The 102276-nt window shown below is 49.9% G+C and overlaps 1 protein-coding gene across 13 annotated transcripts; it reads left to right on the forward strand.

Annotated features, from left to right (window-relative positions):
• Positions 1-8532: 8532 nt before the first annotated feature.
• On the forward strand, positions 8533-95252 carry NLRC5 (NLR family CARD domain containing 5). Of its 13 annotated transcripts, XM_047078452.1 has the most exons (50): positions 8533-8614; positions 33677-33793; positions 34621-35162; positions 36863-37169; positions 37984-38043; positions 42034-42102; positions 43186-44860; positions 45876-45959; positions 46106-46189; positions 47559-47642; positions 47763-47852; positions 48831-48890; positions 50612-50677; positions 51144-51227; positions 53259-53342; positions 54304-54393; positions 56459-56527; positions 57308-57376; positions 58777-58860; positions 59296-59379; positions 60901-60990; positions 61742-61786; positions 62747-62836; positions 63760-63843; positions 67853-67936; positions 70301-70390; positions 70578-70640; positions 73115-73198; positions 74842-74925; positions 75566-75655; positions 75978-76043; positions 77635-77718; positions 77799-77882; positions 81205-81291; positions 81787-81864; positions 82667-82750; positions 83077-83160; positions 84661-84744; positions 85364-85447; positions 87197-87280; positions 88728-88811; positions 89214-89297; positions 89598-89681; positions 89817-89894; positions 90616-90699; positions 90785-90856; positions 91131-91214; positions 92886-92969; positions 93275-93358; positions 94186-95252. In XM_047078452.1, the coding sequence occupies exons 4-50, from the start codon at positions 36875-36877 to the stop codon at positions 94295-94297; spliced, it is 5604 nt and encodes a 1867-aa protein (XP_046934408.1). In that variant the 5' UTR covers positions 8533-8614; positions 33677-33793; positions 34621-35162; positions 36863-36874; the 3' UTR covers positions 94298-95252. The 13 variants fall into 13 exon arrangements, with proteins under 13 accessions (XP_046934408.1, XP_046934395.1, XP_046934397.1 ...); XM_047078439.1 differs by lacking the exon at positions 88728-88811 and having other exon boundaries at positions 37984-38076; positions 42034-42114; positions 73112-73198; XM_047078441.1 differs by lacking the exon at positions 88728-88811 and having other exon boundaries at positions 37984-38076; positions 42034-42114.
• Positions 95253-102276: the final 7024 nt, after the last annotated feature.

Consider the following 102276-nt stretch of genomic DNA (forward strand, 5'->3'; position numbering starts at 1 on the left):
CATATATGGCCTTTATGATCTTGAGGTTTCCCTCCTTCTATCCCTACTTTCTTGAGGATTTTTATCAAGAAAGGATGCTGTATTTTGTCAAATGCTTTTTTCTGCATCTATTGAGAGGATCATGTGATTCTTATCCTTTCTTTTGTTAATGTGATATATCACACTGATTGATTTGCAGATATTGAAATATCCCTGCAGCCCAGGAATAAATCCCACTTGATCATGGTGAATAATTCTTTTAATGTATTGTTGGATGCGGCTGGCTAGTATCTTGTTGAGAATTTTTGCATCCATGTTCATTAGGGAGATTGGTCTCTAATTCTCCTTTTGAGTGGGGTCTTTGTCTGGTTTGGAGTCAAGGTCATGCTGGCCTTGTACAATGAGTTTGGGATCCTTCCTTCTGTTTCTATTTTTTGAACAGCTTCTAAAAGAATAGGTATTAACTCTTCTTTAAATGTTTGGTAGACTGCACTGCAAAGGAAACAATCAACAAAACTAAAAGGCTACCGACGGAATGGGAAAAGATATTTGCAAATGACATATCGGATAAAAGGCTAGTATCCAAAATCTATAAAGAACTCACCAAATTCCATACCCGAAAAACAAATAATCCAGTGAAGAAATGGGCAGAAGAAATTTTTCTAAAGACATTTTTCTAAATAGACACTTTTCTAAAGAAGACATCCAGATGGCCAACAGACACATGAAAAGATGCTCAACATCATTCCTCATCAGGGAAATACAAATCAAAACCACACTGAGATACCACCTCACACTGGTCAGAGTGGCTAAAATGAACAAATCAGGGGACTATAGATGCTGGTGAGGATGCGGAAAAACGGGAACCCTCTTGCACTGTTGGTGGGAATGCAAACTGGTGCAGCTGCTTGGAAAACAGTGTGGAGGTTCCTCCAAAAATTAAAAATAGAACTACCCTATGACCCAGCAATAGCACTACTGGGAATTTACCGAAGGGATACAGGAGTGCACATGTACCCCAATGTTTATAGCAGCACTTTCAACAATAGCCAAATTATGGAAAGAGCCAAATTTATGGAATAGATAAAGAAGATGTGGTTTAAATATACAATGGAATACTACTTGGCAATGAGAAAGAATGAAATCTGGCCATTTGTAGCAATGTGGATGGAACTGGAGGGTATTATGCTAAGTGAAATAAGTCAGACCTAGAAAGACAGATACCATGTTTTCACTCCTATGTGGATCTTGAGAAGCTTAACAGAAGACCATGGGGGAGGGGAACAGGGGGAAAAAAGTTACAGAGAGGGAGGCAAACCATAAGAGACTCTCAAATATAGGGAACAAACTGAGGGTTGATAGGGGGTGGGGGTGAGGGGAAGGTGGGTGATGGGTGATGGGCATTGAGGAGGGCACCTGTTGAGATGAGCACAGGTGTTGTATGGACACCAATTTGACAATAGATTATGTTTAATATAAACAAATAAATTAAATAAATAAATTAAAAAATAAAAGCATAAGTAAATAAATAAATAAATAAATAAATAAATAAATAAATAAATAAATTGGTAGGATTCCTCTGGGAAGCCATCTGGCCCTGGACTCCTATTTTTTGGGAGATTTTTGATTACTGATTCAATTTCCTTCCTGTTTATGGGTCTGTTTGAATTTTCTACTTTCTGTTTCAGTTTTGGTAGTTCATATGTTTCTGGGAATTCTTCCATTTCTTCTAGGTTGCCTGATTTGCTGGCATATAATTACTCATAATATTCTATTATTATTGTTTGTGTTTCTGCATGATCTCTTCTCTTTCATTTGTGACTTTATTAATTTGGGTCCTTTCCTTCTTCTTTTTGATAAATCTGGCTAGGGAGTTATCAATCCTGTTAATTCTTTCAAAGAACCAGCTCCTGGTTTCATTGATCTGTTCTACGGTTTGTTTTTTTATTTCGATATCATTGATTTCTGTTCTAATCTGTATTATTTCCCATCTTCTGCTGGTTTGAGGCTTTATTTGCTGTTCTTTTTCCAGCTCCTTAAGGTGTAAGGTTAGGTTGTATATCTGAGACCTTTCTTCCTTCTTTAGGAAGGCCTGGATTGCTATGTATTTTCCTGTTATGACCCCCTTCACTGTATCCCAGAGGTTTTGGACTGTCGTGTTAATCTTTTCATTGGCTTCCATGAATTTCTAATTTCCTGTTTAATTTCTTGGTTAACCCATTCATTCTTTAGTAGGATGTCCTTTAATCTCCAAGTGCTCATGGTCTTTCCAAATTTCTTCTTGTGGTTGATTTCAAGTTTCATAGTGTTGTGGTCTAAAAATATGCACGGTATGATCTCGATCTTTTTGTACTTGCTGAGGGTTGATTTGTGTCCCAGTATATGGTCTATTCTGGAGAAAATTCCATGTGCACTGGAGAAGAATGTGTATTCTGCGGCTTTAGGATGAAATGTTCTGAATGTATCTGTTAAGTCCATCCACTCCAATGTGTCATTTAAAGCCATCGTTTCTTTGTTGGTTTTCTGCTTAGATGATCTATCCGTTGCTCTAAGTGGGGTGTTAAAGTCCCCTACTATTATGATATTATTATCATTTATTTATTCTACCTCTTCATCTCACTTCTTTCCCTCTGAGGGTGTTAAACCCCAGGCCAGTGTGGTTTGAACCCACATCTTCAAATTTGTTTCTCTGGGCTACTTTACTTAGTGTTAGCTCTCAGTTCCTAGTTCATCTCTAGTGCCTGGGATTATCCCTTTCTTTCTTTTGAGCTGCGTATTAAATAAAACCTTTTGTTGTAATGTAGCCATGATTTCAATTGTTTGTTGAGGAGAGAAGTCTCCCAGAGCCTAGCCCAACAGTCTGTAAACTGGAGATCCTGCTGACCTTCCCAGGTCACTTGAGGCCACACTCCCCAACCCCATCCCCTGCATTAGCCATGCTTTATGCTCCCCCCACACAAAGGGCCTTTGCACATGCTATTACCTCTACCCTGAATGCTTTCTCTCTCTCTTCCCCCATCTGATTCCTCCTCATCCTCAGGAAAAGCCCCCCCACACACACACACTAGGTCAGATCTCTTCTTCAGGGTCCTCAAACCACAGCTTGGTGCATTTCTCCTTTAAAATACTGCTCAGGTGCAATTTTGCATTTGGTTCTGGGGCTAGCAGATGAATGTTGGGCTTCCTAAAGGTAGAGACCATGTCTTTTCACCTCTTTGCTGTACCCCACCTTCTCACCCAGGGCTGAAGTATAGTCATTATTCCAGGAATATTGTTGGAAAAAGCAACAGTATCTCTTGGAGGGTTCCCATGCAGCAGATCCTGTTCTAAGCTCTCTATGTGGATTATCTCATTTTATCCTTGCAACAACCCTATGAGGTAGCTACTATTACTATCCTCACTTTGCAGAAGAAGATGGGTCACAGAAGGCTAAGTAAAGGCATCCTTGCCAAGCCCTGACAGGTGGACAAGGCAAGGGATTGCTTCACTGTCATACAGATGAGGGCTCCAGGGGCCAGAGAGGGCAAAGGTCAGCAGTGGCAAATTAGTGATGGAGTGGGGCCTCTGACTCAAGCCACAGAGCCCAGCCTAGACCCCAGCCCCTGCCCCAGGCTGCTTCCTCTTTTCCCAGTCATGGGGACCCCATATCAACGCATTCTTCCCATCTCTGGGGGAAGTGACCACAGCTGTTCTGACAGGTCCCTGTCCTGGCCGTGGAACCCCTTATGTCTCCTACAGCTTTTCCCTGGTTTCCCCACCATCCATCCTCAAGTAACTGTCCACTGCTCTAGGATGCCCAAGATTGCTTGTCAGAACAAGGTCATGGGCAGTTCCTTTGTGATAGTATAACTCCTCCCATGCCCAAGCAGGTAACTCTTGGTGGCTTATGCTTTAGAAGAGGCGAGGAGGATATGGGGCGAGGTGGGGAAATAGGGGATCCAGCCCACAGAGGGGCCTCCAAAACCTCCAAATTCTTCTCACCACCCCTGTTGCAATTGACTGCTTTTAAAAACATGGACATCTTCCTGATAATCAAAACCATATGACACAAGTTATGGAGGGGTACACATGGGGTTTCAGCCATTTTAGTAACATTTCATTCTTAGGCGTGGAGGTAGGACATGGGGGGTTTGTCACACAGATCCACAACCCCCTGTTCGTGGCCATTAAGACCACATGAACTTCCACATTCAGGATCTTGCGGATTTCAGAAAGGTAGCACCTTGTGTGTGCCCTGGATACACGGCAGGACACCCCCTATGGGATGTGGGGTGGCACCCCACAGTCACACACACTGGTCTCTCTCCACATCACAAGAAGTGAGATAAATACTATAGATAGCCCCCTATCCAAATGGCCGGGTCTACTGACAGACTGAAGGAAAAAATGTGCAGTTTTCAGAGCTCACTTGCTTTTGTCATTGTAGATAAGGAATCAAGCCTAAGGACTATGTGTATCTTCAATATTTCTTAATGCACAAATGCTGAAGACGAAAGGAATGCAGATATATCATGGGAAATAGAGAAAAGCGTACTGCCCCCCACAGTCATTCCTAACCTTTGTATTTTTGTCATAACTTAGAGATTAATGTTGGTACATTGCTGTTAACCAAACTCCAGACTTTTTCCACTGATACCCCTTTCTGTCCTAGGATCCAATCCAGGATAGCACATTGCAGCTAGCCTTTTGAACACCTCTTAAGGTTTTGTATTATTTTATTTACTTTTTTGTTTGTTTGTTTGTTTGTTATTTAGGAATCTGAAAAGTTCAGTATACTCTGACAACACTTACCAACAACAACTTTCCAACAAGAAGCTCTTCCTAAGCCTCTGGGATTCCTGGGATGTGCTTTAGAGAGAGAGAGAGAGAGGAGGGGATGGTTGACTCCCCAGATCTCTCCCCAGCCCCCCCTGGGGACAGGCACAGATATCGGTGGGGAAATATGGTCCCTTCCCTCCAGGACTTATGACCTGACAAGATCCTACCTAGACTTTTTTGTTGTTGTTGTAAGTAAGCTCGGCCCCAACATGGGGCTTGAACTCACGAGTCAGGTCATACACTCTACCGTCTGAGTCAGCCAGGTGCCCCCTTCTACCTTGACTCCTAATTAGGAGGAAGAATCACCATGAAGACCAGAGGGAGGGCAGGGTGGGAGGAAAGGACCACCTGAGCAAAGGACTGCAGGCTGGAGGCAGATCTCAAGAGAGCGCTCAAAAGGGCTCTCTTAAGAAGGGCCTCAAATATTAGACAGAAGCACTTGGAATATTCCCAGAGTTTCTTTTCTGGGGCATGAGGGTCCAACGGAGGGCCAAATTCTCATCTCTTTTTGATTTCAGAGTTATATCGAAGACTGTTTCCAACTTGAGAGAGGGAAATGGTCTTGGGTAGACGGGGAGAGCTAAGCCCTATATTAGCTTACGTCTTTTGTTTTTTTTAATGTTTATTTATTTAGTTTGAGAAAGAGAGAGAGAGAGAGCACATGCACTTGGGGGAGGGGCAGAGAGAGGGAGGGAAAGAATCCCAAGCAGCCTCTGAGCTGTCAGCACCGAGCCCAATGCTGGGCTCGAACTCATGAACTGTGAGAGCCAAAATGAAGAGTCGGATGCTCAACTGACTGAGCCACCCAAGCGCCCCTCAAGTACCTCATGTCTTAAAGCAGACAGAAGACCCCAAAGAAAATCAGGCAACAGGACCAAAGGAAATAAGACCCCAGGATCCTTCCCTTGTCTCTTTCCGGGACCCGCCATTCTCCCTGAGTGTCTGTTGGGAAGGGGATCCTGGTGGTATGGCTTAAGGGGGCCGAAGGGGGCAGGAGAGCAATGGCCAGGAGGCTGTTCCCTGGGCCTTGGATTCCCCTCTGTGGACAGTCAGAGGCCACCCTGGGGCCTCTCTCAGGAGAGGTACCACACGAGGTGGGGAACAAGACGAGAGGTGTCTTGCATCACAGCCATACAGATGGATGCCTGCCCAGGCCGTAGGGTCCCCCACTGCATTGGTCACGTGAGTGCCCAGGGAGCACTCACAGTGGCTTTCTTGACGGGCACAGCAGCTTCAAGTCTGTCCAGAGCTGTTGGGGGATGCGAACCTCATGGGGAGGCACTCATTCACCTTTTAGGCTCTTCTCAGAGCTGCAAATGCCTCTGACCCCCTAGCCACTAGGAGCCCCAGGTTCCCTTCCTTCAAGGCACCTCTTCCTACTGGTGGCCTTGCACGCTGATGGCCCAGCCAAAGCATGGAGCCCTGTTTCTGGGTTGACCCGGAGAATATTACCTCTGCCATCACACAGGGTGGCTTGACCCACTTTAAGGGCACATGTCCCCTACTGGCAACCTGGTGTGACAGAAAGAGCTGTGGGCTGGAAGGCTGGGACCCAGTGCAAGCCCAGCCCTGAGCCTCAGTTTCCCTTCCTATAAAATGGGGGCGTTGGATTTGATGCTCTCCAAATTCTCCGACATTGTAGGATATTCATCCATATGAGGTGACGCTCATGGCGGAGTGTCAGACACCATTACTGGGGCGTGCCGAGGGGAAGGCCCCGAGAAGGCCCTGACAGCTTTCTGCTCCCTTCCCCACAGGATACGTGCGCTGGCTTTGCTTTTCTTGTGAATATCTGCTTGCCCATGTGGCTTTGGGAGAGAGGAAAGAGTGGAAGCTGGAATGGCCTTGGCTGGGTCTCCTAGCCTTCCCCTTGGTCAGCAGAGAGCATTTCTCAGACCCTCTCTCCCCTCCCCCACAGCGCTGGCTCCTTTCAGCCTCTTTGCCTACCCACCATCAAAGGTGCCGTTTCCTCTCCTGACCAGCTTCCCGCGTGAGTTGTCACTCCTCTGTTCCATGTGGTTCCAGTGCTGGACAGGACCTATGGGGGCACGAGGGGCTTCAGATCCTAAAGATGGCGGGGGGGGGGGGCAGTAAGCGACCCTCACAGAGGTCTGCTTTCCGGTAAAAGAGGGGGATGGAGCCCCTAAAAAGTAAATCAGATGTTAACGTGGAAGAGAAATCTCTCATAAGCATATTTTCAGCTGGACCACCTTATTATGATCAGAGGTCTTCTTCCCACCCTCAGGCTGTAGTACGAAAGGTTTCTATCATCCCGGTCGTGGGAGGCACTAAGGCTCCAGGAAAGATGCATGAAGAAAATCCCTCCTGCCACGTTGGCCGAATGGGATGGGGGAAAAAAAGCAAGACACTGGCATGTGCAAAGTCCCTGGGGAAGAAGGAATCATGACAGACTCAGGAAACTTCATGGAGGCCGACGTAGTACAGAGAACAAAGAGCAGAGGGAGAGAGATGAGGTCAGGGTCCACATCATGAGGGTGCCAAAGGGGGCTGGCCTGTATCTTGATGGCTAGGAGGCAAGGGCTGATATGGTGCTTGGCAGGGGGATGCCCCTTCCGGTTTGGGAAGATTTGTCAGTGAGTCAGGTTCCTTCTGACCCCTGCTCTGTCCCCTCCAATGCTCTCTTGGGCTGCTTTCTCTTTATCTTGGAGCCCAAATCAAGGGTCAGGCTCACTAAGTTGACCAGGAGCACTCCTCGGGACTGTCAGGCAGTGCTTCTCGCAGGGTCAAGGTGGTTTCACAGTCCTTGAGCCCTGAGTAAAGGTATTTGGCCAGTAGTTGGAGAGAAGGGCATAAATCCAGGGGTGCCTGGCACTGATGTGGCTGTGCTCATGACCACCACCTTGCCTACCTCCATGTTCACACCCTCACACACGTGGCCTGGGAGGCAGGGGGACAAAAGTGATGAGAGGAAAGCTGCTTCGCTGCAGGACTGTCACCCGGGCGTGGGTGGAACCCAGGGATGGATGTATTCCCTGCAGGAGAAAGGGAGCTCCCTGTCCCGGGAGGGGTGCCAAAAGCCAGGAGGTTGTTAGTGGAGCTTTGGAAGGGGAGTCGGACCACTCCCCCCACTGCCGTCGCCCCGTTCAGGACTGCTGCTGAGCCCCTCCTGGGGGAGCCAGCTCATCTTTCTGTCCGCCTGTGCTCCTGGTGCCTTTCTCTTCCTGTCTCTGCCTGTGCCACTGGGGGCAGAGTCCTTCACCTCTCTCCGCTCGACCTCAGTTTGCGCATCTGTAAAACGGGGTCACGCTCGCATCTGCGCTTTAGGGTTCTTTTGAGGATTAGCGAAATTCCTAGATGGTGTTTGGCACCGTGTCAGGAAGCCAAAGGCTCAGTTCATAAGACCAATTGTCGCCGTTATTCCCTTCTCCCTCCTTTCATGGAGGGACAGGAGCCAGGCCGGGTGGGCTCCATCTCCTCGCGCGCCGCCACCATCTCCTCTTTCCCACCCCGTCCCCGCCTCCTTAGCGTCCCAGGAGAGCGGACCGTTGAACTCATCCCGGGGTCCTCCTGCAGCGCTCTGACCCCTTCGCGCGCGCGCGCTCCTCTGCCTCAGTTTCGCCTCCGCGGAAGCGGCGAGCGCCCGCCGCGCCCCTCGGGGGTGTGCCCGGGTCCCGCCGCCCCGCCGGCGGCGCGCAGGAACGGCGGTGCGCCCCCGCCCAGCCGGCGCGCGCGTGGTCTCCGCACCTCGGGTCCACGTGATTTCCCGGCAGCGGCCTCCGGCTCCCGGCACTGCCCCGCAGCTCTCCGCGCTGGCTTTCAGTTTCGTGCGCAGCGCGCTGGGGAAGGAGCGCAGCCGGTGAGTAGCGAGCGCGCCGGGGGGCCGCGGCGCAGGCCGGGTGGGCGGCGCGGGGAGGTGGCGGTGCCCCGGGGCTCTGGGCGGGAGACCCCGAAGGTCGCCGGCTGGCCGGGTGGAAGGACTGACGGACGGGTGGACAGATGGGGCGCCCGGGGCCGGGCGGCGCTCCGCCTGCCGCCCGGAGAAGTTTGGGGCATTGGGTGCGAGCCGCAGAGGAAGGCAGGTCGGGGTCCCCCCCGCCCCACCGCCGGGCCAAGGGACGGGGGACGCGGCTGCGCTCGCCTTTCTCCGCACCCTCCCAACGCCCCTATCACCTCCTGGAACTTTAACTTTTAATTGCTTTTTAAAGAATTAAAAAAAAAAAAGAATTAAAGATGTGGGAGATGGGTGGGGGGTGGACGAAATACATAAAGGTAATTAAGAGGTACCAAAAGTTTGCTTTGGATACACAAGATAAGTAAGTCCTAGAGACCTTCTGTACAGCATACAGCCTATAGTCCACACACACACACACACACACACACACACACACACACACAGGGCGAGAGGAAACTTTTGGAGGTGATGGTGGGTTTATGGCATGGATTGTGGTGATGATCTCACAGGTGTATATTTTCTTGCAACCTCATCAGGTTGTATACATTAAATACACACAGCTTTTTCTGTGTCAGTCATACTTCACTGAAGTGCTTTACAGAAAAGCGGTACAAACTTTCAGTTACAAAATAACTCACGCAGATGAAAAGTAATGTGTATTGTAATGGTGACAAAGGGCAGCTACAGGTGTAGAGAATGGTGGAATATCCAGGTCGGACACCTGAAACTAATATGACATTGTATGCCGACTGTACTTCGATAATCATTTGTTTTAAAAAGAATTACAGAAGCCACGCTGCTCGTCACGCACAATTCAGTCTTTTTTGCCGAAAAATGCTTTTTTGTTACCATGCCACACTTACAGAATAGAGGGAACAGAGTTGGGTTGAGCCAGATGAGAAGCCTCATGTAACCACCACGCCAACCTTCTGCAGCCCATTTTCGTCTCTACCACACCTCATTATTTATCTTTTTAGTTTAGAGAGAAAGAGAGAGTGGGGGAGAAGGGAGGGGAGAGAGGGAGAGAGACTCAAGCAGGCTCCCCCCGCTGAGCGTGGGGCTCTGCCTGACACTCTGAGATCATTATGACCGAAGTGGAAACCGAGAGTGGCTTGCTCAACCCGCAGAGCCACTCAGGCGCCCCTACCACACCTCATTTTGAAACAAATTTCAAACAGACATCACAGCATTTCAACTGAAATATCTCAGAATGTGCTAAAAGATAAGGAATCTTAAAAAATATAATAATAACCACACCGTCTGAAGACTGTAAGCATTTTAACGGTAATTTCTTAATGTCAAATTTCCCGCCTATTTCTAATGAACATTTTAACCCCATAGTAAGTGAAGACATAGGAGCATTTTGTTATCTGCTTTTTTGCACTTTATGTGGTTTTTAGACATTTTTCTCACTCAGGAGGTCAGGACATGGACTTTGCTGAGGTGGCCGTTTGGGGAGGTATGGGAGGGATCCCTACTGAAGCATGCTTTGCATCTGTTTTATAAGTTGGGGATCCTTACATTTCCTTTTTAAAAGATTGGGGGTTTGGAGACTCAAAAAACAGTTTGAAGGGACACCTGGGTGGCTCAGTCGGCTCAGGCCCTGATCCCACGGTTTGTGAGTTCGAGCCCCATGTCAGGCTCTATGCTGACCACTCAGAACCTGGACCCTGCTTCGGATTCTGTGTCTCCCTCTCTGTCTGTCCCCTCCCCCGCTTGCATGCATGCTCTCTCTCTCTCTCTCTTTCTGTCTCAAAAATAAATAAATATTAAAAAAAACACAGTTTGAAAATCAGCACTTCCTAGTCTCCCAAACCTGGGGGTGGTGGGATGTGGGATGTACCCCAGGCCTGTACCGAGAGCCTCATCCCTCCAAATTGCTTTTCCTTCTAAGAAGCAATAAGCCCAGAAAGGCACTTGGCTGGGTCCCCCACTGGAGAACACAGCAGAAGGGAAGCTGATTATTGTAGGGTGCATCCAAGCTCCTCCCCAGTATGCCTTCCTCAAACATGGCTGAACTCTAGTGCCAACTGGCCATTGATCGTGGCCACCTGCCTTGTCTCCATAGCACGGCACGCAGCTGGGTACCTGGCGGGGGAGGCGGGCAGACCAGGGCTCTCAGCACCTTGTATCTGCGGGGTGACCATGAACTAACATTTCTCAGAAGCTCAGTTTCTTATCCGTGAAATGGGGATGATAATGTGTCCTGCAGAGGGTGCTTCATGGTTAGATGAGATGAGACCTGCCCCAGGGCGTGGTCAAACCTCAAAGCACCACACAAGCATGCGGAGAGCCATGGGTCCTTGATGAAGGTGGACGAGCAGAGGAGAAAGTCTCTGGAAGTGTTTCACAATTAAAAAAAAAAAAAAAAGTTGCAGAGGTGACTGGATGTTTGGCAGGCCAAGTAGTCTCTGCACATACAGCGCCCTGCTGAGGAAAATTCCACAGAACTCCTTAGTATGTTTATTCCTGTCTGTTATGGATTGAGTTGTGTCCTTGAAAAAGATATGTTGAAGTCCTAACCGCGCCCCCCCCCCCCAGTATTTCTGAATGTAACTTTAGAGATAAGGTCGTAGCAGATGCCATTGGTTAAGATGAGGTCATACCAGAGTAAGTGGGCCCTTAATTCGCTATGACTGGTGTCCCTATAAGAGAAGAGGTCAGCACACAGTGAGGTGACAGCCATGTGACAACAGACGCAGAAGTCAGAATGATGTATCTATGAGGCAAGGAGCCCCAAGGATTGCCAGCCACTTCCAGAAGCCAGAAAAGGCAAGGAAGGATCTTCCCCTGGAGGATACTTTGTTACAAGTCTAGCCAGCTAGGAAGCAAATTCACAATCCCCAAACCTCTCTTCTGCCTTCCACACAGAGTCCACTGAGGGTTAAGCAAATTGATACAAGTGCCAATACTTTGTAAAGACTTTTTTTTTTTAATGTTACTTATTTTTAAGAGAGAGGGTGCAGGTGGGGAAGAGGAGGGGGTGGAGGGGGAGACAGAGGATCTGAAGCGGGCTCTGCACTGACCGCAGAGAGCCCGATGTGGGGCTCAACTTGATGAACTGCGAGATCACCCCCTGAGCCAAGGTCAGACACTCAACCAACCGAGCCACCCAGGCGCCCCATAAAAACTTGTTGTAGGTGTTCTAAGGACACAAACTACTGGTGTCCTTTGCCACGTCTATTTTTGTGTTGCTGGTAGCCCACAGGTCTACCTTGGCTGAAATCTAGTCTGCAAGGAAAAGGCCCAGATGATTTGCGAAGAAACAAAGAATTGAAAAATTGATCACTTTGGCTGTGGGTGTAGGATTTCTAGAGAAGGGAAGAGTTTTGGTCCCTCCGGTCACCCTGGAGAACATGTCTCTCCCACACACTGTACTTAAAACCATTGCAAAAGCGGTGAGGCAGACAAGCGCTTGGTTACATGTGGGACTTGTTACCTGTAAATCAGGCATCCTTGTGTAACCTGCATGCTATCTGGGGTACTTGGGTCCTTCAGAGCTGGGTGAAGTTGGCACAGACCCCCCTTCTGTTCCTTTGGGAAGCCCTAAGTGGTCTTTAGCTCTCTGTGAATCTGGAGGGTGGAGGTAGGTATGATCTTAGTTCTGGCTATCTCTGACCCCAGACTCTTCTTCCGCTCTGTGGACATCCTTTCTCCCTAGTGGACCAAGGCATGAAACCAGTCATTTTCCTGGGATAGGGGGATGAGAGGCCTGGGGAAATGTGAGTTCACTCATTTGTGCTGCTTCCAGCCTGACTCTCTGTGATGGGACTCCTGCTCCATCCTTTGGGTCACTCCAGAGTCTTCTGGTAAATTCTCAGACTCAGGAGTCTTCCCCAGAAAGGTTTTGCACAGCCCTTCTCGCTGAGATGCTCTGATGTTTGGCAAAGGAGAACTTCAAAGAGCCTTGAGAGAACATTGGCTTGACCTCAGATCGTCTCTGTTTTCCCTTTGGTTACTTCCAGTCTTTTTTCTATGTGTGTATATTCATATTTTTAAATAGACTCATATGTAAAAATATACATATACTTTTTAAATGTTTTTATGAGAGAGATTGAGAAAAAGCATGAGTGGGGGAGAGGGACAGAGGAGAAGAGAGAAAGAGAGAGAGAGAGGGGAGAATCTTAACAGGTTCCATGCCCAGCACAGAGCCTGATGCAGGGCTCTATCTCATGACCCTGGGATCATGACCTGAGCTGAAATCAAGAGTCAAATGCTCAACCAAGTGAGCCATCCAAGTGCCCCTGGAATTATACCTTTTAAACTACAATGGAATTATATGTTACAGGAAAAGTACATCCTATCTCATTTTTTAAATTATTTCATTTTTTAGTAGCTAATACATTCATACAGTAAAATAATATAAAACCTACAAATAGGTATATAATGGAAAGTAACTCTCCCTCCCTCCTCTTTCTCCCAGCCACCTGGTTACTTTCCTGAAGGCAACCAATGTTATTAGGTTCTTATGTCTCCTTCCAAAGATACTTCAAGTGGGCCTTTACAAATATATATGTGTGTGTGTGTGTGTGTGTGTATGTATGTATGTATACACACATATACTGTATATATACAAATATATATATATTTTCCCCCCTTCTCACAAATAGTGGTATGCTCTAGAGAGTGTTTTTTATCTTTTTTGTTTTTTGGGGGGGTTTAAAAAATGTTTTATTTACTTTTGAGAGAGAGCACAAGCAGGGAAAGGGCAGAGAGAGAGGGGACAGAGGATCCAAAGCAAGTTCTGTGCTGACGGCAGTGACCCCAATGCAGGGCTCAAACTCAGACTGTGAGATCATGACCTGGGCCAAAGTCGGATGCTCAACCTACTGAACCCCCCAGGTGCCCCTTTATCTTTTTAAAAATGTGATGTAATTTGGAAATCTTCCCACATCACCACAAAACAAAAATATCTGCTTTTTTCTTTTTAGCCGCTAAATAGTATTTCTCTGTTATGGTTGTTCCACAATTAATTTAACCGTTATTGGGCATCTAGGGTGTTTCCTGTCTCTTGCTGTCCCTAACAGTGCTGTAGTGAATATCTCTGTTCAGTCATCATGTGTGCGTATTCTCACATATGCAACATTTGCAAGGCCAAAGGGAATATGCAGTTTGAGCTTTAATGAATATGGCAAATTACCCTCCTTACGTGTTGAACTAATGCTCACTCCCAGCAGCTATGTGTGAGGGGACCTGCTTCCCACACCCCGCCCCCCAAACACACGTGTTATCAAACTTTTCCATATTTGCAGACCTGCGAGATGAATAATGGTGTCTTTCCCCCCAGTTTCTCTTATCTTTTCAAATATTTAAGCGTCATTTGTAGTTCTTTTTCCATCATCTGCCTCTTTGTACCCTTTGTCCACTTTCCACTGGGTTGTTGGTCTTTTTCCTACTTAGCTGTAAATAAAACCACTGTACATATTAAGGAAATTGGCTCGTTGTCTGTAATATGAACATACTGGAACTTTAAGTGGCCACATAGTTGTCCATAGAATGGCGGAACCATATCCACTTTTTTAAGCATTGGTCTTGTTTTCTTCTACTACATGTGGACTGTTTCCTTTCTTTTATATGAAAAACAAAATGTGACATTTTAAATTTTTTTTAATGTTTTTTAATTTATTTTTGAAGGAGAGAGAGAGAGAGACAGAGCATGAGCGGGGGAGGAGCAGAGAGAGAGGGAGACACAGAATTCAAAGCAGGCTCGAGGCCCTGAGCTGTCAGCACAGAGCCTGACGCGGGGCTCGAACTCACGAACCGTGAGATCATGATCTGAGCCGAAGTCGGACGCTCAACCGACTGAGCCACCCAGGTGCCCCCAAAAATGTGACATTTTAATTCTTTCCCAGCCCTACCCCCACCCCCGCCCCAGATTCCTCTCAGGAAGGGAAGTATTTTGGGGAAAATACCTTGATAGGATTGGAGAGAGTGGGGCCTGGGTACAAAGTGGTCAGCAAGGACCAGGGTGTGGGGAATGGGACAGACTCTGCATGGAACATGTGAGTGGGGTGGGGGTACGAGGGGTGGGTACTGTATTTGCTCCTAAGAGAAGGGAGGAGAGGGAGAGAGGCTGGGCCACCCAGGGAGGAGACCCCCTGGAAACTTCTTGGGGGTAGGATGGCCAGAGGGCATTTTTTGGTGGGGTGATGCCCCCTTCTCCACGTAAGGGGGGTACTGCCAGCACAGATTCCCACCTGGCTCCGCCCAGCGATCAATTGCCCGTTCAGCACAAGTTTCTGTAACATGTCAGGTCCTGTGCTGGGCACTCGGTTATAGCCGACAACACGACAAAGTCTCACTGATGTGCCAACAGAAAAAAGGCAACGAACAATTGCATGGAGATGTGCGGTTGTGGAGAGGCGGTGACCGCGGTAAAGAAAGACTAGGTAGGCGAGGGGGTAGGCGGAGGGCGCAGGAAAGGTTGTGTGTGGAGATGCCAGGCGTGGCCTTCTCTTGAGGGGCACCTGGGACAATTGGGGGGAGTGAGGCAGGGAGCCATGAACCATTATGGTGTCTGGAGGAAGAGGGAACCAGGCAGAAGCTGTGGCAAAAAGCAAAAGGAGGAGGAGGAGGGGAGGGAGAAAGGGAGGGGAGGAGAAACAGGAGAAGTTTAAAGTCCTCTGTGCTCACAGTGCTTCTTGTGAGTGAATTTTTTGCGTGTAATTTAACAAAAGGCTGGACCTGCACTGGAGGCGACCTCATGACTACAGCCTCCCATCCCCTCCCCTGCGGGGAGACCTGGACAGACCCTAATCTTCCCGAGGCCACAGTATTCCAGGTGGCTTGGTGTCTGAGCCAGTGCATCTGTATCCGGAAAGGTGTCTGACATCCAGCGCTGTGATGACCATCCTGGCAGCTAGAGCTTTTCACGTTCTGGATTATTTCCTTAGGCTATGTTCTCAACGTGGACTTTTTTTTTTTTTAAGTTTACTTATTTATTTGGAGAGAGAGCAAGTGCTCTGGGGGGAGGGGCAGAGAGAGAGAGAGAGAGGAAGAGAGAAAATCAGAAGCAGGCTCTGAGCACTGTCAGCGTGGAGCCCGATGTGGGGTTCGACCCCATGAACTGCGAGATCATGACCTGAGCAGAAATCAAGAGTCTGCTGCTCAACTGACTGAGCCACCCAGATGCCCCTCAGGGTGGACTTCTAAAGGAATATATGGACTTTATGAAGTTAAAATACACATAACATAAAATTTGCCATCTTAACCATTTTAACCACTTGAAATATTCAGTGGTGTTATGTCCATTCACACTGTTGTGCAGCCATCACCCCCATCCACCCCCAGAACTCTTCATTTTGTAAAACCAAATCTCTATGCCCATTGCCCAGTAACTCTCCAGCAACCCCTCCCCGGTCCCCAGCATCACCGCTCTACCTTCTGTCTCTAAGGATTTGATACTCGATGTACCTCATATAAGTGCGGTCATACAGTATTTGTCTTTTTGTGACTGGCTTATTTCACCTAGCATAATATCCTCAAGGGTTAGCCATTTTGTATATTGCAGGATTTCCTTCGTTTTTAAAGCTGAATAGTATTCCTCTGTATGAATATGCCACATTTTGCTTGTCCGTTCCTCCATTGATGGACACTTGGGTTGCTTCCATGTTTTAGCTGTTGCAGATAATGCTGCTATGATCATGGGTGTACAAATATCTCTTTGAGACTCTTCATTCAGTTCTTTTGGGTGTATGCTCAGAAGCAGAATTGCTGGGTCATATGGTAATTCTGTTCTTAGTTTTTTGGGGGGAATCACCATCCTGTTTTCCACAGTGGCTGTACCATTTTAGAGGCCCACCAGCAGTGCTCAGGCATTCCAATTTCTCTACGTCTTAGCCAGCACCTGTTGTTTTCAGTTTTGTGTGTGTGTGTGTGTGTGTGTGTGTGTGTGTGTGTGTGTGTGTGTGTGTTTATAGTAGCCATCCTAATGGGTGTGAGGTGGGATCTGTGTCTATAGTTTTGATTTGCCTTTCCCTGATGGCACTTATTGGCCATTCATAGGCCTTTTTTGGAGAAACATCTCTTCAAGTCCTTTGCCCAATTTTGAATTGTCTTTTTGTTGTTCAATTCCAGGCATTTAGTTTTGTTATTGAATTTTAGGCATTCTGTATATATTCTGATGATAAATCCCTTATCAAATATATGTTTTTCAAATAGTTTCTCCCATTCTGTGGGTTGCCTTTTTACTCTGGGGCTAGTGTCTTTTGATGCATGGAAGTTTTAAAATTTTCATGAAGTCCAAAAGTACAATTTTGTAAAATCCAAGATATATATTTGGTTACCTGTGCCTTTGGGATCATATCCAAGAAATCATTGCCAAATCCATGGTGGTTCAGCTTTAGTCCTATGTTTTCTTCTAAGAGTCTTGCTGTTTTGAGTCTTGTAGTTAGGCCCTGGACCCATTTTGAGTTAATTTTGTATGTGGCATAAAGTAAGGGTCCAATTTCATCCTTGTGCGTGCAGATGTCCAGTTTCCCCAGCACCATTTATTGAAGACTGCCCTTTCCCCATTGAATGGACCTGACACCTTTGTAAAAACTCATTAGGCCATATATGCAAAGGTTTATTTCTGGGCCTTCTATTCTATTCCATTAGTCTATACAGTTAACCCTTGAACAATGTGGGGGTTAGGGGTGCTGACCTCTGGGCAGTCAAAAATCCGTGTATCACTTTTTGACTCCCCACCTACTGATGGCAAACTGTTGAGCAGAAGCTTTACCAGTAGCATAAGCAGTCGATTAACACATATTTTGTATGTTATACGTATTCAATACTGTATTTGTATGATAAAGTAAGCTAGAGAAAACAAATGTGAAGAAAATCACGAGGAAGAGAAAATATATTTACAGTACTGTACCGTACTGTAAATTGATAAATTTTGTATTTATCAAAAAAAATTCTTGTAGAAATGGACTCATGCAATTCAAACCCATCTTATTCAAGAGTCAATTATATGTCTATTTTTATGTCAATACCACATTGTTTTGATTTAGTTTGTAGTAAGTTTTGAAATCAGAAATTACGAGACCTTCTTTTTCAGGATTTTTTTTTTATTTTGGCTATTTGGGGTCCCTTGAGATTCCATATGAGATTACATTTTAAGATGGGTTTTTCTGTTTCTGCAAATCACATCATTGGGGTTCTGGTGGGAATTTTCTTGAATCTGTAGATTGCTTTGGATAATATTGACATTTTAACGTTATGAAGTCTTCCATTCCATGAACCTACAGTGTGTTTCCATTCATTTATGCTTCTAATTTCTTTTGGTAATGTTTTGTAGTTTTCATTGTACATGGTTTTCACTTCGTATGTTAATTTTTAAGTATTTTATTATTTTTGATGCAATTGTACATGGAATCATTTTTGTAATTTCCTTTTCAGATTCTACATCGTTTGTGACTAGAAATGCAACTGACTTTTGTGTGTTGACTTTATATCCTGCGACTTTGCCAAATCCATGCATTAGTTCTAATGGTTTATCTGTACAGTCTAGGATTTTCTACATGCAAGAATATTGTATATCATCTGCAAACAGATAATTTCACTTCTTCCTTTCTGATTTAGATGCATTTTGTTTCTTTTTCTTACTTAATTTCACTGGCTAAAAATTCCACTACTATATTGAATAGAAGTGGGGAAAACAGACACCCTTGTCTGTTCCTTATTTTAGAGGAAAAGCTTTTAATCTTCCACCACTGAATATAATGTTTCCTGTGAGTTTTTCATTCATGGCTTTTATTATGTGAATTTTTTCATTCATGACTTTTATTATTATTATTATTTTATTTGTATTATGGCTTTTATTATGGCTTTTATTATGCTTTTTATTATTTGTTGAGTTTTAAAATTTTTTAGTATTTATTTATTTTTGAGGCGGGGGAGGGGAGGAGAGGAGCAGAGAGAGAGGGAGACACAGAATCCGAAACAGGTTCCAGGCTCTGAGCTGTCAGCACAGAACCCAATGTGGGGCTTGAACCCACAGATTACGAGATCATGACCTGAGCCAAAGCTGGATGCTCAACCGACTGAGCCACCCAGGTACCCCCTTAGTTTGTTGAGTTTAAAAAAAAATAATGAAACCATGTTGAATTTTGTCAAATGGCGTTTTCTGCATCTCGATCGAGATGATTATGTGGGGTTTTTTTCTTCCTTTTGTTGATGTGGTGTATTCCATTGATCAATTTTCATGTGGTAAATCATCCTTGCATTCCAGGAATGAATCCCACTTGGTCATGGTGTATAATCCTTTTAATAGGCTTTGCATTTGTCTTGATATTATTTTGAGTATTTTCACATTAATGTTTATAAGGAATATTAGTCTGTAGATTTCTTATAGTGTCTGTATCCTGGCTTTGGTATCAGGGTTATGCTGACCTCATAAGTATGTTAGGAAGTGTATCCTCCTCTGCAATTTTTGGAAAAGTTTGAGAAGAATTGGTATTAGTTCTTTAAAGGTGTGATAGAATTCACCAGTGAAACCATCAGGTCCAGGGCTTTTCTTTGTTGGGAGACTTTGGATTTCTGATTTAATCTCCTTATTAGGAGATTACAGGTCTATTCAGATTTTCTATTATTCATGAGTTAGTCTTGGTAGGTTGTGTGTTCCTAGAAATTTCTCCATTTTATCTAGGTTTGCCAATTTGTTGAAATATAATTGTTCATAGTACTCTCTTATAATCCTTATTATTTCTGTAGAATTGGTAGTAATACTACCACTTTCAGTTATGACTTTAGTAAATTGAATCTTCTCTCTTTTTTTCTTTATCTTTCTAAAAGTGTGTCAGTGTTGTTGATCTTTTTTAAGAGCTGACTTTGGTTTCATTGATTTTTCTCTATTGTTTTTCTGTTCTCTATTTCCTATACTTCTGCTCTAATATTTATTATTTCCCCTTTTCTGCTGGTTTTGGTTTCAGTTTGTTCTTTTTCTAGTTCCTTAAATTATAAAGTTAATCTGTTGATATGAGACCTTTCTTGTATTTTAATGTAAGCATTCATTTAACACTGCCTTCACTGGATCCCACGCATTTTGGTATGTTATGTTTTTTATTTCATTTATTTCTAAGTATTTTCTAATCTCTTTTGTGATTTCCTATTTGCTCTATTGGTTAAGTGTGTGGTTTAGGGGAGTCTCAGTGGTTCAGTTGGTTGAGCATCCAAGTGTGGAGCCTGCTTGGGATTCTCTCTCTCCGTCTCTCTCAACCCCTCATCCCCTCCTCCCGCCTCCCGTTCTCTCTCTCTCTTATAGTAAATAAACTTTAAAGAAAAGTGTGTGGTTTAATTTTGACAATTTTGTGAATTTTCCAATTTTCTTTGTTATTGATTTCTCTTCATCTCATGGTCAGAGAAGATACTTTGTGTGATATCTATCTTTTAAAATCTATGAAGACTTGGGGCGCCTAGGTAGCTCAGTCTGTTTAAGTGTCTGGCCCGTGATTTCAGCTCAGGTCCTGATCTCATGATTCATGAGATCAAGCCCCATCTTGGGCTCCACTCTGACAGCTCGGAGCCTACTGGGATTCTCTCTCTCTCATACACACACACACACACACACACACACACACACACACACACACTCCCTCTACCCCTCTCCTGCTCACACACCCACACACTCTCTCTCGAAATAAATAAACTTTAAAAATAAAATCTACTGAGACTTAATGTGTGGCCTAAAATATGGTCTATCCTGGGAAATGTTGCTTGTGCACTTGAGAAGAATGTGTATGCTGTTGTTGGGTTGAGTGTCCTATATATGTCTGTCTAGTTGGTTGATTGTATGCTTAAGTCCTCTGTTTCCTTATGTCTCTTCTTCTGGTTGTTCTATCCATTATTGTGAGTTGGGCATTATCATCTCCAAATATTACCGTAAAACTGTCTATTTCTCCATTTTGGTGGTCTGTCGTTAGGCATGTAATGTTTACAATTGTTACATCTCCTTGCTGTGTTGAAGCTTTTATTATTATATAATGTCCTTCTTTGTCCCTTATAACCTTTTTTGTTTTAAAGTCTATTTTCTGTGATATTAATATCGCCATTCCTACTCTCTTTTGGTTATTCTTTGCAAAGAATATCTTTTTCCATTTTTTTACTTTCAATCTGTTTTTGTCTTTGTATCTCAAGTAAGTCTCTTGTAGACAGCATATAATTGAATCGTGTGTTTTTATCCATTCTGCCAATCTCTTTGTTTTGTTTAGAGAGTTAATCCATTTACATTTAACATGATTACTGACAAAGAGGGACTTATTTCTGTCATTGTACTATTTGTTCTTAATATGCTCTACAGCTTTTTTGTCCCTCACTTCTTGCATTGTCTTCTTTTGTGTTTAGTTAATATTTTGTAGTGAAATGTTTAAATTTTTTCTCAATTTCCTTTTGTCTATATTCTATAGCTTTATTCTTTGTGGTTGCCATGAGAATGACATTTAACATCCTGAAGTTACAACATTCTAATTTGATTTTATAGTAGCTTAACTTCAGTAGCATACAGAAACTCTACTTCTTTACAGCTCTGTCCCTACCCCTTTTGGTTGTTGATGTCACAAAATTACAACCTTATACATTGTGTACCCCAAAACATAAACTACTAACTCCTTCAAATATATTCATTTCCTAAATTATGTAGAAAACAAGATTTAGAGTTTCCAACCAAAGTTACAACGATACTAGCTTTTACACCAATAATTGTTTTCCTTTAAATATACTAGACTCTTAAATCCTGTAGAAAGCAAAAAGTACAATTACAAACCATCATTACAATACTAGATTTTATAATTGCCTATGTATTTACCTTTGTTTCTCCATACAGCTTCAGAATAATGTGTAGCATCTGCAGGACTTCCTTGAGCATTTCTCATAAGGCAGGTCTAGTGGTCATAAATGCCCTCAACTTTTGTTTATCTGGGAATGTCATGATTTCTCCCTCACTTCCAAAGGACAGTTTTGCCAGATGCAGGGTTTTTTGTTAATAGGGTTTTTTTTTTTTCTTGTATCACTTTGAATATATCTGCCCACTGTCTTCTAGCCTCCCAAGTTTCTGATGAGAAATCTACACATAATTTTATTGAGAATCCCTTGTATGTGATGGTTTGCTTCTTTCTTGCAGCTTTCAAGATTCACTTTTGGTTTTGGCTTTTGAAAATATGATTATCATGTGTCTTGGTTGGATTCCTTTGAGTTCACCTTACTTGGAGTTTGTTGCACTTCTTGAATGTTTATATTCATGCCTCTCATCCAATTAGGGAAGTGTTCCACCATTATTTCTTCAAATATTCTCTCTGACCTCTTTTCTTCCCCCTCTTCACCTCTGGGACTCCCGCAATGTGCATGCTGGTCCGCTTAATGATGTGCAGGTCCCTTAGGCTCTGTTTGCTTTTTTTCAATCTTTTTTTCTTTTTGTTCATCAGCTTCGATAATTTCCATTGCCCTGTCTTTAAGTTTACTGATTCTTCTGCCTGTTCAGATCTGCCTTTGAATCCCTCTAGTGAATTTTCCAATTCAGTAATTGTACTTGTCAGTTTCAGAATTTCTTTTTGGTTTCTTTTTATCTCTTTATTGATTTTTTTTTCATTTTGTTCACATATCACTTTCTTGAATTTCTGCACCTATTTCTTTAGTTCTCTGAGCATTTAAGACAGTTTTTTAAAGATTTTATTTTTAAGCAATCTCCACACCCAGTGTGAGGCTGGAACCAACAACCCAAGATCAAGAGTTGCATGTTCCACTGACTGAGCCAGCCAGGCTCCCTTTAAGACAGTTGTTTTAAAATCATTGTCTGAGATATCTGCCATGAAGTCTTTCTCAGGGAGAGTCTGTTGGTGTTTTTTTTCCCCCTTGAATGAGTCATACTTTCCCGTTTCTTCATATGGTTTGTGATTTTTTTGGTTGAACACTGGATATTTGAATATAATAATGTGGTATCTCTGGAAATCAGATTCTCTCCTTTCCCCAGAGTTTTCTGGGATTTTTGTTACTGTTTTTGGTTATCGTGTGTGTGTGTGTGTGTGTGTGTGTGTGTGTGTGCTGTCTTTGTGCTGACGAGCAGTCTGAGGTGTAAATCTAATGTCTTCTTGTGTTTTTGCTGAGGTTTCCTTGGGCATATGTGGTCACTTTCTAATTTTCTCCTTATGTACAGATTCTGTGTCCTAGTCTTTAATGTCTAGCTCCAGAAAGGGGAGAAGGGAAAAATAATGGTGGGATCAAAGGGGTCTAGCCCTTTAAATCTCCTGACAGTTTAACTGGAGGGAGAGGATTTTGCAACAATGAGGGGAGGTACAACAACAATGACTACCTGCCTTTTTTTTTTTTTTTCTGCACCTGTGATCAGAAGCAATAATCAGCAATCAGAGCACAAATCTCCAATATTTGGAAGACAAGGTCCTTTTTACTCACCCTGATTCTTCCAGGCTGTGTGCAGGCTGCTTCAGGAACATATGCACAGCTGTCTGCCATGTGACCAGGTTGGGGGTATGGAGAGCCGCTACTGTGCTTAGAGCTGGAATTGACCAAAATTAACCACAATTTACCACCGAGACCTTCCCATGGAAGTGGGAAGTCTTCTTCAAAGGCTTCAGAGCTCCCCAACAATTCCATCAGACAGATTGTGCTTGTGCAAGTGTTGTCTAGGTGGGGAGAGAGAGTCCTGGTGCTTCCTACTCTGCCATCTTCCAGAATTCTCTCCTTGACCTTTATTTTTAAACTGTTTGTTTCTAAATTTCTCCCCTGTGCAAATGTAGAGGCTGCAGGCAGCTGGGAAATTGCATGATGCCCCAACACCCATGTCCTTGGTGGAGGGATAGAGCCTGTACCGTCACCCAATCCCCATCAGTCCTTTGCCTTGGTGATTCTTTCTGCTCCTCATGGCAAAATGGAGGGAGCATTCAAACCCTGGGAAGCTGGTCCTCTGAGGCATTTGGATCTTGTTGTAAAGAGAAATAATTTGCTACTTATGTGTCTTCGTGGTAGTCTTTTCCCTGAGTTCTTAAGGGTGTCCTGCGTATTGCTGGGCCTCAGCATCCTCCTCTTGAAATGGACAGGTCAGTGTTGCCCCAAAGAGAGACATATCCAGTAGGAGTCAACACCATTATTTTAGGAGGTGTGCGGTCAGGGCTTTCATGCAAATTGAATCATAAAGTGAGAACATCTTTTCAGTTCTCATTAATCCTTCCTGATTAGTCAAGGAGAAAGTCTCCGTTGGTGCTGAATTAGTGCTTCTCACACTCCTGGTCTCCTTTTCAGCAACGGGAGTCCAGGCCCCAGGTCAGAGCCCTGGGCAGGTGGTAACTTCTTCTAGTTCAACAGCACCATTTTTTTTTTTTCCTTGAGGGTTATCTTCTGTTCATGGTGAGCCATAGTTTAGAAATAAAGTTAAATGGGAGATGATTTTTAGAAAAGTTTTAAAGAAGTGACATTCTTCTGATTCTCGGATCAGGCAAAAATGTCCTCCACTATGGGTAAAGAGTCATAGAAATTGTATGCCTCTCCCTAATGGGTGAAATCGTGAGATATAAACTTTAAGTTTTATTTTTGGAATGTTTAGGCTTCTTAAGTAACTGGTTATTTTTTGTAAGCAGAAAAATAATAAAGATCTATGGAAATGGGAATTTCCTTTGGAAAGAAGACCATTCGTTGAAGGTAGTATGGTGCTTCAGTTAGTAAAAAGTCTCTGGATAGGTTTTATTTCACCCATTTATTTAAAAATTGTCCGTTTTTCACTGAGGTATAATTAACATAGGACATTATATTAGTTTCAGGTGGACAACTTAATGATTCAATATTGATATATATTGCAAAATGATGTCCACAATAAGTGACATCCATCCCTCCCATAGTTACAGAAAATTTTTTTTCTTGTGTTGAGGACTTTGAAGATCGGTCTCTTAATGATTTTCAAATATGCAATAGAATATTATGAACTGTAGTCATCCTGCTGTGTATTATATCCTCGTGATGTGTTTATTTTATAACCAAAAGTCGGTACCTTTTGATTTCCTTCACCCATTTTGCCCACCCCCACCAGCACTCCTTGGCAACTAATCTGTTCTCTGGATCTTTTGTTTGGTTGGTTGGTTGGTTGGCTGGCTGGCTAGGTTTTTTTTTTTTTTTTTTTTTTTTTTTTTTTTTTTTTTAACTCCATGTGTGAGTGAGATCCTATGGTATTTCCCCTTCTCTGACTGACTTTGTCCCGCAGAAATCCCGAAACTAAATTCCTTTGGGATTCTCACCAAAGGATGGTTGGAGACAAAGAGGGGATTTCCAGACCTTGGCTTCCTTTCCAGTTTGGTGGAACTGTGCTGAGCCTGGGCCTGTGTGAGAGCAGCTGGGAGAGCCACAGAGCCTGCCAAGGAACAGGCTGGAGGCGGAAGTGTTAGTCATTGGGGGATACCCACAGGGTTTCGTCTAAATACGGCTGTCTTGGTGGCTTTCCTGTCCCCAACCTTTCAGAGGGCAAGAATCACTTGGGTCTGGTTTACTGGAGAAGCAGGGTGCCAAGTGCAAGGGAACACAGAACCAGTCTCCCCCAGCTGGGAGTGGAGAACTGGTGTCATCGTGCCTAGAATATTAGTTCCCAAGCTTGTCAGCACATGAGAATCACATGGGGAACTTCCAGAAGTACCGATGCTGATGTTCCACCCCTAGAGACGATGCTGTTATTGGCCCAGGGTGTGGCCCTTTGGAATTTTTGAAAGCACCCCCCCCCATTATTCTAACGTGCAAACAAATTGGTGGACTCCTGACGTGACCTGACAGATCCCAGGAGAGCCTTCTGGAGGCCCAGGAACATGTTGGGTAAAAGCCTCATGGAGGCGTCACCAGCCACTTCATGTGGGTGCTGGGCCCAAGCTGCCAGGGCTGAGTGGGAGAGGCAAGGTCCCCTGCTGGCTCTAGGGCACCCCGATCCCAGAGGAGAGCTCAAGCCTTTTGAGCAGGAAGGTGGTAGGGGTGAAGGAGGTGACTTAAAGCCTAGTGATACGGGCTGGGACCCAGATTCCCCAGTTTGCAGTGAGGAGAAGAGAGAGGCCTCATTGGATTTGGGACAGGTACCACCCAGGCCTGAGGCCCAGGGTGTAGGCTTGGGCTGCTCCACCCTCTCTGGATCCCTCCCCACCCCGCACCCGTGCACCCCACCCCCTAGAGGGGCTGCAAGGCCAGGAGACCTTTGTTCACCTGCCCGCTCTCTAGAAGTGGCCTGGGAAGATCCCCTCACTGCTGGGAGCCTCAGTTTCTGCATCAATAAAGGCCTGTAACTGAGTTTAAGTCCTGGAGGAGCCTGACATTGTGAGGATAATGAAGATGGTGGTTTTCAAAGGAACAGTCACCCCCACGTCCTCATCCCCCCCACAAGGGTCCTGTGTCAAGGACCCCTCTTGTCTGCTCCACTGGCTTTTGTGGTTGAGGGAGGAAATGGCTGCCAACATCTTTATTTATTTTAATGTTTATTTCTGAGAGGGAGAGAGCAAGTACGCGCACGCAAGTCGGGGAGGAGCAGAGAGAGAGGGAGACACAGAATCCGAAGCGGGCTCCAGGCTCTGAGCTGTCAGCACAGAGCCCGCTGCAGGGCTCAAACTCATGAACTTCAAGATCATGACCTGAGCCTAAGTCAGATGCCCAACTGACTGAGCCACCCGGCTGCCCCTTCTGCTAACATCTTTCTGAAGGTGTCCCCCCAGGGAACCCTCCAGTGAAAAGAGGGCCATTCCTAGGGTGGGGCTGCATCGGCCTTCTAGAAAGAGCCCACTGGGTCAGTCTGGGTCACTGGGTCATGCACCCACGCTCAGACATCCTCTGAAGCCTTAGACTGTAACCAGCCACCCTTCAGGGAAGGCAGAGGCCCAGATCTCGTTACTTCTTTCAGGGCTTGGCATTGGGCATTCTGAGAGTGCTTGAGGGCCTCTGTGGGTCGGGTCCATCCCAGGGTCCCCAGGCCTGACTGTCCACTCAGTCCTGAGAAGCCAACTTCAGCGGCATTTTTCTTTCTCACTTGCGGGATATTTCTGTTCAAGTGTCTAAGGTTTCTGTCCTGACAGAGGGTGCCTTTCATATGACCCCACCAACCATGGCCTTTTTGGGGCTGAGGTTAAACCCAAACCCTTTTTTACCTCTGTCCCTCTCTCCTCACTGGCCATCCTCAGCCTCCCCCTTCTGTCCTCTCTTCTCCCACCCGGGCCCAGGGGCAGAACCCAGGCCTGCCGGTGCTCTGTGGACGAGGCTTCTGGCCTCCCATGGGTCCTTCTCCTTGGCCTGACCCTTCCCACCAGCCCTGGGAACAGGGAAGGCAGGTGGGAGACCTTCTGGTAGAGACAAGGAGACGGGACCCAACAAGCCAGTGGACCCGTCAGCCCCCATTTCCCTTTTCTACCCAGCCTTCTGGGTGCTCCCCCGTAATCCATGCCTGGGGAGTCAGGAAGAGGGAAGAAGCCAAAGGAACATGGCTCAGAAGCTTCAGACTCAAGCTGTGTCCTCTTTGCTGTCCCTCCCTTCCTTCTTTGGACCCTTGCTACAGGCTGGGGCTATGGAGGAAACAACAACAACGCGGTTGTAATCATAGCTAACATGTCTCGAGCCTGTCTAGTGGGCCGGAAGCCATGTCAGGGAGTTTGCCTGCTTCGTCTCCCAACAACCTTGCCTGGTAGATATTAGGATGCCCATCACAGACACTGTTGGTGTTCCCTCTCACTCACCTGCTTTGCCCCTAGCCAGCCAGTGCACCCATCCCCCATCCACTGTGGTCCCAGGCCACCAACATCAGCACCCTTCTGGAAGGGTTGCCGTTGGCTAACAGGAATTACTTCATACAGAGATGCCTCCCTCCCCCACACCGTGGGTATGACCCATAGCCAATGACTGACTGATATGGGGGTGTAATGACCCAGCCTCCTTGCCTCTTAACAGGACAGACTCTGTGGCATCGTTCACATTCCAGAGCTCCCCCCACCCCGTCCCACCCCACGTGTTAGGCTGAAGCAAGACTTCCCTTACCCTCTCAATACATAACTTTTGCAGGAGCCCCTCTTGTCTTGAGCTCCGCTTCTAGAAGCCTGATCTACAACATCCCCATTTTACAGATGGAGAAACTGAGGCAGCAAGAGACTTAAGTAACCTTACCAAAGTCATATAACTGGCAACTAGTAGAGACTCAGATCCAGGGCCCTGGTGCAAGGTGTCTGCTCTTATCTGGAATCAGGCACTGCCCCTGCCCTCAAGGTATCACCAACACGCAGAGGGAAGCAGGTGGGCCAAGAGAAAATGACAGGGCACAAGATCTGCTGTGGAGGAGAAAGAAGAGAGCGCTAAGGGGTGAAGGCCAGTGGCAGGGGGCGGGGGCATGACAAGGTCTCGGAGGGCAGACGGGAAGACTTTCTGGAGAAGAGAACAGGAGGAGGAGTTGCACAGGTGAGAAGAGACAGGAAGGGGCACCGCAGGGAGAGGAAGTCATGTGATCCAAGCAGGAAGATGGGGAGGTGGGGCTGTGAGCGCTGCCCATGGGCAGGGTGGCAGGTGCGTGAGAGGGCCAGGAGGTGGCCAGCAACCAGGTGGGGAGGGACAATTTATTTATTCATACTTTGAACCTTTCCTGGTGGCCTGACGTGTACCTACTCTGGGGCAGGCATATTAACATGCTGTGACTTTATCTGAGAGGTGTTGGGAAGCTGATAGGAGGTTCAGACAGAAACGAGGCCAGACCAGAGCTGAGTGTTAGAGATAGCTCTGGCCACAGGAATGTGCACGCGTGATATGAATGCTGTTCCGTGTCATCCCACATCCCTCAGCCTCTTCCCTCTTAATGGCTGCATGGAACTGCATTGTTGTATGGATTAACCAGTTTCTTTTCAATGCACAGTTAGGGTTTTTTTTTTTTTTCTAAACTTTTACGGTTATAAACAAGGGCACATTAAGTATTCCCGAACATAAGTTATTTTGCACATTACGAATATATCTGCGAGCTAAGTGCCTGAGCATGGAATTGCTAGGTATGGTTATGTGACATTTGAAGTTTCCATAGATAAAGTTGTATTCGTACATGCTCCCACTAGCAGTGCATCAAAATGCCTGTTAATTCACAACCTTGCCAGCTCTATAGTTTGACCATCTCAGAGCTAGAAAATGGTATGTCTGTTGTAGTTTTAGCATGTATCTCTTTCATTTCCTGTGAAGTCAAACATCTTCTCATAAATGCTCAAGAACTCTTTGTATTTCCTTTACGGCAAACTGTTCGTGTTCTTTGCCCACTGTTCTGTCAGCTGCATTGGACTTTTTTCTTATTGATTTGCAGTAACTCTTGATATATTAAAAACATTCAATCTTTGATAACTTGCGGATATTTTTTCCAGGTTTTCATTTCTCTTATCACTTTATTTGCCATGTTCTTTGGCAATACAAAAATTCTAATTTGTATCTGATCAATTTCATTCCATTTTTCTTTTATGGTGTCAGACCCTAGACCCTCTCTACTCCGAAATTATGTCGATAGGCTTTTCCGCATGTGTTTCTCCAGCACTTAAAAAATTTTAAGTTCTTTGTTGTCAAATCTAGCACATAGGAAAAAATGCAGGAAATTCAACAAGAGCTTCATGAGTTGTTATAAATTGAATACTTGTAGTCTCCTAGTACCTTTATGGTTTAACTTCTTACATTTAAATTTTGGCCTCATTTAGACTTTATTTTGGCATAATTCGAGGGACAGAAATCCATATTTATTGAAAAAGAATAACTTTTTAAATGTCATGGAATATTTTAAAATTTGTCATATGCCAAGCAAAAAAGGAAAATTTCAACATATTTCCCTAAAGCAGAAATTGCATAGAACTTATTCTTTGCACGGTACAGTAAAAAAAAAAAATTAATGGCAAAGGTTTAAAAAATATCTCATCCCTCTATTAAAAGACTCAGTTTAAAATTATAATCTACTAGTAACGTGATATAAATTTGATATAAACTTGACATAAATTTATGGAAATTTGCCAAAAGTGTTCTCTCTTATTATTTTTTTTTAAATTAAAAGACTAGAACTGATTTAAACAATAAACTGACTCATAAGCTTAACAAGGAACACTCTCAGTAAATCAGGGAAGATAAGTCAGGAGATTAAAAAATTATAAAAGGAAAAAAGGAAAAATTCTACAGAATTAATAAATGAACATGAAAGTGTGTTTTCTCTTTTTAAACATAAGAGATAGCAGCTGCTGGCCCATCTAATAAGGAGAAAAAGACAAAGCAAAATAAACTAAATTAAATGTGAAAGATGCAAATTTCTAAGTATAGGAAGATATCATCTGCAACTGTGTGCTCTATTAAAGTTTGAACATTCTTGGCAAAATGCAGTTTTCTCACGAAAACATAAAGTTCCAAAAGTTAATAAAAAATAAGTGTCAAATGAAAATTTTAAGTTGTCAAGTTTGATTTTTTTTTTTAACCGTTCAAACAATTTGAACAGCATTGAAAAGGACTCTGGCTTTCACTTGGGGTCAGGGGGGCGGCTCTGTGTGCCGGAGGCACCTGCCTTGGGTCACAGTGTGACAGTGATACCCAGGCCCTCCGTGGAGGATGTCGGGGCAGGGAGGAGAGGCACCAGGTCTGCTGGTGCAGGAATCCAGGTGAGAAATGGTGGTGCCAGGTTCCCATCTTTGGCCTGAGCTCGAAGAAACAGGAGGCCGCCCTTCACTGACCTGGGGACAGTGGTGGTGCACGCAGGCAGTGTGGGAGGGGGACAGTGAGGCCAGGATTGCCATTGGGAGCGGGGGACATTTTAAAATGCATACAGGACATCCAAGAGGCGTAGTTGTGAGAATTGAAACCGCTGAGGCCGAAAGGCCCTTGCCTGGCACTGAGCCCATATTCTTTGCGCTGAATGTTCAGTTCTTTCCATCGAACGTGGCGTTTGGTCCCCATAACACACATGCAAACGTTCAACTAACATGTAGAAGAAAATATGTCCTCCATATGTATGAATTACTTTTTGATTTGAATGTTTAGCCTCTCTCTGTCATACTTAATGCACGTGTTTATCCTTTTTGCTTGCCTTCCTACCTCTATTTTAGTTTTATTATTTAACATAATGGAGGGAACTGCCATTTCTATGAGCCAACACTGATAATTTCTTGGCCCATTTATCACCATGTATTTATCTTCCTTACACATTGGGGAAATGTCTACTCTCATTTTTAATGTAAATGTCTTTACGGTTTTGTTTGTTTGTTTGTTTGTTTGTAAAAATGTGCCTATTAAAAAGTTTGAGGGGCACCTGGGTGGCTCAGTCAGTTAAGTGTCTGACTTCAGCTCAGGTTCATGAGTTTGAGCCCCACATCGGGCTCTGTGCTGACAGCTCAGACCCTAGAGCCTGCTTTGGATTCTGTGTCTCCTGCTCTCTCTCTCTCTGCCCCTCTCTCCCCTGCTCACGCTCTGTCTCTCTCTCTCAAACATAAACATTAAAAAAAATTGTTTTTAAAGTTTGAATGTCAAAGTGGTCCGAAAGAGTACAGCGTTAAGGGTTCTCCTCTGCCTGTGTTCTCCACGTCCCCTCCCCGGACATAGTCCTGTCACCAGTTTGTTGTATAGGCCTAGAGTGGGTCTCTGTGTATGCAGATACACACACATTTGAATTTACTTATAAGGATATACTTTGGAGCTTTTTTCCCTTGGCGTAACATTTTTATGGTTCCTCCTCGTAGCATGTGTCCGTACTTTGCTCCTTTTCGTTGCCGAATCACATTGCACTGTGTAGATGTACTATATTTTGCTTCTCCGTTTGTAAGCTTTTGGACATTTGCGTGGCTTTCGCTGTTGGGCTGTTACGGATAACAAACATTTGTTCACACGTTTTTGTGCAAACGTCTGTTTTCGTGTCTGCTGGAGGGAGATCTGGGAGTGGAATTGCTGGGTTATGTGGTAACTCTCGGGGGTAACATTTTAAGGACCTGCCACACTTTTCCAAAAAGTGGATGTGCTCCATTTCACGTCCCCGCCAGCAGCATATAAACTTCCCATGTCTCCTTATCTTCACAGACGCTTGTATGGTCCTTTCGTTCGTTATGGCCATTCGGGGGGAGGGGGTGTGAGAAATTGCAGCTGGTTTCCATACAGAGCACTTTAACTTAATTACTTAATTACAAAAATAATTCCTTAAATTTAAACCACTTGTATTACCGTGTGTGTTAATACTATGTGTTTTTCCATATGTCTTCTCTTCATACCATTGATTCGCTGGTGAGTTTTAAGTGAGTGTGAAGCTAATTTGATTCCATTCCTGTGGCCAGTTTTTTTCTATTTTTAATACCGTTCCATAAAGTGTTAATGATCGGTGCTTTATAAGATGTTTTACGATGGTTGGAAGCCTCCCCATTATTGCCTGCCTCTCCCAACAAATAGTCTTTGATATAATTGCCTTCATTTTTTTCTTGTTTTATCTAATATGTTTATTACGAAATACTTATTATGAAATATTTAAGGCATATGAACACTTGTCGTGTCTGCCCTTTTTTCTCTAAATGACTGTTATTGTAATTTTATCAAGCTATCCAAAGTATCCTGCTGTAATTTAAGTGGTTCTGCCTTAAATCTACATATTTACTTAGAGAGGTTTTTTTTTTTTTTTTTCTTTTACTTTCTCTGGTCACAGCCAGGTTTGTCTTAGTCATTTCAGGCTGCTATAACCGAACACCCCAGGCTGGGTGGCTTACACGACACACATTTATTTCTCATGGCTCTGGAGACTGGGAAGTCCCAAGATCAAGGTGCCAGCAGATCCAATATCTGGTGAAGCCACTCTTCCTTTGTAGATAGCCACCCTGTCCTTGTATCCTCGTGTGTCAGGGACCAGAGAGGAAGCAGGCTTTCCCCTGCCTCTTCTTGGAAGCTCTCTGAACCCATCATGAGGGCTCCGTCCTCATGACCCAAGAACCAAAGGCCCTGCCTCCAAATACAGTCACACTTGGAATTTGGGCTTTAACGTATAAATGGGGTGTGGGGGGAACACAAACCTGTCTAGTTACCTTTTTTTTTTTTCAAAGATTTTTTTAAGTTTATTTATTTTTGAGAGAGAGACAGAATGAGCAGAGGAGGGACAGAGGCGGGGGTGCGGGGATGGGGGACCCAGGCTCCAAAGCAGGCTCTGTCGACAGCAGGGAGCCCCATGCAGGGCTCAAACTCACGAACCCATGAGCTCATGACATGAGCTGAAGTCGGAAGCTCAACTGACTCAGCCACCCAGGCGCCCCTCTGTTACTTACCTTTGTTATGTGAGAGGGCGCCATATTTATGTGGGTTTACCTAAAGCCCTGGGGCTTGGTAAGTTACAGTCCTCACTTCATAGACACACGGTCAGGGCACACACTCATCTTCTGCCTTGCTTGCTTTCTTCCATGTACTTCTCAGCCACCTTTCTTCTTGCCCATCCTCTATTGTTAGACAGCGTCTCTTAGGCATGTGCGCCAGAGTGTCATTTCATTGTGTTCCTGCTGAGGCAGCGGGCCGTGCCTCTGGGTTTTCTCATGAAGAGGAAGGTGTACTCGCAACCGCCTAAAAAAATACATCAAATGTAATGAGAAAGAAAACCGCAAATCATACCCTTTTGGGAGTTTTACTGGGAAAGGAAATTGGCATCTGTCGTGAGGATTCTTCCTTTCTCGTCCAAATGAATTGGCTGTCATAAGTCTGCTGGATTTGAAGGGCACACTCTGATGCCACAAGTCACTGTGAGGTGAATGTCCAAGTTGGAGGAGGAAGAGGGGCAGCCTCTGGGCCACATGTGGTAGGAGGTGACGCCAGAGAGGGTCGGGCTATACACAATCCAGGGACAAGAGGCGCCGTGGTTGGGGAAGAACAAGATCGGTGCATGAGGGCAAGGGGACTCTTCTGGATCGAACACCTACCTCAGAGATGTCTCCAGAGGAGGGGTAAGGGCTGGTGCCTTCCAAACAGCATTCCTCTTGGGATCTGGAACATTGAGGAGAGCACCCTGTCTCCTCTCTTTAGCAGCCTGCCCTATGGAAACAATCTGAAAATCAGCTCATAGCACAAGACTTGGCCCAGGTACTCATGAGACCATCTCTGCGGACACCCTCGAGCGTCTAGGATGAACCAGGAAGCCAAGTAGGTGACCTCTACCCTTTGCCCCCTCTCTTACCCTCCCACCCACTCCCTCACTCCCCTACTACTCCCTACCAGCTGCTCCCTACCCAGATTACCCAGGTTTACCTCTCTGGGCTGCCCCTGATATAACAAGCCTACCCTTAGCCACCATTCAGCTTGAGAGTGAAAGTCATGAGACACAGAAAATCAGGAAGGGCCTTGAGACGGCATCTGATTTACCCACCTTATAGATGATGTGACTGAGGCCCAGATAGAGAATAGACTCGCTCAAGGCTATGCTATGAGTGTATCAGCTAGCATAGGCCAATAACAAACAACCACCAATGTCCTGGTGGCTTATGACAACAAAAGCTTACTTCCTGATCCTACTTCTTGTCTATCCTCAATCAACTGGGACCTCTGTTCCGCATAATCCTCTTGCTGGACCCAGGCTAAAGGAGCAGCCAAGATCTGGAATACTGCTGGTCCCTGTGGTAGAGGAAAAGAGAGAGCATGGTGAATCACGCCCTGGCTCTTAAAACTTCTGCACAGGCATGACATGTGTCATTCTTCAGCATATTTCATTGGCCAAAGCAAGTGTTGTGGCCATACCTGATGTCAAGAGAGCAGGGAAGTGCAATCCTTCCAAGGGCCTAGAAAGAGGAGAAAGAGAATATCTGTGAACGGCCCTAATGCTGACCACAGAGAATTAGGTACAGAGCCGGGTCAAGAATGCTTGTCTCCTAACTTTGGGGCTGAAGATCTTTCTACTATAATCCTCTGTCTCCAAGGCTATTTTCATAGAAATCTCAATGACCAACCATAATGTAATGTGCTCTTTCTCCCAGGGATGGTTACCCTTAAAGAGCTTGATGCTGTACCCCGAGGGGATCGAGCACGAATGCTAGAGATAAAGGCGTTGTGTCAGACCGGCAGGAGGACACATTTGAAGATGAAAGGACTTCCACAGAAATGATACCGTCCAGGCGCACCTCACTTCCGCCTGACGCCTCGTTGTCCTGGCTGATTTCTTTATGGACATCATGGACTTTGAACACTGTAGCCCGGAAAAGAAGCTGCGCCCTGGGCCATAACCACATCCTCTTACGAAGATCACACAAAGTCCGGGGACTTGTCTGGTGCCATCTAGGGCTCCAAGGCCTCAGAAATGTACTGATCTGACAGGCGATAAATCTCAATTCTGAGCCTGGCTCTGCCATGGACTTTCAGTATGACTTTGGGTACATCCTTTCCCCTCCTTGGCCTCAGTCTTCCCGTCTGTTCAGTGGGGATGGTGATCCCTGCCTGCCCCATGGATGTGAGCATGTTTCATGAATTCTGAAGCTCTGTGTCTGAGAGAGGATCTATTGCCATCAGTCCAGTTGCCAAGGTATGACCAGAGGAGACTGGGGACACGTGCCCAGAGGCCTCTGGTGGGTGGGACTCAAGGGAACAGCTGCCGTCTGAACCTCAGGACACATAGTCCTGTGCCCCAGCCTCTGGGAGTTGCTAAGGCTGCTCCTGGGTGAGCCTCCCACTCTTCTCAGAAGTGGGGTCTCCATAGATGTGGGGATTATATGAGACACATAAAGCACTTAGAACATAGTATGTGCTTTCTAAGTGTTTGCTACTGTTGTTAAGGAAATAATGCCAGAAAGTTCATCTGGAAATGTTACAGCATTTTCCACTGTATCATGGACCACCAATTAGTTAACTAATTAGTTAACAACTAATGTTGTTTCCAATTTTATGTATATAAAAAGTCTTGAGGCGAACAGCTTTGCAATTAAAAATTTTATGCACGCCTATAATGATATCCTAAGGTTAGAGTGCTAGGAACAGATTTGCCGAATCAAAGGGACTGCATATTTTTTAAGCTTTGCTATGTAAGTGCCCCTGACCTTATATTGGTATTCCTACCAGCAGGTTGAGAGTGCCAGTTTAGAAAAGGAGAAGTTGCTTAGAGAGAGAGCGATGGTTTGTGTTAGATTGGATTCAATTTCACTGAGCAGCAAAAAGCCCTAAAAAATAGTGCTTTAAATAGACGTGTATTTCCTTGTCATGTAAGAGACATTCAGGACAGGTGGAAAGGCTTACCTTACACCTTCTCTGCACTGGCTTCTACCTCATGATCCAATATGGCTGCCCAAAGTTCAGCCATCATGCTGACATTCCAAGCAATAGGAAGAAACAGAGAAAGATGTACAACACTTCCATCTATATCCCATTGGCCAAAACTTAGTAAGATGGCTAATTCTAAATGCAAGGGAGGCTGGGAAATAAGGTCTATTCCAGATGACCAGGAAATATTCAGGGGTTCTGGTCCTAAGGAAGAAGGGGAGAACAGATTTTGGAGGACAACTAGTTGTCTCTGCCGTGAGCTTAGCTCAGACAGAGAGCAGCACAAACAGGTCCATGGAAACAAGAAAAAAATAAAGCATCCTCGGGAACCATCTGCAGGAGATAAACTGGACCATTGCAGAGCCAGGACACAGGCACAGATAATTGGGGGATGAGGAAAAGAAGCAAACTGCTGTCTGGGACCAATCCCTGGGCGCAGGCATTGAGACTCCATGAAGAAGCCACTTGTCTGCCTATTTACTGCCCCCCAGATATGGGAGGTGGTTCTTGACTACCCTCTTTGGCTTCCTTCCGGCTGAATTGTCCTCCTATTCACCTGTCTCCCAGCTCACCTGTCCTCCAACTCACCTGTCCCCCCCACCCCCGCTCACCTGTCCTCCAACTCACCTGCCCCCCCACCCCCCTCTCACCTGTCCTCCAACTCACCTGCCTCCCCACTCACCTGTCCTCCAACTCACCTGCCTTCCCACCCCCCGCCCCCCCACCCCTGCTCACCTGTCCTCCAACTCACCTGTCCCCCCACCCCCGCTCACCTGTCCTCCAACTCACCTGCCCCCCACCCCCGCTCACCTGTCCTCCAACTCACCTGCCCCCCACCCCCACTCACCTGTCCTCCAACTCACCTGCCTCCCCACCCCCGCTCATCTGTCCTCCAACTCACCTGCCCCCAGCTCACCTCTCCCCCAACTTACCTGCTCCACAGTTCACCTGCCTATCCTATCCCTGCAGGGCCAGCTTCTCATGGACCCCGTTAGCCTCCAACTGGGCACCAAGAACCTGTGGAGCTTGCTCGTGAGGCTGCTCAGCAAAGACCCACAATGGCTAAATGCCAAGGTGAAGTTCTTCCTCCCCAAGATGGACCTGAGCTCCAGGAACAAGGCCGAGGATGCCACGCAGGGTGTCATGCTACAGCTCAACAGACTGCACACTCAGGGTCAGGCCACTTGGCAGGCGTTCATCCACTGTGTGTGCATGGAACTTGACGTGCCGCTGGACCTGGAGGTGCCGCTGCTGAGCACTTGGGGCCATGGAGACGGTAAGGGCAGACATAAGAGGCACAAAGCAGCCAGCCAGCCCCCTGCCATGAGAGCCAGGGAGGCCAGGGGAAGGCTGGGACCCACCCAAGTTACACAAAGACGACATGGTCAAGCCAGGAACAAAATTCTATGTTTCTGAGCACTTTCCAGAGTAAATTCCCTATTTTCACCATATCAGCTGGGGACCTGGAAGATCCCTTCTTCCACTCTGCTTCACCCCAGTTGCCTAGAAAGGCTGGATGCAAGGAGAGAAAGGACCAGTACCTCCTTCCAAGCAAGAAATTCCAAATAGCCCATAATGCTCAAGACGTTTCTTTCTTCAGCACAGTCAGGAGCAGTTGCGGGGAGAGCCCTTTGACCTCTATGGGTGGGCAGGTGCATTGAACGCTGTTCAGTTCTGTGGGTGTTTCTTAGCACCTTCTACTTACACAGCGTCGTGCGGAAACAAAACATTGAGGGCCAACAATGTTCCTGGGGAGGAAGTGAGAACTCATAGAAGAACTTAGCACACGGCAGAGCGTAGGATATGCAGGGGGGTTCACAGTGCGCATGCAGGTGTATGATCACACACACCTGTGCACAAACATGCATACACGCAAGCATAAGCACATACCTATCCGTGCACAGACCTGCATATACGTACACATTTCTGCCGGCAACTGCCTTCACCAGTTGTGTCCCCCACGGGTTGTGGAGCGTCCACTTTATTGCTCCCCTGCTGGGGACCTGCCCTGAGGGATGAGCCCTGAGAGCTGGTCCTAGGGCATCCCGCTGCATCCCTAGACCATGTGGCACTCTCCCCTTCTCTTTCAGCGTTCCCCAGCCAGCTGGAAACTGGTGAAGAAAGCCGACCTGAATCTCAGCTCCACCACGGTGAGAGCTGGAGTTGTGGAGCAGGAGGGGGTGGTAAGCATGCTAAGTCCCCACCTCAAACCCGGAGGAGGATGGTGGTGGCCAGCCAGCTGCTTCCCTTAAACCAGCCTCCTCCACCCTCTAACACATTTGCCTGTATCCCCGCCCCTCCCCGTGGCTCCTAGTCCCGCCTCCTCCCCCTCCGCACCTGTTAAGGCTTTGGCCTGTTCTGCTATAACCTGTTCCCAGGGGATCTAAGCTGGAGCCTCCCGAGAGAGTCTGAAGTTGACAGCTCCTGGGCACCTGCCAGAATCATGTCTCATTTCACTAGGGGAAGTGTGTTCTCACTTCCCTGTCCCTAAGCCTCAGGGCCTCATATTCCAAACCCACAGACTCAGGCCTCCTCCTCATTTAGATACCTTGGGCATGATGCTGACCCACGGACTACTGTCCACACCCTGGAACCTCTGACTGATTTTTTGATGGAGTGCGGCAGGGATGGGGGTGGGGGGTCAGCAGTTAAATGGTGACCACCTCAGGATTTATTCACTCTATTCTCCAAACCTTTCTTTATGTTCATTTTTTTTTTAACTGTGGTAAAATGCACGTAACATAAAACTTCTATCTTAACCATTTTTAAGCACACAGTTCAGTGGTATTAAGTACACTCTCATTACTGTGGGACCGTCTCCACCACCCATCTCCAGAACTCTTTCTGTCTTGGAAAACTGATACTCTATCCCCATTAAACACTAACTCCCCATTCCCCTCTTCTCCAGCCCCTGGGCCCTTTTACTCTCTGTCTTTATGATTTTCACTACTCTAAGTACCTCTTGTAAATGGAATCATTTTGTGACTGGCTCATTTCACTTAGCATAATGTTCTCAAGGTTCCTCCTACGTGTTGTGGCAGAATTTCCTTCCTTTGTAAGGCTGAATAACATTCCATTGTATGTGTGTACCACACTTGACTTACCCATCCAACCACTGATAAACACTAGGCTTGCTTCCACAGTTGGGCCATTGTGAATAATGCTGTTGTGAACATGGGTAAACAAATATTTCTTCAAAATCCTGCTTTCGGTTCTTTCTGAGTATATATTCAGAATCCAGGGTCATATGGTAACTCTATTTTGAATACTTTGAGGAACTTCCACACCGTTTCCACATTGGCAACACCATTTTGCATGCCCACCGACAGTACACAGGGGTTCCAATTTCTCCACATCCTTGCCGACCCTTGTGGTTTCCTGGTTTGTTTGTTTTTTATAGTAGCTGTTGTGATGGGTGTGAGGTGGTACCCATCTCACGGTAGTTTTGCTTTCCATTTCCCTAACGATTGGTGATGTCGGCCATTTGTGTGTCGTCTTTGTAGATCAGTCTCTTCAAGTTCTTTGTTCCGTGGTTTTAATGGCCTTGTTTGTTTTGTTGTTGTTGAGTTTAGGGGGTCTCTATGTATTCTGAATGTTAATCCCTTTTCAGATACAGGTTTCACAGATACCTTTCATTCTGTAGGTTCTCTTTTTACACTGTGGATAGTGTCTTTTGATGCACAAAATGTTTTTCACTTTCATGAAGCCTGGTTTGTCTGTTTTTTTCTTGTGTTACCTGTGCCTCGGTGCCATATCTGAGAAATCATTGCCAAATCCAATGTCGTGAAGCTTTTGTTTTATGTTTTCTTCTAAGACTTTTATTGCTTGAGATCTTATATCTCAGTCCTTGATCCGCTTTGAGTTAATTTTTGTATATGATGTTAGGTAAGGGTCCAACTTCATTGTTTTGCATGTGGATGTCAAGTTTCACCAGCACCGTTTGTTGGAAAGATTGTCCTTTCCCCATTAAATGGACGTGGCACCCTTGTCAAAAATTATGTGACCATATAAGTGAAGGTTTATTTCTGGACTGTCATGTCTGTTTTTATGCCAGTGCCACACTGTTTTGATTGCGTAGCTTGCTTGTAAGTTTTGAAATCAGGAAATGTGAGTCCTCCAACAAGGTTCTTTTTTCAGGAGTGTTTTGGCTACTTGGGGTCCCTTGAGATTCCATATGAATTTTAGGATAGGTTTTCCTATTTCTGCAGAAAAGGTTATTGGGATTTGATGGGAATTTCACTGAATCTATAGATCATTTGGGGTAAGATTGCCATCTTAATAATAGTCTTCCAATGAGCCTGGGATATATTTCCATTTATTTATGCCTTCTTTAATTTCTTTCAACAATGTTTTCTACTTTTCATCGTACAGGTTTTCCACCTGTTGGTGGTTAATTTTTAACCATTTTATTCTTTTGATGCTTTTGTAATTTCCTTTTTAGGTGGTTCATTATGTGTAGAAATGCAACTCATTTTTGTGTGATGACTTTGTATCCGGCTACTTTGCTGAATTCATTTATTCTAAAAAACTTTTTTGTGGAGTTTTTAAGGCTTTCTACATATAAGATCTTCTCATCTATAAACAGATTTTACTTCTTCCTTTCCAATTTAGATGCCTTTTATTTCTGTAGAAGTATGGGCTTTGTACTTATAGCTGTGCTTGGCATTAACATCAACAGGCTTTAACAGAACAGCCACTCCATAATCCCAGCTCCCCAGCAGATCAAAACTATTTGTCCTGGTCCCTGTCCCTTCTGGCTTAAATCATTGAACTGGCATAACTATCACATGGCTATGGCCAAGCCTGATTGATATTTAGCCAGTGAGTCCCTTATTAATAGAGAACTTGGGGAGCCTGGGTGCCTCAGTCGATTATGTGTCTGACTCTTGATTTCAGCTCAGGTCATGATCTCACAGTCATGGGATCAGGCCCCGCATCGGGCTCTGCATTGATGGCGTGGAACCTGCTTGGGATTCTGTCTTTCCATCTCTCTGCCCCTCCCCCACTTACAGGCACACGCTCTGTCTTTCTCAAAATAAATATATAAACATTTTTTTAAATAGAGGACTTATTGGAATATTGAAATACTCTCAAACAGGTTCCAGTTCGTCTTTGGGATCCCTGAGTCTCCTGTAAGCCAGCACCTATAAAAAGTCAACCAGGGAGTGCCTGGGTGGCTCAGTCATTGAGGGTCCAACTCTTCTCTTTTTTTTTTTTTTTTTTTTGAGTGTCCCACTCTTGATTTTGGCTCAGGTCATGATCTCACGGTCGTGGGATTCAGCACCTGCACACTGAGCATGGAGCCTGATTAAGATTTTTTTCCCTCTCTCTCTGTCCCTCTCCTGCACTCTTGTGCATGCATGAGCGCTCTCTCTCTCTCTCTCTCTCTCTCAAATATAAACAAACAAATAAATAAAATCTTTTGAAATAAATAAATAATAAAAAAATTTTAAGTTAACACCTGGCAACGCAAGGGACCTCTCAGGGCTGCTCTGATTGGTCACTAATGCCTGGCTGTAGGAGTATATCCCGCATTACTTCTTCAAATTCTTCCCTAAGTCCTCTTTCCCTTCTTCCTCCCCTCCGTTCTCGCTCCCTTTCCTTCTTGTTTTCCTTCTCCCTTTCTTCCTTTCCCAACCTCTTTAGAAAGGCATTAAAGTGACTGTTGACAATCCATAACCGACAAGAATTCGTGAAACCATTAAGGGAAGCATTAAACCAAATGTGGAAGATGTGAAATGAGGGCGATAAAACACACGGGCACAAGAGAGAGGGCACAGGCCTGGCCCATTGGAAACTCCACTTTTCTAACCAGCAGTGGCCTCGACAGACCTGGGTCTTTCCCAAGCCATGCAGTGCTTGGGGCCACGTGTTCCCAAGGCTGCTGGCTGTGGGCCCAGCTCCCTGTAGCCTGGGAGATCCCCAGCCCAGAGCCTCCAGGCCTCTAACACAGGCCTGAGACCCACTTCTGCAAACAGAAGCTTGTGTTGATGCAGCCTTTGCCCGTCGCTCAGTCCCTGGGTGTGGAGACACTTGTCTGCCTGCTACGTATTTGTGGACTGGAGCTCCCCAAAGGTGCTTGTGCCCCCTCAGCCCAGGCTCCCAAACGTCTTCCCTTACCCTTCTTTCATTCTTTCCAGGCCTCAAGCGGCCTCATCAGAGCTGTGGGTCCTCACCCCGCCCGAAGCAGTGTAGGAAGCAGCAGCTAGGTGGGTACGAAGGTGAGGAGAGACCCAGACGTAAGGATTGGATTACCTTGGGGCTAGGGCACAGATCCTGGACTCTGTGCCCTGTTGACAAGCCTCCAAGGGCCCGGTGACTCTTGTTTTCCAAGCTTCCGGTAGATATGGACTGGAGGTCTTGGGTGGGCAGAGGAGAGGCTGGGTCTGGCAAGGAGGACCTCCCCCACAGGAGGCCACAGGGCCTTCTCCAGAGATGGTGCAGCTGAAGGAGCTTGAAGCACTCCCAGTAGATTGCAGCTTCATCATCTGGGCTCTTACAGGGACGCCATTTCCTCAGGATTGAGGGAGCCTCAGGGAGGTGACCAGCATGACCTCAGACCTGGACCGTCAGTGGCCAGTTTAGAGATAGGCGGGATACCAGGGAGACCCCAGCACCACCACAAGGCCTGGGGACAGCCGAGGACCAGCTAGGCCAGAGGGAGTGGAAAAGACAGAACTGCTCTCTTTTCTCCACCAGTTGTCCAGAAGGGTCCTTATTCTCAACCAGTTGTCCCCAGTATCCCCTGACAGTGGCTCCAGTCCTTCCCCTGGGCCACCCAAGATCTCCCAGTGATCCAGCAATTAAAAAGTTAGTACCTCGCGCAGTAAGGGCCCAACTCCAATTCCGACTGGTCAGCGCTTGGGCCTACAGGTTATTAGCGCTCACCCCTGGGCATTGCAGCCCCGAAATATTAGGGAGAGGAACGGGCTACTGAGATACACAGTCTGTTCCAAGAAGATGCTGCAAAGGGAGTGCTCCACTTTTCCTCCCCATCTCATTGAAAGCTTTACATGTATACTGTTGCAGAACAAACAGAACCATGAACCATGCTTCCCCGGTCGGACTTCCCTATTTAAATGGCCCAAAGGCCATTCTACAGAACCTGTGCTTCTGTAGAACCAGTTCCTTCTAGGGATTTGGTTGGTACAACAGCCCCCGTGCGCTCTTGCCAGCCCTCCCACACCTATATATACACAGCTGAGGCCACAGGCTCCCAACTGCCGGTACTGGGGTGAGGGGATCTGGGGGTGGGGGGCTCCAGCCTTCATGCCTCTCCCTGCCCCTTGCAGAGCTGGCCAAGAGGTACCTGCAGCTGCTGAGGAGTTCTGCCCAGCAGCGCTATGGCAGCAGGACGCGCCGGCCAGGGCAACCCCTTGCCTTCCACCAGGCCTATATCCCGCCAGTCCTGCAGTGGAGCCGGGCCACAGCACCCTTCAACACTCAGGAGGGGGCCATCCTGGGGGACCCCAAGGCAGAAGATGGCACTGAGGCGAGCATCCTGGACCTCTTCAACACCAAGGCCGACAAGGGTCCGAGGGTGACGGTGCTCCTGGGGAAGGCGGGCATGGGCAAGACCACACTGGCCCACCGGCTCTGCCAGAAGTGGGCTGACGGCCAGCTGGACCGCTTCCAGGCCCTGTTCCTTTTTGAATTCCGCCAGCTCAACCTGATCACAGAGTTCCTGACGCTGCCCCAGCTTCTTTTTGATCTGTACCTGAGCCCCGAGGCAGGCCCCGACTTGGTCTTCCAGTACCTGGAGGAGAATGCTAAGGGAGTCCTGCTGATCTTTGACGGACTGGACCAGGCCCTCCACCCCCATTCCAGCAAGGACACTGCAGGTCCTGAGGCCCCAAGTCCAGCCCTTGCCCTCTTCTCCGGACTCTGCAAAGGGACCCTCCTGCCTGGCTGCTGGGTATTGGCCACCTCCCGTCCAGGGAAGCTGCCCAACTGTCTGCCCACAGAGGCGGCCATGGTCCACATGTGGGGCTTTGACAGGCCGCGGGTGGAGGAGTACGTGGGCCGCTTCTTCAGTAACCAGCCGTGGCAGGAGGCAGCCCTGGCAGAGCTGAGGGAAAACAGACATCTCCAGAGCATGTGCGCGGTGCCCGCAGTATGCCAAGTCACCTGCCTCTGCCTCTACAATCTGCTCCCAAGCAGCTCTCCAGGCCAGTCTGCGGCCCTTCTGCCCACCGTGACTCAGAACTATGTGCAGATGGTATCTACCCTCGGCCCCCGTGGGCACCTGCTTCCTGAGTCCCTGCTGGGCCTCAGCGAGGTGGCCCTGAGGGGTCTGGAGACCGGGAAGGTTATCTTCTCTGTAGGAGACATCCCTCCCCCCATGATGGCCTTTGGGGCTGCCCTCGGCTTGTTGACTTCCTTCTGCATCTGCACAGGCCCTGGGCACCAGGAGACAGGCTATGCCTTCACCCACCTCAGCCTGCAGGAGTTTTTTGCCGCCTTGCACCTGATGGCCAGCCCCGAGGTGGACAAAAATGCACTTGCCCACTATGTCACCCTCAGTTCTCGCTGGGTGCTGCGGACCAAAGCTAGACTGGGCCTCTTAGACCACCTCCCCACCTTCCTGGCTGGGCTGGCGTCCCGCGCCTGCTGTCCCTTCCTCAGCCACGTGGCACAGAGGGACGAGGTGTGGGTGGGTGCCAGGCAGGCTGAGGTGATGCAGGCCTTGAGGAAGTTGGCCACCCGCAGGCTCACGGGACCGAAGGTTGTGGCACTCTGTCACTGCGTGGGTGAGACCCAGGAGCCTGAGCTGGCCAGCCTCATGGCCCAAAGCCTCCCCTGTCACCTGTCCTTCCACAATTTCCCACTGACCTATGCTGACCTGGCTTCTCTGAACAACATCCTGGGGCACAGGAATGCCCCCATCCAGCTGGATTTTGAAGGCTGCCCCCTGGAGCCCCACTGCCCTGAGGCCCTGGCAGGCTGTAAGCAGGTAGAGAATCTCAGGTGAGCTGTTCTTGCTGAGGGAGGCTGGGTACGAATCTCAAACATCAGAACAGATAGTCTGAACTACCGCTTAGCCTGAGAGCCGGTGGGGAAGCTCCATGCCTCGCCAAGACCTTAGGGTCCAGTTGGCCCTCCTTTTGCTGCGGTTGCTAGGCTTTTAGTCTCCCCCTCCCTCTCAGCCGTGGGCTGGAGCCTCCGCGTCCAGAGGTGGTTTGACTTCTGGCAGGCTACTTAACCTCTCGGCCTGAGTTTCTTCCTCCCTAAAATGAATTCGTGGTAATACCAACTGCGTGGGGTGGTTGGGAGAGGGGGTAAGAGAATACGGGGAAGACCCTCCTTAGCCAGTGCCTGGCTCATGGTGGAGGCTCAGTATGTGTAGTAGTAGCTGGAGAAAAGGTGAGGCTCATAACAGAGAACCCTTCCCCCCCGAATACAGTGGGTTAAATAATGTTGAATTTTGTTTCTCTGTCACGGGAGACCCAGAGGTCAGTGGTCCAGGTCGGTGAGATGGCTCAGCTCTGTGTGGTCCCGCAGGGACCCAGATCCCTCCCACTGTCTCTCCATCATCTCCTTGGGCGTCTGAATCTGCATGGTCAAAGCTGGGTCATGGGCATATCCGTGTTCTGGCTTAGGGGAAGGGAAGGGGAGCATATACTCGATACACCCAGCGTATTAAAGTCCACACACGTGGACACAGAGCACATTCTTTCCACTCACATTCCAGTGGTGACAACATAGTCATATAGCCACCCTGAGCTGCAAGGGAGGCTGGAAATGCCATCTCTGACTGGGAAACCACGTTCCCAATTGGAGCTCTATCAGTGGAGAATGGGTTTCAATGGACAGTTAGCAGTGTCTGCCATAATATGTATTTGTTACTACTACGAACAGCAACTACTGCTACCACTATTAACATAACTGTATTCAGTTCCATCCGTCAGAGGAGGGGGTGGGTGATGGCCTCTAAGCCCTGTTCCGCGCTGATCCTCTGCCATCTTGCCTCTTCCTGTGGCAGCTTTAAGAGCAGGAAGTGTGGGGACGCCTTTGCAGAAGCCCTCTCCAGGAGCCTGCCGACAATGGGGAGCCTGAAGAAGCTGGGGTGAGCCAGGGCTTGGGTCCAAGAGGAATCCTCAGCCAGAGATGCCTGGAACTCTCCCCTCTCCCTTCAACCCTGCACAGGGCAGATTCCTGGCCTACCCCCTTTCCCATCTCTGTTCCCTCCCACCCTCTTTGCTTATCCTGTAGGTTAGCGGGAAGTAAGATCACTGCCCAAGGCATCGGCCGCCTGGTGCAGGCTTTGCCCCTCTGTCCACAGCTGGAAGAGGTCAGGTGAGTGATCTCCAGGAAGACCTGCTGGCTATGGGGACAAGTCACTTCCCAGGTCCCTGTGCACCCCCTGGAGCCTGTGATGAATCCTGCATATTCCATCAGGATCTGGCCAGTTGTTTTTCAATGGGACCCGGAAAGGGGAGGCATAGATCCAAGAACTGTGTGGGGCTGGATCCAAACACCAGGCTCCCAAAGACCCTAGAGCACTGCTTCCCTCATCTAATATTTTGCTCCATCTTTAAGGAGCTTGAATTTTGAGCCCTCTTTCCGTGACCCCGAGAGAAGGGATAGCAGCGTGTAGGCAGGTGTTGGGCACTGTGGATACAAGTAAGTGCATGAAACACACACATACCTTCGCACTCGTGCACCTATGTATTCACACTTGCACTCTCCTGCTCTCCTGACCTGCACATTCATAGGTGTGCACACATGCATGCACACTTAGATCCACATACACACTTAGATGCAGTTACACACTAACTAAGCACATGAGCACAAATATACTCCTGCCCTGTGTTTGTGATGAGTAGCCTGAGAGGGGTGGAGCCAGGGAACCTTCTCAGCAGTTCATTGGCAGAACCATCACTAGCTTATATGGCACCTTTATGAGACTTAGAAAAGGCATCCATTCATCCAGAGAGATGCAGCCTGGCACTAGGTTGTACTGGTTGTTGAGTGGAGTGTAGGACCTCAGCTCCTATTCCCCACAGCTGAGTGCCTTTATGTGGGATCACTAGGTGATAGGAGAAAAGATTAAGGTCACTCTCAATAATCAGGAAAAACAGCGTTAACAATTCACATTTCCAAACCTTTGCACTGACCAGAGCAATCATGCACAAAGGTACCCTCACACTTCTGTCCCTCCAGCTAGGAACTCAGGCAAGGCTGGGTTGTGGACTCCATTTGACAGATGGAGAATGTGAGCCTGGAAAGAATGTGCTCAGACTAGGGGTCAAGGCCAGAGCTGGGGATGGAGGCAGCATCTCCTTTATCCAGTCTAGCCTCTGCTCATCACCTAGGAGCCGAGAGGCCCTAATAAACTCCAGCCTCAGGCACATCCCAGACATAGCCCTGAGAGTAGGGTGCTGGGTGTCCTCATTCCGCTTCATGAGGCCTTCACAGCCCCGTTATCTGGATCTCTTGGGCCTAGGCAGGAGCTCCCCTTTGGGGCTGAATAGGGACAGAAGTGAGGCTGGCAGAGGGCCTTTCCACTTAGCTGGGCTTACTGGATACTGTGGAGCAGGCCACCAACACCTTGTGGGCCTATGACTTGTGTCTCCTGCACAAGGGCAGCCATATCACCTGTCAACTGGGGCTCCCAAATCCCCCAACTCCATGGCTGAGGGGCTGGGCCTTGGTCTCCCTGCAGTTTTCAGGACAACCAGCTCAAGGACGGGGTGTTGCTGAACATTGTGGAGGTGCTTCTTTGTTTGCCGCGGCTCCAGAAGCTTGAGTAAGCAGTCTTTCCACCCCTTTGCCTGAGTCACCCTCCTCCCTGGAGAGCAAAGAAAGTCTCTTCAGGAGCCCATGGGATATAGGGTTCACTCCTGACACCCTTGCCACAATCTTGCAGCCTGAGCCGCAACAGTGTCTCCATGTCAACCTTACTCTGCTTGACAAAGGTAGCAATCACAAGCCCTGCTGTCAGGATGCTGCAGGTCAGGTGAGCAGGAATGGAATCTGGGCCTCAGGGTCTTGAGAAAAGGGGAGGGGAAGGTAGTGGGTGGGAAAAGGAGCACCTAGTCTGCAAGACCTACATGTGTGGGCACCTGAATTTGTTTTATTCATATCGGTATCTACAGAGCCTAGTTCAGATATGGCACCTGGTACTCAGTATATAGTGGATGGATAGAAGGATGGATGGATGGATGGATGGATGGATGGATGGATGGACGGACGGACGGAAGGACGGATGGACGGATGGTTGAATGAGTAGAATAATGGACGGATAGATGAATGGATGGACAGATAGTTGAAGGAATGGATCAACAGATCTAGGAAGCATAGGCCTAGCCCAGGGGATAATTAGCCGCATGTTGCTCTCCATGGTGCTGAACTAGGGATACCTGTTTGGATTATGGAGTAGGTTAAGTGCCATGCAAACCTAAAATACTGTAACTCCCATAAAAACTCTTTGCATTCCTAATTTTTAAAAGTCTTCTCTGGGGGCGCCTGGGTGGCGCAGTCGGTTAAGCATCCGACTTCAGCCAGGTCACGATCTCGCGGTCCGTGGGTTCGAGCCCCGCGTCGGGCTCTGGGCTGATGGCTCAGAGCCTGGAGCCTGTTTCCGATTCTGTGTCTCCCTCTCTCTCTGCCCTTCCCCCGTTCATGCTCTGTCTCTCTCTGTCCCAAAAATAAATAAACGTTGAAAAAAAATTTTTAAAGTCTTCTCTGGAAAAAAAAAAGTCATCTCTGTAAAAATTGCTTTCCTGACTTTTAAAAACACTCTTTAAGTACTCATCAAGCAATAGCATAGTCACAATTTTAATTTCTGATTTGGGGCACTTTTGCCAGTTGTTTCTCTGTTGATTACAAAATCAACTTTTTCTAGATGTTTGGAACAGCAAGGGGTGTGCAGGCAGGGGGTATTGTGCTGGTTTCCAGTCCACTGGTCTCATGGCTCGGTGTCTGACTCTTGCAGGGAGGCGGACCTCATCTTCCTTCTTTCCCCGCCCACGGAGACAGCTGCAGAACTTCAAGGGTAAGAATGTAGAAAGGGGGTGAGTCTGGGCTCATTCTTAAGAGCAGTCTGGGCTCAAGCAGTTGCAGGGAAAGGTGGGCAAGAGAGCACATGCAGAGTTGGAATGTGGGGCTGCTTCTTGCTATGGCTGCCCTGAGAAATGACTTACTTCTCAGAGTTGGCAAAGAACTTTAACTTCCTCTAGCATATCTGGACCACATCTGGCCCCTGTGATGAGGGAGCATCCCCAGAAGTCTCAGAGCAAGGCAGGCCCTTGGGGAAGGCATGAATATACTGTTAGGTTGGCATTAGTATGTGGAGAACACTCTGGAAAACTCTTCCATCTAAAAAAAAGGGGCCTGGGTAGTTCAGTCACTTGAGTGTCTGCCTCTTGATTTCTGCTCAGGTCATGATCCCAGGGTCATGGGATCAAGCCTCATGTCGGGCTCCACACAGAGTGTGGAGCCTGCTTAAGATTCTCTCTCTCTCTCTCTCTCTCTCTCTCTCTCTCTCTCTGTCTCCCTCTGTCCCTCCCCCATGCTTTTGTGTGCTCTCTCTCTCTCAAAATAAATAAACAAGTAATAAATTAAAAAATTTTAAAAAGAGAAGACGATGATACCTACATCTCAGAGTTACTCTGAGGATTGAATGAATTAACGCATTTAATGTACTTAAAATACTACTGACATCCAGGTGACACTCAGGTGCTGGCTATTCCAGCTGTGCGTGGATTCCAGCTTGGCTAGTCCTGCATGGGTGAAGAAAGGGAAATTGCCTTTCCATGAAAGAACATTACAACTAGGCTTCCTCATACCCCTCCCTGGCTGAGACACACAGACAGATGATGTTTTATGTCCTTGGTCAAGTCTTTTCTCTGAGCTTCAGTTTCCTCGCCCATACAATGATCCGGTAGGACCAATGTCTTTTTCTCCTCCAACTGTATAGCTGTGATGCCCAATATGGTAGCCACTAGCCACATGTGGCGATTCAGATGTATATTAATTAAAATGAAGTAAAGTGAACCTTTAAATTTATCAGTCACATTAGCCACATTTCAGGTACTCAATGACCGTGGGAGGCTAGTATCTCCCGCAGCAGGTGGCACAGATGTAAAACATCCTCATCATCGTGTAAAGTTCTTTTGGACAATGCCAATCTAGAGGTCTGTGAAAATGTAGCTAATAATGTTTCAGCTTCTCGGCAGCCTCCAACCCTCCCCTGGCCCAGTGAGAGAGAGCCTGGGTGTGCCCTGGCCCCCACAACCTGGACCCACACACAGTCCATGCTCCCAACCTTCTGAACTACAGGTAGCACATATACAAATGGAAAGCTTCAACATTGAAATAGCAGCTTCTTTTTACTAAGCTTCAATTTTGTGCTTATGCGGGGCACTTGACCGTGCATCATCTCATTTAATCCTTCAATCACTCTGTGTTAGATATTGTCGTCCCATTTTGGAAAAGAACAGGGGAAGCTCAGATAGGTGAAGTGACTTTCCCAAGGCCACACTGCTATATATAAGGCAGAGCCAGAATTTGAATAAAGCCTATTTGACCTCCGACCTTTTGCTCTCCTTGCTCTGCTGAATAACACCTTCAGCACCTTCAAACAACTGTCTTTGTTACTCATTCACTTTGGGTCATGCTGCAGGGTCTTCTGCCCCTAGAACCTAAAACAAGAGGTTTGGCTCATCAGGTCTTAGACTCTTAAGCCAAAGCCACTGTTGGATTTGCTCTTTGCAGGGCATCAGACCTACAGGGAAATGCCAGCCAGAGGAAAGAGGCTCAGAGCAGAAGCCTGGCACTCAGGTACCTCTGTGGGCTCCATTGCCTTAAGGGGAGGGATATAATATGAAAGGAGGTGCCTTCCCAGGAGAGGTGTAGCAGGGGCAAGGAGGATAAAGGATAAAGGCATGGAGCAGAGAAAGCACATGAATAACCCATCCCGGCTTGAACAAGGAGCATCTGTTATAACAACAATAATTATTATAATTTAATGAGCCCTTGCTGGGCATTGTAGTATTTTATATCCATTACCTCATTGTAATTCATTTGAAAACCCTGCAAAGTATGCTTTATTCTTCCCATTTTATAGAGGAGGAGACTGAGGTTAAGTACCTTGTCCAAGGTTTCCCAGCTACCAAGAAGCAGGGCCAGGATGAGACCCCAGGTCTGTCTGCCTCCTGGCTCCCACACCTGGCAGTGGTCCTTGGAGCCGGAGGAGGCATGGTGTAGCTTCTTGCCCTGAGCCCCTCTGCCTCCACCCTGACCTCAGGCTTCAGCAGTGTCAGCTCAGGGTCCATGACGTGCAGGAACTCATAGCCCAGCTCCAGGAAGGCCCCCACCTGGACAAAGTGGAGTGAGTATCATGGGAAGTTCTGGGGCAGAGAAGGGTGGTGGGCAGGGCAGGGTCTGAAGGGCCTCTACTGTGTGTGTGAGCATGGTGTGAGGAAGGGCGTGTTGCCTCATTAAGAATTTGGGGGACGCATGGGGCGCCTGGGTGGCGCAGTCGGTTAAGCATCCGACTTCAGCCAGGTCACGATCTCGCGGTCCGGGAGTTCGAGCCCCGCGTCAGGCTCTGGGCTGATGGCTCAGAGCCTGGAGCCTGTTTCCGATTCTGTGTCTCCCTCTCTCTCTGCCCCTCCCCCGTTCATGCTCTGTCTCTCTCTGTCCCAAAAATAAATAAACGTTGAAAAAAAAAATTAAAAAAAAAAAAAAAAAAGAATTTGGGGGACGCAGATATCATAACAGCTACCACTATTTAGCATTTGCCCTCGGCCAGGCTTTTTTACAAACATCCTCGTATTTAATCTCCCCATCTCTTTGACGTAAGTGCTGTTTACTACACACATTTCATAGAAGAGAAAGTTAAGCCACACAGAGGTAAGTTCGCACAAGGTCACACAGCTAGGAAGAGTCCAGGCCAGGGTTCAAGCTCAGACAATGACTCCCACCGGCCTCGTCCCCATAACCAGTGTCATCAAGACCTGCAGAACAGAAGCCTCATCGCACCTGTCTTCTGGACCACAACTCTCAGGTGCCCTCACCCAGAGTAGAGTGAGACCACCTTCTCCTTTGGGGCTGGAGAAATTCCATTCATGTCCAGCTCCTTGAGAGTAGGGCTTGGGGATTGGTAGAGGTCCTGTCGTGTCATCCAGAGAGGACCCCTGCCAAGACCATTCCAGGAAATCAAACGGGCACGAGGGTGGAGTGATGGAATGCCATAATGTGTTTTGAGGTGAGTGGCCCCACCCCAGGGAAAGATGGACAGGTGAGGGCCTTGGTGACCAAAGCTTGAGCCTTGACTTGGTCCTACTGGGAGAACCAAGACAGGATTAGGTGTTTTTACCAAACTCGAATGCTTCCACCCACCTGGCCGTCACCAAGCTTGCCCCTCCCCCGGTGCTCTCACCTGCAGTATGACCCCATCACCCACCTGGCTACACAGACCAAACACCTCTCAGCTCCCTTCCCCTCCCCCCATAACCAGTCCATGCCAAGTCCACCTACCCCTCACGTAGCTCTCAAAACCACCCTCTTCTCATCCACCTCTCCAGTCTGAACCGCTCTCATTCCTCACCTGGATGACCCCATCAGCCTCCTCACTGGGTCCCCTGCTTCCACACTGGCCACCTCCACCGGGTAGAGAGTGAACTGCACTCCACTGCTGCTTGCCCCCTTCACTCCCTCCCACTGCTCAGGATAAAGCCCGGATGCTAAAATCCTGCGTGATCCGGAACGCTGCCTCCAACCCCCCAAGCCCCAGCTGACCCTGCCCTGCCACTGAAATCATCGATCCTGACACACTGTCCCCCTTTCAGGTCCTCCTGTGTGCTACGCCACAGGGCCTTTGAATGAGTTGTGCCCAGTACCGGGATCACCTTTCCCCCATCTCTCGCCCACCCCTTACCTACCGAGCTCCTGGTTTTTTCAAGCAAGTCGTTCAAACATCAGGGAAACTTCCCTGATCCCCAGAGTAGATCTGATGCCCGTATGACTAAGGAGTTTATCACAAGAAGCAGTTTTGCAGATTGAAGCGTAAAGAAAGAGCTGAGGGCAAGGCCTTGGAATCAGGCTGCCTGGGTTCAAATCCCAGGTCCCCCTTTCAGGAGGTGTTTTAACCACTCTGTACCTTGGTTTGCTGCTTAGTAAGGTGAGGATAATAATGGGGCCTGCTTCACAGGGTTGTTATGAGGATTAAATACCCAATAATCGTAGAAGCAGCTGGGGTGATGCTGCACATGTAGTGCACAGTCTTGCAGCACCCATTATTAATAAGGCTCACTTACCAGAGTGATGCTTTGGCTGAAGTCAAGGAGGGACGGCGTGCATGCAGAGGCTGGGGGGACCCCGCCTTAGCAGCACAGAGCATCAGGCCCCTCTGTCTCAGCCTCTCAGGGAACCAGCTGGACAATGAAGGCTGTCGGCTGATGGCAGAGGCTGCAGCCCAGCTGGACATCACCAGGAATCTGGAGTGAGTTGCCCGCCTCACCGTGGGGTAGCAGGGAGGGCCCCGGAGAGCCCCTGCTGGTCCCTCCCACCTGGGTCCGTGTGCCCACAGTCACCAGACGTAGGTCTGCCGCACTGGCCACGCCTACTCTCTCCCCAGTACCAGCAAAACTGGAGTGGTTTGGCCTCGACTTGCCTTTGTCTGGCATGAGCCACTGTCTTCGTTCCAGTTCTTAAAACTCCTTGCCTGTGTAGACCGTGTTCCTTGTATATCAGTGGCTTGCATTCACTTTGTCCTTACGACAGCCCTGGGGTGGGATGGGGTGGGGTGGTGTGGGGTGGGGTATTGCACCGGGTGGATGGGCGGTGGGGTACTGGAGTGGGGAGAGGTGTATTGGGTGGGGGTATGGTGCTGAGGGAAAGGGGTGGGTTGTTGGGGCGGTGGGGTGGACAGAACGAGTAGGAGGCTGTTGGTATGCTGTGGTATTATGCGGTATGGCATAGGGTGGTGTTTGGCTGGGGTGTGTTGGGGTCTTGGCCTCAAGTGTGGGTTAAAAGTGGGTGAAAGGTTGAGGTTGCGAAACAGTGGTTTGGGGCCTCGGCTTTGGATTTCATTCCTGGCTCTGTCGCTTAGTAGCTTTAACAGAATTTAACGTCTCTGGGCCTCCGTTTCTCCACTTGTAAAATGGGATTAAAATGGTGGTTATTTTACAGACCAGGAAACAGGCCCAGAGAAGTGAAAACAGTGAGTCAGTGCTTATCGCTCAAGCTGTAGAACCTTATTCTCTGAGTGGGGCAGGGGGCTCAGGCATCTCTTGGCTCATCCACATGGGCCAGAATCCTTTGAGACACCCTGGTTAAGGACCCGGGACATCCCGAGGGTGGCAGTCAGCAAGCCTACTGTGCCAGGAGGAGGGGACCAGAGCGGTCTAGGGCTGAGGACTTCGGCTGCCGGCTGATTGCCACCTTATCCCTCCTCTCCACAGCCTCAGCGACAACGGGCTGTCTGTGGATGGGGTGTATGGTGTCCTGAGCGCAGTGAGCATGTGCCAGACCCTCGCAGAGTTACACATCAGGTGGGAACTCCCAGTGGACCACTGTTACCCCGCTCCTACCTCCAGCCTAGAGCTCTGGGACTCTCCCATCATCCTCTCTCAGTCCTTAGAATTCTTTCTGGTCCCAGGCCTTTGGGACCTGTAGAATGTGCTGCCGCGCCTAAACGCTCTTTTCCCAGCGCCTCTGGGTGTTGGCTACTCACGGCTTATACCTTCTCTGGGAAACTGTCCTGGGCTGATAGGAGCCAGCGATGCCTGGGAGGTAACCCTCCCAATTCCCCCAACCAGGAGTGGCCAGTGACAGAGGCAGAGATATCACTCTCCAGCCCTCTGGCCTCAGGTGGGACAAACTTTTGGTGCCATTCGTGCTCCAGAGCTCCCTGTGGGATCAGGCTGAGGACTTGCTCTGTTCTGCTTCCCTTCCCTTCCCAGTTCCTCCTGAGAGCAGGCCCTTAGTACATCATGCACACAAGTGACCATCAGGTGACACTTGAGCCACTGCCCCATTCATAAGCTCAGGCTCTGCTTCTAGGGAATTTGACCCAAGACAGGGCCCAACCTTATTTCTGTAAGTCTCAGTATTCAGTCTTAGGAGCTGAGGACAGATGCTAACACAGTCAACACAGTCCCCACCCAGAAGGGCTCTTCACTGAGTAGGGTGGTCCCTCCTTTGAGGAGGAGAGAGACGCCAATTAACCCAAACGAGAGATTAAGAGACCTTGGTTCACTGTATATAATGGTCTGATAAGGGATCCTTAGCTCATTCTGAATGACGCTCTTTATTGCTAGAAATTTATAGTAAAGAAATCATGCTGCTGGTATAAACACATTTAGATGCAGGGATGTTCACCTCAGCATTGGTTATATAGGAAAAAATGAACGTACTTTAAATGTGTAACAGTTGAATATTAGGTAAGTAAACTAAGTTATCTTCAGAGAGAAAAACTCAATGAAAAATAGTGGTATAGGTACAATTATAGCATGGAGAGCTGACTATGGCATATTAAATAAACAAAAATTTTGATTCATTGCTTTTACAGTAAGGCTTTTCAAACATACTCAAAGGGTAGAAGGAATGGTGCCATGAACACCCCAGCTCCCACCAATAATTATCAATATTTTGTCACCTTGGCTTCACCTGTGCCTTTAAAAACTGAGCTTTCAAAAGAGAATCTGTAAGTTAATCTCATTTTTTAAAAAAAGGCAAAAAAGAAGGAACATTAATTGCATATAAAAAAGGGGGGGGCTCCTGGGTGGCTTAGTGGGTTAAGCGTCTGACTCTTGGTTTCAGCTCACGTCACGATCTCATGGTTTATGGGTTTGAGCCCCACGTCAGGCTCTGCGCTGACAATGTGGAGCCTGCTTGGGATTCTCTCTCTCTCTCTCTCTCTCTCTCTCTCTCTCTTTCTCTCTGTCCCTCCCCTGCTTGCGCTCTCAAAATAAATAAACTTAAAAAAAATAATCAAACAGACAAACAAAAAAACAAAAGACTTGGAGAACTCCCAGTATTATCAGTGGTCTCCCACTGATAATCCCAAGTATTATCAACAGTCATTGATAGGTAGAAAAGATGGTTGATGGTTTTCTTTATTTCTTTCCTACTTTACTAAAGTTTGTAAGTTCTCCACTCAGAAGAAGTATGACCTCTGCAATGAGAAATGTGTATTTAGCTTGTAGTTTATACAGCTGAGGTTAGGGATGCTCCTGCTGTAAGTTACAGCCTCGGGTGGACTGTCGGTGCCTGTCCCGGACCTGGCAGTGACCCCGCTGTGCTGGGGTGAGTGCCCTCGACCGAGCATGCTCTGAAAACATAGCAGAGGGAGGAGGGTTTCAACCTGAGGGCCACACCAGAGAGAAAGCAGAACTGAGGCTTTCTTTGAAGGACTTGTCAGGAAATGGGGCTTAATCAGTTTGCAAAATCTCTGTTGTAGAAAGACTTCAGGAGCCCAGAAACTCAGGAAGTGACAGCAAGTGGCTGCAGCTACAGGCGGGAGGTGACACCTTCTAGGTCCCTCCAGGCGAGGTTATAAAATGACACAAGGACCCCCTGTAAGTCTCTTGTCTCCTTCCTCTCTTCTCTCTGCAGCCTGCTGCACAAAACCGTGGTCCTCACGTTTGCCCCGGAGCAGGAGGAACAGGGAGGGATCCAGGAGAGGTAGGGCCCAGCATCACCCTGGCCACATCCTTAGCCAGGGCCGGATCCTCCCTGGCCTCCACAGCTGGACATCACTCAGCTGCCAGGGAACCTTGACAGATTCACAAAGGATTAAGAAGCCGACAGACTCAGCAAGGGAGGCAGCCCTGAGAGGGAGCGTCAAAGGACAGACTGCCTCCCCTTTGCCCCGTGACACAGAATGGTGTAATGGGGTGGGGATGGGATAGCCACACAGCAGAGCACCAGAGCCTGGGGTCCTTCAGCCTAAACCCAAGGACTGCGGATTGCTTGGTCTATAGCTCTGATTTTGGTCAGAACTTCTGGCTCCCTCTGGCATGAGGACCCCTTAGAGGAAGTTTACCGCCTACAAGGTGCCTGGATTATCCCAGCCCAACATATGGGCAGAGACTCAGCTCTTGGCCCCTCAGTGTCTCCTACAATGTCTTATGTAAGGTCTGAGCTCTAGGCTGACATCTCTGAAGGCACTAATGATGTTGTTGAGATTAATGATACTAACAGCCAAGGTTAGCTGAGCACTTACTATGATGTGCATGCGGCAAGCAGCACATTCAGGCAGTTCACGTGCGTTGTCCCAGCGAAAGGCTACGTGATTTGTCCCACGTCACACAGCCTGGAAGCCAAGAAGCCCAAGTGGAACCGAGGTCTGGCTGTCCCCGGGCCTCGTGTAGAGACTGAATGGCGGGAGGTGAGGCTGAGGGTGGGCTTGGAGATAGTGGCTGAGGAGTTTGCTCAGCCTGGCCTTGGTGTGTGTCCCTCCAGGGCTGCACTCCATGACGGCCTTATGCGGCAGATGCCCTGTGAGCTGCCCCCGCACTCCACAAGGATCAGGTACGGTGCTGGGCTGCAGGCCTGGCTGTGGCTCGAGGCTCATCCCTTCCTCCGCTCGAAGCCTGTCCCCAGGCCTCTGGCCTCAGGTGCTCCCTGGAAGACACGACCTGTTGTATCCAGGAGTTGTGGCCTGGCTTCCCTGCCTCCCACCTCCCCTGCCCAGTCCATCCCACCCAGGGCTCACGAGGCAGCCCCTCAGTTACCTTCCCTGCCTGGGAGCCCCCACTCCTCTTAGCTCCCCTGACCTCCAGCAGCTGATGAGTTGCGGGGACTCTGGAAGGAGAGAATGGGGACATATGGCCCCTTCCTTCCTCATCCTGGGACTTAGCTCAGCCCCTACAGGGCTCCTGTCAATATTCTTCTGGACTTCTCTCTTACTCTAGGTCCATCTGATTCTCCCTGTCTCTATTGCTTCTTGTTTCTCTTATATTTCCTGTTTCTCTGTCTTTGCTGCCTTTTCTTTCATTGTCTGTCTGTCCTCTCCTGGCACTGTGTATGTGTACCTGCATATGTGTGTGTGCATGCATATGCGTGTGTGTGCATGCATGTGCATGTGTGCATGTGTGCACGCACATGTGTGTATGTGCATGTTTGTGTGTGCATATGCATGTGTGTGCATATGTGTGTGCATGTGCATGTGTGTACGTGTGTGCGTGTGTGCGTGTACATGCATGTGTGCGTGCGTGTGCATGTGTATGCATGTGTGTGCACGTGCATGTTTGTACATGCATGTGCATGCGTGTGCATGTGTGTGCATGTGTGCATGCGTGTGCACGCGTGTGCATGTGTATGTATGTGTGTGCGTACATATACGTGTGTGCATGCATGTGTGCGTGCACATGCATGCGTGTGTAGTGTGTGTGCATGTGTGTGTGCATGCATGTGTGCGTGTGCATGTGTATGCATGTGTGTGCGAGTGCATGTGTGCACGCACATGTTTGTACGTGTATGCGCATACTTGTACGTGTGTGTGCGCGTGTGTGCATACATGTGCACATGTGCATACATGTGCGTGTGTGCGTGTACATGCATGTGTGTGAGTGCGTGTGCATGTGTATGCATGTGTATGTGCACATGCCTGCATGTGCATGGGTGTGTAGGTGCATGTGCACGTGTATCTCTGCATCTGTTTCCTCTGTCTCTCATCTTAATGTCTCTCCGTCTTAGTCTGCTTGCCTCCCTGTGTCTCTTACTGTCTCTGGCTTTCTACTGCCTTATGCGGCAGATGCCGCATGTGTGGCATGTCTGATGTGTGTGGTGTGCATTGGTCCCTCTGTCTGGATCCCAGATGCGTCCCCGTCCCTCTCCTGAAAGCCTCTCCTATGTGTGTGGGGGTGGTGGCCACTGTCACCTCTGTTCAAAGAGGCAGACACCACAGGGCTGTGCTTCCCCCTCTGCAGGCTGACACACTGTGGCTTGCAAGCCAAGCACCTAGCACAGCTCTGCAGGGCACTGGGAGGAAGCTGTCGCCTCAGTCACCTTGAGTGAGTGCTTGCTGTTGGAAGGTTGGTGGGGGGGGGGGGAGGGGCCCGAGGGGCCCATCAGGCAGTGGGTGTCAGCGTGCTGGGTTTTGTTTTGATTCTTTAAGATTCAGATCGGCAGTCTTTCCTTCCTGCAATCAGGAACCCCTTAGAGAATCTGGCGAGGGGTTACCCCTTCCCCCTAAAATACAGGTCCCCACATATGACCCCCTCTGAAGTCCATTCTTGACTCCCCAGCATCACAGACCTCAGGATAGGAGCCCTGGGGGAAACTGCGGCTGACCCACGTGGGACCTTCTGAGATCCGGCCTGGCAGCTCAGGGTGGTGTCCCAGTTTCAGGAGAAGCTAAGTGACTGAGTGACCGGAGTGGAGAGACAAAGCTCCTACCAGCCCCAATCCGATCCTGCATTAACCTCTTCTCCCCTCTGCCCTCCCAGCTTCTCAGGCAACGCTCTGGGGGACGAAGGCGCGGCCCAGCTGGCTCAGCTGCTCCCAGGGTTGGGCGCTCTACAGTCCTTGAAGTGAGTAGCTAACTAGGCAAAGCCTCTTGAGGCTTGTCCTCATCAGAAGGAGAGAGGGAGGGAGAGAGAGAGAAGGAGAGAGAGAGAGTGAGAGAGTGTGTGTAAGGGCGGTGTGTTCTGTGTCCCATCTCATTCCCTCCTGCGTTATTGTAAAGATTAAATCAGAAAATGCAAGTCAGTAACCTAGTCCAGTCCGTGGCACATGGTAAGTGCTCAAAAAGGGTACTTACGCTGTGATTCCCATTAACAGAGACTGGCCTCTGTGACTCAAGTGATCCAGCTGCTGACTTAAGGTTCTGTTTCTTGAACCTGTCTTTGTGTCTCTGCACAGCCTCTCTGGGAGGCCCAGGTCACCTGGTCAAGCATGGCTGAAGTGTCACCTAATGATTAGTTAGCCTAATGACTGGCGGCCATGCCGGCCCTGGGGTGTAGGGAGGGGCTGTTGATAGGGAACAAGCTGGTAGGCAGGGAGGATTTGTGGCAGACAGGATACCCAAGCAGGGTGCCCGGGGAAGCTGGAGAGCAGAAAGAGGGAAGATGTTCAGTATGGGAGGGATGCCCTAGAAAGAGGCCAGGAGCCCCAGGACTTTGCCTGCAACAGACTAGAGTTTCTGGATGCTAAAAGACCCCTGTGTTTTAGGCTCCCACATACCCATCTCCTCCTCCTGAGCTCTTCTGGGCTACGGTGAGAGGAGCCCCTGGGGAGAGCTCACAACTATTAGTTCTCTGTGTGACCTGAGGCAAGTTACCTCACCTCTCTGGGCCCCTGGCTCCCAGTTAACACCTAAACTATAAGAGGGGCTGGCTCTGGTTTTGTCTACAACTTTAGAATGAGTGCTGTGGCCTGAGGGCCCTCCCTGCTGTCTTGCTGTGGGATCTGGGAAGAAGGGGTGGCCTCTGTTCCTGTTCTGGGCCTGCATGTGGGTGGGGAGGTAGGCCTCACCACTGCAGGCAAATTATATGTAGATGGGCGCAAATTTCCATGTGACCTCCTCCATACTGTGAAATACTCTGACCCCAGACCCATGAGAGTCCGCACTCACCTACCAGTACCCGTGCCAGAGGAGTGCGACGTTAAACAGCAGATAGAAAAACACCGTGACAGATTGACAGACCCAAAAGAAAGGAAAAGCTTTGCTCCTGCCTTTTGAACAGGAACCCTTGCATTTTCATTTGGCACTGGGCACCGCCCTTCTTTTACCAGGTGGGGAAATTGAGGCACAACTCCGGCCTGAAAGCACTCCCCAGATTTATCACAGACCCAGGGAACCAGACTTGTATTCTCAGCTTTGTCACTGACATGTCTCATAACCTTGGGCAAGACCTTGCTGCTCTCTGGGCCTCAGTTTCCCCATCTGTACAATAGGGAGTTAGAAGAGGCACCCCCCGACCATTTGGGGTTCAGTGAGCTCTGTCGTCTGGACTCAGGGACAGCTCTCCCCTGCCCTGGGTTCTCACCACAAACAGGGAGGTTTTGAGTCTTGGGTGAGCTCTGTTAACGTCACCCCTATGATTCTCCAGCCTCAGTGAGAACGGCTTGTCCCTGGATTCGGTGTTCATTTTGACCCAGTGCTTCTCAACTCTGCAGTGGCTTTTCCACTTGGAAGTCAAGTGAGTGTGCCTCTGGGCCCCCCACTCTGCCCTCTGACGGCACAGGCCATCAGCTCCCACCGCACTTCCTTGTCTGTCACGATCACAGTACAGCTTCCTCGGGGCCCTGCATGGTCCCAGGTCCAGCGAGCATGTGCTAGATGTCTGCCGAATGAGTGAACGGCCGGATGAATGAATGTTGCCCTGGGACTCTCACATCTCTCCAAATTTGCCATGGGACACAATCCATCAGCTCTCCCTTGCTCACTCTCTGGATTATCCTGGGAGACTTTTACGGAAACTGGGAGCTCCCTGGTGGCCATTGAGCACTCACTCATGGGGTCTCTGGAGCTGATGAAAATATAGGAGGGAAGTCACCCAGCCAGGCCGTGCAGAGGAGCCGTGGTTTCAGTGAGGTCTGCCCAGTCCTCCCCTTTCCCCTTCCAAGAGCGGGAGGTGTGAGCACAGACAGATCAGGTGCAAATCCAGGCTCACCACTTACATGCTGTGCAGATTTGAGCACGTCGCTGAGCCTCTCCATACCTGTTCCCTCATCTGTCAAAGAGAGGTAAGAATCCCTCCTTACCTCACAGCGGCACTGTGAGAATAAAAGGGAGTCATGTCAGTGGTGCACCTTGGATGTGCCCTAATCAGTGTAGTTATGCTTAGTATACGTATCGTTGTATTTGCTGAGAAAGTGGACCGCTCTCCAGGCGCTCCTTGACCAGGCCACCTGGTCTCAGTCAGACTGATGCCTCCTCTCTCTCTGCAGCTCTGAGAGCCAGCACGTCGTCCTGAGAGGTGACAGAAGAGGCAGGTGAGGAGGGAGAGCTCCGGGGGTAGTGTGGGCTCCCCTCTCCCCCCGGTCCCCATTTCCTCCAGGTGCCCCCCACCCCAGCCCCATGCCTTTAGCCCTAGAGTAACCCGCACAGGTGTGGCACCACTTCTGCACATGTACCCTTCTGTCAGTAGGTTTGTGGTCATCGGCCGCTGAGGTCTCTCTTGGAAGGATGCAGTGCAGTTGGGGAGGGAGGCCACGGTGGTGGTGTTCCAGCCCAGAGCAGGCGTTGGCTCAGGGCTGCCGAGGGGGAGGGAGGGCAGCGAGGCTTCGTCCCTGGAGACATTTGGCAGATTTCTGCAGACTTCTGACCTTGTGTGAGTATGGCATTTGAGAAGCCAAGAACCGTTGGTGCTCGACAAAGTCTCCCCACCTTTGCAGTAGACAAGGAACGACAGTTGGTTCTGCGCAGATATTTCTGGCTGCCCCCTAGTGGGGCCGGGCACCCTGGGCTCTCGTGGGAGGTTGGCAAGCCCCGGGGCGGCCTGATGTGGGCCCAGCAGCTGGGCAGAAGGTGTTCCCAGCTAAGATGTCAGGGGAAAGCATTGCCACACCAGCTGGGCCATCTGAAGCTAGAGTGGCCCAAGGCCCGGGTGGTCGTACGTCCTGGGCCCAGGTCTCCGTTTCTGGGGACTCTGGGTTCTTGAAGCCTAAAGAATGGAGGCACAGGAAGGTGAAGTCCGTGAATGCCGCACTGGTGATCAGAGAGAGGAGGGGCTCCCTCCTGGCTCCCCCTGACCTAGTCAGGTGCTGCCACCTGGACCATGTGTAAGCTGCTGGCTTTTCTCAGTGTGGTCTCCCTTTCATGGGCCTCAGTTTCCCCATCTGTGCAGTGAGGGCCTTGGTTGTCCCTAGGCCCCCTGCAGCCCTGACTTCTGAGTCTTTCTTCCAATGTGCACGATTTGAACTTCCCTCTCAAAACGGTCTCCCCACCCCAAGGGATCAGTTGGCTGGTGGACCTTTGCCAGAGTTCCCAGCGGGAGCCCGGTTCTCCGCGTTTGATCAGCGCTGCATCCCCAGGAGCGTCTGGTACTGTCTTACCCACTTCTTATTTGGGGGTAACCATGATAGGGGTGAAGGGTTGGGGAGTGAGGAAAGGCTAAAGGGAGCTAGGGCTGGGGGAGAGGGAGTTTGAGGGAAGAGAAAGAGGGCCAGTATGAAGGCTGGTGAGGGGGGCTGCTGGGCCCAGACTTCTCCCTTGAGAAAAGACACCACGTTGTTTTCTCAGAAGACTTACCAGCTCTGCCTCAGGAGGCTGTGTGACCATGGCGGGGCCCCTCCTCTCTCTGGGCCTTGCTTTCCTCACCTAGGAAGAGAGCCACCTCAGCTGGGGCCCAAACAGGGTTATCCAGCGGGAGAGTGGGGAGGGGTGTCCCAGGCAGATGGGTCAACTTGGGCAAAAGCCCTGAGGAGAGAAAGCTTGGTTCTTGGGAAGCATGTCAGTGTGGCCGGGACATATACAGGGCAAGTGGAGGTGAGCGAAGGCAAGTGAGGCCATGGAAAAGGCCTTTTGCTTTTAGCATAAGAGTAATAGGGAGCCACAGGGGACTTAAGCTCCTGAGAGGCATGGTCAGATTTGCATTTAAGAGATAAGATACTGGCACTGGCAGGTGGAGAAGGATTACATGGAGGCCAGAGGGGAGTTCGAGGGTGTTAAAGTGGTCTAGGCAAGTGACAGTGGTGGCCTGGACTCAGGCAAGAGCAGTGGCAGTGGGGAGGCCTTGGAACTGGGCAAGGGCAGCTAGGCACTTGGGGTCCTTTGCTGTCACTGTCTGAGTGGTGGGGATCGGGCTATAGGGGACACTTGGAGTGCAGAGCATGCCCTGAAAGGGAAGGGTCCTGCAGCCTAGAGGTGGAGGAGGAGGGGCAGAGGGAGAAGGGGAGGGCCCTGGGGCTGCAGAAGGGCCCTGGGTCCTCTCTGACGCCCTGCCCCGCCCACTGCTCCCTTTCAGCCTCCGGCAGTGTCTGCTGGAGCCCCTGAGCCTAACCCACCTCTGTGAGACTCTGGAGAAGTGCCCGGGGCCTCTGGAAGTCAAGTAAGTAAGGAGGACGCAGCCCTAGAGGACACCATGTGGGCATCTGCCCCATGGGTGGGGGTGGGGGTATCCTGGCTAGAGGTGAGTCCTTGCTGGTCCCTTCCCACCAGACCCTGTAGTCCTGCCCGCCCCTGACCTATTGGTGGAAGGCTCCTTGTGTCCCACAGGGCACCTTGCCCCTCCTCCTGGGAGAGGCCGCTTCCCTTTCCCCATCTGCTCAACCCCGGGCTCCCGGGAGCCCCGATCTGCTCCCTCCATCCCTGGAGCCCTGACCACCCCCCGGGCTGCCTCCATGGCTAAAGCAGATCACCTCTGAAGGCCCCTCCTCCGGGCCTCCCTCTCCCGGTTAGCAGCTCACCCACCCCAGAACACTGGGGTCTGTGACCAGAGACTGGACCTTAGAATCAAAGGAGTCCCGGCCCAGCCACCTCCAGGCTGGGTGACTTTGGGCAAATGGCTCTAACTCCCTGTGCCTCAGCTTTGTCATCTGCAGAGATGCTCGGCCTTTCCTTTGGTCCTCATCATTGTCATCTTCTGACAGTAATTACCTTAAAGTAAATCCAAGACAAGCCTGCCTCACCTAAATATGCCCCTCTCCTCATCTAGTCAGTGCTGTCCTTTGTCCCCGGGACCCTCCACTCCTCATCCGTGTGCATGTTCCGTTTTTGCCTATCTGCGGTCACAGACCCACTGCATTCGACAGCTTCACTGACATGATTCTCCCACTCGCTATGGTCTCTGTTCCTACTTTCCCACCCCCATCTCTGACCCTCGCAGGAGGCTCATCCATGTTCATCACCTGGTATCCGTCTTTCCATGCCTTTCTCCGTGTGCAAATGCTTATGGACACAGAACAAGGGGGTTTTGACATTGTTAACCGACACAGGATCTTACCGTGTAACGTCTCTGCGACGAGCTTCTGTCTCGTGACAGTACATCGTGGCTTTCCTGGAATATGGAGCCAGTAAACTTTTTAAAAATATTTTTTTTAATGTTTATTTATTTCTGAGAGAGAGATAGAGCATGAGTGGGGGAAGGGCAGAGAGAGAGGGAGACACAGAATCTGAAGCAGGCTCCAGGCTCTGAGTGGTCAGTTTGACACGGGGCTCAAACTCACGAACCGTGAGAGTATGACCTGAACCGAAGTCGGTCACTCAACCGACTGAGCCGCCCAGGCGCCCCGCCAGTAAACATTTTAATAAACCATTTATTTTAGAATAGCTTAAGACTTGATTTCCAGAAGAGTTGCAAAGCTGGTCCAGAGAATTCCTCCACCCACTGCCCCTACTGTTTATATCACTTGTCATGGTACATTTGTCACAACTGAGAAATCAACTTTGCTACAGGACTATTAACTGCACCCCAGGCTTGATTGGGATGTCACCAGTTTTCTACGAAGGCCCTTTCTCTGATCCAGAATCCTGTCCAAGATCCCACAATGCAGTTAGTCAATGTCCTTAGTCTATCTGGTCTGTGACAGTTTCTTAGTCTTCATTTTTCATGACTTTGACAGCCTTGAGGAGTACTGGTGACATGGTTTGTGAAACGCCCCTCAATTTGCTTTTGTCTGATGTTTTTCTCACGGATGAACTGGGGTTATGGGTTTGGGGGGAAGAAGACCACAGAAGTGAAGCATCCTTCTCGTCGCGTCTCAGAGGTGCATGCTATGGACTTGACTTAGCACTGTTGATGTTGACCTTGACCGCCTGGCCGAGATACCATTTGTCTGATTTCCCTACTGTGAAGTTACTTTTTTATTAAACAAACACACACACACACACACACACACACACACACACACACACACTTCTGTAATGGGGACTTTCAAACATATATAAAAATAGAATGAATAAGGGACACCTGGGTGGCTCAGTTGTTAAGTATCTGACTTCGGCTCAGGTCATGATCTCACAGTTTGACAGTTTGAGCCCTGTATCGGGTAAGTTCCCTCCCTGCTTTTGGTGAGCCCTGCTTCTCTTTGTCTCTCCAGCCACCTCCTCTGCCCCTCATGGGATTCTCTCTCTCCCTCCCTCTCTCTCTCTCTCTCTCTCTCTCTCTCTCTCTCTCTCCCCACCCCCCCTCTGCCCCTCACTCACTAGCGCCCTCTCTCTCTCTCTCAAAAAAAAAGTAGAGCGAATATTGTAGTGGGCCCTCAGTCCCTTCCACCTGCCTCAATAATTATCACGTCACGGCCCCAACACACATGTGCACACAGACGTTATTTTGAAGCGATTCCCAGACACCTTACGACTGCATCTGTAGTTATTTCAGTATGCGAAACTGAAAAGTGAGTACTCTTTATTTTTTTGTATAACCACAAAACCATTATCAGACCTGAAATATTAACATTACTATATGACATATTAAAATCATGGAGTAGCCCATGAATTTTTAATCATCCTGATTGTTTCTAATGCGTTTTTATGTAACATTTGTATATCTGTACCTTTTATTTTTTACACTTACGCCTTTTAATATTAACCCTCCACAGTTTGGATATGCCACAGGTGATTCAACCACCCCTCTCTAGAGTCTAGACAGACATCCAGGCTGCTGCTGGTGGTGTTTTTTATAGCACTGCGGCCAGTACTGCAAAAAGCACCCTTCCGTCATTTCACTGTTAAGCACCTGCTGTATACCAGGCACCGGACCAGGCCCTGGAGGGAGCAAAGTGTGGCTGGACATCACTGCCTGCTGAGGCTCACCCGCCATAGTGGGAGACAATGTAAACTATCTCAGGCAGTGGTCTGAGCACAGATGAGGGTCTAAGCACCCCCCCCCGCCCCAAGCTGTGGCTGGAAAAATGAGATTATAGCATGAAAGCGCTTTGCCAGCTGTAGAGTGCTGGGACCACGTATGAGAATATTGTTATCAAGGTCCTTAATGCCGAACTCCAGCAATTTGGATGCCAGGGAAGGTGATGGGTTCCGGCCCCCTCCCCAGATTCTACCACCTTACGTCTACTTTGTGAACATTTCAGTATTCCACGTGAGGTGTTGCCATGGGTAACATTTCTATTGCCTAAAAAAAAAAGTGTGTAAAGTCCACATTGGCCCAACCAGAAGCCACAACACCATGTATTTGGGGCCTGGTGAGAAACCATGTGTGTGGGGGGGCAGGGGTTGCGGATGGACTGCCTTTTGTGAAGACCCCCTATTCTGCCAACGCTTGGAGCCCTTGGCCCCATCCTGGGACAGAGGGTGTAGAGGTGCCTGGACCCTGGCAGAGGTTCGGCCCTGAGGCTCCAGCTCCAGAATCAGAGGCTGCCTCTCCCACGGTAGCTCCCAACCAGCAAATAATGCAGCGGCTTGGGCCAGGCCCCTGGAGGGCCCAGTGAGAGGAAAAAGCGGTCTGCAGGGCACAAAGGAACAGGGACAGAGGAGAGAAGGGACAGACATAGACCTGGGGGGGCTATGTAAATCCCAGGGTGCTTAGACACCCTGCTTGCCCGAGTCCTGTAGCCAGAGCAGACCCCGAAGGGTGGGCATCTAGCATTTCCCCTAAGCGGACCTGGTGGCGACAAATTATCCTGACAATGATCAGCTGTTCGGTCCGGTTTTGACAGACAGAGACCCAGGCATCTCAGATCCTTTGCCGACGTGCTGCAGGCCTGACCTTCCACTATTACTTTACCACGGGTTAAGGGGGCATTCTCTTCTTAACACGTGTCTTCCGCCGAGCACCGATCTTCATGGCCCTCGAAATAATAATCCCGCTAGTCCACAACATGTGGGAGAAAGCGTTAGAGCTCCATGGAAATTCACGATGCACGGCAGCATATTCAAACTCTGAGACGTCCTGCAGCAAAGGAAACTATTGAATTTGGCTTAACCAGCATTTTCCAAAACTTCTGTGACTTTCCTTTTCCTCCCGCCTCAACGATACCTCAAGGGCCCAGCGTTTGGAGGGAGCGCGTTGGGGAACCCCTCTCCAGAAGGCTCTGGCTGTGAGGGAGTGCTCCTAGCTTTCCCCACAGCTCCCCACCTCATTCAGATGCTTTGTTTCACAGGTTGTCCTGTGAGGTCCTGAGTGACCAGAGCCTGGAGACCCTGCTGAACCACTTGCCCCGGCTCCCCCAGCTAAGCCTGCTGCAGTAAGACTGGTTTCCCCCGTTGCCCTGGCCTGGCCTGAGGCGCTTGGGTTTCAAAGCCATCCCCCTCCTTGCCTGCCGCTCCTTCTCTTGGGCTCTTTCATTTTATCTGCCACAACCGGGAGCTCGTCACTAATACCCTGCTAACCTTGGTGGGGCGGGGGAGTTATTTGACCACTCTGGGCCTGCCGTTCCTCATCTGGTAAATGGGACTAATATTCCCCGACCCCTCCTGCAGGGTCGGGACTCAAACAAGACGCCTTCTTCTATAGGCGCCTTGAAGAACGGAAAGTCTGTGACAAATGGGCTCTTGTATGTCTCGCCCACAAAAAGGTCACCAACTCCTAGGAAGGGACTTCACAGATGTGGGTTGTATATATGTCACCCACCCATGTTTAAAGGTCACCATCTAACTCCGTAAAAGGGTAACTTAAGCAGCATTCTCGAAAGTATTTAAAACTCCACTTTCTAATTTTGGCTCAGACTGGTTAGAATTTAAAAAGGATTTACTTTAAATACTCTTCTAGCAGGGGGGAAGGCAGCTGCAGCTGAGATGGAAAAATACAACAGGAAATTAAATCATACCATTAATAACAGCAACATAAGTACTAACGCCAAGGCTCTCTGGGATGCCTGAGAAGGCTCGCTTCACATCCAGGATCTTGCTTATCCCCGAGTCCTGTAGGGACGGGAAGGAGGAGACGTGTGACATTCCAGAGGCGGCTCAACCCACGGCACCCACAATGGGAAGGGCTCCTTTGGACACAAAAAGTGGCAGGCTGACATGAACAGGTGGGAGACTCCGGACCAGAGAGAGACCTCTCCATGCCCAAGTCACGCAGCATCGGCCCCAGCTCTCATCCGTCTTTGGAATGAGGTGGCCAGCCTGTCCCTCACCAGGGCTCACGCTTTGTATTACTCAATCCATAGTGGGCCAGGCACTGTTTGGAGGGCTGGAGACACAGCAAAGAGGGGGAAAGAAAGGCTAGGTGCTTGTCTTCTTGGAGCTTGCTTACCTTGTAGTAGAGGGAGCTGGACAATAAGCAAGTAAAAGCACTTAACACAAATTCAGACAATGATGAGCTATTTTTCTAGGTAACGTGGCCAAGAGTGTCTGCAACGGTGAGGGTGGTCAGGGAATACCTCTAAGAAGGGATGCTAAGGTTAGGCCTGAAGGACAAAAGGGACTGTTCGGGCTTGTGAAGAGAAGGGAACAGCATTCCAAGTAGAGGGAAGAGCACATGTGAGACCCTGAGGCAAGATTAAGCTTGGTGGGCTCAAGGATCAGCCAGGAGGGCAATGCGGCCAGCACCCTGGGGCAGGCAGGGAGAGTTGCCCGACGGGAGGTAGAGGGAGGGACCTGGACCGGTCAACACAGGGCCTGGGAACCACGGGGAGGAGCTTGGGGGTTTGTGTCCAAGGGGGCTCGAAAGGCAGAGGAATGATGTGTGTTTTCAAAAGTTCAGTCTGGCTGCTGGGTTGAGAAGGGGTTAGAGGACAAGAGTGGAAGTGAGAGCAGGGAAGAGGCTGCACAGGGTCGGAGATGGTGCGGGCTGGGGATTGGGGGCCAGGGCAGAAGTAGGCAGATCCAGGGTAGAACTTGAGAATGGAACAGACGCGACAAGCTGATAGAGAGTTTGTGGGGCAAGGGAAATGGAAGCACCAAGGATGCCTCTGAGGGCAAGATGGAGCCATCTCACTTTCTGGAAGGCAGGGGTTCACAGCCAGGGGTGATTTTGCCCATCAGGAATATATGGCAACGGAGATATTTCCGTTGGTCATGGCAGAGGGAGGCGGGCGGTGAGAGGGGGAGCTACGAATGGTGTTTAGCGAATAGAGGTCTGGGATGCTGCTAAACACCCCACGGGACAGCCCCCAACACGAACAAATTATCAAGCCCCAAATCACTGAGAAACGACTCGAAGGGCCTAGCGCCTCCCACTCCCTGTCAGCAGGACTGGCCTGTTTGGTCCATGCTTGAGGGAAGAAACAATATAATAAGAAAACAAGCCTGGGTGTCGTGCCAGGCAGTGCACAAGCTTGATAGGATGAGGCCCTCACGACACCCTAGAAGAAGGTCTATGATAGTCCTTTTTTCTCGGGAAGGAAGCTGATGCTTAGAGAGGTTAAGTGATGCGTCCAAGGACACACAGACGATAAGCAGAACTGGGGCTCAAACCCAAGTCTCCTTGACTCTAAGCTCCTATTTGTCCCTCTTGAGGCCCTGCCTTCTTCCTTATCGCCTTGCTGGCCCGCCAGCCCTCCCCATCCTTTTTCTCTCTTTCCCCTCCAGCCCATCCAGGTTCCTTGTCCGCTCTTGCTTGGCTCCTACTTGCTCACATATGGTCCCACTCCTTTCCTTCCCAGGCTGAGTGAGACAAGGCTGTCCCCAAGGAGCCCCCTCCTGCTGGCCGACCTCTTCAGCCTGTGCCCGCAGGTTCAGAAGGTGGATCTCAGGTGGGCATTGCCCTAGGACAACTGGGTCTCGTCTTGGAGGGTTGTGCCTAGGGTCTGGTAGGTGTGTGGGGGTTGGATGGAGACAGTAAAAGCCAAGTCAGAGGCTTGGCTTCTGAAGGAAGCCTGCCCCAGGAGGCCCCCTGAGGCTGTAGCCAAGGGTGGCTGACTCAGGTGCTGTCCGTTCCAGGTCCCTGTATCACACAACCCTGCACTTCAGGTCTAGCGAGGAGCAGAAAGGCGAATTCTGTGGGTAAGTCCCTGGAATTGTGCCCTGGCAGCCGGTAGGTATTGGGGACAAGAAGACCTGCCTCCTGGATGCCCAGAACTGGATACAGATTGCCAGCTGTAGAGCATCCCCTTGAAAGGCCCCTGCAAGGAGGCTTCTTTCCTCTGACATAGAGAGGCAGAGGGCCAGAGAGGACCAAGCTTTATCAAAGGCAAATAAGGAGTACCTGTCAGACTACACCAGAGCTCAGGGGCCTGGTCCAAGGAAAAGTACTTCCTAACCTGCCCACCAGGCTTTAAATCGCAGCTCCACAGGGCCTGGTGCCATGGGCAAGCTCCTTAACCTCTGTGATGCCCAGCTTCCGCAGCTGCAAAGGAACTGCCAGGATGTTTGCAAGGATTAACTGAGACAGTGTGTAAAGCGTGAAGCGCTTACAGATGCGAGTGTCCTTCCCCTGCTGACTCCTGGACCAGTGCTCTGTGGTTGCCTGGGTAAGAGGGAGGAGGTGCTGCACCGGAGGCAGGATGACGAGGCAAGAGGACAGCCTTCAAGTGCAGAAATCATGTTTCTGGTAGCTGATGCCACTGGCTCACCGAGAGATCTTGGACCGGACCCTTCTCCTGTGGGCCCCAGCCTCCCCACTCGTGAAGTGACAATAAATAGAAGAATCAAGATACGTTGAATATCTGCAGGGTGCCATTCTATAGCCTTTTGCACATTACTGCCCTGTAAGCCTCACAGCTGTGGTCAGTTGGCAGTAGGGGGCAGTCGGGATTCGAACCCGAGAAGGTCTGCAGTGCTCCTAGCCCAGCGATGGACAGATTTTTCCTGTAAAAAGTTAAGACTGTAAAGACTTTGGGTTTCTGCAGGCCACACAATCTCTGCGACAGCTACTTGACCCTGCCTTTGTAGCTTGAAAGCAGCGGAGACCATATGTAAACCAGGGCACATGCCTGCGTGCCAGAAAACTCCTCTATCGTTTACAGACCCTGAGACTTGCATCTCGTGTATTTTGTGTCAGGAAATATTCTTCTTTTGGTTTTTTTACTCAACGATTTGCAAACGGAAACATTATTCTTAGCTTGCAAGACGCAGGTGGCCTTGGGCCGTAGTTTTCCACGTCCTGATCTAGCCCAACACGACCCTGACTTCTAGAATGCCTTGATAGCTTCTAAGTCAGCGGTTTCCAAAATGTAGAACAGAGACAGGATGGGATGGTTTTCTAGGGGGCGGGGCAGCTAGCAGAGTAGTTCATCATCACTGAGCCCCTCAATGAGGTCACTATTCCCTTTTTGACTCTCGATGTGATTAAGGCCAAGAGGAAGTCGAGCTTGGGCAGTGGCCTGACTCTAATGCTTGCTGAGCCCCCTTTTTAATAAGAAGAGAGAGAGAGAGCCCTCGTCCAGGAAATTCTGGCTCAAATTTAATGATGCTATTTTGCTCTCATTTCATGCATTCTTGTGCTTATGGTCTGTTTGTGGCACCACGTGTAATGTTTCCATTTGAGTGAATGATAACAGGGTTTCCTTTTATAATAAATGCGTCTAGTCAAAAGAATGAGCTGATTTAAAAATCGGAAGTGAATAATACTATAATAAGGAATTTAGGAACAGGGAAAAGATCATGAAGGGCAGGACCAGTGATAAAAATTTGAGATATTGATTTTAGGTACTTTCTCGTTTTAAGATGCTTCCTCCTTTTCTTTTTTTTTTCTTTCTTTCTTTTTTTTTTTTTTTTTTTAAGTTGCTGGCTGGTTACAGAGCCTTCATTTACCTTTTTGTGTAGTCTCATTATTTATTTATTCATTTTTTAACTAAAGTATAGTTGACCTACAGTGTTGTATTAGTTTCAGGTGTACAACCTAGGGATTCAATGACTCTGTACATTAGGCAGTCCTCCCCGTGATAAGTACGGTCACCATCTGTCACCATACAACATTACTAACTATATTCCCTATGCCGTACTTTTCATCCTCTTGACTTATTTATTCTTATTTATTTCAATAACTGGGAGTTTGTACCTCTGAGTTCTCTTCACCTTAATTCCAATATCAAAGGCAAGAGCAGACGTCCCCCCCCCCCACACTTCTCCTCCGCCCCACCCTGCACATCTGGTCATTAACAGGACCCCAAGAGCTGTAGTTCTCCAACTTGAGGTTGAATCAGAGCCACCGGGAGATCCTTGCCTCTACGATTTCTGGTTCAGTGGGTCTGGGCTGGTTTCCTAGAATTTGCATCTGGACAAGTTCCCAAGTGTTGCGGGTGTGGTTGGTCAGGGACCAAGCTCCGACAGCCACCTCCCCGGAGGAAGCCTGTGGGCGCCAGGTGAGCTCTGCTGTGAGCTAGGCGGAAGTGGTGGATGATGGACAGTTCCAGAGAATCCAACCTTGGGTGAGGCCCCGTGGGAACTCAGAGGCCACACCCAGGATGAGTCAGGGCAGAGCAGATGTGAGCGGCTCAGTGCCCCCCTCCTCAGGCTTGCTCCCCCTCCTCCAGCAGGTTCATGGACTGTGCCCTCAGTCAGGAGCATGTGGAGCCGCTGTGTTGGTTGCTGAGCAAATGCGAGGACCTCAACCAGCTGGAGTAAGTGGGGGGTGGGGGAGGAGGGAGAGGAGCATGGGAGCACGTGCCTGGGTGGCAATAAAACTGTGTGTGGTGTGTGTGTGTGTGTGTGTGTGTTCATGCACTCAACACCTCTCAGGGCCAGCTATCAGGGATGCCTGGGACACATCCTGGGTCATGTTCATAAAATTTCCCTGTACCCATTTATCTCTTCCACCCCCTACTCTTGCCATGGTGGAGCTAGTTCAGCTTGCGCCCCTTGATCTAATTTGGGGAGCTCTTCAGAACAGGGCAGTAAGAGCCCCTTGGCCTCATGATGATAAGACATTGGAGTTCTGCTGGCAGATGGGAACCAAAACGAAGGATCCTTTGGTCTGCCTGGCAAGTGGTTAAAGGTACCAGATGGCTCAGCCTGAGGAGGGTCCGGGAGCCAGCTGGGGTGAGGCCTCATGGGCCCTTATATTGTTGAGAGGTGGCACCTGTATGACCTGTCTTGGGTGCCCAAGTAGCACAACCCCCAGATGGGTAGAAAAATTAAAATCGGTAACACCTCCTGAGCACTTTCTCCACTGTGCTAAGTGCTTTACATATTCCTTTTACCCTCCCCAAACCCTAGGTGCTATTGTCCCCTATTTTATAGATGAGAGAACTGAGGTTCAGGGAGGATTTAAGGACTTGCCAAGGTCACATAGCTAGGATGATGCAGTCTTTGCTCACAACTGCTAGGCGTCCAGCTTAGGACCAGTGGGACGTAAAGAGAGCTGTCTAAAAGCACGTGCGCGCACGCGCGCACATACACACACACACACACACACACACACACACACACACATACACACACACACACACACTTTAAATTCCTATTGTGATGTGGCCAAGAGAAATGGGGCTGGTGGAAATCACATCTTAGGTAAATCAGCAGTACAGCTTTGAGTTTTCCTGTTTTTCATTGTAGAGGGAAATTTTTCTAATTGTAAAGATTACTTTATCAAGTGGCTTTATGAGACACACCGAGTTTTAATTTTTAAAGTCTCTGAAAAAGACAAGCCTCAAAAGAGTCATCATCAGGGACAAAATGAGTTCAAAGATGCAAGACAAGAATCAGATATTCCAGGCCTGCTGATCATACTGTTCCTGCAACCGTAGCTAAAACCATAGGAGGCTTCAGTGAGGGCAAATAAAGTATTCAAGTGCAATTTCTGATATTACATTCCCGAATTAAAAGAAGAAATCTCCTGGGTAAACACGGCCTCCAAACATCTTTCTTTTTCCTGAATTTACTCTTGTGCAAAAGTTGTGTTTCTCAACTGATGTGGGCCAAGGGCACAGTAAAGGCAAGTTCGTTTTTCTCTAACTCCGGGGAGCCTGCTGGAGGCCCGGGGGCCCCAGTAGGTGAGGTGACCCCAGCCTGCGGTGCTGGTCAGGGGGCGGTAGTGGACAGTGCAGGAGCTGTTGTGTGCTGGGCGATTGTGCAGGGGGTGCCAGAGATGATGGTGCGATGGAGGTGGGCATGGTGCTGTCCCGCCACGGCGACAGCATGATGGTGACCTTGGCACGGAAGCAGTCCTGTGTGGGTTGGGTAGCAGTGATAGTAACCGTGAAGAGAAAGGCCCCGGCCGAGGGGGCGCATCTGACCACCACCAACTTCTTCCTGACTCCCGCAGCCTCTCTGCAAACCTGCTGGGTGATGACGGGCTCCAGTGCCTACTAGAATGTCTGCCTCAGTTGCCCATCTCCGCTTCTCTTGAGTAAGTGATGAGCAGCCAGCCCCATACCCGCCCCTCTCTCCCTCATTGCCCACCATAGGCAGAGCCCCCACCAGGCATCCAGGAGAAGCTGTAACTAAAGCGTGGTGACCCAAGCTGACTTTGGGACAGGGAAGTGACAGTTTGTCTCTAACCAGCTGATGCAGGACACCAGCTGTCCTGGCTCTGGTCCATCCTGTCCCTGCAGCTCCCCTTGACTAACTCTACGGGACACAGATTTGGAGATGTTCCCACAGCAGGGAGGGCCCCTAGGAAGTCACCCACACTCTCAGCCGATACCCCAGTGACTCACAGAGTGGTGGCCAGACACAGCAGGTCGCTAGGCAGCTGAGCTGGGCTCTGGGTTTCCCTGAGCCCCTGGGGCTGGAGCTGCCGGCCTGGCCTCATCAGTCCTGTCTCAGACCACAAGGACCCTGTGTCAGCCCCAACTCCTGAGGACTCGGGGCCCGGTGTCTGACCCGCCAGGGATAGTGCCCCTCTGGCCTCTCTCTGGACCTCAGAGTCTGCATCTGGACATTGAGGACTCTCCTCCCAGAGATGACAGCTGGAAGAGAGGAGACAGGGGGGCTGGGCAGGGATGCCCTGAGGTGCGCCCCCATCCTGAGCCTCATTCCTCTTCCAGTCTGAGTCACAACAGCATCTCCGTGGAAGGTGCTCTGTGCCTGGTGAAGACTCTCCCCTCCTGCCCACGTGTCCGGGAGGCCTCCGTGAAGTAAGAGATTGGTGCCACTTGCTGATGGGGGGAGAAGCAAAGGTCCCACGCTTAGCAGCCCTCTGTCTGACTTGGGGCAACTTGTGCCCCTTTCAGCGTTCACTGAATGGGGGATCATAGTTTCCATCCTCTGAGGCCTGCGTGACATAGGGACCAGGGAGGTCACAGGATGGAGAAGGCCGGGCTTCAGTGTCCCTCACAGAGTGGGTTGGGGGTCTCCTCTGGTCTGCCTTCCCCCTGCGGGCCCAGCCCCCTTCCCTGGTGTACCCCCTGGTGTCTGGGTCTCGGGATGCTGGGCCTCCCCACACCCTTCTCTCTGCAGCCTGGGCTCTGAGCAAAGCTTCTGGATCCACTTCTCCCGACAGGAGGAGGCTGGGAAGACATTACGGTAATTCCTGGTCTGGGGTGAGGATAAAGGGGAGGGAATGGGGAAGAAGAGGCTGACCCCGTGGCAGCCTCCGTGCCTCCTTCTCTGGGCCCTTTCCTCCATCAGACACCCAGCGTCATGCTCACGGCTTGGGTTTGCCTCCCCCAGATCTGCCCCCAGGCCCCCCACACCTCCAGTCCTTGCGGCCAGGCCTTCGCGTTGTATTTGCGCCTCTTAGCCACGTCTTAAGTCTGGAAGCTTCTGAGTATCGTGGTTAAGAGCTCAGACTCTGGAGCCACCTGAGGGTAAATCCCAGCCAGGTGACCTTGAACAAGTGACTTAACCTCTCTGTTTCAGTCCCTCATCTGTAAGATGGGAATAATAGTAAGACAGACCCTTGGGGTTATTATGAGGATTAAATGAGTTGATAAGCGTAAAGTGCTCGGGAAGGGCCTGGCTCGCGAGTGCCGTATCAGTTGTTATTACCCACCAGTAGCCTTGGGCTCACTCCCTCTCGGCCTCACCACCACTCTCTTGGGTCACTTCCCCTATGTCTTTCTTCAGCTGTGATCATGGCCTCTGAACCGGTCCACGGCCTCTGGCCAGGCCTCCCCCAATCCATTCACTTCCCAGCAGCCAGAGGGATCTCCCAGCACACGTCGGACTGTGCCCTTTCCATTCTGCCAAGCCCTTTGGTGGCTCCCAGTGTCCCCAGAATAGGTTTCAAGTTGTTCAGCTTGGCCTTTTCCTCACAGTCTGATCTAGCTGCCACTTCCTACTGTGTTCCTCCTCGCCCCCCAATATCACACACATATACACCACACACACACACACACACACACAGCACACACAGCACACATGCACCCACACATTCAGCCCACGGGACCTTCACTCCTTGTTCAGAGCACACATGGCCCGCTGAAGCTTCCTTCCCACAGGGCACTCAGCCTGACACTCTCTTCCCTGTGGTTTCTGAGATAAAGTTCCCCCTGTCCTTTAACGTGCAGCTGATGTCAGCCTCTCGTGGAAGCCTCATTGTTGTCCCTTGGGAGTGAACTGCCCTGGGCCACCCAGGGCCAGAGTGCCAGGAGGGTGGGGCCCCGACCAGAGTCCCAGGCCTCCTCCCTCCAAGGGAGCCCGGAGTAAAGCCATACTGGGGAGTAGGGCTGCGGCGGTAGGTAGGCTTGGGGTCCGGAGTCAGGCTGACCCGGACTGCAACCGATTCTGCCCTCATCGCTCACCAGCTGTGCGCCCCGGGTTAGTTGGTTTCTCTGCCTGTAAACGATGTGCTTGGAATTCCGCGAGATACTGCACGTAAGGCGAGCTCACCCGGTGTACCCAGAGGCGGGCACACGGCTTGGCATATAGTCAGGGCTCAATGAGTGACACTCCCGGCCCCTTCTTGGCGGGGTCGGGGTGGGGTGGTGATCTCTCCCAGGAGACGGGAAGCTCCCAGAGCAAGAACTGCCCCTTTGGCCCGTTCTGAGGCCTGGCTTCCAGGCCTTTGCGCTCACGGTGGGGTTCCCCATAGACCCTGGGGCAGACAGGAGGAAGCAGGACAACAGCTCCCACAGGCCTCACCTGGGCTCTGCCCCTTCCCCTCTGCCCTCAGGCTGAGCCAGTGCAGTTTCAGGCCAGAGCATGTGCCCAGACTGGCCACCGGCCTGAACCAGGCCCTGAAGCCTACAGCGCTCACGTGAGTGACCCGGCACAAGGGAGGTGAAGGGACAGGGACTCCCTATGAGAGCCACCCCAGTAATGGACCTCTGTCCCCAGGCTGACCCAGTGCTGCCTGGGCCTGAAGCAGCTGACTGTTCTCCTGAGTCTGGTGAGGTGGCCCGTGGGACTGTTCAATCTCAGGTATTGTCTTCCTCTGTGGCCCTGGGAGGGGGCTGTGGCGTGAATGGGGTCAGGGTGGCTACTGGAGGATGGGCCCCCCAGGATTGTGGCCCAGCCATTTCCTGCACCCAAACCCCACCACTTGGATCCTGACACTGGTCCCAGAAACCCCCTTAGCACACAGAGAAGCCGCTCTCCTTGAGGTGGGGCCTATGCTTCGAAACATAAGAAAAAAAGGAAACCCCCAAGGACACCCGGCTGAGGTCAAAAATAATATATAACAGGGTGCCGGCGTGGCTCAGTTGGTTAGGCATCCAATTTCGGCTCAGGTCACGATCTTGTGGTCGAGGCCCCACGTGGGGCTCTGTGCTGACAGCTCGGAGCCTGGAGCCTGCTTTGGATTCTGCGTCTCCCTCTCTCTCTGCCCCTCCCCTGCTCGCACTCGTTCTCTCTCTCCCAAAAATAAATAAACATTAAAAATTTTAAAAATAATAATATATAACAAATACCATGTGTGCATGTTTGCTATGATCATTTTAAAACTTTCAGAAAAGCATTGAAGATACTAAAAAGTAGACTAATTTTGAAGACCCATGTTCTTATCACCTGGGTTTGACAGATGTTCAGGGTTCTCTATATTTGTTTCATATCTTAATTTTGTTTTTCTGGCTACAGTGTTTCCAAATAAGCCATAGATCCCATAAAATATTACTCCTGGGGCGCCTGGGTGGCTCAGTCGGTTAAGCGTCCAACTTCAGCTCAGGTCACGATCTCGCGGTCCGTGAGTTCGAGCCCCGCGTCAGGCTCTGGGCTGATGGCTCAGAGCCTGGAGCCTGTTTCCGATTCTGTGTCTCCCTCTCTCTCTGCCCCTCCCCCGTTCATGCTCTGTCTCTCTCTGTCCCAAAAATAAATAAACGTTAAAAAAAAAATTAAAAAAAAATATTACTCCTAAATATTTCACCATGGATCTTTAAATATGAGGACGTTTTGTACATAATCACGGTTGAATTAGGACACCCAGGAAAGTCAGTGGCAGTTCCTAGTGTCGTGATTACCCAATCCGGTCTGAAAATTCCCATCGTCCCCAAATGGGGCAGCTGGCTCGTTGGACCCAGGATCCAGGCAAGGTCCGTGTTGGCATGGGGGGGGGCTCTTAGGACTCTTAATCTGTATCCCCTTCCCCACTTTCCTCTTTTATGCCGGTGACCTGTGGACAAAACCGGCCGTGTGCTATAGACTCCCTTGCCGGCTCTGTGACGTCACTGTGTTTGTTCCTCTAAATCCCTGACTTTCCTGGAATGGAAGTTACATCAGAAGAGGCTCCGTGAGATTCAGCTGCATTTTTGTGTCCAAAAAACTTCCTTCGTGGCCAGTGCTGTGCACCTCTCAGCACAGCCAGTGATGAGGCGTGTGAGTCTGGTTGTTCCCCGAAATAACATCCTTGTTTAATTACGGTACAATACGCGTAACGTGAAATTTACCATCTTAACCATTTTTAAGGGTACAGTTCAGGAGTGTTAAGTACGTTCACGTTGTTGTTCAACCCCACCTCTTTGGTTGAAAAACTGCAATTTCATGCCCCTTGAACAAATCCCCATTTCCCCCTTCCCCAGCCCCTGGCAACTACCATTCTACCTTCTGAATCTATGGATTTGACTGCTCTCTAGGTCCCTCCTATAAGTGGAATTGTACAGTATTTATCTTTTTTGTGACTGGCTGATTTCACTCAGCACAGGATCCTCAGGGTTCATCCATGTTGTAGCACATGTCAGACTTTCCTTCCTTTTATTTTATTTAAAAAATTTTGTTAATGTTTATTTTTGAGGGAGAAAGAGAGAGAGAGAGAGAGAGACAGCGTGAGTGGGGGTGGGGGCCAGAGAGAGAGGGAGACGCAGAATCCAAAGCAGGCTCCAGACCCTGAGCTGTCAGCACAGAGCCCGACGCGGGGCTCGAACTCGCGAACCGCGAGATCATGACCTGAGCTGAAGTAGGACTCTCAACTGACAGAGCCACCCAGGCTCCCCATTAATTTCCTTCCTTTAAAAGGCTGGCTGACGTTCCATTGTAGGGACGCACCACATCTTGTTTATCTATCCATTCATCCGTCCGTGGACACTTGGGCTGTTCCACCCTTTGGCCACAGTGACTGTGGCCAATACAGTGACTGTGTTAGTCACTGTGAACATGAGTGTACAAATCTCTCTTTGTATCTCTGCTTTCAATTCTTTTGGGTATATACCCAGAATTCCTGGAGCACCCAAAATAATGCTTTAAATGAAAACTTTCCGTTCCCTAAAAATAACACATACTCGTAGAGATTTGTGGAAAATCCAGATGAACATAAGAAAATAGTACTTTGAAAAAAAAATTCAACATAACTTCAAAAGCAGAAATATTTTAAACAACTTTTTTTTTCTGCTTCTAAATTAGTGCATGCACATTGTAGAAAGTCTGGAAAATATTGGAAACTAAGGAAAAAGGGGAAAAACCATTTGTGAGAATTCTACCGTCTAAACAACCAGCCTTAGCATTTAATGTATTTTTCTTGTATCTCTGTCTCTCTGTTTCTCTCCATGTTTTCTTCCCTCTCATATTTTTCCTTGTTAAATTTTTTTCTTAAATGTTTATTTATTTTGGGGTGCCTGGGTGGCTCAGTCGGTTGAGCATCCAACTTCGGGTCAGGTCATGATCTCACAGTTCGTGAGTTCGATCCCCATGTCGGGCTCTGTGCTGACAGCTCAGAGCCTGGAGCCTGCTTCAGAGTCTGTGTCCCCCGCCCCCTCTCTCTCTGCCCCACCCCTGCTTGTGCTCTGTCTCTCTCTGTCTTTCAAAAAAAATGAATAAACATAAAAAAATGTTTTTAATGTTTATTTGTTTTTGAGAGAGACAGAGACAGAGACAAAGATAGAATCAGAAGCAGGCTCCAGGCTCTGAGCTGTCAGCACAGAACCCGACGTTGGTCTCGAATTCATGAACCCCAAGATCGTGACCTGAGCCGAAGTCAGATGCTTAACCAACTGAGCCACCCAGGCACCCCTTCTTTTTTTTAAATACAAATTGGGATGTTTTATATACAATTTTGTTTCCTTATCTTTGCCACATAATGCTATATAGGCCTTTCCTTAAGTCTAAAGCTATTGTTTAAAAAAGAATATTTTCTGTTAGGATTGTTACAGTAACTGTCGGAACAAGGATGATGTTAATTTCCTGTTTTATGTTTGTGCGTGGTTGTGTAATTTCATAGTTTTTAAATAAGTCAAACCAAAAAGCCTCCTTGGCCCTCCTCCCACGCCCTCCCCTGCTCAGCCTGGGGGACCTTTATCTCCTTCTGCTTCTGTGACAGGGTGGAGGAACCATGGGTAGGCAAAGCCGGGGTCCTCGCCCTGCTGGAAGTTTGCACCCAGGCCTCAGGCAACATCACGGAAATCAGGTGAGTCGAGGGAGGAGGCTGCTCTGAATGTTTCATCTTTTCAAGACTGTTGGGACCATCCGTACCCTAGACATTGGTCTCTTGGCCTGTGGGCTAACAGCTCTGTCACTAGCAAATTCTCTGGATCCCCAAGATGGCAGGGGCTACACACACGTGTCGTGACTTATGCAGTAATGAGGCCACCGTGCCAGAAAGAGGAAGGCAGCCGCGGATGCAAAGAGCTGTTGGATCGCGGGGGTGCACGGCCAGGAGGCCGTGCCGCTTGCCTGGTAGCGGCCCCTGGATGACAGTAACGTGCAGTGTGGCTCTATGACCGGAGGCCACAGAGATGACACAGGGCAGCTAAGAGCAGAGGCTGTGGGGTCCCGCTGCCCCGAGTCTGGTCCCTACCGGGTCTGGGAGCTTAGAGTCAGTCGATTGGCAGCCTCAGTCCGGAGCTCAGCCTCCATGGGAGACAGCTGCAGCCCTCACACTGGCTACCCCTTCCCTCCTCAGCATTGCCGAGGCCCAGCAGCAACTCTGTCTCCAGCTGGAGTTTCCCCGCCAGGAGAACCCAGAGGCCGTGGCCCTCAGGTGGGACCTAGTACCGGGGCCCCCAGACCAGTAGCCGGCGGTGGGGTAGGGGTGGGGGCACCTGCTGCTTCTGATCAGTATTTCTCATGCGTCGCTCAGAGTCCTTTGATGTCCAAAGTGTCTAGGTGGCCAGTGAAAGCCGGCCCAACCTGCCTCTCCATGCTTTCCATCCCCACCCCAGATCTTAGTCTCAGCTCTAGTCACCCCCACCATCTTTCACTTCCGCCAACACCACCTTGCTCCCTTTGACCTCAGGGCCTTTGCACAGGCTGTTCCTGGACCAGAATGCTCTCTCTCCCCCTACCCTCTTCCTTCTGATTCACCTGGCTACCCGCCCCCGCACCCCATTCTCCAGGTCTCAGCTTAAACACCACTGCTTCAGGAAGGCCCCTCTGAACCCCCAGAAAGAATCAGGTTCTCCCGTGATCCACTCCTACAGATGCTTGGATTCACAGCACCCCGAATCCATGCAGCACATTTTGGAAACTAAAACATCACCCCTTTTAGGTGAATGCACAGCCTTGCATGTGTACATTCTGGGAAATAGATCAAAGCTGGAACTCGGCCCCAGCTCACCTTCTTGGCTGGGTCCCCTTGTGCGGTGAACAACCTGCACAGCCATACCAGCTGCCCCGTCTGGACCTCTCCTTCATAGCACTTCCCATAAATGAATAGAAAGTTGTGGGACTTCATTTCATTAGCATTTATTTATCCCTAAAAGGTAAGCTCCGTGTAGGCAGGGACTGAGTCCCCGGTAGTAACCCAGGTGTTCAGAAACTGCTGCCTCCCTATCTACCTCCAGGTTGGCTCATTGTGACCTTGGGACCCACCACAATCTTCTTGTCTGGCAGCTGATGGAGACATGTGCCAGGCTGCGGCAGCTCAGGTCAGAACGCTGAAACACCTCCTAGGGTCCCGAGGTCTCTGGTCACCCCCGTACCCAGTCCGGGCCACATGGGAGAGGCTGGCCAGTCTGTGATGGGGAGGAGCAGAGCCTGGGGCAGCACTGCTTTCCGTGGCCTTCTTGCTTCCCCAAGCAGGAGAGAATCATACTTGGCCAGTTGAGGAGAGCTCCAGGGTGACTTAGGTGCCCCCACTGGGAACTCTTGGGTGGCTCTTTTCCCCCTCTTGGCCTCCCCATCTCTATGTGACGGATGTTGCCTGAGGAGCATCCCACCTGAAATCCTCCAGAATATGCTTGCGCCTTTTCAGCTTGTCCCAGGTGAACCTCTGCGACACCAGCTCCCTGCTTCTGCAGAGCCTCCTGCCGTCCCTCTCTGAGCTGAAGACATTCCGGTATGCAGACAAGATGTTCACGCGCCCCCTTGCACCCCCTTGCTCTGCCCCCGCACTTCCCGCCCTCCCCAGCCCTGGGCTCAGAGGAACTAACTCTGCGCCCCCCACCCTGGGGGCTGGGACCACTCCGTGGCTCTGGAAAGTCAAGGTGTGTGGTCATCCACATGGCCGTATGGCAGAGAATGATTTCCTTTCCAATGCTTTTTCTTTTTCTTTTTCTTTCCTGTTTGAAATAATCGCAAACTAATAAAAGACCGAGAAGCGGTTCCATATACCATTTTCCCAAATTCACCCCTTGTCAATATTTTTTCACCTTTGCTCTTTTTCCTTTCCTCCCTCCTTCCTCATCCCTCCTCTCTGCTCTTCTTCTCTCTCCCTCTCTCTTTTTTCTGAGCTATTTGGAAGCAGTTGCATAAACCTGCCCCTTCCCCCCTTACTATTTCAGGGAATCTCCTAAGAACAAGAACATGCTCTCCCATGACCCAGTAAAAGCGTAAAATGCAGAAAATGTAACATTGGCACATGCTTGTTATCAGAACTACCGTTTTTGTGTCCATTTTGCCAAATGTCCCCCTAATGTTGTTTGTTGCATTTTTTTCCTAGTCCTGGATTTCACCGAGGATCACACACTGCACTTAGTGGTTATTTGCCAACACTAGTTGACAATCTGGAAGGGTCCTTAGGCTTTCTTTGTCGCGCATGATATTGTCATGACATTTACATGCCAGTGATTTTGTAAAACGTCCTTCCGTTTGGCTTTGATGTTTCCTCATGTTTAGATTTATGTCCTGCGTGTGGAACAGAAATATCACAGAGGTGATGTTGCGTTTTTCCCTGGAGGCACATGTTGTCTCTTTGTCCCCTGACTGGTGACGGGTAACTGGGATCACCTGGTTAAGCTGGTGTCTGCCAGGTTTCTTCCCTTGCAAGGCGACTGTTTTCCCCTTTCTAATTAACCTGTATCTTGTAGGGCGATACTTTAAGACTGTGTAAACATCCTGTCCTTCCTCACATTTCCATCTGAAATCTACAGATTTCAACCTCCATTGATAATTCTTGCCTGGGTCAAATATCAGTATGATGGTTACAAAATGGAGCTTTTCTAACTTTTCCTTCTCTTTGAATCCAACTGATTGCATCAAGGAGAAGGTGTCCGTTTGGTGCCAGGGCATCTTTAACACCTCTCCAGTACTTGCTACTCGCTTTTGCTGTTGAACTAAAGAGGCAGAGCTCATGGTCAAAGACAGTAGCTAGCTAGACTTCGTGGCTTACGTTGTGAAGTTGCTACCTGAATATGGTTTAGGGGAATGCTCAACTAGTCCACGCTCCTGCCTCCAAGCTATACCTCAGCTTAATGATTCCGTGGCAGGGAGGTTTATGAAGGGAAGGAGGGCCCCTTCCCCCCCCGCCCCACCCCTCCTCCTTGCTCTCTGCTACCGGCATTCGGGGTTCTCAAGACCCACAGCCCCTACCTGACCTGCTGCCCTTTGACCCCCACAGGCTGACCTGCAGCTGTGTGAGGTCCGAGGGCCTGGCCCACCTGACATCCGGTCTGAGCCACTGCCTCCACCTGGAGGAGCTGGAGTGAGTCGCGGAGCTGGGAGTGGGGAGGTGGGGGGAAGGGGTGACCCAGCTGAGGGTGGTGAGGACAGCTGAGGCTCTGATAAGGCGGGTGGGGGACTCCACCTATCACCTTGCTCCCCGATGAAGCCCAGCAACCCTGGGTGTGGCCTGGGGGAGCTGAGCACTGTCCCCTTGGTCCCAACTTACCACTCACTCAGGGTGACCCTGGACAAATAAATAACTGTGCCTCTCTGGGTTTGGACTGTCTCATGTAAAATGGGGGTCATCCTCTTTCTCTGCCTGGGGTGGCTGTGGGTACCAGGGTACAGTGAGGGCTCCGGGGCGGAAGGGATCACTGCACGTGTGCGTGTGTGTGCGCGTGTGTGTCCCTCGTCCCCGGCTTCCCCTTTTGCAGCCCTCATCCAAGGCATCCTTTCTCAGCTGGGTCAGCTGTGATGGCCACGTCTGGCCCTTAGAGCCAGCAGTGCCCTGGCGGGGCCTGGACAAAGACGGTGGTCTAGGATCTGCAGACCCAGAGCTGCCCTCCAGGGGGGGCACTGAGAGACGGAGGGGGCTGATGAGACAGCTCCAGGAGCCAGGGGGCTCGTCTAACACTCACCTCGTACCCGGTCCCTTCCAGCTTGTCCAACAATCAATTTGGCGAGGAGGGCACCAGAGTGCTGATGGGGGTCCTCGAGGGCAAGTGCTGGTTGAAGAGGCTGGAGTAAGTGGTGGTGAATGGTTAAGGGGGGAAGGTGGGGAGGAGTCGGGAGCACGGCCAGGAACCTCTCCATCTCCTGCGAACACAAACTGTGAAATCCCTGGATGGATGCAGGTGAGCCGAATGCCCTCCCTTTTACCTCCTCGCCTGGCTCTGAGTGCCATCAAAGTGCTTGGTCGCTGGAAACAGATACTCGCTCAAACTGACCCACGCCACAAAGGGGATGGATCCTCACTGCCCAGACACCTCTTCCGGTTTCAGATCTGTCATTTCCCAGGGTCTCCTCCCTGACAGGCAGCTCTCCTTGAGCTCTCCAGCTGATGTCTTCCACCTGTCCATCCGTGGCCAAGTGATTAGGGGCACGGACCCTGGTTAGGAGCTACCCCACCTGGGTTCAAGTCTCGGTAGGGTGACCCGCCTGTGCCGGTTTGCCCAGAGCTGAAAGTCCCGCATCCTGGAGACCCCCTCAAATCCAGGCAAGCCAGAGACCAGAGAAACCCTTGCTGTGGAGATCAAAGACCCAAAAACCAGCCAGGCTGAAATTAAAAAATGCTATAACTGAGATGCAAAACTGACTGGATACAGTCACAATGAGGATTGAAGAAGCAGAGGAGAGAGTAGGTGATACAGGAGATAAAATTATGGGGGACAATGAAGCTGAAAAAAAGAGGGAGAGGAAATTCTTAGATCACAAAGAGAGACTTAGAGACCTTAGTGACTCCATAAAATGAAACAGTATCTGGATCATAGGAATCCCAGAAGAAGAAGAGTGGGGAGAAAGGGGCAGAAGTTTTATTTGAGCAAATTATAGCTGAGAACTTCCCTAATCTGGGGACGGAAACAGGCATTCAAGTCTGGGAGGCACAGAGAATGCCCCTTAAATCAACAAAAACAGCTCAACACCACGACGTAGCATAGGGAAATTCGCAAAGTACAAAGATAAATCTAGGCAAACCAGGACACCTCCTGCTTCCACCTCTGACTGTGTGAGCTCGGGCAAATTACTTAACTTCTCTGTGCTTTTCTCTCCATCTTGACTTTGGAGATAACAGCTGTACCTACCTCCGTGGGTTGTTATAACGATTAAATGAGATAATACGTATTAAGTCCTTAGAGCCTGGCACAGAGTTCACACTCTACAAGTATTGACTACTATTATTATTATTATTATTATTATTATTATTATTATTATTATTCCTCTCTCCTGCCCAGACGGGGGGCCTTAAGGAGTGTGATCCCATGGGTAACAGGTAGTTGGGGTCCAGGAATGGGAGCCCTGTAGCCTTGGCTTCTGTTCCCAGGGCTTCTACTTTCTGTGTGTGGCCTTGAACAAGTTTTCTAATGCTCTGAGCCTCAGTGTGCCTCATCTGTAAAATGGGGGTGATAAGAGTTCCACCTCTCAGGACGGCCCTGAGCTCAGTGCTTAGCCTATAGTATGTGCTCAGTAATAGTATGCTAGTATACAGTTGTTGCTATGATTCCTGGTCAACAGTCTGGGTCCAGTGTGATTTGGAACATAGAACTGTTGCCTGGATGGCCTTAATCCACGCAGAGAAACGGCCTTTGGATTTCCCAGGCAGGTTCGTTTTGTACAACGTGTTTACTCGCTGTGGATGTAAGTGGCTATCTTGGGGGTCCCTGGGCATTGCTTAGCACCAAGGCCTCAAGCCCCCAGACCGGACAGGGCCTCAGTCTGCCCCTGGGACCCAACCCCAGCCATACCAAGCCCTCCTCTGGCCTCTTCTCTTCCAGCCTCAGCCACCTCCCACTGGGCGGCTCCATCCTGGCCGTGCTCACTCAAAGACTGAGACACATGGCCCTCCTGCAGAGCCTCCGGTGAGTGACCAAGTGAGCCCGAGGGAATGAGTGGGAGGGCATGCTCCCCAGTTCCACGGGGACCACCCACCCAGGGAAGCACCAGGGGGACTTCCTGAGGACCCTCTGTGGCTCCTCTGCTGGGGACATCGCTGCCCTCCCAGGTCGGTGCCCACTCCTCTTGCCTTTGGATGTCACCGGCTTCCTCCTGGCTACGGAAGTGACCTGAAGGGGTCGGGCCCAAGTCCTGGAACGACCCTTAATGTGCACAAATTCACCCAGTGTGACAAGCCCCCAAGTAATACCAAGTCTGGGGGCCACAGACCACACGCGTTGAGTAATGAGGGTCTAGACTCAGATCTGGTGACTTTGAATTCTCGCCTTGGGCCCCTGGCCACCTTGATTAACAGATATAACACTTCCTTTTCATGTGATTTTTCTCAAAATATGAAATGTGGTGGCTAAGAACAAACCCCAGCAACAGCACAAAACACTGCTTTGTTTTCACCCAAGTCCCCGCCCCCGACGCTAGCGGTATGGAGTGGGTGGTAAATGCACGGTCAGAGAGTTCTGGAAGCATATCAGATGAGACTAGGTCATTCCATCCAAAATTAATTTCTAGAAAGGCACTTCACTGAAGTTGATTTTGTGAAATGAAAGAAAACAAAACAATCTTCAAAGACTCAACATGGGGCCAAGACAGTTTGCCTCAGCTGTTTTGTTTCGTTTTGTTTCTCCCCCCTCATGGAGGCAGGGCAAGGTCAGGGTGCAGAAAAGACAATAAACTGGCTTTATAGAAAAGCCCAGCATTTGCATAGATTAGAGCACCTATGCCCTAGAGAAATGATTTGCCTGAATTGCAGAGCCCACGTGAACTTGGCATTCAGCCGGCTGGAGATCCCTGGTACAGAGGCTGAGGCAAAGCTTGACCCAACCAGAGAATGTGGCCACTGCTTCCAGGATGGGGGGGCGGGGGCTCCAGGCTTTCATTTCCACTTTGTCTGGGAGTCACTAGGAGACTTTGGCCAGTCATGGCTCCTCCCTGGTCCTCTGTTTTCTCATCCGGACTTTGGGTACAGTCATGCCCACCTCGCCTGTCCCCCTCCCCAACCCCTGAGGTTTAGTGACGGGCACATGGGTTCCTGGTTATGTAAAAGCTTTGTGTTTGTTTGGGTTTTTTTTTAATGTTTTATTTATTTCTGAGAAACACAGAGCATGAGTAGGGGAGGGGCAGAGAGAGAGGGAGACAGAATCCAAAGCAGGCTCCAGGCTCTGAGCTGTCAGTGCAGAGCCTGATGTGGGGCTCGAACTCACGAACCGTGAAATCATGACCTGAGCTGAAGTCAGCTGTTTAACCGACTGAGCCATCCAGGCGCCCCTGGATGTGTAAAAGCTTTGTAAACTGTAGAGTTCTTAGCGCAGCACCTGCAAAGGCCTCTGCTCCCCACTAAGGCCTCTGCTTCTCCAGTCTGAGCAGGAATGGTGTTTGTGATGTCGGCTGCCACCCGCTTTCCGAGGCTCCCAGAGCTGCCACCAGCTTGGAGGAGCTGGAATGAGTTGCCTGTCCCTCCCCCAACCCAAGACAACTTTGGCAGGGTCAGATGATAAAAGCAAGGGGCTCCCTGAGAGCACGCTTCCCTGCTTAGTCCCATGACCTTCACCCACTTCCCCACTGCATGACCCCAGGCCAAGACCACCAGGAGACCCCGAGATAGGATGCGAGTGTGGATTGCAGCAAGAGGGATTCAGGTCAGACATCAGGGAGAACATTCTAAACAGAAGACAGGAGTTTGAAGTCCTCACCCAACACAGAGTGAGGGGACTCTCTCGGTGTGAGCTGAGGCCTCTCTCCAGACTTCAGCCTCCTCTTCTGTTCTGGGGGTGGGGGGGCATGGACAAAATGACATGGGTGGCAGGCTGCTGGTTCCAGATCATCTCCTGTTCTCTCTCCAAGCTTGAGCCACAACCAGATTGGAGACACCGGTGCCCAGCTCTTAGCTGCCGTCCTACCGTGGCTGCCGGAGCTCAGGAAGATAGAGTGAGTGGCTGGTCCTGCTGACAGGGCCCCTCAGTGGCCACACCACGGCCGGGGTGGACACTGGCCCCCGCCTCGGGCTGACATTCCTCCCCCAGACCTCAGTGTGCAAGTGGTGGGGCTGGGTGGCCTCCTGGCCCTGCCAGCTTTGGGACCTTTAGTTGGCCCAGGCCCCGTTCCTCTCTGGTCCTTTCTGCCCCCATCAGGCTGGGAAGGTGTGTGGCAGGGATGCTGGCCCTTGGGGCCCTAAGCAGGTGGGGGACCATGGGGTGTCCAAGAGCCTAACGCCTGCCCCGCCCTCAGCCTCTCAGGAAATGGCATTGGCCCAGCTGGGGGAGTGCGGTTGGCAGAATCTCTCGCCCTTTGCAGGCACTTGGAGCAGCTGATGTGAGTATGAGTGCCAGTGGCCCTCTGTGTCCCCACCGCCCTCCTGGCCTTTGTGTCCCCCACGTGGGCACAGGGCAGTGCAGGGGTCTGGAGCAGACCAGCCCCCTGCTCAGACTCATCCCTCTCCTCTTGTAGGCTTGGCTGCAATGCCCTGGGGGATGCCACAGCCCTGGGGCTGGCCCAGGGACTGCCTCGACACCTGAGAATCCTGCAGTGAGTGTCCCTCTGCCTGGGGCTGGTGCAGGGCTAGCAGGGAGGGGTTCCCTGGGAGCAGTGGGGGACCAAGGCCCCCACTGGCCCAGCTGCCCTGCCTTAGGTCAGACTGTGGTACATGTACTGGGGCTGCTTGTCCCCACCCTGCCCGCTCCTCGCCTGGCTCTGGAGTCCGGGGCAGGGCTGTCAGGAGACCTAGCCTAGTCCCGGGTTGCCACCAGCCCCTTACTGGCCCTTGGCCTAGCCACTACCCCTCCTGAGTCTCGGTTTCCTCATCTGCAAAAGAAGTGTAATAGTCTCAGCCTGAGCCAGTCTGTGAGGGTGGGTGAGGGCGCGTCGGCAAAGGGTGACTCAGGAGAAAAACCCCAGTTCGTGCCCACGGTCTCGTTGGAGCCTCACAGCAGCCCCGCGGCCGCGGTTTCTAGTTGTTCCATTTTCCAGGCAAGGGAACTAAAGCCAAGAGAGGCGTGGAGAGCTTACCTTACTTACACAAGAAAGAGCCAGGCCTTCAACTTGGGATCTCAGACCCCAAAGCCAGGGCCCTTAATACCCGCCCAGGTCCTGTGTGGATGGGGAGGTGGTCGGGGCGTGGCAGGCACCCAGAGACCATGTAAGGTCTGATGGTGCGGCCTGAAACAACGCTGAGTGTGGGGGATCTGGGAAGGTTCCCAATTCCCACACTGGTCCCCCACGCCCCACTCACCTCCTCCCCTTTCTCCAGCCTGCCATCTAGCCGTCTGGGCCCAGAGGGGGCGCTGAGCCTGAGCCAGGCCTTGGATGGATGCCCATATGTGGAAGAGGTCAGGTGAGTAGGGACCATGGAGCCTGGGCAGAGGGACAGGCCAGGGAGATCTGGGGACTCCTCTCACAGGTGTCTCCCTGCCCTACAGCTTGGCAGAGAACAGTCTGGCCAGAGGGATCCCACAATTCTGTCAGGGGCTCCCACTGCTCAGGCGGATAGAGTAAGTAGCCTCTCCTGACTACCTGGGGGGGGGGGGGCTGGGACGGGGTGGGGGGAGCCCTTCTCTGGCACCTGGGAAGGCCTTTGAAGTGACAGGGGCCTCAGGTGTAGGGGAGTCTGGAGCAAAAAGGGGCACCTTCCTAAGACTCCCACCCTGCCCCGCACCCTGGCCACTCCTCTCCCTCCCGTTCTGATTGCAAGGTGGGCAGAGGCGGGCTGGCTGGAGGTGCCCCCGACTCAGACACCCTCCATCCCATCCCCTTCTCTGTCCCCAGCCTGGTTTCATGTGATATTGACGACCACACTGCCAAGCCCCTCGCTGCCAGCCTGCTTCTCTGCCCGGCCCTGGAAGAAATTCTGTGAGTACTTGCAAGAAGCCTAAGCTGGGAAAAGCAGGCACCGGGGGCTTGGCCTGCCTGCCAGTCACTGTACAGCCTAGAGCCGGCCCCTCCCTCCCTGGCCGGTCCCCGTCTATAAACGGGGAAGGCCATTCTTGCTTAAACCTCTTCTGGAGGAAGTTTCAACATGTGGGCTGTGAGTGATGTTGGGCAAATTCATTCAGCCTCTCTTGCCCATTTCCCCACCTCTGGAATGGTGGGGGTGGGGCTGGGTGGGCCAGGGAGGGAGGCCGGCTCCTCTCTAAAGGCTCTTTGCCCCTGACCTTCCCTTTGGGAGGCGGCTGGATAGAACACCTCACCCGGTTTACAGGGCCTTCATTTACAAACCACCGGTTCGTGGTGAAGAATGGCCCAAACCAGCATATGCCCCTGACCTGCCCGCGGGCCATGTGCACCTTGGCAATCGGAGGCGCTCCGACCTTGGGGAGCACTACACTGCCAGGACTAGCCTGGGACCCTGACCACACAATGGGAGAAAATGCCGTCTCCTGAAATACAGGACACAAGTGATTCTAAGACGATTTTAGGTTTGCATCGTAAAGGTTTTAATCCTTCTCATTACATGACACCCAAGTGTCAGATCAGTGCTAAGGCATTCTCCCTTATTTATTTATTTTTTTGCTTAATGAGTCAAGAAATATTGTATGTGACCACGGAGCAGATACTTACTTCATACCAAAAATAAATCAGAGATTAGTCAGTTAGCCTCGTTGTCATGGTCTTGAAATATTACCGTGCCGGAGAGTAAATTTCCCAGTGTTGGAATTTTCCCTGCTTCAGTTTCTCTTCATGATTCTCCCTTTTTAACCAGCAGGGGGCAGGCCACCGGCTCATCACCCTCAAAAAGAACCTAGGTTCCAGCTGGAAGTTAATACTGTTGTCTGCACTGTGTTTATCCTTATAACTACCTTCCTTTTATTTTATTTATGTATTTTTTTAATGTTTATTTCTGATAGAGAAAGAGAGAGAATGAGCAGGGAGGGGCAGAGAGAGAGGGAGTCACAGAGTCTGAACAGGCTTCAGGCTCTGAGCTGCCAGCACAGAGACCGATGTGGGGCTCGAACTCGTGAACTGTGAGATCATGACCTGAGCCGAAGTTGGACACTTCACCGACTGAGCCACCCAGACGCCCCATAACTACCTCCTATTTAGGGTTGTGAACACAGGTTTTCCACTGATGGTGGTGATAACCATTCCCTAAGATTAATTTCTTGAAGTGAAAAAAGCAGGGTGGGGGTGAGGACTGCTTTAAGAAAAATATCACACAAAAGTAGAATACAGGAGGTGCATGGATAGAGCAAAAATTATGATAGAGGCACCTGCGTGGTGGAGGTTTGGACCCTGGCGTTATTGCTGCAGACCGTGTGCTCTGAGTTGTCTGCACAGCCAGCTCCTGAGCTGTCTGGGGTCTTGAGGGATGACCAGTTGGAAAACGGGGTTCAGGAGCGGAAGGGACTACCTGTGCTCCGAAGTCTTTGGGGGAGGCCACACAAGCACTCCGTCTTGGCCTTTCTGGCACCTGCGTGACAGCCCCCCCATCGTGGGCCACCAGGCCTCCCCACCTGCCGCCTTGTCTCTACCCCTCGGCCTCCCTGTTCTCCTGCCACTGACCTTAGGTCCCCTACCCTGCAGGCTGTCCTGGAATGTGCTCGGGGACGAGGCGGCTGCCGAGCTGGCCCGGGTCCTGCCGCAGATGGGCCGGCTGAAGAGAATGGAGTATGAGGGGCACCTCCTGGGAAACCAGAACTAGGGGAGGGCGCGAAGGGGAACCTGCATCCTGGGGAAAGCTGAGAGGCCACTGGGTCAGGCCCCTGCCTGCAAGGAAGCCCTCACTGAGTTGCACACTCTGCTCCAAGCCCGTGCCGACTTTCACTCTCCCTGGGTCCCCGCCTTTGGCTTTCCCGCTGCACTGTTGTCTGTTGGGTTCCGTTGGGCCTGGGGTGGGGGGGATATAGGGAAGCCCATCCCCCACACTCATGCCAGTTCCTCTCTTTCCCTTCTCTCTGCTATCTGTTGGGAAGCCTGGAGAAGAATCGGATCACAGCTTGTGGAGTCTGGCTCTTGGCTGAAGGGTTGGCGCAAGGGTCTGGCATCCAAGTCATTCGGTAACAAGGGCTCACAGGGGCAGAGATGGTGGGTGGGAGGCCACACCAACCTCTACAATGTAAGGGGACTGACTCCCTGTGGGAGGGGGCAAGACCCGGGCTGGGGATTATCAGAGGGGACTTGCATCACTCCACCAGGAATTAGACAGCAAGCAGACCTCGATCAAATCCCAGCTCTGCCATTTGCCAGTTATACAACTTTGTGTCAAGAATTCAACCTCTCTTCTCCTCAGTTTTCCCCATCTGTAAAATGGGGTCAACGATAGTATCTACCTCAGAAAGTTTCTAGGAGGACTAGACGATTATATGAAGCACTGAGCACAATGTCTAGCACGTAGTAAGCACTTAAAATTATATAATCAGAGCCACCACGTACAGTTTTAGAGGCTGTGCACTGCACAAGGGCATTGCCACCAAGGGACATCATTTATATAGTTGACATTTTGAATTTCTAGTAAATGGTAGTGAAGTGTCTTGTGCTATGGAAATCGATATCTTATGACAGTTTCAAATGATGGAAGTAGAGTGTCTTGAAGAAGATAGTTTTTCCCTCTTCGCCCAAATGTGTCATAAGAGCATGGCCCCGGCTGGGATCGCTAGCGCCCAGAGATGGAGACCAAGTGGGAGAAGTCGGGAGGTGGGTGTGGAGGACACCCTCTCCCGAGGGTGGCCGTGCTCGTCTAATACCTGCCTCTGCCAGGTAGCCCTGGGCATGGCTCTCCCCTTCGTGGGCTTGGGTGTCCCCATCTGTAGATCAAACGGGGGATTGAGACAAGAGAATGAGTGAGCAACTCCTAGACCTGAGTGCCTGCCTCTGTGCCCTGCAGCCTCTGGAACAACCCCATTCCCCCCGACACGGTGCAGCGTCTGCAGAGGCAGGAGCCCAGGCTGGACTTCGCTTTCTTTGACAAGCAGCCGAAAGCCCCTTGGGGTACTTGATGGCCCCCTCAAGGTCCTTCGAATACAGCCAAGTGAAGCCAGCTTCCACCCACCGGGACCGAGGGCTCGGGAAGAGAGCCGCAGCTGGGTCCCCCTGTATGCTGCCCTGGGAGGGCGGGGCCTATTTGTCTTGCTACAGTCTTCAAGAAGGGCCCAAAGCCTGGTGTGGCCAATAGACTACCCTGCATCACATGTGATATTCATGAGCAGTCGGGGACATGTCGCACAATGAGAGTGTCGTGATGTGATGGGTGACACAGGTCGCCCGTGGCAGAATTCTGTGTGGCGTTGCATAGAGCTTGCGGTGTGGCCTCGGGGTCAGTGTCATGGGTCCTAGCACCACACGTGGCAGGACATATGATTTGTGGCTCATAGATGGCATGTGCTAGCTGCTCATATCGTAGGATATGTGCTGGCAGGATACCCTCAGGCTGGTACAAAATCTAATTTATTACTTTTTAAAGGCAACTATGTATTTATATATTGCATTTCCAGAGCATCTAAGCTAGGGAATGTCCTCCACCCAGAACTGGGGATGGGGAGAGGTGTCCAAGCACTGATCAGCCCAGTGGCCTGAGAACCAAGCGAGGGACTCAGCCCTGAGGCTTTTGGATGAGTCCCCTCCTGCCTCAAGCCTCAGTTTTCCCATTTGTGAATGGGATGACTCCCTGCTCTTAAACACTGGCTTCCAAGGACTTTGGGCCCAGGGCTAGGTACAGTCCGTGGGAATGGACAGGCCTGCTCTGACCTATGTAAGGGAAGAAGCCAGGTCTAAGGGTGTGGGGACAGGCACTACCAAGATAATCAGGCAAGGCCACTGGGTCCAGTCACTACCTCAGCAGGATCCGGGTGAGTTCCCAGGGGCTGCACGTGTTACGAAATATTCTTGTTGCTTCCAAGGACGGCCCTGCTACACTGTAAGCCAGATTTGACCAATAAATGTGGATCGTGTTAACAGCCTCTACCCTGAGTCTGATGTATCCTGGTAACTCACCAAGGTCAGAAGTGGTTCACCCCCTGCCCCAGGGACTGGAGAGCAGGACAGACGACAGAGAGATGAACTGAGAGGAGCGCTGGCCTGGGAGTCAGGAGACATGGGCTTAACTCCAGACTCTGTCTCCATATGGTCACGGGCTCGTGGGCAAGTTGCCTTCTCTCTCCTGACTCAGCTGTACTGTGCGGGTATTATAGAAGCTCGAAGTGTTAGAAACATTCTTTGTTGGACCTGCATTATATTTAAACTCTTTTTGGAATCGTCAGTATTTAAAATTGGGAACTTTTACATGAAAATCTAGATTTTCAGCTTTTGTTAGGTGTTGGTCCCACATTCTCACTCAAGAGTAATCCGGGGAGTCATATGACCATGCCCTTTGGATATGACACACACCTCCCAGTTTGCCACAGTCCCCACCACTCCCTGATGTATCACCCCTCCCTTTTGCTGCTTGCCTGGCAGTCCTTGTGAGAGCCTAGAATCTCCTGGCCTAGAGGGGTCCACTGGTGGGTGGAACATTAAAAACATGGCTTTGGAAGTCAGATGGGCATGGAATGGACTGTGACTTGACTCCTTGCTGCTGGTCTTTGAAGACAAGAACTATTTCTGGACAAGGGTTAGTAACCACCCCCGCCCCCCAACACCCAGGACCTTTGGAGGCACCCAGGAAGCATGGTATACAAAATCCCTAATAGGCAGTGGGTAATGGTTTATTGCTATTTCCCTTCTCCTTTTAGGGTTGAATATATACGAGGTGAAGAGATGCTTGAAATGACAGGAGAATAGCACCCACTCTCCGTCACCTGCCTGTGGGTTGAACAAATTGATCACAGGGCGCCTTCCCCCAGAGCTGCACCCCGTTGTGAAAAAGCGGGCAGACAGGGTGCAGTTACAGCTTGGCGCCACTAGAGGGCAGGTTGGCCCACTGGTGATTCCTGAGATTACTTCCTGTTGGACCCAGAATGAAGTTAAGAGGTGATGCTAGGGGCCTGTCCCACCTGGCCTAGGATCCTGGGATACTCTGCCTACTAGTGGTTCACCTGGGTGGCTCAGTCCTGACCTTTGCCGCTCTCCATGTTGTCTCCGGTCCCCCGCCAAGCACGAGGAGAAAGTCCTCCGGCCAAGTGCCAAGCACCCACACCCCACACGAGGACACTCTTATCGGGCTAGGGTCAGGGCACACCTGGCACCGAATGGGGCCATGATCCTGGTCATGGGGGAGGGGATGGGCAGGCAGAGGCTCTAACAAGTTTCCCCAGAAAACTGGAACCCCAAATGCTCTGTCTCCTCCCTGGGAAATGATGCCAAGTTGACTCTGGATCCTTCATACCAAGCGGGGGAGGGGTGCTTGTACTGTCCTCTCTCTGTGCCCAGAACTGGAGTATGAGTCCCTCAAAGCCTGAAGGTGACTTTCCCAGGAAGTCGTGGCTGAGGAAGGAACAGGGCACCAACCGGAAGCTCCAGGCCAGAGGAAATGCACACCAGGAGAGCCCGGAGCTCAGGGATGCTCTTCATTTGCTGCTTATTCGTTTTACATTTTCCTTCTTCTCTCCCTTTCAGCTCCGGCCAAGTTCTAAACCCCAAGAAACTTTCAGCAGCTGCCCTGAGATAAACCGTACGTTGGGCACTGCAGAGCTGGCTGGGCCCGCTACCGGCGGCGTGCAGGCACCTCGTTCCTTTTATTAATCTTCCTCTGCAGCCACCTGCTTGCTGGAGGCCTGGACTGTTTTTCTACCCAACCCCGATGAGGTCCAGTCTCCCTGCCCCCTTCCTCCGAAAAGTAAGCTGTTTAAATAGACGCGTGAAACAAATACAATTCAAAGAAAAGTGAGGCTGTGGCCAAGTGAGCAGGGTAATGAACATGGCGCTCGCTCCCGATTTCTGTCCGTGAATTTTCTCCCCAAGAATGTGAGCCGGCTGGTAAGTACTCTCGTCTGTCCGCAAGGCTGGGAGAAGCTCATTTTGCTACTTTGTCACTTGGCCTCTGTCCTGTGGTTTTACAGATTGAACATCCACCTTTCTGATGAGCGTCACGGAATCTCCCTTCCTATCCCCACAGGCCGCAAATCCTCCCCAGTTGCCCCTTCCATCCTGGCCCCAAACACACACGTCTGAAATCCACTGTCCGGGCCACTGCTTCTTGAACTATAAAACCACAGTTACAGAAACTGTAATGTGCGTCGAATCATCTGGGGATCTTGTTAACAAGCAGATTCTGGTTCAGCAGGTGTTGGGCAGGGCCTAGGATGCTGCATTTTTAAGAGCCCCCACGTGATGTCTATACTGCTGGACCACACTCAGCTTTGCAAGGCTATCTGCCAGTGAGTGGGTCTCGACCCTGTCTGTGCATTAGAATCACTTGGAGAACTTCTTTTTCTAAATGCCTTTTTAAAAATGTATTTATTTGTTTTGAGAGAAAGAAAGCATAAGCAGGGGAGGGACAGAGAGAGAGAGAGAGAATCCCCAGCAAGCTCCCCACTGTCAGCGTGGAGCCCGATACAGGGCTCGAACCCATGAACTACAAGACCATGGCCTCAGCCAAAACCAAGAGTCAGAGCCTCAACCGATTGGGCCCCCAATCTCCCCTAAAATGCCTTTTTAAAAAAACAGAGTATAGTATTTAGGGGCAGCTGGGTGACTCCGTCAGTTGAACATCCAACTCTTGGTTTCAGCTCAGACCATGATCTCACAGTTCATGGGTTCGAGCCCCCGATCCGGCTCTGTGCTCTCAGCGTGGAGCCTGCTTGGGATTCTCTCCCTTTCTCTCTACCTCTCTCTCTCTCTCTCAAAATAAATAAATACACCTTAAAACACACACACACACACACACACACACACACATTATTTAGAAAGCTCCCCAGGCAATGCTAACGTGCAGCTGTGGGTGTGGAAGGCAAGACAAGACTTTATACCTGGATCCCTTCTTTTGTCCCAAGGGCCCTCTCTTTCCAGATGAGGACACTGAGACCCAGAGATTTTTCCTGACTTGTCCAAAGGCACATAGCTAGTAAGTGGTAGCACCGGGAATCAAACCTACGTTTCATGACTTTTTCCCCCTTTCCTGTTTCAGTGAGATACAACGGTCCCACAGCACTGTATGAGTGTGAACATGTAGGCTAAGGACTTGCATACATTGTGAAACGATCAACACAGTAAGTTTATTTAACATCCAGGATCTCATATAGTTACCAAAGAAAACTGAGAAAGAAAAAAATGGCTTTTTCCCTTGAGATGAAAGCTCCTAGGATCCACTCCCTTAACCACTTCCAAATTTTGTGACTCAGTTCCACAGGTGCAGCCCCAGTTTCCCCATCTGTACGGTGAAAGGATGAGCAAACTGAGACAAGGCACGAAGACCTACTTTCACAAGTGCTCCAAAGGTGACCTGATGGTTAACTCTCCCTCGGGGAGGGTTTTGAACCCTCTGTCACCTGCCTTGCCTGGTTATTGTCCTGTAGGATTTCCACCATCCACGACGTCCTCTAGACCCAAAGCCGTAATCTCAGCAACAAGCTACCCTGTTTTACAAAGGAGAAAATGGAAGCCCAGAGAGGACCGAGACTTGCCAAGGTCACACGGGGAGTATTCAGTGGGGCTTCAATTCCAGTCGTGGAACAAGCAGGAAGTTGAGGTGGTCCTGGCTGGGGATTTAACTGGTCTGCAGGTCTGTGTGTTCCTCAGAGAGCACCCCCCGCCACGACCCCCACCCCAGTCTGGAGGGCTGTGCAGTCTACCTTGTGCTCCCAACCCCCTCCCATGGCCAAGGCCAGGCCAGAGGGTGGTGACCCCAGCCAGAGCTGGACACGCCCAGAGCTGGACACACCCTCTGGACACATCCAGAGCTTCCTGGGAAAGACCTGACAGTGGCTGCTTTGGTAAAGCTCCTCCCAGGGCTGGTCTCAGGAAGTTCTGGGGACAGCTGGTCCTCCGGTCCGCCCTCCCGCCGCAGCCACCCTGATGAAGCACCCCACCCCTACCCCATGTGTCTCCCAGCTTCCAGAGCTGGCGTCCTCCCTGACCCCGGGCCTTGGAAACCATGCCTTGTTGTTCATCCCACACAAACTCCAGCCCTGCCCTGGCTGCCCAGAAAGTGACCTTTCCCCTAAGGAGGAGGCCACCGAAAAAAGGAGCTTTCACTTGAGAACAATCCAACTGGGGTCCCCAGGTTGAGTTCCTAGGACAGAAGCATCGGTTTCCCCAGCTGCTCCTGTGGTTCCCCGCCCCCACACAAATATTTCAGTGTAAGGTTGGGTCCGATGGAGGTGTCTGGGGCTGACTGAAAGGGCAGGGGAGCCCGGGCATCCTGACCAGAGAAGGGGGCATCCCTGCGTTACAGTGACCACAGCCCTGGGACCTAAAAATAGCCAGAACAACGCACCAGCCCTGGTGTCTAAGCGTGCTTGGTACTGTGCTAGCCACATAAGGATCTCACTGAATTCCCACAAGCATCCCCAGAAGCAGATACAAGTCTATCCTTACATTTTACAGAGGAGGAAACTGAGGCCCAGAGAACTGAGTGATCGCACCAGGCAATAACTAGAGCGGCTGGGATTCAAACCCACAGCCATCAGCCATGAGATTCTTGAGGGGCTGTCTCCGTCATGAATATATCTCCATATCAATTCCCTGTGGCAGACGGTATTTTCCAAAGATGGCCACCACAATGCCTCCCATCCCACATGCTCTCCCTACAGTGTGACAGTGACAGTCCTCTCACTGAGAGGCGGGTCTATGGAGGGAGCTGGTAACTACGGCAGAAGTGACATGATGTGCCTTGCAAGGCTAGGTTCTATAAAAGATAACAAGGCATCCACCTGGTTCCCCTGGGATGCTCACTCTTGGAACCCAGCTGCCATATTATGTGGAAGTTCAGGCCGCACGGAAGGGTCGTGGGTAGGTGTTCCGGCTGACGGTTCCAGCTGAGGTCCCAGCTGACAGCCGGCATCAATTGCCAGACATATGCCTTCTAGATAACTCCAGCCCCTGTCATGGTCTGACTGCAACTGTTTGAGAAATCCTAAGCAAGAACCACTCCCGCTGAGCCCAGTGACCCCCAGAGCCATGAGAGACCATAAAGTTTGGGGTGATTTGGATGCAGCATAAATAACTGGGACCCCTTCCATCCTCTACCCCCTCACACATCCCTGAGGCCAGCCAGGGCCCGGTACACAGGCAGTACCTTCACGTGTCTGTAATTCACAAGCACACTGAAGTGTACAGGCAGCCCTGGTTATTCCGATCTGTTTGTCCCGACAGCCTGGACTGTGGAAATAAACACCCAGACGGCAGGTGTTTTACATACTAGGCCAATTTGGGGAAATTGAGGCCTCCTGCTTGCGCAGTGAGGTCTCTACCAGGGCAAGGAAAGACGTCCTCCAACATTTTGCTCTAACGGCCTTACGTTGTGTGTGGATCAAGGACAGAGGGTAAGACACTTGGCCTTAATCAGTTGACCTCTGGCCTCTCCTCTTTTTAAAAAATGCTTATTTATTTTTGGCGGGGGCAGAGAGAGAGGGAGACAGAGGATCCGAAGCAGGCTCTGCACTAACAGCGGCAAGCCCGGTGCAGAGCCCGAACTCACGAACCGCATGGGATCATGGCCTGAGCCGAAGTCGGACGCTTAACCGACTAAGCCACCCAGGCGCCCTGACCTCTGGCTTCTCCTAATCCCTGACTTTCTTTTAGACAGCTTTGTTGAGATATAACACTCACCCCTTTAAGGGTATACAAGTGAATGGTTTGAGTATACCTACAGTTGTTCAACCATCACTATAATTTCAGAGCATTTTTAATCACCGCCCCCCCCCCCAAGAAATCCCATAGTAATAGCAATTACTCCCCAGTCTCCTCCCAGGCCTAGACAGCCACTAGGCTGCCTTCTGTCTCTGTGGATTTGTCTAGTGTGGACATTTCACATAAATGGAATCATACACTATGTGATCTTTAATGACTGGCTGCCTTCATTTACCATAATGTTTTCAAAGTCCGTTCATATTTACCTTTCTATGGCTGAATAATATTCCATTGTGTGGACAGGCCACATTTTGTTTATCCATTCATCTGTTAATGGGCATTTGAGTCATCTCCACTTTTTGGCTATTCTGAACCATGCTGCAATGAACCTTTGTGTATGAGTTTTTGCGTGGACATATGCTTTCATTTCCTTCGGGTAAATTCCTAGGAGTGGAATTGCTCTGATCCCTGGCCTTTGTCTTCTGTCCATTAGGCCAGAGATCCAGTATCTTCTTCACCCTGGGTAGGCCCACATACCTCATCCTTCAGGGCTTCTAGAGGAAGCCTGATTTCCACGCTGAGTTGGGTCTTCTATGCCACCCCACCTCCAACCTTTGCACTTTTCACACAATAATACGATTGCAACTTCAGGGGAGGGGACTCTGCTTGGGTTCACCATTGTCTGTCCCAGTGCCTGTCTCTTCTGTGGCTCTGGGGCAAGGAGAGGAAAGGGAATCTGGGGGCCAGATCAATCAGGAAAGGCTTCCTGGGGGAGGTGGGGCTGGAGCTTGGTCTAAGAATGCCTATAGATTGGTTTGCCCCACAGCTGGGCTGAGGGCTTTGAGGACTTTGGTGGAGGAAAGATGAGGAGAGCTGGGAGAAAAGAAGGATGGATGGGGGTGGGGGTGGGGGGACAGGCAGGCAGGCAGAGAACAAAGCTCAGAGCCCTGGGGTTTTTCGGTGGATGCCCCTCTAAGGCTGCAAAGTGCCTGTGACTCAGACTGGAGGGAGGTTCACAGGCTGCAGCTCGAGTCTCCTAGTTAACCCTCTCCTACCTGGAATGGAAAACCCACAACCCAAGCGCAATGCGTTAACTCACAGTCGCCCAGTCCTTGAGCTGTAGGGCCAAGGGCTTTGGACGTGGCCGTGAGATCTCCCACCATCTGGTTAAACGAGGCTCAGCTGTCTGAGACACTGAATGGGGGGGGGGGTGCACATAAATACCGCTGAGTGACCTGCAGCAGGAGCTCCC

Source organism: Lynx rufus, unplaced genomic scaffold (assembly GCF_022079265.1).
Source record: "Lynx rufus isolate CCGP_SWC_20201006 ecotype Redwood Valley unplaced genomic scaffold, mLynRuf1.p SCAF_16, whole genome shotgun sequence".
Taxonomy (NCBI): domain Eukaryota; kingdom Metazoa; phylum Chordata; class Mammalia; order Carnivora; family Felidae; genus Lynx; species Lynx rufus.

Coding starts and splice junctions, on each gene's coding strand:
- NLRC5 (XM_047078452.1), top strand. CDS start 36,875: ATGGACCCCGTTAGCCTCCAACTGGGCACCAAGAACCTGTGGAGCTTG. Junction 51,228..53,258: donor CCCCACCTGGACAAAGTGGA/GTGAGTATCATG, acceptor CCTCTGTCTCAG/CCTCTCAGGGAACCAGCTGG. Junction 58,861..59,295: donor TGTCGCCTCAGTCACCTTGA/GTGAGTGCTTGC, acceptor CTGCCCTCCCAG/CTTCTCAGGCAACGCTCTGG.